The 144,179-nt window shown below is 32.7% G+C and overlaps 13 protein-coding genes and 1 pseudogene across 19 annotated transcripts; 7 read left to right on the top strand and 7 right to left on the bottom strand.

Moving 5' to 3' along the window:
* Positions 1 to 6,488: 6,488 nt before the first annotated feature.
* Positions 6,489 to 30,125, top strand: LOC129914599 (homeobox protein orthopedia). Its single transcript, XM_055993923.1, has 3 exons — positions 6,489 to 7,461; positions 26,585 to 27,145; positions 29,178 to 30,125. Exons 1-3 carry the CDS (start codon positions 6,539 to 6,541, stop codon positions 29,596 to 29,598), a joined length of 1,905 nt encoding a protein of 634 aa, XP_055849898.1. The 5' UTR covers positions 6,489 to 6,538; the 3' UTR covers positions 29,599 to 30,125.
* Positions 30,126 to 41,135: 11,010 nt separating this feature from the next.
* LOC129915752 (putative GTP-binding protein 6) lies at positions 41,136 to 42,945 on the bottom strand. Its single transcript, XM_055995414.1, has 2 exons — positions 41,836 to 42,945; positions 41,136 to 41,774 (listed from the first exon to the last, which is right to left on the bottom strand). Exons 1-2 carry the CDS (start codon positions 42,943 to 42,945, stop codon positions 41,322 to 41,324), a joined length of 1,563 nt encoding a protein of 520 aa, XP_055851389.1. The 3' UTR covers positions 41,136 to 41,321.
* A 27-nt stretch (positions 42,946 to 42,972) lies between these two features.
* On the bottom strand, positions 42,973 to 43,515 carry LOC129915753 (transmembrane protein 141). The gene is made up of 2 exons (XM_055995415.1): positions 43,252 to 43,515; positions 42,973 to 43,169 (listed from the first exon to the last, which is right to left on the bottom strand). Exons 1-2 carry the CDS (start codon positions 43,364 to 43,366, stop codon positions 42,973 to 42,975), a joined length of 312 nt encoding a protein of 103 aa, XP_055851390.1. The 5' UTR covers positions 43,367 to 43,515.
* A 6-nt stretch (positions 43,516 to 43,521) lies between these two features.
* Positions 43,522 to 45,314, top strand: LOC129915125 (translation initiation factor eIF-2B subunit epsilon-like). Its single transcript, XM_055994589.1, has 5 exons — positions 43,522 to 43,554; positions 44,071 to 44,198; positions 44,322 to 44,563; positions 44,643 to 44,929; positions 45,010 to 45,314. The coding sequence occupies exons 1-5, from the start codon at positions 43,522 to 43,524 to the stop codon at positions 45,220 to 45,222; spliced, it is 903 nt and encodes a 300-aa protein (XP_055850564.1). The 3' UTR covers positions 45,223 to 45,314.
* On the bottom strand, positions 45,302 to 47,462 carry LOC129915918 (protein lin-9 homolog; annotated as a pseudogene).
* A 4,626-nt stretch (positions 47,463 to 52,088) lies between these two features.
* On the top strand, positions 52,089 to 61,142 carry LOC129915893 (ribosomal protein S6 kinase delta-1). The gene is made up of 6 exons (XM_055995593.1): positions 52,089 to 52,279; positions 52,347 to 53,037; positions 53,112 to 53,224; positions 59,776 to 60,512; positions 60,580 to 60,790; positions 60,853 to 61,142. The coding sequence occupies exons 1-6, from the start codon at positions 52,184 to 52,186 to the stop codon at positions 61,063 to 61,065; spliced, it is 2,061 nt and encodes a 686-aa protein (XP_055851568.1). The 5' UTR covers positions 52,089 to 52,183; the 3' UTR covers positions 61,066 to 61,142.
* Positions 61,143 to 65,136: 3,994 nt separating this feature from the next.
* LOC129915347 (dihydroxyacetone phosphate acyltransferase) lies at positions 65,137 to 75,315 on the bottom strand. The gene is made up of 5 exons (XM_055994846.1): positions 74,334 to 75,315; positions 66,642 to 67,186; positions 66,035 to 66,580; positions 65,831 to 65,977; positions 65,137 to 65,756 (listed from the first exon to the last, which is right to left on the bottom strand). The coding sequence occupies exons 1-5, from the start codon at positions 74,851 to 74,853 to the stop codon at positions 65,451 to 65,453; spliced, it is 2,064 nt and encodes a 687-aa protein (XP_055850821.1). The 5' UTR covers positions 74,854 to 75,315; the 3' UTR covers positions 65,137 to 65,450.
* Positions 75,316 to 78,285: 2,970 nt separating this feature from the next.
* Positions 78,286 to 82,188, top strand: LOC129914875 (transcription termination factor 5, mitochondrial). The gene is made up of 4 exons (XM_055994296.1): positions 78,286 to 78,504; positions 78,568 to 79,540; positions 81,477 to 81,701; positions 81,760 to 82,188. Exons 1-4 carry the CDS (start codon positions 78,366 to 78,368, stop codon positions 82,052 to 82,054), a joined length of 1,632 nt encoding a protein of 543 aa, XP_055850271.1. The 5' UTR covers positions 78,286 to 78,365; the 3' UTR covers positions 82,055 to 82,188.
* On the bottom strand, positions 82,056 to 85,883 carry LOC129914876 (putative tRNA (cytidine(32)/guanosine(34)-2'-O)-methyltransferase 1). The gene is made up of 3 exons (XM_055994298.1): positions 85,618 to 85,883; positions 84,902 to 85,548; positions 82,056 to 82,352 (listed from the first exon to the last, which is right to left on the bottom strand). The coding sequence occupies exons 1-3, from the start codon at positions 85,736 to 85,738 to the stop codon at positions 82,185 to 82,187; spliced, it is 936 nt and encodes a 311-aa protein (XP_055850273.1). The 5' UTR covers positions 85,739 to 85,883; the 3' UTR covers positions 82,056 to 82,184.
* Positions 85,884 to 89,592: 3,709 nt separating this feature from the next.
* On the top strand, positions 89,593 to 90,872 carry LOC129914136 (ribosome production factor 2 homolog). The gene is made up of 3 exons (XM_055993209.1): positions 89,593 to 89,729; positions 89,796 to 90,011; positions 90,078 to 90,872. Exons 1-3 carry the CDS (start codon positions 89,710 to 89,712, stop codon positions 90,778 to 90,780), a joined length of 939 nt encoding a protein of 312 aa, XP_055849184.1. The 5' UTR covers positions 89,593 to 89,709; the 3' UTR covers positions 90,781 to 90,872.
* A 2,494-nt stretch (positions 90,873 to 93,366) lies between these two features.
* Positions 93,367 to 94,369, bottom strand: LOC129914365 (uncharacterized). The gene has a single exon (XM_055993571.1). The coding sequence runs from the start codon at positions 94,264 to 94,266 to the stop codon at positions 93,601 to 93,603; it is 666 nt and encodes a 221-aa protein (XP_055849546.1). The 5' UTR covers positions 94,267 to 94,369; the 3' UTR covers positions 93,367 to 93,600.
* Positions 94,370 to 95,303: 934 nt separating this feature from the next.
* Positions 95,304 to 101,425, top strand: LOC129913104 (ralA-binding protein 1). The gene is made up of 5 exons (XM_055991598.1): positions 95,304 to 95,507; positions 95,581 to 95,716; positions 95,784 to 96,317; positions 96,374 to 96,682; positions 100,429 to 101,425. The coding sequence occupies exons 1-5, from the start codon at positions 95,417 to 95,419 to the stop codon at positions 101,270 to 101,272; spliced, it is 1,914 nt and encodes a 637-aa protein (XP_055847573.1). The 5' UTR covers positions 95,304 to 95,416; the 3' UTR covers positions 101,273 to 101,425.
* A 1,345-nt stretch (positions 101,426 to 102,770) lies between these two features.
* On the bottom strand, positions 102,771 to 130,967 carry LOC129913103 (HEAT repeat-containing protein 5B). Of its 7 annotated transcripts, XM_055991596.1 has the most exons (11): positions 130,906 to 130,967; positions 130,758 to 130,789; positions 112,928 to 113,302; positions 112,713 to 112,860; positions 111,181 to 112,649; positions 110,849 to 111,122; positions 108,348 to 108,380; positions 106,458 to 108,194; positions 104,462 to 106,394; positions 104,325 to 104,339; positions 102,771 to 103,185 (listed from the first exon to the last, which is right to left on the bottom strand). In XM_055991596.1, exons 3-11 carry the CDS (start codon positions 113,263 to 113,265, stop codon positions 102,851 to 102,853), a joined length of 6,282 nt encoding a protein of 2,093 aa, XP_055847571.1. In that variant the 5' UTR covers positions 113,266 to 113,302; positions 130,758 to 130,789; positions 130,906 to 130,967; the 3' UTR covers positions 102,771 to 102,850. The 7 variants fall into 7 exon arrangements, with proteins under 7 accessions (XP_055847571.1, XP_055847572.1, XP_055847570.1 ...); XM_055991597.1 differs by lacking the exon at positions 130,758 to 130,789 and having other exon boundaries at positions 130,906 to 130,925; XM_055991595.1 differs by lacking the exon at positions 130,906 to 130,967 and having other exon boundaries at positions 130,758 to 130,894.
* Positions 130,968 to 142,638: 11,671 nt separating this feature from the next.
* LOC129914414 (putative glutathione-specific gamma-glutamylcyclotransferase 2) lies at positions 142,639 to 143,731 on the top strand. The gene has a single exon (XM_055993661.1). It carries the CDS (start codon positions 142,715 to 142,717, stop codon positions 143,657 to 143,659), a length of 945 nt encoding a protein of 314 aa, XP_055849636.1. The 5' UTR covers positions 142,639 to 142,714; the 3' UTR covers positions 143,660 to 143,731.
* The last annotated feature ends 448 nt before the right edge of the window (positions 143,732 to 144,179 follow it).

Genomic DNA, 144,179 nt, shown 5'->3' with positions numbered 1-144,179 from the left:
ATGATGCTTGCTGAAAATGGTGGAGAAGGTTCAGTAAAAGTTCTTCATTAAATGTTTGGTAAAAGAAACCAGAAAATAAAAAAACTAAAAAAAAAAAATCGAAACATGGTGGGCTGCTATGTGCATAGTTTGCGGAATTTAACATTGTTTTTTTGAATGAGAAACGATAGAACTTTGAAAATAGGGTGGCACACTTTTAACGGAAACTAGTTATGTATGAGGATATGTATGCAAAGGCCATGATGTTTTGCTTTTTTTTTCATGTAAAATTGATTGCGCCAAGGGGAAATGGGAGTTTTATGATTTGGCGGTGTTAAATTTTTTGTAAGCCTTTAATTGAGCTAGTTAAGGTTTAGAGTTTTTTAAGCTTTGCCAAAAGAGTCTTATTATTTGTGTTGAGGAAATGCAAATTTAAATAAAGTTTTACAGTTTGGGGTATACGGTAACGGATGATAGGTATATTAATATCTAATGTGAAGGTTAAATTCCTAAAAAATCTCTTGTTCAATATTTCTTTAGATAGTGACTATAAAGTGTTACCTATGTAATATTTTCGTTTTTTTTTTTTTTTAATTTTTATGGCTTAAGTTTTGATTGGTTTACTTGGCAAGTTTTCTAACAACTTTTAAAAAAGGTAATTTAAACAAAATTTTTAAAATTATGTGCTTACGAGCCAGTACTTACTTAGGTCCGTGTTCAATTCCATGGAAACACACGTTACATTCACAAAATGTTAATTTTAATATATAAATTAATAGGAAAATACTGTCCACGAATGTAGCATAACTATTAGGGGAAAGTGGCCGAAAATGGCACCCCAAGTTAAAATGGCACCCTTGCTAGAAATCGTAGAATCGAACATAATTAGAAAGTTTTATGAACGCGATTCTTATGTTAATCTGACAAAACTGACATATACGAAGTTTTAGCAACTTCAAGCCATTATTTAAAATTCGACAAACTGTCTCTAACCACCTCAAAAAGTACACTCGTTATAATTTTATGAAATTTTTTTTTGCAAAAAAAAGTATAAAAAACATTGTATTTTGAAAAAAATAGGTTAATATACGTATTTATGAAGTATTTCTTAATAATTTAATGTAATAAGTTGGCTTAGATAGATTTTAGATTTTTCGGTAGGTATAAAACTTAAATTCAAAAAACCCAAAATGGGCAAAATGGCCTACTTAGTACTCGGGTAAAATTAACCATCACTTGTTCCAAGAAAATGGAAAAGGAGCCCTTTGAATCGATTTTTCATTTAAAATCACGTATATTTGGACAGTATGCAATTTTATCCGGGTAAATTTGATCAGTGAAATTTGAAGACGTCTTGAAAATTAAAAAATTTAAATACCTTTTTGGAATTTTTTTTAACTCGCAAAGCACAAAAATGTGTTAGTAATATATTTATCTTTGAAAAGTATAATTGCATTTAAGTTTGAATGTTACTTTTTTTCGAGATATGTGACATTTCCCTTAGGGGGGCCATTTTAGGCCACCTTCCCCTACTTTCATAATTAAGTAAAACATTTTTCTTTATTTTTAGCATTTGCTGGGAAAAAATAAAAGTCTGTTGGTAACTCACGTTACAATAAATCGCACACGATTTTTAAAAGTCAGATAATATGAAGTTTTTCTGTGAAATTAAGAATCTTAATTTGTTTTTAATGATTCCATACATAAAAAATTTCAAGCTTTTACAATTATTGACAAAACCAAACATTTGTTCAATATTTAGGTAACTCACGTAACATTAATTTGGTAACTCAACCAAACCTGCGATTTGTGGTTGAAAAAGCAAAGAATAGATGCATTTTCACTAAAGTAATTATTATAAAATCGAATATTGTGTACAAAATTTGCTTAAATGTTAATTTATTTTAGAAATTGAAAGGCGATATTGTCATCGTTACTATTAGATTCATCTTTTTTTCTGTGGGCTTGTTTCTCTGTCCCGTTCATGTGAAACAATTATACTATAGTTGGCAAGCTTATGATTTAAAAATGCTTTAAAGTTATTTTTACTCCCTGAATTTAAATTCTATTATTAAAATTGTTATTAAAAAGTGAAAGTGTAAATCTTAGGCCATCAGCCTGTGAGCTTGAGCTTGCAATTTGCTATGCAAGAAGAAGGACATTAAATCACCTTGTAAAACAGTGATTTTCTCTAGCTTGGCAATGCATTACTTAAATAACTTTATCGTTCTTTATAGTTGAGGTAAAAAAATACCCAAAAGTTAGTAAAATAAGATAGTATAACATTGTTTCTAATAAACTATACAAGCCGACTTTGCTTAAGAGTACCGAGGAGTGTTTGTATAGGTCGTTTCAAATCAAAAGTCCCATGGAAAATTGAGCAAAAATAAAAAAAACTCATTCGCTTACTGGAAGGAAGCATTTATGAGGCAGCTGAACTTTTTCTAAAATTACGATAAAATAATGAAGAACAGTTCTTGATATCCCTATTTTAATTAATTTATCCGTCTGTGAGGATCACTGGATTAGCCTCAGAAAGCAGAGGCAAGTCTCCCGGGCTTGCATCACTCCATATCCGCGGACAATACAAAAAAACATACAATTATTTAATTATTTATTATTTGAAGGCAGTTGGGATAACTTTGCCGAAGATATTATTATAGGACTAGGTGAATATGGACCAGAAATGTCCAGTTTTTATGATAGCAATTCATAACTTAAAATTCTATTCACATCTTTTCATTTGTATAATTGCGCAGTAAATATCTTATTTTTATTTTTCAATTATTTTGGAGTCGTCACCATAGAAATCATAAATAAACAAATTCAGATTTTTCATTTGCTTATTTTTTTCTCTAGCATTTCTTTCATTCAAACAAGCATTGTTGTTATTTTTGAGTTGATTTGTCGCAATGAGCCAATAAAATTGAGTTTTTTGTTTTTTTGTTGTCAATTTTATTGGAAGGGTGAAAATAAACTCTGAGTCAGGACTTTTGATTTGAAACGACCTATAGCCCCTATTTCGGTTTCGACTCGTACGGGCAATACATTGAGGAAGAAACTCCGGGGATAAGGCAGTGGCTGTGGTTCTCCAGACAAGATCGCTAACAGAATCTTTCGAAGACGCAAATGGTATTCCAAAGCCCTAAATGGAGATTCTTTGGATTCAAGCGTTCTCCTGTCTCGCTTTTGCGATATTATGTCAGATTTAATGTCAGGGCTCTGGGTCAAGGCCTTAATTGACTCTCTATCTTGGTTAGCTCACCCTAAGATTAGCATATAATTACAGGCGCTCACCCTAAGCTCATTTACAACTTGTCCTGGAGGATGTGGTACGAAATCGGAATAGCGGTTTAAAACCAAATCAAAATACTCCTTCGAGACACTGAGCTTTTTCTCATCCAAACTTAGTAGGTTTACTTTAAAAAAGTAATTTTAAATAAGAAACAGTCAGTTAGTTAAGTGATAGGTACTGGTAAATAGACCAGATTTTATGAATTTTTGTCAATATTGTCAAGTAGAAGGAAAATGGAAAATAATTTATTGACTATTCACTATTTTTAAATGCAGTAAGCATGCACTTAGCACTTTCAAAAGGGAAAGTTCAATTTTTATAATGTATTAAGTTTCGTAAGTCTAAAAAATGTACCAACTTAAAAATGATTTAACTAAGTTCACCACGAGCCCATATTATGTATTGGTGCACTGATCTAAATTAATTTTTTTTCCTTTGGAAGTCCTGCAACACAAGTTATGTAAGTCAGTAGCTTTACACAAGCATCAATAATGAAGATTCATCATTCATTGAATTCCCTACAATGTTCTTATTAAAAAAATGAAGGAACCTATTCGCAAACAGTTGTGATGCAATAATAAAAGGAGCTATACTTTTCTTCCTTTACTCTCATAAAATACAAGTCAATTCCATTCAGTACCATTCAATTGATAAACCTTGTTACAAAACGACCTTTAAAAATATCTACTCTCAAGTCCTCCCACTTCTTTATTTTTTTTTTTTTTTTCATTCATCTTTATTGAATTCAATTAGATATTAATTAATTAATCCTGATCATTGGCAAGTTCCTTTTGATTTGAACCACGATGCACTGAAACCAAATCATTTATTGCCAGTTCTTCGTCGTGAGCCATCGGGCACACACTGTCCACGAAATTTATTTGTTCTGTTTTTTTGTTCTCCAGTTGAAATTTTGAACTGTGACACTATGAGCGCATTATTATATAGTATCTTCTATTGTTGTTTGTAAATTTCACATTTAATTAAAACAAAAAAAACATATCTCTATGAATATACTTACCACGACATGCAATAAGTTAGGTTAAAAAAACAAAAAAAAAACAATACAACACACAAAAAAAAAGTAGGTACTCTATGTGTGGGTATTAAAAGTCGCTATGCTGACAAAACACGCGAAATTATTTCCCACACACACGATATAATTCTGACTGACGCAAGCCAACCAAGAGAACCACACAACCCTCATCATGCCACAAGTTTCCATAAATGCACCCATTAAATTTATGGGCAACGAGTACCTATATCCATTCCCATCAAGATCACCGCATATATTTCAAACAGAAAAAATATCACTGGTACCAGTACCAGCATACAGTGCCAAAAGGACACGCGATAAAGGATATCCTAGTACCATGGGAATGGTTGGGAAAATCAACTTTTCAGTTCCAATTGGAGATAGAAGAAGTCAAGGAATTCAAATTGGGAAGCATCCCGCCACATACGGGTAAGCAGAAAAATGTGTAGAAGAAGCAACAAAACCATCCCCGGCTGACGACAGTCATATAGAAGACTATACCGCACGTGACCCTTATGTGAACTTATGTGACTTTGATCGTTTTGTAAGAACTCAACAGGCGATCTGGGATTTTGTTCATAATTTTTCTTCCAGATCACAATGCCTACAAACAGGGGTTGTTCTCAGTGTTTTGTGCATTTCGAAAGCCACTCCCCATAAATGAGACAATTCTTGGACTTTTCATTGTGACTTGGACTTGGTTGTCTCTGTCACTCTTATGGAAATGTCAATAGGGGTGAATAAAAAATCAACAAACTGTCAGCCATAGCTGAATTCTGATTGGTTCAGCAGGCATCCCGATCAATTGGTAACTAAATTGACTATAAAAAGGCAATCATCGTCGTCTGTGAGCTCAATTAATCGTACAGACTTTCTATGGGTATAACCTCGGTGGAGTTTTGTTCGTGCGCTTTTCCAAAAACCTAACTGACTGAATTTTGTTCACCACAAACAGTTGGTTTTATTTGCGAATCTTATATCAAAATTGCAAAAAAAAAAAAAATTAAATTAAGTTTCTTCACTAATTTGCTTTAATTAAAAAAAAAAAAAAAAAAAATACAAATAAACATTAAATTTTAAACACAAAAAATCATCATCTTTCGCTTCTGTGTCCTCAAAAGTCTCGGCCAGCATATACCAACGTACAATTTTCTGCGCGTGTACTGTTTTTCAGTAAAACGGTATGATGATTGTTGCACGGTATAGCAACAAGTGACAACGATATGTCTGCATGTGTATCATCTATGTATGTGTATTTGTGTGTTTAATGTGTCAATACAGTAATTGCTATTAATTAATTTACAACAATTTCATTTTGGACCAACTATACAGCATAGCAGAGAGGAATCTCCAAATCGAATCATCCATATTTCACACTATACTTATGCGATTTCCAATTAATTGACTTTGATTCCGTTCTCCGTCCCGTTCTGACATTAAGAGATAAAGATATCTCTCTCCATGTTTAAAAGTCATTTATTTCAACAATAAGTTGTAGAATCGATATCCAATAAAAGTGTTTTTTTTTTTTTTTTTTTGTATTGTTATTTGTGTTTAAATTAAATTCATTGTGAATAAATCACGAAACAATTAATAAGAACCTGTTGAATATGACAATTAATTTTTGACATTTTGACACTATTGTCAATATATAAAGGATATACCTTACAAAGGTGTTTGTGTGTGCAATTGGATCCTTGCAGTTTTAATTAAATTTATCCAATGAATGGAATTAATTTGTCTGTTATTTTTTTGACAGTAATGCGCAACTATTGTGAATTTGGATTTATCGTTACTAGATAATATTACTATTTTATGAATGAATAAATGAAATAAATTAAGGATTTACTGAAAAAAGATGACATGTTATGTGAATGTGTACTTTATAAACAAAATTACGAGAACATTTTTTGTCAGTTTTTCATTTAAATCATCTCTATTGTGAATAGTTACATAAAAGATTTTGTTTAAATCTGAAATCACAGCTTTTCAAAATCCTTAACTTTTCCAACAGCAAAAACGCAAGTTCTTTATGTTAAAATCATCTTGAAGATTAAGTTTCTTGCTTAATTAAAGAAAAAGTGGTCCAGTATAAAAAATATCATTCAGCATACACCTTAATTCTACTTAAAATAATTCACCATTCTTGCCTGGTGAAAACGTATCCCATATTTTGTGTTTTTTTTTTTTTTTTCATTTTCAAGATTGATTTCAAAATTGATTTCAAAATGGAACACACACCCTTCGATGATCAAATTTTCGGTGATTTTTCTGGGCCCTTAAGTCCACTTGGAGCCAAGCCTTTGCAACCCCAATCCGGTCACAGTATCCATGTAATGCTTGGTATGCCTTCCGTTGTACAACATTCCTCACCCGGTGTTGTAGAAATGTGTACTCGTCTACCTGATTGTAATACCCTTCTTCCGGGTGGCTCTCCAAAAATGGATCCTTACAAGTCCATGGATTATGGCCAGAAGATGGACTATGTGTCGGTCAATAAATTGAGTTGCTATTCACCAACGCCCAAATATGAATACATTACAGCCAAGCTGGATCAGTACTCACCACCAGGAGGCGGTGGTGGTGGTGGTGGTAATAGTTCAAATGGTCTCATTGTTCGTGACTATGGCAAGTCCATGGAATACCATCATAACAATGGAAAAATGGACTACTCCAGTCCATCACCACATTCTAAGATGGAATACGATCATCATCATATGCAAATGTTCACTGCTGGACCTGGAGGAAACCAACAAAGTCAAACGATTCAAGTTCAATCTACATCAACTATGGGCTCGCCCCAAGGAGGGCCATCGACTCCAACAATGTCCAGCATGGATGCAACGAATTCTGGTGGGACAATCGTTTCTAACATGAACGGAGTCATGGGTAATAAAACGAAGAATGAAGATAGTGGATCAACGACGACAACGACACCGACGACAGCGACAGGAACGGGCGTTGGCGGCAGCCATTCATCATCAGTGAACGATAACGGTACTGGTAATGGTTTAAATGCTTCAGGAGGTGGTGGTAGTGGTGTTGGATCTAGTGGAACTGGTACTAGCAGTAGTGGCACACCAGGAGGACCGAATAAAAAGGCTGACAAGAAAAAAGGCGATCCGAACGGAATTAAAAAGAAGAAAACAAGGTAAGTGAGCTTGTTTGTAGTAGTATAATGGATATACATAAATATAGAAAAGTTTTTCACTGAAAATCAGGATGAGCTATATGGAGGCTGGCAAAGGCCTCTCTTTTATCCTTTTGTCAGTGTGTGATGTGGCTTGGGTTTTGGTGTGCAAGTGTACCTCTATAACCGGGCCAAAGCCGAACTGGGTCCTTTCGTTCGTTTCGAAAAGAGATTAACTGGTGGAAAGCGGTTGTGAATGGGGAAAGTTGAAAAGGCAAACGGTGTCTTTGTGGGAAGGTTTATGATATATTTCCTGCAAGGATAGCAAGAATTAAAAAGAGTTAAGGAACGAGATGAACGAAAAAATATATATAAAAGGACACAGAGTGTGTTGACTCTTTTCTTTTTTTTTTTGTCTTTTTTTTTAAGTGGTTTATGGTCGTGGATTGGGAACGATTGTTGTAGATTTCTTTCTTTCATTCTTTTTTTTTTTTTTGGTGTTTGATAACTAACAACTGGGTAGTATATGTATTTGCTTATGAGAATCAAAAGGACAACCATTTATCATTGTTCTGAAAAAAAAAGGAAAAATAAAGAAAGAAAACTGTCGAAGAACATACATATACCCATCTATATAGCTTGGTGAAGAGGATAGAAAAATTCTTTCTTTTTTTTCACTTGTGCTTTTAGAAAATATTTTCATTTCTGGCAAAATAATATTGCGATTTATGTTTCAAGATTGTTTTGTTTTTTTTTTTTTTTTTTTTTCGAGAAAAAACTTGACAATCTAGAGAGGTTTCAGCAGCAAATGAATTGCTATTAATCTTTTACTATTGCATTGAATTGTTTAGAATGCGAAAGAATATTTGTATTTTTAACCGGAAAAAAAGCAACACAAAAAGTTTAAAGAAAGATTAAATTTATGTTTGATGTTTAAACTTTTTGAATGAACTGAAATTCGTTTGTTCCTTGTTTCCGCATATTATTTTTGTTTGTACAATTGTGTTGAAATTTCATGAAAAAATTCGGTCTTTTATCGAATAAACAAAGCCGTATTGGTGAATTAAAATTTTAATTACAATTTACTAAATTTCAATTACAATTCAATATTTCACTCAATCAATTCAAGTATATTCCTTGTGTTGCATGTTTGTGAGCCAAAGTCGCATCTTGGGAAAAGGATTTTTCCGTCGGTGGTGTGCGGGTCAGTCAAATTTATTTTTAAGACCCGTGTACTTACATTCCAAAATTAATTTTACGCTTACAAGATCAGGTCACGTACAGAGAAGATGTGGAATTATTTCCTCATCCACCTCCATACAGCTTCGGCACAAATCGTTATAGAATATTCTATCCACGAAAATCAGTGATTTCGCTAAAATTTCCACTTAGAAAATGCTTAAGTGATTAAGATGGGATATTCAATAGGTTTCACAATGGTGTGAAAAGCTGTATCCACTGATTTCCCTTATATTCGGCCCTAGACCTAGTATCCGTCGGAGCGGAAATTTGTCCAATTTTTTCGAATCGGAGAGTTTTTATCTGTCGAAAGCACACCTCAAATCATGATTCGTATGAAACCGGAGAATTTTCCTCTCCACTGGTGCCGAATAAACATGTTTAGATGAGGACAGTAGCCTCCTGACAATGCAGTCTCTTATGTGGATATCGTTAGTATTTCTACTGATTGAATGACCAGTATTTAAATTGAATGACCATAGTAAACTTATAGTTCTGAGATCTATAGGTTTAACGTGAAAGCACTTGCCCACTTCCCGTAATTTGTAGCGGAATATGAACCAGATTAAGGCAGCTATAATTACGATAATTCAAAATATCAGGTTTTTTCAGTAACTCGATATGAATACAAATATTTTATATACCAATCCCCATAAAATCTTAAAGTTTAATCCAAACTTTTGAGTCCCTTTTTATGCCTGTGGTATGTGTCAATTAAGTTTATTTACTTATTATTTTGTTTAAGAAATTATTCTTTGCCTGGGTCTGGAATAAAATTACACAAGATTCTATATTTCATTCAACCCTTTGTCTTGTATTTGATTCAGCCTTTCTTCAGCCCTTGCCGGTCGTCAAAGAGTATTGATTCTCCTGCTATTTAGGGTTTTCAATTTGATATTATATGCATATTTGATATTTCAACAGGTACATCAACATCATAGAAATTTACTTTGTTTTGTTCGCATTGTTCTCGAGGCATTGGGACTGGTTTTGATCCTCTTTAAACATATCCTAAATATTTTGATAATTCAAAGCAGTATTAAAATCGATACATTATAGTTTATTTCATCGTTATGCATTTGGAAACTATATCGATTCTCATAAAACAAATAAATTTGAACAATTTACATTGCTCTGCAAATTTAACTGTAATAGAACAAATATAACTAAAGAACATCTTTAGGCCATAGCATATATGTTCATTGGATATGGATGCATTGAATTTGAAGGAAAGTTCATCAGTTTCAGTTTGATGAAACAATAGGAGTTGAACTTCTTAAATGGCATTACATTGTAACTTCATCGAATTCTAAAATACCGATCATTTCCAGTAAACCACCGCACCTTTGAGGATTCGAAACATTGTAATTTTTAAAATAATTCAAAATTGTTCTATGTGACTTGGTATTTAAGTAATATTTAACTCTGTTGGGGATGGAAAAAGTTATTGGAGTAAGTTTATTTGCAATCATACCTCCTGGGAATAGGGCAATATTGTAATATGACCAATTAATATATATGTAAACAATTTGTAATAACGTAACTGATACATCTATGAAAGCAACATTAATATGAATAACTATAGGAACAAATCAGTGAATGTTTCATTGGTTTCGGAACCGATACAAGCTAATTTTCATTATAAGTTTAATTGGCGCATTCACCTTTTCTTCACCGTGTTGGCTGTTCAGTTGAAGCCATCGATTCGCTTTTGATACTGACAACGCACATAGGAATATTGTCATCAAAAACCTGGCCATAATAATTTTTCGTGATTTTTGTCATTATTTCTGTTTAAAATGAGTACTCCTACAAGAAAATACAATATAAACCTAGTTTTTGTTATTTTTATTTTTTTACCAAAAACTAAAAAAATTGATTAATGGCCTGTACTCCGCCTGTCCACATTATTTTTCTCAAAATTTTTTCCTCATCCCTAATACGCAATTCTCAGTTTCTTTTCTCTCTTCCCCAACCTTAATTAAGATCACCCAAAATAAAATACACTAATGACATCAGTAAATTTAATTTAAAAATAAAAAACGTTGCATAAAGTAAGGAGTATTTTCTATCAGAAAGTGAAAAACTAATTGACCCTCGATTCTCTAAAGAGCACCTAAGAGCACCCAATTTTTGTTGCATTGTGTTAAAGAATATATAAACTAACTCATAAGTTTCAATTCATCGCAGAATAACGGGGTATACTAAAACAAAATCATTAAAGTTCAAATAATAACTTACCAAAAATATCAAGTTTTCAGATACTAGTTCTAAGCCCGAATTAAAATAGAAAAAAAACCATCTAACATTTTCAAAACTTTATTAATATCGTTAATAAATAACTGAAGAAGAATTCTCCATTTAAATTTTTTTAGATTTCTATCACAACACTTCGATATCGCATATAGAATAACACTTACCAAAATACTTCGAATTCAAATAAAAATGAGGAAGATGTAACAGTCAACTTTGAACTCATTTTTTAACAAGACACGATCGAAAAACAAAAAAAATGAGTGCAGCATATTGACACAGGTTTATTTTGCACCCACTTTGCCAAACTTTTTGGTGTCAATTTTGATTTTCAGAAAATCAACTTATGACCAGGTTTTTACTGCAAATACTCCTATGTGCAACGCCCAAACGACTGGCCATCGCGCATCGAGCAGATAAACATTTCGCTAACTTGAACTAAGCAGTTTTTTTTTCAATAAACCTTAAAATTAAACAAGTTGTGTTGAATCTAAATATGAAGAATATTTTCCAATTTGTAAATTCAACTGTAAAATAGATTACCATTTCAGTTTTATTTTGCCATGTTTTTGTTTATGCTCTGTGGTTACACCTTTATAAATCTAAATTGTAACCAACCAAAAAGTATTTAAATCAAACATTGTATTAATTTCTACATAAATATCTTAATTATCTATATCAAAGATAAAAACAACAAAAATTTACCTCAAAACAAAAATTTAATAAAAAAAAAAAAAAATAGAAAAACACATATTCATAAAATCATGTCTATTGATGAATAAATTAAAGTTTTACTACGGTATCATGACATTTTATTACAATTTATTGAAACCAAATCAAAAAAAAAATATATATACACAAAACAAACACCCCAACACTTTTAGATAACAATTTATAAATGAAAACTGTATACATTTTTCAATGTAGTAACTCCATACTAAACCGTGCGGAAACCACATAATAGGTTTAAACGTGTTACCCAATTCACTATATGCTGTGTATCCTGTCGAAAATTTAATTAAAAAAGAATTTTCACAGCTAAAAGCAGACCGACAGATATAACAACAACAACAACAACAAAAAAAGAAATTAAAAAAGGTAATATATATAAAAATATCTGCAACCAGCGCAAAAAAAAATATAATATACATAAAAACCAATATAAAAATATCTGCAATAAACATTAATCCAATAGCAAAATTTTTGTTCTTTTTTTTTGGTATTTGTCAAATGATTTTATTTTATATTCTACTTTTACTGATGATTTATTTACAAACTAAAATTGAATTTTTATATCGATTGGTTTTATACTCAGGTTCATATTAAACATCTCATAATTAATAGGTCATTTAAATAGAAATAAATGAATGACTAAAAATTTACTGACTAATATGAGCTTTTTTTCCCTTGAATAGTTACTAAATTAGAGTTTAATTTCTTAAATCAAAATTGATGTAATTTTGAATTGAGGTACATCTATTAATAGTAAAAATAGATAAGACATAAAAATTTGTGTGTTGTAAACTATTGTGATTATATGTTTGTTTTTTTTTTTTTTCAAGCAAAGAGCAAAGAAACTTCGACTAAAAGAACAAAGAATCTACACTTAGGAGCAAAAAAACGGAATCAAATAAATTATTTATATTAAAAACAAAAATTGTAATAGATAAAATAATGTTTCTTCAAGATTGATTCATTAATTCATGGCCTCATTTAAAAGCTTGAATTTGTTGCTTTGAATTGTTGGTAAAAACATAAAAATGCATACGGTAGTATCATCGCTATCTGTCAATAAATTGCTCTTCATTTTTACTTGCGATATAGGTACTATATATCAAGTTATGCATTCGTACAAAAAAAAAAGTTGAGATAACATTTTTCCATGACATTACGATGGTAGACAATGCCAAAAAAGTGGGTCCCGGAAGTCCGTCTGTCTGTCTGTCTGTCTGTCAGTCTGTCTGTCTGTCTGTCTGTATAAGGAGCTACAGCCTAACCGGATGGACCGATTAATGTCAAACTTGGTATGTAGCGTTATTTGGCGACTCTCCAGAGGGGTTTTTGGAATTAATTTTTTTGGACCAAAAATAACGGTACTTATCATATACCGATTTTAGTAAAATTGAAATATCTCGAAAACGGCTCTAACGATTTTGTTTAAAAAATTCAAATGTTAGTTTGAAGCTAAGGTTTATCTTCCAATGAAAAAATTTTTTTTTGAAAATCATTATTAACGGTACCTGCCATAGAACGGTTTTTTTCAAATCCGATTATCTCCGAAACTGATTATTCGATTTCAACGAAACTTTTTGTGAAGAAGCATTTATATAATTTACGTATAAACCAAAAATAAAATTTCCAAAAAAATAATTTTTGGATTTTTAAAAAAAATTTGAAAATTTTTTTTGAAAAATCAAATTTTCGAAAACGGGACATTGAATTTTTTTGAAATTTTGTTTTTAGATGTTGATTAGTGATTTCTACAAAATGGCATACCAATTTTATTTTAAAATTTTTTTTCCAAAAAATTATTTATAAAAAATTATTTTTTTTAAAAACGGCTCTAACGATTTTGAAAATTTTTTTTCTAAAAATGCATGTTAATATATCAATCAAAACTGCATACTTGTTTTGGAGGGCAATTCAATTTTAGATCTTATTTTATTTTTTTAAAAAACGAATTTTATTTTTTTTTTCCAAATTTCTATATAAAGTCTTAAAAATTTAAGCAACTTTAACTCTAAGAGCAAGTTCGTGCGACCCAGTCGTGCATTTTATTTTTTTTTTGTAATCTTAAATTTTCTTGATACTCTCTGCTTCAATTTCAGTCTTTTTTTCCTTACGTTACTATTGACGTTATCTGTCAATAAATTGCACTTCATTATTTTTTAATGTTAAATTTTCCAGATACTCTCTGTTTAAATTTCCGTCTTTTTTACCTTACATACTTCATTTATGTTGATTGGATCTTTATAAAGTGAACAAGTTTTTAAGATCTTAGCATTGATTTAAAGCTTTTAACATTCATGTATGTCAATTACATCCTGACCAATTTTATTATAGTTTTTACAGAACGCAAAGTTTGATTCCATATTTTTGCTTCTAAGTGTAGATAATTCCGCAAAATAATCATGTCGTGTAGATGCTAAGTGAAGAATAAAAAAAAAATTTTAAATAAAGTTCGCTGCTCAACTCTTTTGTTTCAAAAAGGCTATTTTCGGGTTCAAATCAAAATTATTAAATAAAAATGTTGTTGAATGCAAATAATATTTTAGTTTGATTAATTAAATTACGAATAATTGGATATGCCCTGGACTAAGGCTGAATGTGCGATTAAAGTATTGGAAATTGGTAAACACGATCATTTTAGTTAAAATTGAGATATTTGAAACCGGTTAACACCAACAATTTAAAATTTAAAATTTGGACCATTTTTTATAAATCTTGATTTTCGAAAATAAAAAAAAATATTAGAAGAGGTTTGTATAACTTTTCATACTTACAGAGAAGCTGCCTATGTAATCAATTTAAATTGAATTGAAAAAAATAGCTTTGAAAAAAATAACATTTTTTTCCACATAGGTATACTTTGACAAAATTTTAAGAAAATTCATTTATTCGTTATGAAAATATTGATTTAAAAAAAAAAAATCCTTTTTATTTATTTAAAAATTTCAAAATTAGTGTTTGTTTTGGAAAATGTTTATAAGTAAATTATAATCGATCTGTTTTTTAAAGTCGATCTGAAAATATTTTCGTTGAAATTGCATAATTTTATTTTTCGGTTATATTTTTATGAATATGTTTTAAAGATAACATACTTTCTAGAACTTGAATCTGAAATCATTTTTAGTAGATCCAAAAGTTTTTTTTTAAACACAGCTATTGGAAATCTACCAACTTCTTAATTTCGAAATTTTAGCAGTCTCTATATTTCGTAAGTTTTTGTATACTTTATATTTTTTCACTTAAGTATGATCTATCATAAAGTATTGTTTATTTGATATTTAAATTTTATCAAACAACATTATACTTTATGTTTTGCATTGTTTAACAAGCCAATCTACAACTCATGTCCTGGTTTATTCCTACTGATGAACATGACATTTTGCTGTTGCATTTTTCATTCCTCTATTATACAGCACAGCCACTGCCATGGACCAAGTGCAATGTGGCAATTAATTCACATTTGTTATGGTTTAATTAATTGAGTGGAAATTACCAACTGTATATATAATAATAATCATAAAGAAGTGATTTTTTTTTTTATTGTTTTTATATTGTATTGTCCTGGTTGTTTATTGTTTTCAAACATACAACAACGTACAAAAACCGTAGTATTGTATATCACAACTTCTACATCTACAATTATAAATCCTGAAAAGAGAAAAAAGTGGATATAAATTTTATCACAGTCCATGGATATGAATCTTTTTTTTTTGTTAAATTTTTTTATTATTTTGATAAATGACCTGTGTTTTATCTTGTTGTTAATAACTCGGAACTTGTTTGAATCCTGGTTTATTTGGGTATTTTTTTTTTTTTTTAATATTTCGGTAGGTATGTGAGAGAATTTCATTTGATTGCATTTTTGTTTCAGATTAATTCAGTGATGTATGTATATTTTTTTTTATTTATTTATTTATTTTGGACTGCTATATTCAAACTTAATATTTACATGCCACGTGTAATGGCAAATCATCCAGGACATATCACATTGGTATGTAAGCTTTATGACATATAAAAATCAGTTTTTGTTTTATTTGTTTACAAAAGTGACAACTAAAATTATAATTTAAAGTTTTACTGGTTCATATCACCCATTTTATGAAGAAAAAAAAAATGAAAAAAGTTTGAAATTCCATTCTTAATATAACTATTTTACTTATGTTGACAAATTTAAAAAATAAAATTCAATTACTTTGTAAGTAATTCATTTCAATTTTTGTCTGATGCAAGAATTTACTTTCCGTCCTTAAATGCAACAATGTATTCCCCTTTTGAAAAATAAATTTATTACCTTAATATTTTGTTAAGCCACCATACATTTATTTCCTTCTTAAACATTTTGCATTAGGTTATACTGAAATGGATCCATATAAATACCAGAGGTTGTGTCTTCTCCAGAATTTCATGGAATCCCATTAAATTTGAAATTGCAGTTGGGAATGGAAAATAAACATAATTTTTCGCATTCAAAATATGTTGAAAGATACATATAAACTTTCTTTTCTTTTTGAAATAAATACATTTCCATTTTAAACACTTTGACTCTTTAAATTTATGCTTATATCCGTGTAATGCAACTAATTAAAATATATTTGCTCAGATTCAAAGAAAAATAATACAACACCTTGCTGGTGTGAAAATTACTTGAATTTTAACTTTAAAATCTGTTAAAGTTTCACATAAGCTACAATAATTGTCAACTCTGTAAGCTCTGATATGAAGATATTAAAATAAAAGCATCGTTTTTTTTTTGTATAAATTGAAGTAGCTATATGTAGGTAGGATGCAGCATATGCACTCCATCTGTTACTACATGCTATGATATATACGACTGTCATAGCAGTACGTTGTTCGTGTGATATTTCTGTTGATTTGTAGAAAAAGATGTCGACGATGACGATGACGGCAATGACACAACAAACGTGAACGACTGCAATGAAAGTTGTTAATGGAATTAGAAATGATAATGACGTTTGTGAAGATTTATGAGCCAACAAGGAGAAAATATGTCACTGAACAAGAATTGCAATGTAGAAAACGTAAAGGACCAGCTATAATAATTATTATCCTTCACACGTTTCACCACATTTCAAAATTACACACACACACACACACAGTGTCAACAAAAACAAACAAACTCAAATAATTTTTTGAGGGTATAATTATGAATTCAATGTTGCAAGTTCAGTTAAACTATACCTCAATGCAAGTGCCAATCATGGACAGTGGGCTAGGAATGTACGTTCGGGATTAAGTGCCTTCTACTTGACTTGTAAACTGCTTACTTTGAACTTTTATAAACTTTGACATTTCTTTAATAGGTTCATTGACATCCAGGAACAAAAATTGAGGGATTTCTTTTTTTTTATGAAATTTGACATTTGCATTTTTGAGCTTCAAATTTAATAATGAAATGCACATCCATCACTATAATTTTTATTCAATGAAAACGTCGAATTGTGGAAAAACTACCTATGGACAAAACTCCACAGGGTATAAGTCTATAATGGAACTATGTCCGACCTCTGTGGGACATAACTCCATAATTCGATTATGGACTTACATAATATCCCACTAAAATTTGTGGAGTAACGTCCCATCTAAAATATTTCTTTTTTAATGAAAACCGTTTGGGCTCACTATAGATTTTATAGGTTCGAAGTTGGGTATAGCCAAACTTTCTTTGAATTTAAGATTTTTTTATATAAAAAACTTTGCATATAAGCATTTTGGTACTCAACCCGAATCCTAAAGTGAACCTAAGCAGGGCGGTTAGACCCAGTTTACTTTATTTACCTTTCAAAAATTTACAACTTTTTTCGTTAATTTTCTTTTTTTCTATTTACAATAGATCTTAGATTGTGAACTTGTGTCCCACCTTTAAAGAAAATGAACTGAGAAAATTTCCTTACTCCATACATATGAGAGTGTGATTTCAGAGTAATCAAGTTTTATTTTTTTTTTTAAATTGTACTTGCAGCGCCACTGTACAAAAACAATTTTTTTTTGTTTCTCACTTTTTGCTCTAGAGGGCACCACATTTAATTTAGTATGACTTCACATAACTAGCGGACGAAAAAGACGCTTCCAACGACATCTCTTTTATGAAATTATAATAAGTAGTTCAGAAGTTAAGATGCAACAGATGAACATAGATTTTGAAAATATATGTATCTCAGTTCAAAAGATGTACATAATAAGATGGACTCTCTGTTATACCAAACTGATAATAATTCTTGTTGCCCTTTAACTCCTTAACTATTGCATATGCTTCTGAAAGACTCTATTTATTTAATTATTTGAAAGAAATCATAAGACAGGGGTCTTTAAATTTGTAAAGCTTGAGTGAAATTATTAAGTTTTTGTTTTTGTTTTTATTGATATGTCACTTAGATAGAATAAAATTGTGTTTACACTTATTAAAAATCAATATTTCTACATCATAAAACACTCAAAAGCTTTCTTATTGTAATAAACTGAAAGCACTGTTAGATGAAAAAGAAATTTGTTGGGATTGTAAACCCTTCTGTTATAGTTACAACACTATACATGCATGTAAGTCCCTAAAACGTACGAATTTTCTTTGACACTTTCTGTGCTTAATATTTGTTTTTGTTTTTTTTTTTTTCAACAGCAAATTGTCAAGCACTCATGAACTATCTGTATATGTTTTTTTTTTGCTTTTGCTGTGATAGTGGGTGTATGTTTCGTGCGATATGTTCGAATATGGATCACGAGAATAGGTTTATCGATTTGTTTACATAAAATATACAATCCACATACACTTCGACATGTATATTGTATATCTCTTATACATCTGTGTGTGTATATCCATTTTTGTTCTGGAAAGATTTATCCTCGGGTGTATGCTCATCATCATCGTAAAATCTGAGATATTCATCTTTCATCTTGAAATGAAAATAGGAATAAATAAAACAACCATCAATGTTACATATACAACACACAAACACACACACACAGAAACACATACGATATCTGCCAGGAATATGGGATTCAAGGATTCAGTTTAACATTAATTTTTTATTTGTTTTTGAATATTTGCATAATTTTCCTTGGAGGGATTTGTATTATGCGTTATGTAATGTATGAAGGGGTCCCAATGCCATTTGTTGAAATTGGGTGTACACAAAGATTATTTGATTCTTATTTTTTTTTTTTTTTTTTTTGTATATTTTTGTTTATTTTTTTAATATTATTTTATTGGGTGTAACTTTCACTTTTTATTGTTTTGTAAACGTTAGATTGACTATACTTGTGTTTTGATTTATTTTTTACAGTTCAATGGGTTTTTTTTTCTGTTTTTTGATGTATTGTTGTGCTTTTGGTAATATTTTTTTTATACTTAAATGGCGCCCAACGTTCTGTTTCGTTTTTGTTTTCTCTTTGTATTTGTGTTGTTCTTTGTTATTTTTGATTTGAATTAGTGACGAATTTGAATAAATTGTAAGAAAGTTTATTTTAGTATAAATAGGTACAAAGTTACTGATTGAATTTGGGTATATTTTTAGAATGTATTACGTACCTACTTGCTTATAAATTCATTAATCTAGACGTGTTTAAATTTATAGTTGGTGTCCAATGTAGATCAATGTTTATTTGTTTATAAAACTCCCGAAATAAAAAATTTCTTCTTTCAATTGAAACCTCGATTGAAAGCCATTACATTTTATATATCTCTATATAAATCTTTTTATCTTTTATAACTTTGTCATATATGTAGAAATGAAAGTTACTATGTTTGTTCTTTTGATCAAATGCCATGTATTCGTGAAATTGGCGCCCAATGTGGAGCAATGAGTTTTTTTTTCTGTTTCATTCACAATACCCCACCAATTTGACCTCTAACCGTTAGAATAAAAAAATTTCTATTTGTTCTATATTCGAGTTCTCAATTCAAACTAGTCAAACCTTTCAAATGGCGCCCAACGTGAACCTTTTTATTTCTTTTGTTTTTCTTTTCATTCAGTAATGAATATTACACTCCATTCTTTTGTACACGACTATAATATAAAATGAAAAAAAAAATTGTACTTAGTCTTACAAAAAAATACGACTTGTTGTAAACATCGAATATGTGCACCGGAAATCAGATTCATTTTCAACAATTAAAACTATAATAGTAATTTTTCACCCATATCTACAAATATTTTCCTTACTACAAAACACTGGGGTGCTTTATGCAATCTAATATTACATTACAAGGACATTTCCTAGCAAGACCATGGCCGACACCCACTTCGCAATATTGCTCTCTTGTTTAAGTAAGATTAATTGCGGCATTTAACAGCCACTTAGGGTTCTCTATAATATCCGCCTCCGTTTCAGTTACTTTTCTTTATGTTTTGTTTACTTTTTTTTCTGTATTATTTTATACTCTCACTGTGTTGGTGTAAAACTTTTGAAAAACATTGCAATACAAAAAAGAAAAGAAAATAAAACGAACGTTCAACGTTTTTCCATATTAAGTCCTTGAAAAACGTGGCGGCCCAGTAAAACAAAATAGAAATGTGTAAAAAGAAATAAAACATACAAAAAAAATTCCATCCGAATGGACGTCAGGAGGACTTCTCTAGTAACTGTAATCTAAGTTGAACACCACACAAATGCATCCATGAGCTGCAGATTTACTTTTTACCGGAAGAACATTCATAGCACACATTCACATGGCTCTTAGTCACAGTTAGAGAATTTTTATTACCACCATATTATGCCATTTTCAAAAAATTACCGAGAGAAATTCTTGTTTGAAGAATGAGGACTGTGGGAAGGAAGTGGAGGAGGTAGTGTATTTAGTACTCTAAAGGCCCAGATTATAAGACAAGAAGGATTTAATTTTAAAATAAATTAAGCAAGGACACTATGTCTCTTCGAAGTACTTCTTTTTTGGATTTTAAAATTCGAAATTTATAAAAAAGAATTTTTTTTTTGAATAGAGTACATTTTCTTACAAATACAGTACAGTTCAGAATCAGTCCAATTCTATCGATATTCAATTTATTTTTTCATCTATTGAAGATATTTAATCTTAATATTTTTCAAGGACTAAAAAACTTGAAGTCATTGCGACTTCAGAACACAAGGGCCCAAAACACATTTATCTTTTGTACTTTATCTATAAGTACGCTACTGAAATGGGTAAAAGTGTAAGAAAGAGGCCATTGTCGTCGTTTAGACCGGGCAACACAATAATTTTAGCTTTTGTTGTTCTCTTCTGGATGGCATATAAAACATGAAGTACGAGTGGCATCAACATGTAGAGCCAAGAACGTAAATAACATGAAGCTCAACAATACGCTAGACACGAACAGACTATAAGAACTCTATATACACAGTGACAGTGACAGTACAGACGCTGAACAACAACAGACCAAAAAAACTGAAAAGGACCAAAAGTTACAACAAAAAAAAAAATCACAAAACTGTCGAAGGATAATGGCTACATGTGTACGCGCGTCGTATTAGTTGTGAAGTAGTTGCCTCGCCAGAACGTGAGTCGAAAACCAATGAATGAAAAGTCAGATTAAAAAAAAAAAAAAGGAAAAAAAAAAAGTTGGTAAGGCTATAACTTTTTCTTACGTAGATATAGTTTGGCTTGACTTAAATTATTCTCTTTTTATTTCTTCCTTTTTATAATAATTTTTTTTTTTTCTGTTTTCACTTGTGTATCATAAACGAGGCAAGGGTAGGGTTAGGGTAAGTTTTTGTACCTTACTGTTGGCAGAAAAAAAAAAAATAAAGTCAATGGTGTTCTTTGATTGAGTTGTCGATAACTTATTTCTTTTTCTTGTGAAAAATAAGGAGACAAAAAAGAAAGAAAGTTAAAAAAGGCTATTCAACATCCAGCGACCTATGCTGGTGACGAACATTGAGAAAATGAAGAACCAGAAAAATGGAACTGATTTAAATTGACTTTACTTTAAGAAAAAGTATTCAGAGAGTGTTTTATTGTGAATGAGTCATGGAGTGATTTTATTTTTTGCCTTCACCAAAACGGAAGTAGAGTGTAAAAGAATTATTTATCCTTAACAATGGTTGATAAATTAGATTTCTTACACATCAAAGAAAATGAAAGGATTAACACACAATTGAGAAATGGTATGAAAAGTTTTAATGAAAAAGAGAAGAAAATCGATGCAATTTAGCGTTAAATGGAGGTCAACAGGGCATTTAACTTGGCGTTAAAGTTTTTCTCTAAATTAAGTTTTAATAGTGGAAAAGAGAGAGAAATGGATGTTAATAGTTTAAGTTTTATTTACGATTAAGTAAAAGACGGTACAGATTTTTCTGGTTGCTGAGATTAAATTTTTGTAACTATACAATATAATTTTACTTTGTTGGATTTTAAGACAATCTTGAAATAGTGTTTGAAATGATACGTTGTTTCCAGTTCTTTGTTATTTTTATAATTATAAAGCCAAAATCGTTATCATTACACGGTTAAAAATTCTGGAGTATTTTTTAAATACAGCTCTTGTATTAATGCAATTTTCAATACAAAAATATTACATTTTAATGCTTCCAAAATATTAAAATTATTTTGAATCTTTTTTGTATTAAATTTCAATTTTTAAAATTATTAGAAAAAACCCCCATTGGTTGAAAATAAACCCTCCGGTATTAAATTCTAATCTTGTATTGAATTTTAATACCGCTGTATTAGATTTAAATATTTTTGTATTATATTTTAATATAATTTTATTACATTTTAATATAATTGTATTACATTTTAGTATAATTCTATTAAAATATAATACAAATTTATTAAAAACTAATATAAAAAGTATTAAATTGTAATACAAGAATATTAAATTTTAATATTAAATATTATTTAAAAAAATCCATTGTTTGAGGTAATTTTTTTTTTATCAAAAATTGTAAATTTGTACTTAATTGAAGGCGCTTTGTGTTTTTTCGAAGCAAAATGCATAAATTGCAGATGAAATTTGATCGGCAATAAGATTTTACATGCCACAGTTTGTGAAACAGATAAAATGGAAAAAGAATACATTTTATTAACTTTCAATACATTTGGTATTGAATTGAAATATTTTTGTATTATCTTTTAGTTAAATTCTTATTAGAAATTAATATAAAAAGATTTAATTTTAATATACTATACTTAAAATTTAATACATTTTGTATTAAATTCTAATATAAACTGTATTATTTTTTTATACAACTACATATATTAAATTTTAAAACATTTTGTATTAACTAAAAAATTTTAATATTTGTCATGTATTAAATTCGAATACATTTCTGGTGTAGACCTAACCCAAAAAGTATTAAAAAATTCGATTAAAATTTGTTTTCTATTGGTCACAATCTAGTTGCGGATGTGTTGCGGTGGTATTGCGGTGTTACCTATTGCTGTTCTGCAGATAAATCCATTTTTACTCGAGGTTCCATGTTTTAAGGCTAACAAATGCAAATACAGCTGCACTCTAGGTGTCGTTGTATTTGTTTTCTCCAGAAGTTTAAGACCCTGGCACTAACTATATGTAGGGTCCGCTTTAAAATAACAAGCCTTTTAAAGCCGTATTGATTGATTGAAGCCCCAATCGCTGAGAATATTCGTAAAGTCCTCTTATTTGGACTTCAACTTTTTTTGCGGCAAATATCTTTGACTTGGATTTGATGTAGGTAGGAAGCTATCTGAAAACAAAAACAGGACAGTGTGTGAATTTTTTAATTTAGCATATACAGGGTGTCCCACAGTCACCGCCCCAAATGAAAACCATAGATTCCTGAGGTCATTTTAAGTCGAAAAACTTAAGATGTAATTTTCTCGTTTTCGTCCCGTTTTCGAGTTACCACGGTTTTTATGATTTTTGCTCTCTTGTCCTTTAACTGGCCTTATCTTTGCCAAACTACGTTTGATTTGAAAGATTTTTTTTTACAACCAATCAAGAATTTATTACAGTTTAAGTTTGTCTAAATCTTTTTTTTCTGCGGACATCCGTTTCTCCACAATTTTGCATCAAACACAATTTTCTTCGTTTTTAAAGTTGTTTTTTACACTTTCATATCATTTAAGTAAAAAAAAAACACGTTAATGAGTATTAATTTTTTGTGCTTTTTATTAAAGCCCAGTTTATTTCCATAAAAAAAAAATAAGTTTTATTTCATAAAAAAGGCTACTGAAAGTAATTAAAAAAAAAATAAACAAACTGAGGGGATTAAAAAAAATAATTTTTAAATACAAAATTAATTTAAATGAATTAAAACTTTTTCTGAGCTTTATCTATTTTTCTTTTCTTAACCACAATAGCTCAGAAAAAGTTTATAATTCATTTAAATTAATTTTTTATTTAAAAATTATTTTTTTTTAATTCACTCAGTTTGTTTATTTTTTTTTTAATTACTTTCAGTAGCCTTTTTTATGAAATAAAACTTATTTTTTTATGGAAATAAACTGGGCTTTAATAAAAATCACAACAAATTAATGCTCATTAACGTGTTTTTTTGACTTAAATGATATGAAAGTGTAAAAAACAACTTAAAAAACGAAGAAAATTGTGTTTGATGCAAAATTGTGTAGAAACGGATGTCCGCAGAAAAAAAAAGATTTAGACAAACTTAAACTGTAATAAATTCTTGATCTTTCAAATCGAACGTAGTTTGGCAAAGATAAGGCCAGTTAAAGGACAAGAGAGCAAAAATCATAAAAACAGTGGTAACTCGAAAACGGGACGAAAACGAGAAAATTACCTCTTAAGTTTTTCGACTTAAAATGACCTCAGGAATCCATGGTTTTCATTTGGGGCGGTGACTGTGGGACACCCTGTAGATTGATTGAGTATATTGACAAATTTAACAGTTAAGACTGAGGCAAATAAAAACATGCAATTTTGAGAATTTTCAAAAAATTTAAATAACGTTATTGAAAATTTATTTCGTACAAATCTCTTCTTCTCTAATTTCTCCGTAACATAAAAGATTCTTTAAACACACAAAAAAAAATATTTAAGACGAACGAAACCACAATCTTAAATCAAATTTCTCACCATATTAAACAAAAAAATTACTTGGCCTTTTATGTTGACAAATTCCTTTGAACCCACGTATAACAAAGTCATCCTTCTTGTAAATCGGATTTAATGAAATTTTTGTTTGATAATTCCCTTGTATACGTCATATACATATAATGTATGTATTTACTATGGGAATAAAAAGATCCTCATCCATCACTTTGTCCATTTACAAAAAAAATGTCAAAACTAAATGACATACGTGTTTCGTTTGTGGTTTCTATTTTAGTGTAGATATTCCAAAAATATATTTTCGGTGTTTCCAAAACTTATGAAAAAACAATGAAAAAAGCTTCCGTAAATACATACCTCCCCACAGGGATCCACATCAAATAAACATTAGAAGGAATCAAGTCACCATAAACATTATGCCAAAAAGGGATTGAAACAAAAACTATTTACATATATGGCTAAAAAGTTGTTAACAACTTTTTAAGTTTTTGACCTTTCACAGGACTTTTGATTGTTTTTTGTGTTCTTTTGTTAAATTTTATATAACGAAGTTGATCTAAGAACCTTACAACGTTTAAGACAATTCTGACAAACAGATTATTGTAATTCCAAGAATGTTTTCTATTATGATATCAAGTGGTAATTTTTTGTTTCTTAAAAATACTTTTAAATAAATCTTCTTCATGTTAAATCAACAACGATATAGGATGCAATGAAAATTACCTCTTAATTGTGTTTATTCCTTTTCATTTCAACACTCTTATCATCCCTATATCATACATTCATATCTCGCACACCATACCTACCACCAAGCTCGACCGACCAACGACGACGATGACCGTACCCACTAGAAAAGCCCCAACTTTAACATTGTCATGAGTGGTGTGCTTGTTCGTGGGCTGCATAAATCACTAATTAATTATGACCTCGTGCTGGATGTCAATTGATTGGCATGTGTCCTTGCCTCCAGTACTGTTTTAAAATATTAAAACCCAATTACTTACCAATACATTATGTTCGCAACCGAAAAACCATTAATATACACAAAGGAGACTGTTCCATGTTCAGCGGAGCATTGACGTTGGGGTTTGGCTCGGTTTCGTCCTTTTGCTGCGAAGCAGATCCTGCTACTAACGTGCTATATACAGATTCCGATGCTACTGCAGAGAATGTGTACGAATGGGTAAATACGTTTTTTTTTTTTTTGTAAAATTTAATTTAAAGTTGCATGGCATGTCCTCGTCCTAGGGTGTAATATGCGTGTGCATAAACCTGTACAGAAGAAGGACATTGCATCACATACAATTCACTGTTCATTTTTTTTTTTTTTTTTATTTGAAAGAACAGTGCCCTTAAACAAGAGCAGGTTGATGGCAGGAAGGTACAAATATGTGTAGGGCGACAGTTTTAAGCGGGCGCTAAGGGAAATGGAAATAAAATAAAGTAACGAGAGATATATATTTGATTATTCTGCCTAAGTCGTTCCCAAGATATGAACAAATAATATCAGCACCGCCTTCAAGTGCTCTTTAAAAAGGTTGGGGAATGCTGTATACTCTTGGGAAGTGGGTTTTTGCTATCTTGGTGTTCTATGTGAGTTCAAAGGTCAACAGAAGAAGAAAACGATGTTGAATTGGTTAACATTGCATTTTGTATTTTGAAACCTTGCGAAAGTTATCATCCTAAATCCGGCCTTGCTGCATCTCATACGTCATACACGAAAAAAAGGTTAAATTTTTACAACCTGTGAGGATTTTATTTATATCCCTACCTATATGTTTTTTGTTAATTTTTATTTTATTTCTTATTGGCTTACCATCAATTTATTGATATCTGTCAATTTGGCGAGGACATTTCCATTTAATTGGTGACATTTTCTTATTTTCTGTTTTGTTTTTTTTTTTTTTCATTTCATATAGAACCACCTTCACTGCCTATCAGCTAGAAGAACTGGAACGTGCATTCGAACGTGCTCCATATCCAGATGTATTTGCACGCGAGGAATTAGCATTGAAATTGAATTTAAGTGAATCCCGAGTGCAAGTCTGGTTCCAGAATCGTCGTGCAAAGTGGCGAAAGCGTGAACCACCACGAAAGACAGGCTACATTAATACCAACAGTCCATCGACAGGTTCGTTGGGTGGTACAACAACATTGGGTCCGCCATTTGCAACATTCCCACAAACGACAACTGTAACACCTCCAGGCAGCGTTGATAGTTGGACCAGTTATCAGCCACCATACGAATTGGGTCCGCATTTTAATTTACTATCGCCAGCCGCAAGTCCTTATGGAACATTTAGCACTGCACAATATGGAACTTATGTACATGAGAGTCAATTGTTTCCAGTTTCGAGGCAACATTTTGAATATGGTAGTCCGCCAAGGATAGAGATGGGTGGTGATGATGGCGGTGTGGTACACCATAAGGTTGTGGAAAGCTATGGCACTTTGGATGACAATGGCCACTTGAGTGAGAGGTAAGTTGTGCAAGAACGTTGTATATATGATAATTATGTTATTTTTAATGTTATGTTGATAGTTGATATTTGGTTTTATGTACCACTATCCTAGTTTATGTTAATCTTTTGAATAGGATTATAGCATTTTTTAAGCATGGCTTACTGATATACGATATTTGACAAAAAAAAAATAACCATTTTAAATTTCATATAACAGATAGTGAAGAAACCGTTAGGAAAAAGCCGCAGTACAAATAGCCAGAAAGAGGGATTATTCATAATTATTGTAAACTATTTCTCTAGAAGTTTATTTTGTATTTTTTACTTTAAATAAAAATGTCAAAGAAGAATTGACATTTCTCGTCACAAAATTAAATTACTTAAAAACATTTGAGTTCCATTTTAATCAAAAACATGAATGATTAATGTTGATGCTTAACCCCTTGTAGCCCCATGTAACATTTCTGTAACAAACCGAAAAAGATCACACAAAAGCTGTACAAACTTTATTTTTTTATCTTATGAAGCTTCTAACATAGTCTTTAAGTATTGCTTTATCGAAAAAGTACGTCATATTTTTAATAAATGGCACCAATAGTTTTTTATTGGCAGTTAATGTTGAAAGTTGCGTGTTTTTGAAAACAAGCAAATTTGTGCAAAAGCTACGAAATTCAGAAAAAATAGTTTTTCTGGTTAAACCAACGGGGTTTAGTTTTTTGAGGAAACTGCCTAAAAACAAATATTAGATAGGTTTTTGCTCGAATTTTTGCATTTTTATATGAAAATAAATAAAATAGGTAAAGGCCTATCTATTGACATTATTAATTTTAAAATTTACGATCATGGGTTACAAGGGGTTAAATGTTGAAAAGTTTTTTAAGCTTTGGGAAAAATTACAGAATTTGAAAAAAAGGCCAACAACGCATTTTCCTTGGAATCACTTGGAAAATTACCATAATTAAACCAAGAATTTTTTAAAAGCAGTTTTTCAAACAAAAAACTGGAAAATAAGCTTTATCAGTATCAAAATTCAAAAATAATCCGTCCACCTGTTTAAGCAAGAACACTGCACACTGCAAAGAATGATGAATTTTAAGAATAAATCCACTTTTTTGATTGTCTCCACCTTAGTAGTTTTGGTTTGGTTTTAATCTTCCAGCATTTTTTTTCTCTAATTCAGAACATGTGAATGTATTTTAAAGCATTAAATTTAACTTACAAACCATTTTATTGGGTAAAAAAGCGAATAAAAATACAAATATACACAAATACGTTCAGGATTTTGTAGGTACACTCGGGCGTATGTGGAATATTTTCTTAAATTTGTCTTTAAACAGAATTTGAAGATTTTAGAATGTTTAAATTTGAATAATCAAAAACAAAATTATTTTAAACTTTTAAAACAAAAGATATTTAAAATTCAACAGGAACTCCATTAATTTTAAACTTTAAATTTTAAAACTTTTGAATACAATCTTCATCGAATAATGAGAGCATATAAAACTACATTATTTCCCAACGTCTAAAGAGCTTAGAACACAAATCGCAAAAGAGTATTTATGTTTACCTATTCATAGATAAATCTACGTACATTTATTATATACTCCTAGAAAGAACAGCTTTTCTATCTTCTCAAACAATAAAGGCAATGCTTTTATTATCATTCCTCTCTACCTTTTCTTTTAAACTAATTAAAAACTTAATCCAAATTCAAAGGACAATACAATTGACCAACAGCTTGACTGAAATTGCTCACAATACACCTTCATTCGTCACCTTATATAAATGTATGTATATGTATGTCAATATATCTTTAGAAAGAAAGGATAGCGTAGGGAGCAGATAAAGTGGTAATTAAATCTCCCCACCCCTCCATTCTAATTGGCATTAATTATTCCCGTACCTGTGTGTCACAATCCCATAGTCTGGTATCCTTTTGCCTCCCTCTCTGGACAGCTTTTCAGTTCATAGTTTGTTAGCACATCTTTCTAATTTTGTATCACTATCTTCGCTCTCTCTCAATGTCTATATTTGTTGTTTCTTCTTGCAGCATATCTCATCAACAGCATCAGAATGGAAAGTATCTCGATGAACCAAAGTACGTACATTCAATTAGCAGTTTAGATGAGTCAGCTAAATATCCTGGTAGTTGTCACTTGGATCCCCAACACCAGCACCAACAACAACAACAACAACAGCAACAACAACAACATAACCAGGAACTTAAACAGCAGCATCAACAAACCCACTTTGTTGGTGCACCACCTCCACCAACATCACACCAGCCACAACAATCACAATCATCATCCCAGCAACATCAGCAACAAGGACCCCCATCGGGATGCCATCCAGCCAATGCTGCCGTTGCGACCGCCAACGATGATCCCACCGATGCTATGTCAACGGTAATTAAGAGCGAGGACTCCAGCACTGTCACCCATAGTTATGTGCTACCCCCTTTTATGCATTGAAAGAGACGCAGCTCTACCGAAGTGAAAGAATCCAACAATGATAGTTGACGTCGTCGTTGGTTTTAACTCCCGCTACTAGTAAAAGTGTTAACAAAAGACTTGGTCCCCTGGGGCGATCAATGTCGTCAACATTATCACAGCACCCACCTAGTAGTAATAACAACAACTTTGCCGCCAAATGCGGAATGAAAGTGAACCGCAGTCATATCAATATATAAATTAATTTCATTTTGACAATCGATAAACCAATGGAGAGATGAATAAGTTAACACTAATAATTAAAATTTAAAAATTTAATTTAAAATCATGGTAGTATTTTTTAAATTTTATTAATTTTCAATTCAAATTATTTATATGTGATTCAGAAATTTTTGGGAGTAGCTAGTGAGATTTGAAAGGACATTCCATTATTAACTCAAGTAGGTACTTGGTTTAAACAAAAACAAAAAACAAAGAATTCAGAGTTCCATTTCCATGTCTCAAATCAAATTCAAGGCTTAACAACGAACAAACAAAAATTTAGCAATTTAACACACAGAGAAAAATATGACCCGCTAAAAACTAACAGATTGCCATATTGTTTTACCGTCCATACATTTCATAAGGAAATCTTATTAAAATCAACGATTATTAAGGTTTTTTTAAGGAGATTTCTTATTATTTTTATAGAGAAAATCTTATTAAAATTTGACTGAAAAGTTGATTTTTTTTGCAACTTAAGCACTAGAACAAAAATCGCGATCAATATTTTCATGGCAGGTTGGTTCAGGTGGTAAGGTGGGCGACTAATGATTTGAAGTCTCCAGTTCGATTCCCAGCCTGGTCATCTTTTTTTTTTATTTTTTTTCAGATTTTAAAACAATAAGGAAAACCCGATTGTTTTAATAAGGTTTCCTTCTTGGATGAAAACCATAGAGAAATCTTATTGTTTTTGTTCTATTTTATGTGGTCTATTTTTCTCTGTGCATGAAATTTTATTTCAATACTGCTATAAAATTTTTGTTTGTAAGTTTATAAACAACCAATATCATCTTTTTTTCGAATAAAGTATAAACGAACATTCTTTTTCTACGTCCAGAAATTTCCAAAATTGGTAAAGTAGAGTCAATATGCGCTACCGGGTGGTCAAAATTTGAATTAGGTAAAAACCAAACAGTGATATCAGATCAATCCGCTTTCATTTCTTAACATACAAAACACAAACAAATTAGAAAAAGACTATTTTACAATTCTGAATACTAGGTTGCGCTTAGCTCAATACTCTTGAAGACTATCGTTTCCACACGTAAAGCCTCCTCTTCGCCTCGAATCCATAAAATTATTTCGGATAAGAACGTTTTTATAAATTTTGCTTTTAATTGTTTGAATTTTGGCAAAATACGGAAAAGCCATACATTTTTAGTATCCGAAATTTTAGTGAAAAAAAAACAAAACTGCAGGTTTATAGGGTGCCTTCAGCAACTTAATCAAAACCGTATAGGTCTATTTTTCGAGAGAGGGGCAACAACTCAAAATGAAATACCTTGGAAACTAATATAAATACAAAAAAAAAAGACCTGTACCAAATTAATACCAAATCCGATAATGCTTTTGGACTAGGGCCTGACTCAGAGACCGACAGATGGTAAGATCATGGGACCCCTCCATGATCTTAATGTTGATTTTGAAATTTGACAACCATAATAAAAGGCTGTCCCCGCGTTCAACGCAAGCCACCTGAACTTAAAATCTGAATTTTTAGAGGCTCTGATTAGTCAGATGTCATAGTGTGAAAGATGGCACTTAGTGTGAAAATTAGCCTACGGCTACATATCAACAGCAACTAGGTATTTTTAGAAGTAAAAACTGAAAATTTTCAATGCTTAAACTCTCTAAAAAATGAGTTCTTTTTGAATGAACATAAAGTGTCATTTTGAAAACTACGCACACAATCAGTGGATGCGTCTAATCTCCAATATCAATTTATAGCTTAGCAGCTTAGCTCATTTCTTCCGGAGATTTTCTAAACTTATTTATTGACAAAAATTTTGGACATCTGATCAAAAATTATAAAGAAATCGGGTGCGGAATTGGTAACACTTGGTTACCACGAAAGAATTTTACCTCATTATAATTGACTTTTTTATCACAAGGAAGTTATTTCCTCATTCCGCTCGGGACGCAGCTAATAAACGCATTCCAAAAATTCTATAAGTTTGTTGCAGTTGGAAAACTAATGTCAAAAAACTACGTTTTTTACTCGTTTTCTTTTATTTTTATTTTTTTGACACTGATAAGTTTTCTTCAGTTGAGAGCGGTTGCTAGCGTTGTTCCCCTCTTTCAATGCTAGTTCTGCCGTTAAGGGTCAAACAACATTAATAGAAATTTGAATTGCCACACTTACTTACATGCATGTTCCTACAATGAAATGTTATGTAGGTAGGTATCCTATCATAAACAAAATTTTAAAACCAACGAAAACTAACTAAAGGACTAAAACATTCTTTCACATTCACATGACATGATTCACTTTATAGTTCGGAGTATGTTGCACCAAATACACATACATTTATGAATTTGTTTAAATACTAAACTTTATGTCGTCAAAAAATACAATCCCGAAACTGAACCTCTACTCTACATGTCGTCATAATTATGACACAGATTACAGCACACAATAAACAAAATGCATAAAACCACAAAGCTCTTACACAGTCAGACCGAGATAAAAACTCATCTTAAAGTCAAAAAAAAAAAAAAAACACAAAACAAAAACCTGAATAGGTATACATTTATGTATATGTATATGAACTTTGTTCATACATATAAGCCCAAAGAAAGGAAATAAAAGCACAAAATCTAGCCATGCCGGAATCTTTTTGAAGTTCTTACTAATTCCTGAGTCTCTCTTTCTGCTTACTTAATAAGCTTAGAGGATCATCCGGCAAACTGTTTGAGTCCAACAACGACAACGACAGAAACGAAACAGGAATGAAGATGGAACAATGAAAGAAAATACACTGAGTACACTTAGTCTTTTGCCATGTTGTAAATGGCTAACGTTTCAGACTTAAACTTTCATATAGTTAACCACTATTCTCTATCTACAAGACAACCAAATAAAAACATGGCTATATGTACGGTATACGTGCGTGCTTTGGGTAAGGACATATACGTGCGTCTATTCGCCTTTCCTTTCTTTTTTTTATTTTTTTTTTTTGCTTGTCATTTCTTTAGTTGGCTGATAACTTTCTTGTTGTCTCTCCTCATTTCGCTTTCTTTTACCTACAAGGGACTCATGGTATGGAGACTCCTGGTGATAATAATCATTTTTTTTTTACAGCAGCAGAAGGAGCAACTCTATTCACGAGGACTTAACCTATGTATATGTTTTCGCTACTAATTGCTAGCAAAGCCGGATCCTACTTACTTCGTTGTCGTTCTTATTTTTTCTTCGATGTGACAGAAGGGAGTTGTTAAACCCTCTCGTTTCGAAAAGTTTTCCCTTCCGCTTTTTTTTTTGTGCATTGAAAAAAAAATAAACCTACCGCAGCCATCACGGTTACAATGTACCTTTCCTATAATCTGCCCTGTGCTTTGCTTTCTGTAGTAAAACGAAAGTAAAACCTCAAACCCAGCGGAATTGGAAGCGAACGCAACAGAAATAAAAAAGGACTCGAAGTAATTTTTTTCTTTATTTTTTTTTTTGGTTTTTGTTTTGTTTTGTATCTTTTGTTTGAATCTTTTATTCTTTTTCTTGGTTTGTAACTTGTTACTTTGTACTCTAACCTCGTTTTCGAACAGTGTGTACGTATCTAATTTTGTCATTAATAGAAACTACATGGAAAGGACTTGGTCTAAAATACAATTTGGGCCCAAATATTGGAAATCATTTTAAAACTTAGAATTAAATGCCGATAAAGTTCTGAAGTTTCAGATTGTTCTTATCTAGTTTTAGTTTTCAATTTTTCGCCTCTAAAAGCTGGTTTATTTATGGTTCCGCACACAAAAACGCCTATCTATCCAAAATGTCTATCAAAACATTGAAGTTTAAGATAAAGCCAGATTTCCGCTCAGACTTTCACAAATTTTAATTTGCGAGCTAGCAGGCGCTGCCAGTTCGCATGAGTTAACCATGTCTAATTTTTCCAGTCACTGAACAAGTTATTTGAGATATTTCTAGCAGATAGCTGTCAAACTATCTAAACGGAAATGCGGTGCAATTCAAATGACATTTTTCAATTTCGATTTTGGCAGCAACGAGACCATTTCTGTATAGTAACCTGCGCCTACATATTTCCTTCAATACACTCCTGATAACTAAGTGCTTACTTGAAAGTTGTCATTGTTGTTCCTTTTCCTGTTTCATTTGTAGGTAGAAAAAAAAAATGGCATACTTCCTTCTATATACTTATATTATGTCCTCGCTTCTAACGTTAATTTGCAAATCCTTTTCCGTTTCGTACTTGGTCGTGGTTTTGGTTTGGACTTGGAGTGCATCAAATCTTTTGGTTTCCTCATTCTCAGTATGTCACTCCCATTTAGAGGATTAAGTAGAAATTTTTTTTTTTTTTTTTCATTTTTATTTTTATAGTTAAGTCTAGTATAATAATTGTATGAACAAAATCTAAAACAACAGTTTAAAAGGAAAAAAAAAAACTTCCTTCAATGTTGAACAACAAAATCCTTGTCTTGCCAAAAAAAATGTACCATCTATAGGTACTTAAGAAAACTTTCTTATTTTTTTTTTTTTTTTGTATCTTGTTTAAGTTTTCTATGTTTGTTATATTAGAAATACGTGGTTTGAATGATGATAAAAAAAATTATTTTAGAATGAAAAGCCAAATAGGTTTTGATTGTAAATAGCTACATATATAAAATAAAAACAAACCCATGCATTCAAAATGTGCCTTATTTAGAATTAAACACAAAATTTTAAATATTTTGTTACCTATTTTAAGTTTAATAATATAATCAATTTTACTATAATAATTATGACATTTTTTATATTTATAAAAATGTCCATAAAAACTAATATAGCTGTTGTGAATTATGACAATAAATTAAATAAATATCTTAACAATTTATAAATTAATGAAAAATTTTTGTTAAGATTTAGGTTGATAATATTATTACGGATTATATTTCTTATTTAAATATTATATGAGTTTATTAAGTTAGTGTTATATTTTTCTCATTGATTTATTATATGTATATTATTTTTTTAAATGTTAAGTTGTACATTTATAGAAACTTTAAGTTAGTCAAAATAAAATTATTAATTGAAAAAAAATGAGTATTTTTTTATGTTATTAAACATACAAAAATGAAAGATAAGAAAAACCAATACATATGTGAGAAAAAAGACTTTTAGATACCGAATGAACAGACAGAAAGTAGAATTGTTATGTTTTGTAAAACTATAAAGAAGAATAGGTGAAATCCACCATGAACGAGATGTAATACTTAGGCCATTTGCTGTTAAGAAATATAAATTTTTAAGTTGATTTTTTGTATTCGAGTGTTTTATACGCAGTGCCGGTTTAAGCACTACCGGCGCCCATGGGCAAAATTGCAAGTGGCGCCTCTCAAAAAAAAATTCATTTAAATAAAATTTGTTTAAATCACGAAAAAAAGCAATAGCAGATTATGTCTTACCTCTCTAATGCATTTATTAACAATGTGCAGTTTATTAGAGTACATAAGGTTAACTTAAAAAAAATTCAATATTTATGTTATTTAGGCTCAATTGACAATTTTACCTTTATCTCTGACTTTTTTGTTTAAACACATTTAAAGAGTAGGTACAGTTGGTTTTATTTGAACAATATTTTTTCAAAAACCTTTTCAACTAAGTACATTAATGTCGTTTTCGATTGGAATCACTCAATGATTCACTCATTCTGAAATCCAATACAAAAATTCGAATCGCTTCCACCCAATTCAGAAATTTAATATCTGTATTGGTGAAAAATAAAATAATTGTTTGTTTTTTTCACTAGGAGAATAAAAAACTTGCAGCAGGCTTCTGAATGATTCCGGACGCCAATCGAAAACGACATACCTTTAAAAGTATTAGGTTTGTTCGTTGTGAGCTCTAGGGCACTCTGGGTCGCTCCGAATTCGTTGTCAAGCGTTTTTTGTAGCTCCTTTTTCAACCAGAGTTATTTCCTCTCTGTTCGATGTTCGCTGAAGAAACTAAAGCTCTGAGGTGTTCGATGTAAAATGAAAACCCGAGAAACTCTGTTTTTTTTTACAGTTAATTGACATGACTTAGAGTGCCCTGGAGGGGGGGACAACGAACAGACCTATTTTTTTATTCTCACACACAAACGTAGTTTTTATGAGAAATGGAGAAGCTGTCAATTTTTGGCTGGGTTTTGGGTTTTCGGGATTTTGGTTTTTCGGGTTTTTGGGTTTTCGGGATTTAGGGTTTTCTGGAAATTACCAGCTATGATTTAGTGATTTATATATAGGGGCGCCTTTGCAAAAATTAAATTGGTTGGAGGAATATTAGGATTGCTTTAGTCTTTCAAAAGAAATTGGGGCGCCTTGTTCTTCAAAGATGAACGAAGATTTTGGACACCATTGTCTTTCTGGAAGCCAAACAAACTAACCCAAAATTGGGGGGCACCTTCATTCTTCAAAAAGTTTAGGACAAACAATACGAGCGCCGTTGAAAATGTAAAATAGAAAAAAATTTGGGCGCCTTGTGAAAGTAAAAATAAATAAAACATCAATTGGAAAGACTTCGTTAGTTCGGGGCGCCTGCGGAGCCCCTCAATTCTTGCGCCCCTGGGCGACGGCCCAGGCTGTGTTTCCCCATTTTTTACAAACATTTTTTTGCTATCCCTCAAAATATAAAAAAAAAAATGTTACGCATACACCACAGTGACCTGATAAATATAAGTTTATACATGATTTATCAAGAGTAAAGACCGAGAACTCGGAATAAACATACACATACATATATACAGTACATATTTCTTGTGTGAGAGATCCATATAAATGGGCTCGGTCATAGCGATATGGCGAGTAGCTATGTTTTGATAAAAGTGGAATAACAAATGCATTATTTTAAATAATTATACATAAAATCAAACAAAATGATGGTTGTTGTTGATAATTCGAAATGATATGGATTTGTTAAAATCTCAAAAAAAAATATCTGTTGTGAGCTCACGTTATTTAAAGCGAAACGAAAAATCTTTTACAAAATTACACAACGCTGATGATGATAAAGGTCAAATTTATTTTTTCACCAGTGGAAAAAAATACCTACCACAAAAATTTCTCTCCTTTTTGTTTTATTGACTTGGAAAAAAAATAATTTTCTGATCTCCAATACAGGAGGACTACTTACCTAAGCAATCTTAAAAATTCATATTTTATCGTCTTAAATACGTCATATTTCGATTTCAAATAATTCAGCAATCAGACTTCCAAGAAACTTTTGGTTTTTAGTTATGAAAAAGAGTTTACAGAGGCCTTTCTTTTTATGTACATATCACTCGATGGATTTGGAGGACTTTTTTGAAAATGCATTATTTTTAGGCAAGGGGTTAACCTTGATTTTTTCTCGAAAATCTTAAAAAAGTAGATTTATATTTTTTTGCCTAAATGGATAGGCTTACTCATTGTGAACTCATTTCTGTAAACCAAAACTTGTTTTGTGGCCTTTTGCCGAAAATATATGCTTCCGAATGTAAGGGAAAAAAATATTTCGATACCAGTTTATTATTTTGAAGACCTCGGTTCGACCACTTCTAGTAGCGAAATCGTATTTTGAATGAAAAGCTATTGTTTTTGTTTTCCTTTGATCATTTTAAAAACTTGAATAAATTCTTTATAACGATTAGCAACCGATTCTTCTTTTTTTAATTTTTCACATGAATTTGAAAAACCAAGAAAATAAAATGCACGTAATGATAAAAGTAGCTTAAGTATTCAAATTTTGTATGAAGAAATTTAAAGGATAATTATTATTTTCAAAAATTGTATAAATGCTTCTGTATGAAAAGTGTTCGCTGAAATCGATTTAGCAAAGAAAAATAATCAAAAAGGGAGAAATGAAAAATAATAAATAAATATTATAAAATAGTTTACACTTTTTGTTTGCTATTTTTTTTATAACATTTTTAATGTGAATAGTTGCTAAACGAAATTCAATAAAAATATTGTAAATAAATAAACGGCAAAAATTTCAAATACAAATTAAATAAATTGCACGACTGGGGTCGCACGTACTTGCTCTTAGAGTTAAAGTTGCTTAAATTTTTAAGACTTTTTTATTAAATTTGGAAAAAAAATAAAATTCGTTTTAAAAAAAAAAATAAAATCTGAAATTGAATTGCCCTCCAAAAGAAGTATGCAGTGTTGATTGATATATTAACATGCATTTTTAGAAAAAAAAATTTTCAAAATCGTTAGAGCCGTTTTTTAAAAAACAAATTTTTTATAAATAATTTTTTGGAAAAAAAGTTTAAAAATAAAATTGGTATGCCATTTTGTAGAAATCACTAATCAACATCTAAAAACAAAATTTCAAAAAAATTCAATGTCCCGTTTTCGAAAATTTGATTTTTCAAATTTTCAAATTTTTTTTTTAAATCCAAAAATTTTTTTTTTCAAAATTTTATTTTTGGTTTATATTTAAATTATATAAGTGCTTCTTCACAAAAAGTTTCGTTGAAATCGAATAAGCAGTTTCCGAAAAAATCGGATTTGAAAAAAACGGTTCTATGGCAGGTACCGTTAATAATGATTTTCAAAATTTTTTTTTTCATTGGAAGATAGACCTTAGCTTAAAACTAACATTTGAATTTTTTAAACAAAATCGTTGGAGCCGTTTTTGAGATATTTCAATTTTACTAAAATCGGTATATGACAAATACCGTTATTTTTTGTCCAAAAAAATTAATTCCAAAAACCCAAATAACGCTACATACCAAGTTTGACATTAATCGGTACATCCGTTTAGGCTGTAGCTCCTTATACAGACAGACAGACAGACTGACAGACTGACAGATAGACAGACAGACAGACGGACTTCCGGGACCCACTTTTTTGGCATTGTCTACCATCGTAATGTCATGGAACATTGTTATCTCAACTTTTTTTTTGTACGAATGCATAACTTATCGCAAGTAAAAATTAGTTAAAGTATTAAAATTTTTGATTTATACACACATTTTTTAATGCAATATGTATTTGAAAAGAATTAAAAACCAATAAAACTGCATCAAAAATTTTATGATAGGTGGTGTACTTTGAGAAGAATAAAATTAAACGTAAAAGCAAAAACTACGAAAACAGCTAATAATTTCAAAAATCAAAAATATAAAAACATTTTATAACCTGAAATTTTGAATGTGATCTTTTAAAGGAATCATTTTCTAACCGTAATCAACCAACATTTTTAAAAAATATGATTTACCACGAGAGAAAAAAAATTTTATGTAAAAGTTACAAACTTCCCATACAAACTTGTATGGGGAAAGTAAGACGTTAGAGGGACAGGTTAATGATCCCAAAAATTTTTTTTGCTCAAATCTCTCTAATAGTTTTTGAAGTGAAAACTTCTTTAGTATCGTAGTGATTTGAAACAAAATGAAACGAAAACGCGACACGACTTCAACTTTTTATAACTTTTTTGTTTTAATAGATAGATGAATGAAATTTGTACTGTAGATAGGTAATTAAATAATATATTATTGTACAAAATTTCAATTAATTTCATATTCAAAGTTCGGAGATAACGGTAAAAAGATGTTCTTTTCCAACACACGTTATATCTTTTGATCTAGTGCACATACAAATTTGATTTAACTTTAATACGCATGCTGCTAACATAACCTTTTATTTGATATATCACACATAACGTTACGTGCTGTACAAGTTACACAATCTTAAATTGAAAAAAATTTAAAAATACCTCAAAACACCTGTGGAGATCTGTTGGCGATGACATGCTATCAGTGTAGGAAGTACCGTAATCTCAGTCTGGAAATTCGACATGGTTGACTTTAAAAAATTTTAACTTCTCTTGTAGACATCTTTGAAATAAGATTTATACACCATTTTACAAGGTGAAACAATAAGCTTTCACATGGTATAAAATTTTGTATAGGTTGTCAAACAAAAAAATTGATTTAAAGCATGAGAACATAAAAATAAATGTTTTTTTTTTGCTTTTTGGATGAAATTTCATGGAGTTTAAAAAATTCTAGCTCTTTTTGTAGATGTCTCATACACCTGATCGATATATATATTTTGAGCTTAGACAATAAGCTTTCAGATGGTGTAAAAATTTGTATAGGTTGTTAGGGAAAAAATGGATTAAATAGCGTGAGAAGATAAAAATACGTGTTTTTTTTGCTTTTTTTGATGGAAATTGATCGAGTTCAAAAAATTCTAGCTCTTTTTGTAGATGTCTCATAGACCTGATCGATATATATATATATTTTGAGCTAAGACAATAAGCTTTTAGATGATATAAAATTTATTTAGGTTGTCATATAAAAAACATGGATTTGAAGGTGAAGGTGACTTCTACCACGTGTGAATCGCACACATGATTTTTTTTTTTTTTTTAAATAACCTAGAAAATCTTTTCATATCATTTTATTTATGAAAATTAAGAAATTTTTTTGAAAAAACACTGCTTTTGGTCACAAAAATATTAATTTACCCGACAAACAATTTTCGTTCTATAAAGCTTTACAGATGCAATTGTTGCTTCTGTAAAGCATTATAGAAGCAAAATTGTTAGTAGGGTAAATTTTAAAAAATGATGCGGCAACCCATAGCGGTTAAGGTAAATAATTATGCAAAAAAAATTTATCAAAATTGGAGCTGTTCGGCCGGGTTCCCTAATATTTCCATTTTTGTTACTATCCAAAGCTCCAATCGCTTTAATCCGTTAAGTGATATTCATTATGAAGAGAATAAGAGATTTCATAAAATTTCTGCAATTCGTTTAGATATGCGTTCATAATAATTGTAGCAAAACAGAATTATTTTTGCATTATTTTACAATGTATGTACATGAATTGTACGTTATTTGAAATAAAACCCCAAAGATTTCATTCAGCAAAATGTATTTATTTTATTATAATCAGAACATGTTTATCATCTTCCAGTGCTCCTAATTTCTTACTAACAATTATATAAATTAAAATACATATAAAAACATCGCTTAGTTATATACAGAATTTTTATTAATAAAAAAAAGATACACATACACCACAGTGACGGGTAAAAACAAGTTAGCGTTCAAACACATTGTACCGCGCGATTACGGCGCAACTGTCGCCAACTCGTACGGATTTTAAGAATATATATAGATGAATTTTAATAACTGTAAAACAGTTATATAAAGCCCATCAATACATTTTGTTGTTTTATGAAGCTAACGTGAGTTAAGGAAGTTTTATCGAAGTCTTTTCAACACATTTTTTTTCTAAAGACATAGAGCAAGAAATTAACTAGGATTAAGAATTCAGGTAAACTCGCTTCCATTAAATACCGAATTAATAAATAAACAAATACAAAGAAAATGGCATTAAATTCTAATTGTAATTTCATTCCAACAAAAGAATTCCAAAAAGCTTTTGGGATTTTCCACGCACTTATGGAGGTCTAATCAAACCACCAACTTTCAATGCGAACAAACAATTTTTTTTCCTCAAAAATATTTAATGTTTTCTATCGCACGCAACTTAACAACTATTTTACAACTGTTTTTATTTCTTACAAAAATAATGCTTAAATTGTTGCATTTTGCTATCCGTAATGATAACATCAATCAATATACTTTCTTCATTTTTAGGATCAGCTCTAGCATTTACAACCGCTGCATTCTTATATAACCATGGTGTTTCAGGACCTCCATTTTTTACTCTCATTGTAATCTTTTTCCTTCCTGTTGTTTCTAAAACTTTTTTCTCCACATCATCCACCAACTCGTGAATGCCAGTAAAAGTTTTCGACGAAACCATTTTTAAACTTTCATCAAGATTTTCTGTTGGTAAATTGGAAATAAGATCAGTTTTATTGCCAACATTAATGATCGGTGGCATTGTAAGATTTTCAATGTGTGAAAGATTTCCTGCTAATGATTCAAGAGTTTTTTCAACATGAATTCTCTGCTCCATCCAACTTTCATGAGACAAATCTTGAACATGTATAATTACATCCTGAAATGAAGAAAATTATAAAAATATCTCAAAAAAAGACAAATGAGAGGATATCACCAACCGCCATCATAGCATCTTCTAAAGTAGCAATAAAACATTCAATCAATCCCGTTGGAAGATCCGACATAAATCCTACAGTATCCATATAGATTACTTCCAGATTACAAGGCAACATTCCAGCATGCGCTGTTACATCTAGAGTGGCAAAAAGTTGATCGCGAGGTTGCATTGTTTGTTCGTTGGTCAAAGCTTTTATCAGAGATGTCTTTCCAGCATTTGTATAGCCAACTACTGCGACAATAGGAAAATTTTTTTGCTTTCTCTTGCTTCGTATGAGTTTTCTATGAGATCTTATTTTCTCCAACTCATCTTTAAGTTTTTTTTCCCTAGTTTTTAGCATTTCTTTCTGAATGTCTGATAAAGCATACCCCTGCTTTCGAGACATTGACAAATTAGCATCCTTCATTTGACCCCAAATATAAGGAATCTCTGCCATTGCAACCTGAAGTCTAGCTTCAGCTGTAGTTGCATGTAACCGTAAGATTTGAATAACAACAGAATAACGATCTAAGACCGGAATACCAAATTCGGATTCCAGTGTACGCTTTTGAGCGAAACTAAGTGTTCCTTTGCTAATGAATAAGGCAGTCAATGGTTTTGTTCCCGAACGACCTTTGGTTACAATTTTTTTCAGTTCTTCTAGCTTTCCAGTGCCAAATAGGATTCGTTTCTCTAACGATTCAAGTGGAACTTTCATACTTAGTTGCACATGCCAATTTGGAAGCGAATGAACCAATGCTTCGGCTTCTTTCAACTGTAAATCGGGATTGGAAGTCGATTTTTTAGCACCCCATTTAATGTAGGGCTGAAGGACAAAGATGTGTTGTTCAATATTTTGATTATGAGACAGATTCATAGCAGTGTTGGCTACTTCTTCATAATCTCTATCTTCCAAGTTTATTCCATGGTTAAATGAAGTATTTTCTTCATCTTCGTCGTCATTATTTTGCATTTTATTTGATTCAAACATATTTTTTCTATTGCGTATGCCTTTGACTCCTTTAAATTGAGTGTACTTAAAGCGTATAGGACAGATTTCGGTCAACAAAGCTGGAGACCATCTCTGTCTTAGCGCATTTGTACACAAATTAACAAATTGTCGTCTTAACATTATAATTTTTTGGTTTCTTATTTTAACTTAATATGATTCTTCTTTTAAAACTGTGTGCTTATCTTCTGCTGCCATCCATGCAGCTTGACAAGCTTTTGTACGGTCAGCTGTAATCTTGTAAGATAAACCAACAGCTGTTAGAGATGATATAAGTATATTCCACTGTCGTGGATAAGCAAATTTAGTTTGTATTATTTTTTGTGTAAAATAGCAACCGGAAAATCCTATACAGAAAAACAATTATATAATATGACGGAAAATAAAAAAAAATGTAAATTTTGTGAAATGATTTGATTTTTTTCCTACCTAACCAAAATGTAGCCAAACCAGTAAAGAGTGATCGAGACATGCACTCCATATACGAATCAAATCCAGGATGGATTTCTCTTTGTTGATCTTTCAGACGCTTTATATCATTCATAATAAGTATTTTAAGTTTTTAGAATGTTTTGTATTGATTGGAGAATTGTAAAAACATGAGGATTTTCGATAAAAATGTAGAAAAAATTTGTAAAAGAATCGTGATTTGTGGTGAAATGTTTTGATTTGAGTTTGTGACAGATGACAGTGACAGAGATGAATGCGGTAGCAAAAATGAAAACGTTCGAAGTGAGATGGACGTATCCTATGACATATATGTTTCTTTAAGACACTGTTCACATCTGCTGATAAATCACAGCTGTCTGTCGGACACATTGACCTATTATATATGGACTGCTAGTTGATTCTCGTTTCCATACAAAATTTTTGAAAATGTGGTTCAATGATTACTAGCGCCTGTGGAAGAAAGTGGTAAATAGAACTCAGTTAGCGTAGCGACATCTTCCGTCAGATGGCTTGAACTACCATTTTTGTACATAGAAACTATGGCCATCTACATATTTTTGTTATAAAAATGAGTAGCACCTGTCTTTTTTGAAGTCTACTTTTTGACGTTTTGGAAGAAAAGAATTCTTTCAGAAAAAAAAAGTATTTTAAAATGTTTGTTCGAAATAAAATATCGAGGTAAAATAATTGAATCGTGTTGGAAAATGTTTTTTATTTCAATTTATTATTAATCGAAATTATTAAAAAAAATTAAATGTTCCTTTTTCAATAATTTTCATTTTGTTTTTTTTTTTTCAGATGCAATCGTGGAATCGTTTTGGATGGAAGGACGTCAAAATGCCCTCACCCGAACAGCCAAAAAGTTTTTGTGGTGTGGAGCCTGGAGCGAAAATCGGAGCTAATCATCAATTATCTTGGGTTCGGTGGTTGGCGATGGTTGTGTTATTCCACAGAAGTCGAATATAGAGAAAGTTCTTGTTAAAAAAGCTCATGGGGAAAATGGTAAGTTATTAAAAAAGTATTTATGATGAATTGAATCATCCATTTAGTTTTTACACAGATGAAACAGAAAAAATCGGAGACAAAGCTTACATCCTCAACAACGACACAGAAGAGTTCTTCGCATCCGATTCAGAAGATGAATTACCAACGCAATCGACAAAAACAGAAATTCCAAAAATGATGAGACTATCACATCTAATCAATGCGGACGAAAGCGATTACAATTCAACAACCAGTGACGAAGATGATGATTCACACCAAGGCTCTCCAATACCTGATGATGCAAATAGTAATCACCTTGTACCAATAGAAACTATATTCCTGCTAATCATAGCGTGGCTCCTTTCTTGCATGCACCTCATCTACAGTATTTTTATCCGAAGTCTTGGACTCTTTGGTTCGTGGAATTCAACTCAAATCCAATCCGGATTTCTTGATTCTTGAAATCAACTCATCTCGCTATGCCTACAATATGTCTTTAAAGGAAGTAAATTTCAATATCGTCAAAGCGGTATTCAGTTTAGATCCAATTAAAGAGGCAACAACAACAAATGTCTTAAGTGCCAACAATCAGGTATTGGGTCGCTTGGGTATGGTTGTTTCAAATAATATAAAAAGCGATGATTCTATGTTGGATTGTTTGAAGGCTATTCAGGTAAGTCGTGTGTGAAGTTTTTGTATTCTTAAAAAAAGATTTTGACCTTTTTTTCTTTTTATTGCTTTTAAAACTTTTAGGAATACTGTGAAGAACAACCAGCTCTGAGAGCCAAGGTTGCCCAGATTATTCATTATCTCTATGATAAGGAATTTGTGTCTGAAGAAGCTATCCGCATGTGGCACAATGAGTTGGATGATGATTCAGAGTGGTTGAAAGCACCATTGCAGAAACTCATAGAATGGCTAGGTCAATCCAGCGAAGGCAGCAGTGAAGAAGAAAACGACGATTAAATACTTTTTCTTTTCTTCTTAACTTAATGATTCTTCAATAAAAAAAAACTTTAAAAAACTGCCTCTTTGGGGATAGAAAAAAAATATGTTTAATTCAATAGAAAATTTGAATATACAACAAAAGTAAAATTAAATAGATTTTGGTTAGATAAAGTAAAGTTAAAGTCAAAGTTGCATTGTGCTGCTGCACATTTATGCTCGGTGACATAGCCAATTGACCAGTGCCAAGTCGAATATGGTGTAAATGGATTTGAACGTGTTTTTGAAACACTTCAACATTATCGCTATCCAACAGACCAGCTTTCACCTCTCCGGACGATGAAGAAGATGATGCAGCTGCTGCTGCATTTTTAATTTCTGCTTCTGAATTCATTTCTTTCAGTCGATTTAGTTTAGATTTCTTTATAGCAATTGCTCGCTTCAATCGAACAATGGTCTCTAATAGCTTCACTAGGAAGCCACCGATAGTATCACGTTCAATAACTGGATTCTTGAACGGACTGTCGTATTGCTGTTGGCCCAACAATGGATCACTGCGATTCAAAGAGTTTCGACTTCTTGTGGGAGTGTGTATGAGATTGCCATTTAGATAACGTGGTCGGAAGTCTTGCATGAGGCTGGTCAACGGCAACATTTCAAAGAATTTATCTGATACAATTTCAAAGTTGGGGATTGAGTGAGTGCTTAAGCCGAGCCGTTGCGATTAAAAGACACCCGATAAGTAGAGCTGAGGGAGTCGAATGCATCAACGCTACCACTACATCTTGAGGTACACGCAGACGAGCTGTTACTTTTGTACATTCGCACCTTTTGCCATTCGGGGCGTGTAAGTTGTCTTGTTTTCAGATTTGCAAACGATTCGTTAAGACAAATCTGGAAATCGTTCTCACCTTGAAAAAGAGGCTTATCTACAAATGAGTAGAACCATTCGAATATAACCCATTTTTGGGCTTTGGGTAGCTTAAGCAAATTTCGTAAACGTAAACCGATTTGTTGTTCCATAAGCTTGTCGGCTGGTATCAGTGCATTTCGTGATGTTGATGCTGTCGGGGACGAAAAGTATTTGCTAGGAGAACGTTTTTCGGGAGGTGTTTGTTGCTTTTCTTCGTAACGCACATAACGTGTACCGCCGATTGTTTTTCTCTTTTTTAAAACTTTTGATGGAGTTTTAACTGGTGTGCTTGGTTGTTTTTGTGGTATGGTAATTTTGCGAGGCGATTGCTTAACACCAAGAGCTTTGTTATCATTTACCAGTTCATCGTCAAAGAATAGACGATTACGTTTTCGAACGCGAACGGGCATTCCACGAGCATTTAACATTTGAATTGGTTGTGAGGTTTGAGGTTTTGGAGGTGGCAAGGTACCGACACGATGTAGACCAAGTGTAGCTGGACTAAAGGCGGGCGGTTCAATGTGCTCATCGTCAGACATTGATGATTTAATCCGTATTATTGCCAATTTATTGGGATCTTTCATTTTATTCCAAAGAAATTCAAGAAATTTCTCTCCAAGGATATTCTTAGAAAAGAAAAAAGTTATATTTCTTTCTAACATTTCAGAGTATGGAACTTACCTTAAAACTACAAGAATAAAATACTAAAAATTGTACATGATGCGTGTTATGACTCCAGAGCATGAGAAAGTGTTTTGAGGATTTTATCACCTTCATCTCCAATTAGTTCTTTCTTTGGATTGAATTGATCAAAGAATAAATACATCTTTTCCATACACATATCAAAAGTATGGGCGGTTGGATGGGTCATTGGTAGAATTTCACGAGTTTCTTGTGGCGTCGTTGTTGTGGTTCTTGTTGCATCTTCCATTTTAAACATTTCCTCGTCAATATCTTCATCATCATCCATGTCGTCTTCGTTTTCTTCCTCAAATTCAGCTGCTTCAATTTCACTTCGTGGTGCATTCACTCATCCCGTAATTCGGGTGTGGCTTATTCTGCATATTCGGTTTGGAGTTCTGCTGCCTTTGGAGAGTCCCATTTTCTTTTGAGAGATTTAGAGGGTTCCTATTGAGTTGCTGCTGGTAAAACTGATTTGATTGTCCATTTTTGTTAAATTGTTTTCTGAAATGAAAGAATAGAATAAAAATTTAAATTATAAAACTTGGAATAAAACTCTGAAAAGAATATATTAATATATTTTTAATTTTTTGTTACCTTTTTATTCTTGGGAAACAAAATTCCTTTGACAATTTCTGCAAATAATTAAATTCTTGTTTTTTTTTTTGACAAGGAAAAGTCACAAAACTAGATGTCAAATTACTATTTCCCGCTGCCCTACCAAGCGGCGCCACCATAGCTTGAACCTGGTCCTGGCAGTCCATATACAGGGTGTCCCACAGTCACCGCCCCAAATGAAAGCCATGGATTCCTGAGGTCATTTGAAGTTGAAAAACTTAAGAGGTAATTTTCTCGTTTTCGTCCCGTTTTCGAGTTACCACGGTTTTTATGATTTTTGCTCTCTTGTCCTTTAACTGGCCTTATCTTTGCCAAACTAAGTTTGATTTGAAAGATTTTTTTTACAACCAATCAAGAATTTATTACAGTTTAAGTTTGTCTCAAAACTTTTTTTTCTGCGGACAACCGTTTTTCCACAATTTTGCATCAAACACAATTTTCTTAGTTTTTTAAGTTGTTTTTTACACTTTCATATCATTTAAGTCAAAAAAACACGTTAATGAGTATTAATTTTTTGTCCTTTTTCTTAAAGCCCAGTTTATTTTCATAAAAAAAATAAGTTTTATTTCATAAAAAAGGCTACTGAAAGTAATTTAAAAAAAAATAAACGAACTGAGTGAATTAAAAAAAAAATAATTTTTAAATAAAAAATTGATTTAAATGAATTAAAAACTTTTTCTGAGCTATTGTGATTAAGAAAAGAACAAATAGATAAAGCTCAGAAAAAAATTTAATTTATTTAAATCAATTTTTTATTTAAAAATTATTTTTTTTTTAATTCACTCAGTTTGTTTATTTTTTTTTAAATTACTTTCAGTAGCCTTTTTTATGAAATAAAACTTATTTTTTTTATGAAAATAAACTGGGCTTTAAGAAAAAGGACAAAAAATTAATACTCATTAACGTGTTTTTTTGACTTAAATGATATGAAAGTGTAAAAAACAACTTAAAAAACTAAGAAAATTGTGTTTGATGCAAAATTGTGGAAAAACGGTTGTCCGCAGAAAAAAAAGTTTTGAGACAAACTTAAACTGTAATAAATTCTTGATTGGTTGTAAAAAAAATCTTTCAAATCAAACTTAGTTTGGCAAAGATAAGGCCAGTTAAAGGACAAGAGTGCAAAAATCATAAAAACCGTGGTAACTCGAAAACGGGACGAAAACGAGAAAATTACCTCTTAAGTTTTTCGACTTCAAATGACCTCAGGAATCCATGGTTTTCATTTGGGGCGGTGACTGTGGGACACCCTGTATAATAGGTCAATGGTCGGACAAATAGAGCCTAGTAATTTCTCCAACTTCAAAATTTTGCGCAGGATTAAAAAATGTTTTGTAGAGATTAAATTTGTTTTTTCCCGAACTGCGTACTAGGCTTAAACACATCAACATAAAGCCTTAAAGGCTTGGCCACACTGGAGGGTATGCGGTAGCGGTACGGGTAGCGGTGAGGGTACTTGTATGAAAAAAATTCCAAACTGACACATCAACGTTCAGGTGTTTAATTTTTTAGTACAAATATCGTTACCGCTATACCGCATACCCTCCGGTGTGGCCAAGCCTTAAGGCTTGGCCACACCGGAGGGTATGCGGTAGCGGTACGGGTAGAGGTAACGGTACTTGTATGAAAAAAAATTCCAAACTGACATATCAACGTTCAGATGTGGAATTTTTTTCATACAAATATCGTTACCGCTACCCGTACCTCTACCGCATACCCTTCGGTGTGGCCAAGCCTTTATGCTGACTTTTCACGAGTCGATTTTAGCTGCACGATATGTCGGTCGACTATGAGTTTTCTATGGGGATTGTCACTTTAGTTGCCTGCGACTAACGTTCACACGAGTCGAAAAGCTTAGCCGCACGGCAAAAATTGACTCGTGAAAAGTCCCCATTATGCCCACTTTTCACGAGTCATTTTAGCCGAACGATATGTTGGTCGACTAGGATTTTTCTACCCTAGTAACAATTTAGCCTTCATAAGGGTCAATGCAAGCTATTTTTTGGCTTTCATAACAAGAAGGACAGGTCTTATGCAAATCATTTTGGCGCATTTTACCGAAATTGCATTGGACTTTCCTTCACAGGTAATCCACAAGCTAATAGCTTGTTTAAACAGCTTAAAATGGCCTTACGGAGGTCTTCCTGCAGAGGGTTTATCTAATGCAAAAACCGGATTACTTGCGTAGGATGTTATAATAAGGCCTTATAGAAGTTGTTGAAGGTGTTGAAGAAGATGTTGAATTTATGCATAAAAAAAAAAATTTATTGAATTTTATTTCATTTTTTTTTTATTTTCTTTTGATTTTTTCTGTTTTGCATTTTCTACATATTAGGGGTATTCACGATCTGGTGCAACAGGCCTAGTAATAATGTAAAATTTTATTTTTTTACAATAGATCGTGAACGCCCCTTTTCTTATCTATAGTAAATATTGAAGCATGAATGAAATCCATGATGTTTTTTTTTTAACAGGGTTGTTCCTCCACTGTTGCTTCTTTTTTTCCATTTTTTATAATTTAATTCTTTGTTTTGTTCGGGTTAATTAATTTTCACAAATTATTTTACATCAAAAAAAACTAAATTACGGGAAATGAGTAGCGACAACCATTATAAACAGAATAAAAAAGACAAACTGTTTATCATGGGCGACGCGACGGTGAGCTGCCATCTGTCAAAAATAATTTTACTCCATTGTATTTTTATTTTGCAGTTGTAGTGTTGTAAGATTTTACACTTTTGCAATGATACAAGACCAGTTGCATCGGATCGTGAATACCCCTAATGTTTTTTTCTAATGCGTTACAAACATTGCATATCTGCAGGATATAAACTTTGAACACTTACAGGTGAAAACATTGCATACTTACAAGAACCTCTTGGAACAGGTCTTATATAGGCCTTCTGTCACTTGAAAATACAAAGCTTCTTTAGAACGGTTCAAACAGGTCTTATAAAGGTCTTCTTTAACTGATATTAACAAGGCTTCTTTTTAACACTTCTAGATAGCCTTAAGGAGACCTCCTTTCTTTCCAAAATGGATGACTTGCGTTAAGCCTTAAACTAAACGTGTATACAAACTACCCAACTAGCACAACAGCTTCTATAAATTGAGATCTCGCAGGTACTACTTTTTAAACAGCTTGTATTGAGCTTGCTTCAGAATTTAATTGCTTATAGAAGTTTGAACTTATTTAACAACTTCTGGTAAGTTGTTTAAATACTGTTAAAGAAACTTAAACGAAAAAAGCTTGTTTTCGCAAAAGCCTGCTTAGTGAATTTATAGAAGCTTTACAGAAATTACCAAGTTTAGTAATTGATTTTTGGTTTTGATATTGAATAATCTAGCTGGGACACTTTTTGGTTTTGACATTGAATAATTTAGCTCGGACATTTTTTGTTTTGACATTTCTGCTATTTGAACTGATTAGGGGTATTCACGATCTGGTGCAACAGGCCTAGTAAAAGTGTAAAATTTTATTTTTTTACAATAGATCGTGAACGCACCTCTTCTTATCTATAGTAAATATTGAATGGAATCCATGATATGATTTATATCAGCTTCACTCTTTTTTTTTACTGAGTTGTCTTTCCACCGATGCTTCTTCTTTTTTTTTTAATTTTTTTATAATTTCATTCTTTGTTGTGTTCGGGTTAATTTATTTTCACAAATTACATCAAAAGAAACAAAATAAAAAAGAATAAGAATAAAAAAGATAAACTGTTCATCATGGGCGTGCGACGGCGAGCTGCCATCTGTCAAAAAAATTTTACACCATTGTATTTTTATTTTGCAATAGGGTTAGGGTATAGCAAAAGTGCAAGACCATTGTAAAATTTCAATCCATATATTTTGTTGTTGTAGTGTTGCAAGATTTTACACTTTTGCACTTTTGCACTTTTGCAATGATACTAGACCAGTTGCATCGGATCGTGAATACCCCTATTAAGTTTTTGACTACATTAATAAATATACTAGGATGGCCGAGTGGATAGAGTGACGGACTGCCACCAAGCAAATACGAAGTTCGATTCCTGGGTGTGGTAAAAAAATTATATACTTTTAAAATTATTATCAATAGATATACTAAAAACTAATGGAAAAAATATATAATTTCAGATCAAAAGATAAAATTCATGGTTTGAAATCAAATAAAAACCAGTTTAAAAAAAATTCTTTTTTGTTTTTGTAGTTGTTTTTTTAATTTCGATAAGACATGTATTAAAGGGCTATACAAGTTCTTCCGAAGCTATCTGTCAAATCTCAAAGCTTCGGAAAAGCTTCGGTAAAGCTTCGTTTAAACTTCTTATAGAGGGTCAAACTTGTATAACGTTCTCCTTTTTCCATGCCCAACAACCTTACTAAAGTTTAAAAGAAGCTGAAATATAGCTTTTGTAATATCTTAACCGAAGCTGAAATGTTAGTTGGGTATAGCTTGTCGAATCGAACAAAACGGACCTTATGCAAGTAAAATTGTTACTTGGGGTTGGGGTAATTGTATGAAAAAAATTGACATCTCAAAGTTGATGTTCCAGTTTAGAATTTTGTTCATAAATTCCCGTACCGCTACTACATACCCTTCCGATTCCGATGTGGTCAAACAAACTTAATCGTAGGTTTTTAACTGAACGCATTCATTGAATCCGACTCAAAATTCACCATTGTGAATGATATTTTTTTTACAAATGTCAACACAAATTACAGATACGACGGTTTTTTGTTTTCCCCCAAAAGAAAAAAAAAATGTAAATAATTTCTTCAAAAATTGCAAACATGACACAAAATCTAGGTGGATGGATCCACAGTTTTACAGTTACCGATACGCTTACCCACAAGCAAGGATATACCATCTACAAAATAACTTCAATCGTGAGTAAATTTTTGTTTTCCCATTTCTAAGTGATCTCTATAATGGATTTTTCAACAATATCATTAGGTTTTCCCACGGTCAGTACCGGAAGCCCTAACATGCATATCCGTATGGAAGCGATTTCACGATATTAAACGACTCTATCGTGAAATATCTCGCCGTCACAAAACCATGAACCTTAACGGCCAAGTACCTGAACCCTCTGATAATAGTTTTTTTAAACGATTCGATGCCAAAGTCATCCAAAACAGAAAGGAATACATTTTGAATCTGTTAGACTTTGTAGCTCAACATCCAGCCTTGTATAAATCTCATGCATTTATGCATTTTTTCAATGACGGTCATTCGGCTGACAATAGTTCTCAATTTCATCACGATCTCAGTTCCAAGGGTAACATTGAGGCAATTTGCGACAATCTTGACATTCAGTACGACGATAGTTTGAGTCTAGTTGATCCAAAGAAAGATCAAACTATTGTACAATCATTTGAAAATAAACTTGTTAAACCATCTCAAGAATCGGAAATGTTAGAAGATGTTAAAAAAGATGAATCTCCGAAAAAACCCAAGGAAGCGGTGCGCGATTTTTCAAAAATACTTACACCGATGGTCTCATTTGAAGGAGAGGACAATGATTATATTTATGAGGCAGCATTGCAATTTAGTCGTGCTGTTCAAGCCGAAGTAAATATGGAATATGCGGAAGCTTATAAAGGTTACAAGCAAGGTGTTGACGTACTACTTTCAGGAGCTAAAGGTACTTTAAAGACTAGTAGGATTTTTAAACATAACACATAAGTTTTACTATGTTGGCTATATTTTTATTTACAGACGACTGTAATGAGGAAAGAAAATTAATAGCAAAAACCAAAGTAAATAAATATATGGCCAGAGCTGAAGATCTATTTGACAAATTCTTAGTGAATCAGGAGGATGATAACAAAGTAAGTACGCATTAAAATACATACATTGAAAGCATAAAATACTCTTTTAAAAAAAAAATCGAATCACTTGCTTCAAGGTCAAGAGACATTTCGAACCCTGCTTTTTAGTTGGAATAACTAAAAATTGTGTTTTTGATTTTCACTTGCGATATAGATAGGTATGTACTACGTTTTCAGTTTTTGATTCTGAGTAGTTTAGCAACAATCAAAAGAATGTAATAATAATTTTCAAAAATATTCGAAATTTTATTTCAAAATTGAACTAGAAAAAGCTTTCGTTATCCAAAAATAAAATAAATGGACAAAAACAATTAGTTAGTCATTCTTAAAATTAACTTATGTCTTTAAAGCCATTTGTTTTTTACAATTTACAAAGTTTTTTTTCTAAAGACTTAAAGCACATGAGAGCGACCAACGAATGAACGAACAAATGAAATTTTATGTATGTACATTAGGACGTTCGTTATTTCTGAATCAAGTTCCTAAGTGGAAAAACTGTTTCTAAATAATAAAAAAAAAAATTCCCTAAATTTTTTTCAGATTTTTATTTTGACGCTAGATGGCGCCCCAAGAGGGCTAAAGTTTTTTATCATTGGAAATAGGTATTTGTTGACATATAAGGCCATTTTTTTAGATATAGCCTAAATGTAAAAATTTTTGATGAGATTTTATTCTATATTAAACACTGTTTTCAAAAAGGTATAAATCATTTATCTAGGACTAGGGGTTTAGTCAGGACATGTACATATGTCTTTTTTGGGTTTATTAAACCAAGCATGTTTTATTAAAACAAGCATATGAGTAGCATGGAAAATAAAATAAAACCCAAAAAAGGCATGCATGTCCTGACTAAACCCCTAGTCATAGAAAAATGATTTATACATTTTTGAAAAGGGTATAGAATAGAATATCATCAAAGATTTTTACATTTAGGCTTTATCTAAAAAAAATGGCCTTATATGTCAACATATACCTATTTCAAATGAGAAAAAACTTTAACCCTCTTGGGGCGCCATCTAGCGTCAAAATAAAAATCTGAAAAAATTAGCGGATTTTTTTTTTTATTATTTAGAAACAGTTTTTCCACTTAGGAACTTGATTCCAGAAAAAAACCTAAATAACGAACGCCCTAATGTACATATATCTGAAGCAAAAGAAAATGTAAAAAAAAAAAACCTAGCCCGTATAAAAATGAGAACTATTTGACATCAATCGTAGTTAACATAATACATTTTGTAAACAAAGTGAAAAAAATAATAAAAATAAAAATTATTTTTATTTTTAAGCGGAGTGATTGAATATAATTCAATTAAAAAGTTAATAACTTTTTATTATTAAAAAGTTAAATTGACCTCAACTCCATATGCGTTTCGCCCAGGTATGACAGTGGGCTCATCAGTTAGATGCTGTCATACCCTTACTAAGACGCAAAATTTTGGTCCATGAATACAGACACTTATAAAAATCACAACCTGAATAGACTGTGAATTTTAATATTTTAGGGGAACATTTTTTTGCGTCTTAGTAAGGGTATGACAGCATCTAACTGATGAGCCCACTGTCATACCTGGGCGAAACGCATATGGAGTTGAGGTCAATTTAACTTTTTAATAATAAAAAGTTATTAACTTTTTAATTGAATTATATTCAATCACTCCGCTTAAAAATAAAAATAATTTTTATTATTTTTTTCACTTTGTTTACTTATTAGCCTGACCACGGGCAATTGTTTTTAGGTGCAAGAATGTAACCATGTTCCCCTAAAATATTAAAATTCACAGTCTATTCAGGTTGTGATTTTTATAAGTGTCTGTATTCATGGACCAAAATTTTGCGTCTTAGTAAGGGTATGACAGCATCTAACTGATGAGCCCACTGTCATACCTGGGCGAAACGCATATGGAGTTGAGGTCAATTTAACTTTTTAATAATAAAAAGTTATTAACTTTTTAATTGAATAATACATTTTGTTCAAACCAACTTGCTATGACGATTCTTTATTTTAAACTATAGTGTTTTTTTCAGCCAAAAATTTTGTTTAGGAAAGTCAGATTATCTTGGCTTTCATTGATCCATCATCGAAAAATACCCTTAGCTGGTCTTGTGGATGTATTTATTTTGATGGATATTAGTTTATGGATCCAAAGCGATTTTCGTCGAATTCGTCCTCGTACTGGTTTTAAAGCTGTATTTATACAAATTATCCCCGAACGATAAAATGTTATTTTTTTTAAATTTAAACCAAGATTTACATTTTTTAACGGACTCCTCCATATTATTAGACACCACGCTGAAACCAAATTGCCATTAGTTTTTTACATATCTATTTTACGAATCTATTGGAATGTCCCACTTAAAACTACCTAAATCTGGGAGAGAAAGGAAGTCATATAAAAATCTAAAAAAAAATAGGGAAACTGTTTCTCATTATTTCTAACCGAATGGCCGCTATCCAACTGCATGTTCCAAATTAGGACCACCCTTATGTACATAGGTACTTAAAGGAAAGTTAAAAACTTGTTAAAAACATGGCATTGTGAAAAATAATGCAAAAAATGTCAGTCCCGCAAATTCTTCAGTTCGAAACACTAAAGTGATTTGGTTCAATCTTGGTAGCTGAGTGATTTTGTCGATTCCCTGGGAAATTTTTGTGTTTTTTCTATTACTCAGTAGCTACTCATTTTTGATTTTATTACAAAAACAATAATAAAAATTACACAAGTAAGCATTTGTTTTTATTGTTTTTCGAATAAAATAAAAAAATGAGTAGCTACTGAGTTGTAGAAAAAACACGCCTTATATTAAATTAAAAATGATTTTTTTTTTTTTTTCATTTATTTAATTTAGAGAGAGGTAACCGATTCATATAAATGTCAGAGGTAGCGTGGGTCATGGTGATGACGAATACCTTAGTCTGCCTGCATTTATTTGGGGCGCATCAAAAGTACCATTTTTCTGAAAATCGATTTAGTGAGGGTAACCACTTAAAATTTATAGATAACCAACGCCACATACTCACTGATAAGGATAACAAATATACCAATGGCAGACATTTTAAGTGGGGCCAAACCCCCGGCAGACACTCCCGAAAATGCAGTTTTTCTGAAAATTTATTCATTTAGGGTAACCACTTGAAATGAGTCGCATCCTGTAGCGTAGACTCCCTGATAACAAAAACACCCATGGCAGACATTTTGAGTGAGGCCAAACCCCCGGCACTCGGTCCCGAAAATGCAGTTTTTCTGAAAACTGTTTATTTAGGGTAATCATTTAAAACTAGTCGCATCCTGTAGCGGTGGTCTCCCTGATGACAAAAATACCCATGGCAGACATTTTAAGTAGGGCCAAACCCCCGGCAGACACTCCCGAAAATGCAGTTTTTCTGAAAATTTATTTATTTTACTTTTTCACATAACTCGCGTATTATTGGAGCTAGCAGAAAAAAATGTATAGCAATCTTGAAGATAATTTAATTTCCTACAGAATATGTTAAATAAGTTTTTTCGATTAAACATTCGGTTTAAGAGTTAGGGTGGTTTTTTTTAAGCAAGTCAAAGGGTGATTTTCTTATTTTTGTCATATCTCTTTTATTTGAGCTTTTTTAAAAATTAATTTGAAGTAAAAGTGTTAGATCTTTTTATTACCTTTATTTATTACATAAACGGTTTTTCGATCTGTAGGAAAAAAACTTCAAAAAGTTTGCAATTTTTTATATAGCTTTTTCCTACATAAAAAAATGCAATCTTTTTGCCCCTCCCCGCCTAAAACAATACGATTTTTTTCTTGCCTGAGTGCAACCTACACGCCTAGGTTTTTTGTTACATCTATTGCAAATTACCCTGTCCTATGTAGAACCTTTTTCCTATATAATAAATTGCAATCTTTTTGAAGTTTTTTTCCTACAGATCGAAAACGGTCTGTCAAATCGAAAAACCGTTACGGCCATATTATTCACTAGTTTAAAAAATACATCTGGATGTAAAGAAATTAAAATGTCACAAATAAATCCAAATACATTATATTCACTATCACACAGACAAAAAATAGTAATTTTTAACTATTTGTTTAACTATTTTCATAGTTAAAATCGGGATAACTATTTTGGATTTAGATTTATTTTTGACATTTGAAAATTTTACATCCAGATGTATTTTTTAAACTAGTGAATAATATGGCCGTTAATGTAATAAATGAAGGTAATAAAAAGATCTACAACTTTTATTTCAAATTAATTTTTAAAAAACCTCAAATAAAAGAGATATGACGAAAATAAGAAAATCACCCTTTGACTTCAAAAAAAAACACCCTAACTCTTAAACCGAAGGTTTAATCGAAAAAACTTATTTAACATATTCTGTAGGAAATTAAATTATCTTCAAGATTGCTATACAATTTTTTCTGCTAGCTCCAATAACACGTGAGTTATGTGAAAAAGTAAGATAAATATTTTTTCAAAAAAAACTGCATTTTCGGGAGTGTCTGCCGGGGGTTTGGCCCTACTTAAAATGTCTGCCATGGGTATTTTTGTCATCAGGGAGACCACCGCTACAGGATGCGACTAGTTTTAAATGATTACCCTAAATAAACAGTTTTCAGAAAAACTGCATTTTCGGGACCGAGTGCCGGGGGTTTGGCCTCACTCAAAATGTCTGCCATGGGTGTTTTTGTTATCAGGGAGTCTACGCTACAGGATGCGACTCATTTCAAGTGGTTACCCTAAATGAATAAATTTTCAGAAAAACTGCATTTTCGGGAGTGTCTGCCGAGGGTTTGGCCCTACTTAAAATGTCTGCGATGGGTATTTTTGTCATCAGGGAGACCACCGCTACAGGATGCGACTAGTTTTAAATGATTACCCTAAATAAACAGTTTTCAGAAAAACTGCATTTTCGGGACTGAGTGCCGGGGGTTTGGCCTCACTCAAAATGTCTGCCATGGGTGTTTTTGTTATCAGGGAGTCTACGCTACAGGATGCGATTCATTTCAAGTGGTTACCCTAAATGAATCAATTTTCAGAAAAACTGCATTTTCGAGACCGTCTGCCGGGGGTTTGGCCCCACTTAAAATGTCTGCCATTGGTGTTTTTGTTATCAGGGAGTCCACCGCTACAGGATGCGATTAATTTTAGGTGGTTACCCCAAAGTCTAAAAACGCCAAAAAAAACGCATTTTCGGGACAGTCTGCCGGGGGTTTGGCCCTACTTAAAATGTCTGCGATGGGTATTTTTGTCATCAGGGAGACCACCGCTACAGGATGCGACTAGTTTTAAATGATTACCCTAAATAAACAGTTTTCAGAAAAACTGCATTTTCGGGACTGAGTGCCGGGGGTTTGGCCTCACTCAAAATGTCTGCCATGGGTGTTTTTGTTATCAGGGAGTCTACGCTACAGGATGCGACTCATTTCAAGTGGTTACCCTAAATGAATCAATTTTCAGAAAAACTGCATTTTCGAGACCGTCTGCCGGGGGTTTGGCCCCACTTAAAATGTCTGCCATTGGTGTTTTTGTTATCAGGGAGTCCACCGCTACAGGATGCGATTAATTTTAGGTGGTTACCCCAAAGTCTAAAAACGCCAAAAAAACGCATTTTCGGGACAGTCTGCCGGGGGTTTGGCCCCACTTAAAATGTCTGCCATTGGTTTATTTGTTATCCTTATCAGTGAGTATGTGGCGTTGGTTATCTATAAATTTTAAGTGGTTACCCTCACTAAATCGATTTTCAGAAAAATGGTACTTTTGATGCGCTTTTTCTCGACAACGCCAACGCCCCAAATAAATGCAGGCAGACTAAGGTATTCGTCATCACCATGACCCACGCTACCTCTGACATTCATATGAATCGGTTACCTCTCACGCAAGAAATCTGCTCCTGGCTCTTAGACTAATTTAATTTGAAAATTTCTTTTCAAATAAAAAAACAAGTATGCATTTTTATATAATACGCTTCAACATTCTAAGTTCCTTTTATCCGTTAAATATGTTTAGGGTATTTAAAAAGCTTTTGTATAGTGTTCAGTTGAAATTGGTAGTTTTATTAAAAATCAAAGCAGGAAGGTAGAAGACGCTGTTAAAATAATACCGGCACACAAGAAACAAAAAAGTAGCGTGAACGACGAACCCACTAAAGTTTATGATTTTCGTTGCGCTTAATCCGAAGTCTGTTTGTCCTCGAGATTTGTTAAATGATCGCTAAACATGAAGAAAATAATTTTTAAAAATCCAAAAACCACAATAAAAAGCGAAAGTTAACTTTTCCACAACAGTCGCGAAACTCTAAACATTAAGAACACAATTTTAATAAGGAATATTTTTTTAAAAATATCTGAAAAAATATTTCGTCTGAGTTTTTTTATAAAAGCCGAAAGTTTTGCATAAAATTATGCGGTTTTTTTAGTGGCAATGAAAAAGTCTGAAGCAGATAAAATATCCCTGTGCAGTTTAATTCACTGACGCAATAATATAGAAAAAGTGTTATTTAAATTTTTTTTTTCGTTTTTATATTAAATATGTGTAAAACGCCAACACATTTCAATTTGTATTTTTTTCACAGAATAATTTTCAACTTTCAATTGATATGACTGATACTTCTAACAGTACATCCAGTTCATTGTACTTGGAACGTCCATGGAACCATTTGGTCAAATATAAAGTGCTCCGGATAATCGACACAGTTATGCTTGTACAAAATGTTACTGACAAAACTGTTTTTATAATGAAAGGCATCGAAAAACCTTCAAGTAATTCCCCAGCCCAAACAGTATTTTTACCTCAGAATGTACCGTACATGGTTAACTTGATGGCATTTTTTCAATCTGAACAAAAAATATTTTTTCTTCTTCAACAAGCAAAGGGTGGCAAACTCTTTGACTACGTTAAGTCATATTCACCAACTTGTGAAAAGACAGCTTCGCTTAGTGAAATTTTTACCGAAGTTGATCCGGAAAAAAATCGAAAATGTATTTCAATCGAAAACTTGGCTAAGTCAAATACACATGATTCTGGCTTCGCTGAGACACCTGACATTCCAACAGAAAATATGGATTTTGCCGATATCGTAATGTGCTCACAAAAACTTATCGAATCGGTTTCGAATACCCTAAAAAAGGTGGAAAATAAAAAAGAGGAGTTACTTACGGTTGAAGCTGTTAATTCCTTGCCACTCACTCCATCCAGATTTTTAAAATCACCAAAGAAAAAGCTGAGTTTACCAGAAGCTAGTGTTAAGCAATGGGCAAGGGAATTGATAACAGCTGTCAATGTGTTGCATTCTAAAGGCGTGATATTAGGGTGAATATATGTTCAAATTATTTTGATGTCTTTTTTTATCAAAGATTAAAAACCGTATTGCTTTTAGGGATCTACATGGTGGTAACCTGCTCTTAGGTTCCAAGGGACAGTTACTGTTATCATATTTCTATCAAAATGAAGGTATATCTGATGGCGTCCAAAAGGTCTGCAGTTATAAGGCCTTGTCTGAACATTATGTTGCTCCTGAACGTCCATTAACAACTAAGTCTGACTGGTGGAGCTGTGGTGTGGCATTATTTCAATTGTTATTAGGAGTGGTGAGTATTTATTAAATTATTAAGTTGTTAGAACTTATTAAAAACTTGTTAATTTTTTTAAGTCTTTTAAACAATGTCATCCGGGCAATATGGACCTTTATAGTTCAATACAGTATCCTCATGTAGAAATATCTGAAGAAGCTGTTGATTTGCTCGAAGGACTTTTGCAATTAACTCCAGCTCTAAGATTTGATTTTGATCAAATATGTGCCCATTCATTTTTCAAAGGCACCAATTGGGAAGAATTGGCTCAAAATGGAACCAATTCAATTTGAAATTTTCTTCAGACTGCTGTTTTATTATAATAATTATATATATTTGTATTAAGATGAATAAATTATGTGTAATCAAGTGTACTATGTTTTATAATTTTCAAACTATTTATTATACAGGGTGTCCCGGAATGAGATAAGAAGATTTTGATGGATGATAATTGGGTATATTCTAAGCAAAAAATTGTTCTACAGTAACTCTCTATCTGCAAAGTTGATACCCTTTAGCTATGATTTAAGAAAACGCTTACTTTGGTATGCCTTTACTCATGTTAATGTTAATAACTCCGTTAATACTTATGATAAAAACTTCATTAATGTCTTGATTTTTAGAAAAAATGCTATTCTTTGTATATATATTTCCATAGTACTATCATGAAGTGAAAGGATCCTAAGAACTCTAGTGGTGACTTGAAAAAGCAGAATTTGTATGAAAAAAACACACTGAGCGCCACCTCAAAAATGTGGCGACATGAACTAATACTAAATTCGACTTCATGATAGTACTATAGAAATATATATACAATGCTAAACACCACCTAAAAGCTCAAACTTTTCATAAGAAGTAAAGGAATAGACCTTTTATGTAGGTGTGCATTGTTTTTTTAAAACTTATTTATGTATTATATAAATAAGATATAAATCCGGAAACGCACAATTTGAAATTGTATTTCACTTTGCTCCAGTTATGAGTTCCGAGTGAAAAGTGTTTGAACTTTTTTCAGGCTATATACGGGGTAGTCGACAGATCTTTTCTCACTAAGTTTTTTAGGAATTCCACAAATTCAATTATGTATATAGTTTTAAATACAAACTAAAAAGGTGGCCTTAGCTCCCCCTTTTGAGCTCACGGATCTGTGAGAAAAATTAGTTTTTGATTATTTATGCTTCCAATCCTAATCTGTTAGCTGAGTCTGAGTCCCATGAGCAGGATTTTTCAAATCAGCTTGATACCTATAAGGTATAGAATAAAAACAAAAACACAGATTTCTCGTATTTTCTTAACTACATATAACCCAAAAATTGTCGTTATTTCTAACTTTTTTTTTTGATACGATCTGTGAGAATTGATCATTTAATGAGTGGGATTTAAATTGTGTCGTTTATCCGAAAAAAACCCAACTTCATGCCACTCTCCACTTTAATATTGATGTGACTAGATTTCCATAAATTAAAATAACTAATTTATTTTCAAATAAATTAGCTATTTTTAAAAACTAATTAAGTTTTTCTTGACTAATAGTCAATTTATATGAACTGTTTTCTACAAAAATATTTTTGGCCAATAGCTATCCTTCATAAATAAACTATAATACTAAAAAAAAACTACTTTAAAAATACGAACACTACTATATATTTAAAAAAGAATCTAAAATTGTAATAATGTACGCCTCTAGCAGTAATAACGATGTAAACATGATTAAATTTCAAAGTTGTGTATTTTAAAGTGGAAACAAAAACGCAATGTTACGTAGTAACAAAATTAAGGTAAGAGAACGATTAACTCTGAAGAGATTATTTTAATAGTATTAGCTCAATAATAGCTAACAGAAATAAAAAAAATGAAAAATAATACTTTCTGCGCTTTTTCAAAAAAATAAAAAAAAAAAATTCTTATATGTACATATTCATTTTTATTTTATTTTTTATTCAAAATTTCGAAGACCTAGATTTGTGAAAATCTCATCAAGAAAGGTCTTTAAAAAAGACTCTGTTCTCAAAACACTTTTCCCAACTCTAATAATTTCATGTCGAAATCGAAACTGTTCAAAGCTCCTGTATTCATCTAATTTACGTTTTCCCCTTTAACCCAGTCAAGTCCACCTTTGAATATTGATGTGAAAAATGTCGCTTTCCTCGTCTCGCTGAGCAGTTGTTAATTTTGTTTTTAATACTGTGGTAAAAATAAGAGACTACTTTTTCTGTTCACCAATACTGCCCATAATCTCGTAAATCTCTTGCATATTTGGAGTTAGGACATTGTTTTTGATATGTTCTCATTTTAGTGTAGGTCTTTAAATAAGTCAGAAAACTCCAAATATTTTTTAATTTTTTTTTTTTCATTTTTATATATGCACATTGCAGTATTGGATTTAGTGTTTTCCTATATAATTCAGAAGTGTGAAAAATGTAGTTAGGGCCTTTACGAGATTATGGGAAGAATACATGAGTTGAAGTACTCTTTTCTTTGTCTAATACGAAGCTAAATCTTCTTAAGTCTGCAAGCAACTTTCATTTAAAAAAGAGAAAATTATATAAAGAGGATAATTCTCTCTGAACCGTTGCCCCATTAATAACACGGTGCGACACTGAAAATACACCCGAGAAATAACATAGTGCAGGCTGTTCGTATGGTCGAATAATGCATAAAAATATTTTTGTTATATTTTTGGAACCCTCCATTTTTTTTTTATTTACAAAAAACCATTTTTACAGACCTTACGATGTAATCTATCAATATTTCAGTCATTTTTCTAACAACTCTCAATATGTTATATGTTTTTGGAAAGAGGATTTCCAGACCTTTTGAATGATGTATAGAAGTCTATTGTTTAAACAAATTAAGTGTAGGTTTTTATCCCACAAATCTTGAAAAAGTGATTTTTTCCCCAATTTTTTCAACTTTACCCAATTTTTTTTGCAAAATAAAACAAACAAAAAAATAGAGTAAGGTTATATTCTGAAAGAATATACATTTAGGCACAAATTGGCGTATCATGTGAAAATTTTTCAGATTTTTAATTGTTATAATTTTAGAGATTTAGCTTGGTAAAAAAAGTCATTTTTTCAGACTTTTTCAAAAATCGCTTTTTACACGTTTAATGCCAAAAATTTAAAAAACTTACATTTTTAATTACAAATAGCCATAGCATGTATATTTAAAATGCAAATTCAATTCATAGTTACATAAAAAATTTGTTGTGTATTCATTCTTTAAGTCACATCGATATTCAAAAAACGTGTTCCCGATTTAAGAAAAAGTACTGTAGGAAATAAATAAAAAACTAGTTAATTATAAAACTTTGAATTAAATATAAATTTTAAATATACCTACTACGCTAATTTTTGAATAAAAATGTATGTTTTTTAATTTTTTGACATTAAACGGGTAAAAAGCGATTTTTGAAAAAGTCTGAAAAAATGACTTTATTTACCAAGCTAAATCTCTAAAATTATAATAACTAAAAATCTGAAAAATTTTCACATGATAGCTACACTTATTTAATTTGAGTCTGTAAAGTTTCAAATTTTTTGAACGAATGGTTTGGCTAGAATTTAAAATTGATGGAACAAGGTCCAAGAAACCCCATGTTATTCCCATAAGAAACTTAAACAGCTTGGCGGCAAAAATTAGAATTAAGTTAGAGACTTGAAACTTGGGGAATACTTTTTTTAGTTTATTTCCAACCATATAAGATCCTAGGAGCATAGAAATTCTTATTATTTTAAAATAACGAACACCCTATTGTGCACCTTGCAATTCACATCATGAAAAGCCACATTTTCTATTTACGAAAAAATAGCATAGATTCCGCAGTTTTGGTCAAATTCAATAAAAAAATACGCCAATTTGTGCCTAAATGTATATTCTTTCAGAATATAACCTTACTTTATTTTTTTGTTTGTTTTATTTTGCAAAAAAAATTGGGTAAAGTTGAAAAAATTGGGGAAAAAATCACTTTTTCAAGATTTGTGGGATAAAAACCTACACTTAATTTGTTTAAACAATAGACTTCTATACATCATTCAAAAGGTCTGGAAATCCTCTTTCCAAAAACATATAACATATTGAGAGTTGTTAGAAAAATGACTGACATATTGATAGATTACATCGTAAGGTCTGTAAAAATGGTTTTTTGTAAATAAAAAAAAATGGAGGGTTCCAAAAATATAACAAAAATATTTTTATGCATTATTCGACCATACAAACAGCCTACACTATGTCATTTCTCGGGTGTATTTTTTTTTTTTTATTTTGTAGCACAGTGTAATAAAATCAATGATGAATATTCTTCAACATTCACAGAAAAAAAAAAATAAAACACATTAAACACGCTTTAAGTTTTCAATTTAAATTAGTTCCTTTATCATTTAAAATTATTACATATTATACCGATTGATAAATAAACATATTTAATCCAAGTAGATCGAAACATGTATCATTCAATGGCTTTGACTATAAATAAAAAAATAAAAATACAAGCGAAAGTCTTATTCAATTTACGTATTTTCTATTCTTAAAGAAGCTTCATTAACCAATAGTATGTTAACTTAGAAGGTAACTGAAACACTAGTTGTCTAATCCTGTTAGAAACTATGAATGAACACAAACCGAACATAATCCAGACGTAAACAGGAATGCGCGCAATCACTTTTTTCCTACTATACTACAATTTCGATGGCAATCTTTCTAAAGTATCTTGGTAGAGTTTTGTGAATGGCAATAGCTCACAATAGTTAAGCAAAAGTGATTTTAAATGCTGTAGATTTTCTGGAATTGTGCGAAAAGTTGTAGCGTCTTTTGTTTTTTTAAGGCAGCCTCCTTGAACGAATGACTGAATGGCTATATTTAAATTGTCCAATGCTAAACAATAGGGATGAACGTACTGATGACTTTTTGCAGTAAGAAGTACTTCGACACGTTTTTGAGTTTGTAAAATGACATCTTTGGCTGTGAACTCTTCAAGAGGAAGCTTCAATGAGAAAAAAATTGGCAGGTCAACCGGCATTTTATATTAAATTATGTTTAGTTTATTGTATTTTTTACCTCTGTAATTGCTAAAGCCAGTTGGTAGTATACACAAAGAAATGGTGCAATTGTACTAAGAAGCAACTTTGACACATCATTTGCTAGAAATTCCATACCATTAAATATACCGAAACTCCTTAAAACGTCTAGAATGTGTGAAATACTCTGTAAAAGATCATTTAGGTTAAATCAAACAATTTTTGTTTTTAAACTTAAATTTACGTTTTCGTTTATAGTTGAATCGAGTATAAACTCTTGATTGAATATTTTACATAATTCATTCAAATTTTCTTCGAGTTGATCCGCTGGCAAAATATTTCGATATCCTTTTGCGTTCAATTTCATTGCCGCTAAAACGACGAATGACGGCTTAGCCAACCAAAACATACAAGGATTAATATAGAGTTGAATGTGTAGAGCAGGAACTGCTATTGTCATGGTATTTTGCGTTAACATATGACCTTTGAGCTTTTTCACTTCAATAGTTCTCATATCCACGCCAGTCGATGGGGTAAATTTTAAATTGGCCTTTTCAAATGTCACCACATTAGAGTGGATTTCAACAGTCTTTATTATTTCGGGCTTGATGCTATTGCTGTTCGTAGCTACATGAGCTCCCAATTTCTCAAATAGAGTTTTCAGCAAAAGCACCTCATTAGAAAGTTCATCTATATTTAACGGTCGTTGGCAATTCAAACTGTATGTATATAAAACAGCAATCATATTGAATGTTGTAATCACTATTCTTTTTTGCTGTTGGTAGACAACCTTTAAATTGTTGTTTTGATTAGTATTTGTTAGATCGAACAATTAATTACTGCAAACTTACCTCATTAGCTAATTTTTTTATCATCAATACCTCGTCCTTATTGAGCTTTTGCAAATGACTTGCTATACTTGCTCTTCGAATTCGATCTGTTGCCGGACCAAAGAATTCTTTAACTGATATTGGATCACCAACATCCATGTACATGCGACCGAAACGCTCATCGAGAATTTTTAAGGCTTTGAAGAATCCTTTAGTACTTTCTTTTGGTTTAGGTACACCCAACAGTTCATAAACGAATAATTGTTCCTCTAAAACCCGTTCATAAGATACACTCACGGGTATTATTGTTATATCAGAAACTTCGCCAGTAAAAAATGGCATTAAGGCCATCGAAAGGAGACCAACTTTAGGAACGAGTGCTTTGAAATTTCTACTTCGTGTGCCTTCAATGAAGAATTCAGCGCCGATGTGATACGATGCAACAAGGGCATACATGTACTCACGAAAAACATCCCAATACAATTCGTCGCCGGAAAATGAGCGACGCATGAAAAATGCACCTGTTTTGCGAAGCATTTTTCCCATTCCAAACATTGCATGGAAATCTGAAAGAAAAACGATAAACATTATGTATACAGGCATATTTATTAGATGTTTGCCTTCTTAGACACTGCTTAGCTTTTTTCAAACTGTGAAAATATGCTTCATTTAATAAAAATAAATATGACACTATTCAAAGTTAAGACAATCTATACAAAAGATTGACAGCTATAAGACAACTACAAACATGGTTTTTGAACACATTTTCCAAATTTAAGCAGTTGTTTAAAGTTAAACAACGATTATAAATAATAGCCATCATTTTTTTTTTTTTCAAACTTAATAAGAAATTAACAAAATTTGTGTTAAAAATCGAACTCGAATCAACAAAAATTGACTATTTGATATTAAGATAGAAATGGCATAAATGAGTCCCCCAAATCTGTCTGTCTGTTTCTATTTGTGTTATTATTTCTTAAAATAGCTTTAAAAAATTCATCATATTTTTTTTTTAATCCAAAAAAATTAACGTTTTTTTATAAAAAAAAAATTGTTAAAATCGGTTACCACACTTTAGAGAAAATCAGGCAACAAGAAAACGGTTCTATGCTGTACAGTTCATAACGATCCGAAAATTTTGTTTTTATTTATTTCAAAAGTACAACCTTCCTTGGCAAAGAAGATGTTTTTATTTTTAATTAAAATCGGTAGAACCATTTTCAAGCAAAATACCTATCTCCATTTTGGTCGTATGGGAAGTACCGTTAAGTACATTTTTTTTTTTCAAGGGAATTATCAAGTCCTCTTAACTTCAAAGTCTGAAGTAAATCACTTACAGCCATTTTCTTCACTATTGCTCAAACTTGAAGCAATAGTTTTTACGATTATTTTTACGAATCCTTAACTTGCCCTAATGCCTAAAGTACCTATAACGTAAGTAAAAAGATTAAGTGGCTTCTTAAATGCAAAACTAACTTTACAATGCTAAAAAAGTAACTGTCGTCATGCTGTCGATCGGCATGTGCTTCTGTTTGTCTGTCCATTCGTTTTATGTGGTTTGCATTTTTAACATTCCTCAAGAAAAATATAGTGAAAGTTTTCTACGAATATCTCGCTGTCACAACTTTACCAAATAACACGTATTATTTTCATGAATAGCATACATTTTTTTATTTTCAAAATTATAATAAATAGTAACTAATCCACTAACCTAAGAACAAGTAAATGCGAAATTGCTATTATAATTTTTGTTTTGTTTCACGATAGTCGTGATTTTGATGAAAACAGATAGAATAAAGCAATTTAGATACCAAAGTCAACAGTATGGTTTTAAGCGCTGGTGTAAACATATGCATCATTACTACGTCACAGAAATTTTAATGAACAATGATGGTATGATGATTTAGTTTTCGTAAAGCTAATTAATATATGTATGAATATATTATGATCGACGTTTGTCGTTTGTTCGAGTTGCTAATTTTTCATTAACTAATGGCGTTTTCGATTGGCAGTCCGGAAGCGTCCGGAATCATTCTGAAAACGTTTTATTCGTACAAAACTGACAGTTTTGTGTGAATAAAATTTTTTCAGAATGATTCCGGACGCTTCCGGACTGCCAATCGAAAACGCCATAATTGTATGTACTGTTCAATAGATTGCTTGGACGGACAGTCAAATAGTATCGTTTGAACGATTATTACTTTACAACTGTTTACTTTGTGGTTGTTTTTTTTTGGCCGCGTGTAGTTGGGATGTTAACAAATGTTATCAATTACTTAGATATGTGTGGGGCTGTTAGAGATCTGTGAAGTTCACAGACCTCTAACAGCCCCATACATACTTTTTATAACTATAATTATTAGTAAACCTATTTTCTATTATATCCAGCCGCAAGCCCTGGAAGCTAGCGCTCTAATAGTTTTTTAATTATTATATAAATTTATTTATATTGTAATAATAATACATAAATAATAAATAATTTTATAAATATTGAAAACCAACTTATCCGATGTGGCTTCTGTATTTTTTTACATAAAAAGGGTGATCACTCTTCTAATCATGAAAAAATATAATATGAAAACTTCCTTCTAGACCACCGAGTATTGATCTTTCTAAAGAAATTCAATTTAATATAAACTTACATATTTATGGAGCTACAAGGGAAACTTTCATTCTTGAAAAGTATTTTTAGGGTGCTTTGGTGTCAGACATTTTAAAACGGTTCTTGGAACGAATACAAAAATATTCATGATCATGGCAACTTTAGGCGACAGAAAATGTGCTTTTTTTTCAAAAACCCCGATCTATAACTATCGCTTTGACGATACAAATTTTAAGATAAAATTCATTTCAAATTTAATTTTTTTTACATTCGAAAAGATATAATATGCGAAATTATCTCATTTGAGCTGTAGTAAAAACAGGCTATTAATTAACATCAATTGTAATCTTAAAAATTTTTATTGTTGACTATGTAATTATTTGAAAAAAAAAACCTTAACTGAGATTTTAATATTGTTACATAACATTTCAACTACTCGCGAATCTTAAGATTATAAAAAACCTCTCTTCACTCAATTTTTATCTAGCAATTATTCTAATTAAAATGACATGTTTAGTTAATGTATGCATTAACAAAAAAAAAAAAGAAACCGCCACAAGATTTGCATTTGTTTGTAATTTTAAAACAAAAATAATAGCTTTTTTACATTTCTTGAGGAAGAAATTTTTAATTATTCTTCTATGAATTTGTAGATAAAAAGTTTTATTGTGCTAAGCAACTTTTACTATAAGATAAGGTTTCCAGAACATCTTTTGGACTCTGATCTTGTTTTTAGACTCCTTTTATCAAAAAATTTTTGTGTTCTCTTTTTTTCAAATGTTATTCTTTTAATACCTTTTTTATTTGCCGCCATAGTTTAAAAAAAAAAAAACCGATTTGAAAGAATGTGTTTTCTTTATTTTTATTTTAAATCACTAAATTTTAATCATAGGTAGTAGCAATGCATGTTGTTATAAATGTATTTCAGGAATACAAATTAGTTGGTGTAATTTTAGTTTGAATGAAACGAAACGAAAATTTCTATGTTAAATGCATAGGAAACTTAAAATAAACTAGCGACCTTTTTGAGTTAAGTTACAGCGCCTAGTTTTCGGGAGGGTTCTTTTCTTGTCAATCACTAACATTTTGGGGTTTAGAATTTAAGAAATACGATTTTTTTTTGAAGCACCCTAGTGCCCATCTTTAAAAGAGACCATGTTCTCTTAAAAAAATGGAATCAAACTTTTGCGTTTTTTTAAAACGTTAATTGGCCAGGATGTAATTGACATACATTAGGGTGTCCCTTATTTTTTCAACTTGTTTTTTTTTTGAACGCATACCCCCTAAATTTGTTCTCTTTGATGTTATGAACGTTACAAAAAAAAAATGGCGTCATTTGAAGTTCATTTGATGGACGCGACTTTCAATCAAAGCTTACAGTTTCAATGCATATGGAAATTTCGTTTTTTTATTTATTTTTTGCATAGATAGATCACATTTTTTGATTTTTATATGGAGTTTTTGTTTTTTTTTTAACGCTTACCCTCTCATTTTCGTTTGTTGCTTAAGGTAACTCATGCACAAAATCAAAAAAAAACAAAAATTATATGAAAAAATTAATGTATTCGGCTGTAAAGCTGGCCCAAGATTTTCATGGGTTGATCACGGCAGAAGAGGAACAAAAACAATGTCTCCTATAATGTGTACAGGAGAGCATAGAAAATTGTATCCCGATTGCAAAAAAGATACATTAAAAAGAAAATATCCCTAGTAATTAATTAAATTTACCATTTTAAAAATATTTATTCAAAGAATAAACAGAATTTATTGAACCGAATACATTAATTTTTTCATATAATTTTTTTTTTTTTGATTTTGTGCATAAGTTACCTTAAGCAACAAACGAAAATGAGAGGGTAAGCGTTAAAAAAAAACAAAAACTCCATATAAAAATCAAAAAATGTGATCTATCTATGCAAAAAATAAATAAAAAACGAAATTTCCATATGCATTGAAACTGTAAGCTTTGATTGAAAGTCGCGTCCATCAAATGAACTTCAAATGACGCTATTTTTTTTTGTAACGTTCATAACATCAAAGAGAACAAATTTAGGGGGTATGCGTTAAAAAAAAAAACAAGTTGAAAAAATAAGGGACACCCTAACATACATGAATGTTAATTGCACCATTAAAAAGCTTGAAACAAAGGCTTTAAATCAATACTAGGAACTTTAAAACCCGTTCACTTTATAAGGATCCAATCAACATAAATGAAGCATGTAAGCAAAAAAAGACTGAAACTGAAACAGAGAGATCTGGAAAATTTAACATTTAAAAAAATTAAGTGCAATTTATTGACAGATAACGTCAATAGTAACGGTAGGAAAAAAAAACTGAAATTGAAGCAGAGAATATCAAGAAAATTTAACATTTAGAAAAAAATGAAGTGCAATTTATTGACAGATAGCTATGATACTATCGTATGCATTTTGAAGTTTTTACCAACAATTAAAAGTAAAAAATTCAAGCTTTTAAATGAGACCATAAAACTTGAAGAAACATTATTTTATCCATTGCAATTTTTGTTTTAAATAAAAATTATCTTTTTTGATTCCGTTTTTTTGCTCTTAAGTGTATATCAAGTTATGCATTCGTACAAAAAAAAAAAAAGTTGAGATAACAATCAGAGACATGACATTACGATGATAGAGAATGCCAAAAAAGTGGGTCCCGGAAGTCCCTCTGTCTGTCAGTCTGTATACGAACCTACAGCCTAAACGGATGGACCGATTGACATCAAACTTGGTATATAGTATTTTTTGGAAACTCTCCAGAGGGATTTCTTTTTTACCAAAAATAACGGTACCTGTTATATACAAATTTCAGAAAAATTAATTTTCTTGAAAACGACTCCAACGATTTTGTTAAAAAAATTAAATGTTAGTTTTTAAGCAAGGTCAATTTTTTTTAGAAAATCATTAATAACGGTACCAGCCATACGACCGTTTTTTTTTACATTTGATTTTCTGCCAAACTAATAATTTAATTTCAACGAAATTTTTTATACAAAAGCATTTATATAATTTAAATACATATAAGCCAAAAATAAAATTTTGAAAAAAGTAATTTTTGGGTTTAAAAAAAAATGAGTTTTTTTTTGAAAAATCGATTTTTCGAAAAAGGAATATTGAATTTTTTTGAAATTTTGGTTTTATGTGTTGATTAAGGGCCATTTTTTCATTCAAAGTTAAACATAACTTGAGGAATTTTATCTTCAACTTCCGAATTCGGTTTTATTCGCTCCAAGTTGACTTTTTCAACTTTTGATTCTCAACTCGAGAGTTGATAAACTTAAGATCTCAACTCTTGGAAAAAGTAGAAGTTGACTGAGGAAATTGGAAATTTTACGAGAAAAATGTTGTGCTCTTCTTTAGTTTTGTTTCAAAAGCGTCATAATAATTTGATATTTTTTTTCACAATTTAACAAATTAAACAAAATAGAATACAAATATGCTTTCAAATTTTAATTTAAATAAATGACAGTTTTTGTTCCATATTTCATAAATTTAACTTGAAGTTGGCCAACTTTAGATCTTCAACTGGAGAGTTGAGAAAATAATTAGTGAATAAAAAGAAATTACAACTTGCGTTTCAAATCTCGAGTTATAGTCAACTCTCAAGTTGGCAAACTCGAGAGTTTGCTTCAAGTTGAGCAATAGTGAAAAAAATGGCCCCAAGTTTATTAATACCACAAAATGGCATATCAAAAAATTTATATTTTTAAAAACTCCTCTAAGGATTTTGAAATTTGTTTCTCTAAAAATGCATTTTATGTCGAATTCCTTTCAATGGAAAAATCGAATTTTCGGCGATCTTGAAGCGAATTTTTTTTTGAAAATCATGTTCCATAGAAAAAAAATTCGCCTCAAACGAAACAGAATTCGAATTTGTTTTAATCCCTCATTTTTGAAAGATTTACACGGATTTGCACACATACTTGGAACATTTGACATTTTTCAAACGTCAAGCTGAAAGTTTTCTTCGTGTTGTTTGTTTATTTGAGAACACCAACTTCAAATAAAGAGTGAATTATAATCGTATACTGTATTTTTTATTGCAAAATATGAAATAAATTAAAAACAAACAATGTGCGATCAAAATATATTTTTTTCCTGGCATACTTCTTGTGAAAAAGTCAAATTACTCTGACTTTTCTTCCCGTGATTGTCTTCAAGAAATTTTTTCTCTGTAAAACTACAGCATACGGCCAAAATAATTAACCTTTTACTCCATCTTCACTCAGATCTTAATAATAACTGCAGTTTCCGTTTGATTCTGATTAAAATAAATTTATATTACCGAAGAAAATAAACAAAATTATTGATCAAAGAAATTTCTGGTTTTATTTTGAAGAAATTGTTTTGGTTTCAGCTTGACGGTAGTGTAAAAATTGTTGTCAAATGACACACATACAATCGCAAAAAGAATTCGGTCTGTTTTCATGTTCCTTTTTAACACCAAAAATTCGATTTTTTTGAAGCGATTCAAAAAATTGAAAGGAATTCGACATTAATAAAAGAAATTAAACTGCATTCTTTTTTTGAAGTTCAATTTTTTTAAAAAGTTGTTTTTTCATTTGAAGAACAAATTTTATTTTTTTTTTTTTAATTTGTTTTTATTTTCATTTACATTTAACAAATTTGTATATAAAAAGTTTTACAAATTTCAGAAATTTGAATTCCAGACCCAATGGTGCATTTTATTTTTAAACACCTACATTTAACAAATTTGTATATAAAAAGTCTTAAACATTTTAGCAACTTGAACTCTTAGAGCAAGTTCGTGCGACGCAGTTATGGATTTTATTTTGTATTCGTTTCGTTCTTGAGATAGTATCATTAAACACTCCTAATTTTAAATTAAAAACATTTTACATATACTTAGATGATTGCAAAGTCCAAAAAATTCGCACCTGTATAACATTGATTAGAGGGTCAAAGATATACATTTTTAACTTTAATTTTGTTCAAAGTCCAGACATAGTGTCAGAAATAAACAAAAATTTAAATGAATTGTTGCCTTGATAGGTATTTAATAGATTAGGATAAAGCTTATTTAAAAAAAAAAAAACTGTACAAATAAATTATTGTGATTGTATTAGGAACACTTACCCATTCCAGCTGCAATTCCTGGTATTTCAATATTATAATGAAAACATATATAAGACATCAAGATAAAATCTAAATAACTTCGGTGGCTAGGCAGATATAATACTGGATTCTTTCCGAGTCCATCTCTAACTCGATTAAGATTTTTCGAATTCACAAATATTCCCGATGTAATTCTCTTTGCAATTGCCGTAATGGCAATTCCACACCATCGAAGAATCACAACGCTACGTTCTAAGCCTATTTCATCGAGAATATCTCTAACTTGTCGTTCGACATCCGCGTGCGTTCTTTTCTCAGCCTTTGCGTAAATATCTATTATTTTTTGCATCTTTTCACTGCGCACAACATGACGCTTCAATGTTGTGGGGTTCAAGTATTTCTCAAACTCTTGAGCAACCTTTGGGTTATAGACTTTAGTCATGTCAGGCTCTTTGCCTTTTTCAACCATGTTTTGAAAGTCATTCATGTAGCACCAAGATGTTGTGTCATCGGGCTTGTTTAAGGGTTTCGAGGTCGTCATTATTTTGTGTTTGGGTTATTGACTTTTAAAGTGCACTGAGTAGGTATCAATTAGTAAAACAAACAATAGATTGTTTAGCTAGAGATTATTGATGTAAGAATATTAAAAACGACGATCACTCAATATAAAAAAGTTACAATGTAATAATTGCCATTAATTAACAGACAATATATATCAATTTGGCATCGGTAAATAATTGTCATTTATAGTGTTAAAGGTTTTAATAAATTAACCAAATTGATAAACAGACGAGAGAAATAATAATTTATAAACAATTAAAGTGGAATGATGTTTTTCAATTTCTAATATTTTAAATGCTTTATTAATGGTTTGTACGTTTCAACATTTGTTCGTAATAAATAAAAACACATAATTCGAGACAGAAAAATAATACTTCAATTTTGATTTGTGGAGAAATTTAATGAATTTACATTAAATTTTTCTAATTGCAACCAGCGGCGAATTGCGAATGGGTTTGATAAGAAATAGAAATAAGAAAATTTTATGTGACAACCGATTTTTTTAATTCGGCCTTGCAAATGACAGCGATAGATAAAAAAAAAACATCGCATTTAAAAGCGCGCTGAATGGGTGAGTTCACGTACGCACAGATACCCTATCCAAGATACCTAAGTAACCGAAACGTTTGTGAACACGAATCAGCTGTTCTTCAAATCTCCCATAAGATGCACGAGAATCCAGAAATTTTTTTGCTTGTCAACACATGTTTACGATCAGCTGAGATTTTACAACAACATAAAGGTATCTGGGTACCTTTTAGATCGGTACGTGAACGCACCCAATGGGCACGTTCAAACACCTATCGGATAAGCTATCTGGGATACCCGTATCTGGAATATCTTTTTGAACAAAGAGGTATCCAGATAGCTTACCCAAGCAGCTACTAAAAAAATATGTAAATATTGAGAAGAGGAAATTTTTTCTTTTGAGCAAATTACATTTTTTTTATTGTTGAAAAGTACTTGCACAATCGCTTTGACTTTATTTCTTGCAATTTTTTTTTATTTTGAAGCTGAATAATAGCCCGAAAAGCAATCAAAATAAAAAAAAGCCAAATGTATATCAGCTGATCACTCGGATACCTGAGGTATACCAGAAATTCTGGGATACCTTCAGATTATTTTTTGACAGAAAATGGTTCGTTTCCTTGCTAATTTTTAACATTGTTTACAACAACAAAAAGCTATCCGATAGCTTTATGTTAGCTCTTTGAACGTGCCCAATGTGAGCGTTCGGTTTTCAGCAAAAATTGTTACCTTTGTTTATAATTTTATAAAGCGGAGTTCACATTTGGTCTTTTTTTATTTTCCAAAGACAAAGCACATTGATAATGGGGACTTTTCACGAGTCGATTTTTGCGGCGAAGCTTTTCGACTCGTGTGAACGTAAGTAGCAGGCGACTAAAGTGACATTCCCCATAGAAAAATTCTATTCGACCGACATATCGTGCGGCTTAAATCGACTCGTGAAAAGTCGGCATAATAAGTAAAAAAGTACAAAAGTGAAAATTTCCAAACGTTTTTTTTGATGATTTCTCAAAATGGAAAAATTGCAAAAGTGATGTAGAAAGCTCATTTTTTTTAGTCAAAAAAACAGTTTGTATACTCTTTACAAACAAATTGCGCTAGAAAGAAAAAAATTATTTTCACTTTTGAAATTTTCCATACAAAATTTCGTTACCGAAATCATGAACGAAAAATTTCGTTTGGCTTTTCGTTTTTCAGTACACAGCTCTAGGGAAAAATTGGAGAGTTTTCACTCATTTGTCACTTACTTTTTATTGTCATGTGTATTTTTCTTGACTCCAAGAGCAATGTTGACGGTTTTTTCACTTTTAATTCATTTATTTCTTGTGTTAAAAATTATTTTCTGTAGCTTTTTCTTGATTTTAAATTAATTTGTAATTTTTTTATTTTGACTTTGACAGAATACTCGATGATATTTTTTCGTTAGCATTTTCAACTTTGGAGACTTGAAAATTTTTCGTTTCGCTATCGCAGCGTACTAGACTTTTAAATTTGCGAGACTTTCGTATCACAAAAACTTTAGAATTTTTGACCTTATCTGAAACAATTTACAACTATCATGTTTGATATTGCGAAACGAGGACAACGAAAAAATGCTTGCGAAATCTCGACGGAAAGTATTCACAAATTGCAAAACATAAAAAATAAAAAAAAAGCAAACAAGCATCTCAGGGCCAGTTGTACAAATATTTAATCCGTGGATCAGTAACTTGTTCAAGGTCCAAATATGTAAAATGAACCGAGGTTGACCCGCAGATAATCCGCCGAAATCAGTAGGGGTATTCACTATTCGATGCAAATGGTCTTGTATCGTTGTAAAAGTGCAAAAGTGTAACATTTTCTTAAAATAAAACAACCAAATATACAGACTAAAATTTTTTTACACTTTTACACTTTTGCTATACCCCAACCCTATTGCAAAAATAAAATACAATGGTGCAAAATTTGTCTATTGTAGTTGTAGTAGTAGAAAACAAAATTTTGCATTTTTACAAGTTTTTGTTACACCGGATCGTGAATACCCCTAGGGCCAGTTGTACAAATATTTAATCCGTGGTTCAGCAACTTTTATCTTCTAAATACTGTTGTAAAATTGATTTTTAGCACTGGTTCTAGGTCCATATAGGTTGAAGTAGCTAAATCCATCCTTGAACCAAAGTTGATCCACTGCTAATCCACCGAAATCGGCGAGTTAAATTCCTGATCCGAGGCTGAACCACGTTTGTACAACTGGCCCCTAGTGAATTAAATTCCTGAACCAAGGCTGATTCATGTTTGTACAATATGGCACTCAGAAAGGCATGCAATGACAAAATGAAAAACAAACTCAACAAAATATCATTTTTCCGCGCACAATTAAGGCTTGGCCACACCGGAGGGTACGCGGTAGCGGTACGGGTAGCGGCAACGATATTTGTATTAAAAAAATTCCACACCCGAACGTTGATGTGTCAGTTTGGAATTTTTTCCATACAAATACCCGTACCGTTACCTGTACCTCTACCGCGTACCCTCCGGTGTGGCCAAGCCTTTAATGTCCCCGGCAATTTTTTGTGTGCGAAAAAGAAGTGGAGACTTTTCAAATTCGCTGCGTCGAACAGCGGACTGCAGAACTAAATTTTTTGTTTACGATTTCGTTGTGTCATTTTTATACGGAAAATTTCGTTTCGCTTCAGCTGCGTTTTTTGAATGAAGATCAAATAGAAATGGTAAAAGCCTAGTACGCACCTGAAGCGAAAAGAAATGTTCCATACAAAAATTACACCACGAAATCAAAAACAAAAAATTTCCTTTTAACTAATGGAACACAAAATTCTTTTAATCAGACAAACCTTTTATTCAGCTGTTTTTCTATGTTTTTTTATTTTGTTCGAATTCGAAGTTCCGAAAAAACAACTGTAGAAACTGTCAAAATTTTACAACTTTCAAAAAAATTATTTTGCATAAGAAAAAATAAAAATAAACATGCTGTGGAACCGCAGGTTCTTCCTTGTGAATAAACAGCAAATAAATGTCCTTGCACGTTTTCTTAGTGCTTCAAAAACCGACGAAATTCATGTCGTTGAACATCCCATAACACCGGGTTATCTCTCAAGAGTCTTAGGTAAATATTTCTTTCATCAGCCAATTTGTATATACATTTTAAGCTAACAACAAATTTTGTAAGGTTCAACATCAAAATATTGGAGCGAAGCACTAACAAAGCATAAAGAACTTCAAACAGTTAAACGAGAACACCTTGTCAGCTCAGCTGAAACACTGAAATCCCTCAACTATACCATCCGGGAAATTCTCGACAAACCAATGCTTCTTTATCAAAATACATTAACAATACAAAATCGTCATAATGTACTCAAAGAATGCGGCTGTGAGACAATTTCTCTTAATCTACTGTTTAAGTTTGTCACCGTAATGAATAGAGACATCTCCACACTTAAGAGTCAACGTTTTCTTCCTTTTGATATCGATATTCAAGAAAGACTTCGTACTCGATTCACTGACATCGATGTTTACGTACCATCAAAATATGGTGAAGAAATCAAATTAAAAAAGTTACGCGAGAATATCTTGAACTTTTATCTAAAGCAGCGGTTAGATATGTCGGAGAAAGATCTTGAAAAACTCTGGAGAGTTTATTCTCGTGTTCGTCACAGAAGCTTTAATTCGATTCAGCAAATGGTTAAGATTCTACTTGATGATTTAAATTTCCCCAAAGAACGTATCGCCAAAAATGCTTTTCTCCTTTATGGCGATCCAGAGAATGTTTACAAAATGTTAGAACAAATTCCATCAATTGATGGTCAGGATTTTCGTACAATTTTATTCAAGACACCAAAGATTCTTATGTCTTCTGCGGAAGGTTTAGTCAAAAGTTTGAATCATATAAAATCATTTGGAATAAAAGAAAATGCAGTTGTGAAATGCCTTGAAATACTGACGCTGAGTCCGGATACAGTTTTGGATAGACTTAATGATTTGCAAGATATTGAGGAATTTCAAGTTTTGAAAACTAATCCGCGGATATTAAGATTAGTTCATTATCAGAACAAAGCTCGTCTCAGGCTTGATTATTTGAATCAACTCAAGGTTCGATGTGCCTCATTGCACGTGCTATCATGCAGTTCGGATGCATTTGTTAAGTAAGTTTGAAAATGTTTAATACTCACAGGAACATTTGTACATTTACCATTATTCTAATATTTGATTTACATGTAACATCCTATTTAGTTGTTAAATCACTTCAAATTGTTTAAACTGGTTTGAACTACTTTTTCAATATAGCAAAAGTAGTTTAAAGTACTTTTAAGTACTAAGCAGTAGATAAATGTTCCTAAAAGAACGCAGCTATTGTCTTCGGAACAGGTAGTTTTTTGCATAATGTTTAATTCAAAGGTGGATCTTGGCATTGGTCAACAAATCTCTTTAGCCAGTGTGCTTCCTTTTTTACTGCTTTTTTACTCAGGTGAACACAAGTTAATATTTCTATGTTGATATGGGTTAAATTTGGTGCATCGGTTTCCATGCACTATTAGGTTTGTTTGTTGTAACCTGCTCCAGGACACTCTGAGTGATGTCAATGAAATGCCAAAAAAATCAGAGTTTCTTGGTTTTCCATCTTAAGCCTAGTACGCAGCTGAAGCGAAACGAAATTTTCCATACTAAAATAGCACAATGAAATCTTGAACGAAATTAAATTTACATATATTTTTTTTTTTTTTTTTAAAACTTATTTTCTGTTGTTTTTTCCTTTAAGTTTTTTATTTTTATTTTTATTATTTTAACTTTGACATAAACTCGATGGTATTTTTTTCATTTACATGTTCCCTGTTTTTATAACCTGTTGACTTTGGTGAGTTAAAAAATTTTGTTTAGCTTCAGCTGCGTACTAGGCTTTAAGCCTTAACTACATTGGCCACTTTTTGCAAAAGTACAAAATTGAAAATTTGTCACTAGCGCAATTTGTTTGTAAAAACAATATACAAACTGTTTTTTTGACTAAAATATGAGCTTTCTGCATCATTTTTGTAAGTTTTTCATTTCGGAAATCATCACAAAATCAGTTTGAAAATTTTCAATTTTGTACTTTTAGGTCAATGTAGTTAAGGGTTTAAATCGAACACCTCAGAGCTTAATTTTCGTCAGCTGATTTTTGTTTTGACACTTCTTTTATTTATTTAGTTTCTTATTTTATAAGAAACATCAACAAAAAATTGATAACAAATCTTATTCTTTTGATACAAATATTTTATCCATAAACCACAAATCCCTTTTCACACTCCAAAATGAGAACAGGACCATTCAGAGAGCGAACAACGAACACAGAGCAAATAACTCTAGTTGAAAAAAAGAGCTACAAAAAAACGTTTTAAGGCGAGCTTGAAACGATCCAGAGTGCATTAGAGTTCACAACGACCAAACCTTATGTTCAAACAGATAAACTGTATACAAAATCTAAAGAAAATAAAATCTCAATTATTAAAAAAAAATAATATGACTGTAATGAAAAGTCGTTTCAAAAAGCCTAGTTTATACCAATCAATTTATTTTATTCATTTTTTTTTTTTGTTTACCTGTCGATTTTGAAGCCAAGTATGTAGATTGTGTTTGATTTTAAGTCCGATACCAAATTTTTTTGCCAATCTGAAATTTATTCAAGAATTTCAACCGATTTGTGCCCAGCTCCAGCTAGAAAATCACATTTTCGTTTCAAACTGTATATTTTTTTTAATTTAAAAAATTTCTTCGCGAGACTTATTTGCTCTGTAATATTTAGTGTGAAAATTCGATTAAAAACCGAAATTGAACTTTTTGATAGCAAACACACGGTAGTGGCTTCCATGTCTGATGTCCACATTGTAGATAGACCCCTACTTGGAACATGCTCGATAATCATCTCCGAAATATGAGCAGTTCTGAGACTATAAGTCTAGCTTTTTGGACCCAAGATATATTGAAGTTTCTTCTTCTTTCTTTCCGTATCTATTTGTTGTTCATTCATCCTCGATTCCTAGAATCGCACATCCGCATCCCACTTTGATTAGAGTCTTTTATTTTTGTATTTCTTTTTGAATTTAGATTTGCTCGCGAAGGATCAGATCGTACAAAGGGAAGAGATGTGGTGGTTTTTCTTTCAAACAAATTGAAGGAAAGTGAATCTAGTATTCGAACAATTTTAACTCGTCATCCTAATTGGTGCCACATACCAGTTGTACAAGTTAATCAATGTTACGATTATCTGTTAACAAAAGAATTTACCAATGAAGACATCTTTTCTAATTTATATCTTCTTTTGTATCCAATGTGAGTTTTTTTGTGTTTAAATTTTTATGTTTATAAATATATAAATCTTTTCCTTTAGCAAGAGAATAGAAGAAAAACTAACGCTGCTTTACACAACTGAAATTCTTCAAGATTTAAAAATAGAAGATAAAATTACAGATATCGACAAATCAAAGATACTTGCTCTCGTTTTGTATTTAATTGAAAGTGAATTTCATTTTACGGGCGACGGCATCTGGACTGAACAACATAGTTTACAAGTAGAGAATTTCCATAATCTATTGCCCGACTTTCCCGAGAGCAATAAAGTTCATCGTTATGGTGTGAAAGAAAAAGGGACCAATAAAACGACTACTGCATCAGCATTTGTGTAAATAGTTGGAAATATTAATTTTTAGTTACAGAATTGAAGATAGAAATTGTGCATACACATAAATAGTGAGCACACTTTCCTGTACACATATATTTTGACATCATCAATAAAATAGAAAAAAAGCCTTATTTTTAATTTGCAGTTTTACTTTGCGTTTCTGATTGTGATTGCTGGTGATCAACTGTGATGGCCGAATGTTTTATGGAACAAGATTTAAGTTTGTCTAGAATTTCCTTATAAGCTGGTGATATAGGTTTTTGAATTACTTCACGATACGTGTATGTTGAATCAGGATCAAGCTATTAAAATAAAAAGTGATTAATACGATGAATAATGGGCGTGTTTTTTTTTTTGGCAAAGCTATCCGCAGTAAGATTTCCCAAATATCAAAACTAAACAAAAGTTTATATGCGCGCACTAAGAAGAAGGAAAACATAAAATAATATACTTCGTCAAAATTATATCTACAGCTTAATTAAGCTTCTTTTCTTATCGGCAGCTGCGCAGGGTTCGTAAAATATCGTTCGCGAATTGAAAAATATCGATACTTTTTACATTTTTCCGATCTTCTCTTCCGACAAAAAAAATTATCATACAGGTACTTTTTCTCAGTATCTGAAAATTTCAGTTTTCTCTCGGAAGGAATTAAATTACTTTTTTTGTCTCTTTTTATTTCGTTCTCGATAAAGATCGGAAAAAATTATTCTTTGGATGTGTTTCAATGTGTTTGGTTAAATGGTTGGTTGGTAGATTTATTTCAATTGTTTTTTTTTTAATGGAATGATAATTCTAGTCGGAAAAATATGTTTTTATGAACAAGAAACAATAATACGTTTATTTGCTCTAAGTGTAAAAAAAACATAAAGGACTATTTACTGGAAATATAAAAAGACATTTTATAAAAATGCATGGTCTCAGATTTGATGATGCAGATTCAGGTAGGAAATCGTCCGAATGCAGGATTCCTGTTTTCCGTAAAAATAAAACTATGATATGGAGGGCTCAGAGCTGAAGTGAACCAAGTCACAAAAAGTAAATTCGTAGATATAAAGAGTTAAAATAAATACGTTTCCATTGAATCTTATGGTGAATATTTTTTTCGAACAAATAATAATGACAATTTAAATCAAAACACTTTCGGGTCAAACAGATTTTGGCACTAGATTTTTCTTATACGACTTAGTCCGTTTCAGCTCTGAAACCTAAATAATATATCTACTAAATGATTTTTTTTAAACAACAATGGGGTTCAGAAAATAGATACTACCACCAGTTTTGTAGATGTACCTTCATTAGAAATTTATTCATTCCAAGTTGAAAAATCAAATTGTTTCATATAAGTAAAGACGGTTCTATAGCCCATTCGGAACGCACGGTACAAATATGTACCATTAAAAAGTTAAAAAAAAACTCTAAAACCTCTAAATACTAAAATGATTTAATACTTCTCAAAATTTTCTTAGCCAATTAAAAAAAAAAAACAATTCTGTAATTGTATCACCTGAATTGCGTCCCGAAAGAAATAAAAAATGTTTTTATAATATTTAAAAACATTTGTATTTTTAATACAAATCACATACGAGTATAGGTATGTACATTAGGGTGTCCGTTATTTCCCAAAGTGATGTTTTCGGGGGTGACACCCCCCAGATCGAAAGTTTAGGGCCTAAATACGGGGAATTTAGCAAAAACAAATTTTTTGGAGGTCATTAACCCGTGCCTCCAAGGTCATACTTTCCCCATACAAATTTGTATGGGAAATTTTTAACTCATACATAAAATTTTTTTTCTCTCGAGTTAAACCATCTATTTTTAAAATGTTTGTTGATTCTGGTTGGAAAATAGCTCCTTTAAATGATTACATTCAAAATTTCCCGTTAAAAATTTTTTTTATATTTTATTTCGGTTTTTGAAATTATTAGCTGTTTTCGTAGTTTTTGCTTTCACCTATCACATTTTTAAATGCAGTTGTATTGGTTTTTAATTCTTTTCAAATATTGCATTCCAAAATTTGTGTATAAATCAAAAATTTTAATTTTTTAAATTTTTTTTTTGAAATTTTTGCCGTTTTTATTCGTTTAAATTTATTTTTTTCGAACTACAAAAGATATGTTTACAATTTTTTTATTGAATTTTGTTTAAAAATTATTCACCTAAAAAATGCAAACAAGAAAGGGTAAAGTATTTAATAATATTTATTTAAAATAAAAACGGCAAAAATTTCAAAAAAAATTTAAAAAAAAATTAAAATTTTGGATTTAAACACAAATTTTTGAATGCAATATTTGAAAAGAATTAAAAACCAATACAACTGCATTTAAAATTATGTGATAGGTGAAAGCAAAAACTACGAAAACACTTAATAATTTCAAAAACCGAAATAAAATATAAAAAAAAAATTTTTGTTTTTGCTAAATTCCCCGTATTTAGGCCCTAAACTTTCGATCTGGGGGGTGTCTCCCCCGAAAACATCACTTTGGGAAATAACGGACACCCTAATGTACATAGTGCCTGAAAATGGAAATTATCTTTTTATTTTATTCTACGATCGATTCGTGAATGGATCTTTTATGGATCTTCTACGATAAATTCGAGAACGAATTTAACTTTTTTATTCAAGAAAAAATTAATTCGTTCGCGAACTCAAATTTTATTTTCAATGATCCGAACAATAAAATACGCAAATCGAATTGAAATGTAAATTCTCGGTTGAATTTTTTCGATTGCGAACGAATTAAATTGTATCGTTCTCTGAACCCTGCAGCTGCGTGTTGTTTTGAATGCATGTAAATGCAAACTGCGGATACGAGTAGCCAAAAAAAACACAAGCATTTAAATTTATACTCACATTTAAACTATACGACATATCTGAATCGAAACCCCTCAGATCACCACAAACAACAAACGGAATAATTTGTTTATTGACTTCCGATTCAGTGGCACTAGCAATTAATTTAACATCATCCACCATTGGATTGATCATCTGTGGAATATATCCATCGGGACATTTATAGTTTTGACACACAACAAAAGCTTCAATGCTCGAATTTCTTGAGCTATGTGGCTTGGCAATCGATACAGTTTCGAAAAAGATTCTCAATTGAGAATAGAGCAGACTTGTATCTTTGCCACGGAAGATTTTTGCAACAAAATTGCCACCTGGCATTAGAACATGTGTTGTAATGCTGAGAGCGGCAAGCAATAGTTGCGATTGTATATATTCGTCAATGTCATGTAGGCCAGTCACATCGGGGGCACCATCACAAATGACCAATTGAGCTTTTTTCTCACCGAAATGCTCAATTATTGAATTTGCTGTGCTTAGTTTTGTTATATCACCTTGGATTTGTATAACACCAGGCAATGGAGCCATTGCCTGGAGGTCTACAGCTATGATTTTGACATCTTCATTTTTGCGATCTTCATAGAGTCGTTTTGATAGAACTTGACTCCAACTTCCAGGAGCTGCACAGAGATCAACTGCTCTGGTTACACCTGTAGAATTATTTGAAAACAGACAAAGTTTATAAAGAGGTTTTGGGGAAACTTGGAACTAGTAGGTACCTTTTAGGATATGAAACTTTTCGTCGATGTGTAACAATTTGAAAGCACTTCGTGCTCGCCAACCTTCTTCTTTGGCCAAACGATAATAGATATCACGCTTGTCTTTAGATGTTTTACCCATTACTTTAAGAAGTGAGTTGTTTTTTTTATAATAACAAGTTAAATTTTAAGAAATATTTTATGATAAAGTGAGGAAGGTGGAAATGTTTAAAAATTTCACATGGAATTTTCCGTGTTGACAAATGTCACTTTTCCTTGGAAGCAAAATAAAAGAACTGTTTGCTTTGCATTTATTTTTATTTATTAGGTTTGTTCCCAAACAGAAATTCTATCAGAGATTGACGACAAAAAAAAGTAGGCGACACCGATTTTGCATGGAAAATATTTCACACCTGTGGTCTGTTCTTTTATTAAACAAAGTTAACTTTGGTTGTGTCAAAAAAATCGTTGTTGTTGTTTTTGTTACATTTTGTTAGAAAATTTCATCTTCTATTTAGGAACGACTAATGTTATAGCTAAAACAGATGTGCGGCACATCTGCACGCATCGCTGCAGTCAAAATACATGTGTATCACTTTTTAAATTATTGATGCCGACTTCTGTCAAAAAAAAATTGATAACCTTGATGTTTTTTATAATTTTTTTTTGTAAGAAAATGATAAAAATGGATTATAAGCGGGTTAAATGGAAGAAATAATTGAACTTATAAAACAAAACAAGATGGTTATGTTTTTTTGTATGAATTCAATTAGTTATTCCATTTTAAGAAAATCAAAACGAACGTTATTTGAATTTTTGAATGATAGATTGTGCCAACTGACAATATCAGTAATGCCAAATAGCAAGTACTTTGTATTTTTGTTGAAACATGGCATTGAATTTAGAAATAGAGACATGATTCAGCTCTGCGCTGCATGCAGATTTTTCTCCCATAAGATCCCGTGTTATTTTATTTTGCTGCAGGGAAAAAACTGCACGTCTGTTTTGACCATTACATTTTGTTGATCTGTCAAAACAAATTTTTTGAGATCAATTTTATGAATAAATAAACAAGAAATAGTTAATTTGACACTGAAATAATTCTTTCAAATTGAATTCTTAGCAAATTGAAAGAAAAATATGCATTAAAGGCTTGGCCACACCGGAGGGTATGCGGTAGCGGTACGGGTAGAGGTAACGGTACTTGTATGAAAAAAATCCCAAACTGACATATCAACGTTCAGATGTGGAATTTTTTTCATACAAATATCGTTACCGCTACCCGTACCGCTACCGCATACCCTCCGGTGTGGCCAAGCCTTAAGGCTTGGCCACACTGGAGGGTATGCGGTAGCGGTACGGGTAGCGGTGAGGGTACTTGTATGAAAAAAATTCCAACCTGACACATCAACGTTCAGGTGTGGAATTTTTTTAGTACAAATATCGTTACCGCTATACCGCATACCCTCCGGTGTGGCCAAGCTTTTAAATAATTTCAAATATGAAAACAAACAAAAAATTCTCTTCTCACATCATCCCCTCTCTTTTCCATTTAGTTGTGTTTGACAGATTAACATTGAAACTCAAGTCCAGAAGCTGAGTTGGTAAAAGTTACAAAATGTAACTGTTTAACACTTCAACATGGGATTTAGGAACGATGTTGTGACGTCACGATGTTACATTTCGTAACTTTTTTCTCAATTAGGAACGATGAAAGTTAACTATTCAATTAAAAAGTTAATAACTTTTTATTATTAAAAAGTTAAAGTGACCTCAACTCCATATGCGTTTCGCCCAGGTATGACAGTGGGCTCATCAGTTAGATGCTGTCATACCCTTATACTACGTTTCCACCTATCCTAAATCCGAGATTTAGCTAAGTAGATTTAGCACAAATCTCGAGTTTTATTCTAAATCTCGGATTGAAAGTAGGTGAAAATCTTAGATTTAGGCTAGCTGAACTCAAATCTGAGATTTAGCGAAGATTCACCTAAATCCACTTTTTCGAGATTTAGAGCTAAATCTACTTCTAAATCCTGAGATTTACCATACAAATTTAAATCTCCAAAAAAGTAGATTTAAAATAAATCTCCTCATAATCTACTTGGCTGAATGATTCCATGCTCTTATAATGAAGGGAACATGCCTAATTTTGTGAACGCACTCATTTTCAAATGTCATTTTTTTTGTTTTTTGACAATCGAAACTGAATTAAAATTTATAAAACACAGCCGGACGGAAAGATTGTTAATAAATATTGGTAAATAGTAATAAAAATTTAAATTATAAAATTGAAATAATAACTTAAAAATTGCAGATGCTGAACGAGAAACAAAACAGAAAGTCGTAGCGGCAAAATGAAGAAGAACTTTTGGTGGAAATTATGGACGATAAAATTAGCCAGCTTCGTGGGCAGAAAAAAAATTTACAACTGCATTGCAATGAAAAGTTTTAAAAAGTATTGTGAAATATTTTAATTTTGATGAATTTGTGATTTGTAAAATGTCATACACCAACGTCAAAATAAATCTTGGAAATGTCAAAATAAATCTGATTTTGCCAGTGAAAACACTTCGAGATTTATTCTAAATCTACTTCGCTAAATCTCGGATTTAGGGTAGGTGGAAACATAGTAAAAATAAATCTCGAGATTTATTCTAAAATCTACTTAGCTAAATCTCGGATTTAGGGTAGGTGGAAACGTAGTATTACTAAGACGCAAAATTTTGGTCCATGAATACAGACACTTATAAAAATCACAACCTGAATAGACTGTGAATTTTAATATTTTAATATTTAAAAGTTATTAACTTTTTAATTGAATTATATTCAATCACTCCGCTTAAAAATAAAAATAATTTTCATTATTTTTTTCACTTTGTTTAAAGTTAACTATTGTTAACAATAGTTAACAGCGGCGAATAAAAGAACGCACCACTGAATTTTCGTTTTGGAATTTTGTTCATACAAAAACTATGTAGGCAATATTTTTTGTCGTCCGTAAAGAGTTCAACAGAATGCGTCGATCGTCACACAGCTGTCAAAAATTCGAAATTTTTTAATGGAAGTCGCTCATCGGCAACATGCATCATGCAGTCGCTCAGCGATTCGCTCAAAAGATCAATTTCGTCAGGTGACGAGTTTGACGTTTATATTTTTTTTCGTGAACTGTTTTTTTTTTTTACTGTATTTGTATTCTTCTCAATTAAATTTCAGAAAAATACAAAAAAAAAACCAAAGTGAATGTTGAATTTTTCATCGAAAGAAAAAACGATTTTTATTAGCATTTTTTATATGGAATTAAATAGCTTGTCGCGCGACCGCATTCTGTTCACTCATTAGCCCTGTTCCATTGGGAGGAGGCAAAGTACTACTAGTAGTTTACTAGCGATTTTCAATGGAACGCATTTTCAACGAATTCAATACATCTACTCGGGAAGAAGAGCATGAGTAGATGATAGTACCAGATTAACCAAAACATCAACTAGAAGTAGTAAACTACCACCTCCAATGGAAAATGGCTTTTATTCGGCAATTTTGGAAAGCGAATTTTTGGAATTCATTCGCAACGTCGAATATTCAAATAGGTGTGGAATATATTTACCATTTTTTCGTCGTCGTCATTAGTTTGGGAGGGCTTATATAAGGTTCTCCGAAACCAAGGAGTTTTTGCAACTGCAACAGAAAGTATCACGTTTACCTGTCAAATTTTAAGTCATCTTTCATTTACCAATTTGGATTTAGATTTCTTAATCTAGGAAGGAAGTGAAAAGGGAAATAAGATGTAAAATCTCAGATTTCAATTTGCTGCTTCAATTTCAAAAAAAGTGGCGATCAAGATTCAAACACCTGTGTCATGATTTTCCACACTAGTTAAAATCAAATCGCTAGCGTTTTAGTCTTGTCGCTGTTCAATGCAATTTATGACAAACAGATCTTATTCAAAAATTCCACGAAAGTACTAGAACAAAATATTTACATGTTTTCTTAAAACAAACATACCTTATTATTTTGACAATCGCTGAGGACGCACGTGTGGTTATTAAAAAAATTTTAAAGAAATTTGTCGGCGTAAATAATTAAAATTATTGCAATAAATTAATATAAAAAATCATGTCTTTAATGAGAATAAGGTAAATTAAAGAAAATATTACTCACATTTTTAAAAATACTTAAAATCGAGCTTTGTTTTTTTCAAGGAAACCAAAAACCCGCAAGGGTAAAAAAATTCTTTTGGCAAGAGAGCCCCAGGTAATTGAGGGTGGCCGCAACATGCTATTTGTTGATGGACGTAAGTGTACAGGTGATGTTAAATTAGCCATGAAGGATTTACATCAACTTAAAAAGCCATTGGTTAAAGTTCTGAACCGCAACAATGACATTACTCCTTTTGAAGATCCATCTTCTCTGGAATTGTAAGTTTATTAAATTAAATTAATGTTTGTATGAAAACAGGATGTACAATTATTATTACCTTTTAGTTTAACAATGAAAAACGATTGTGCACTTTTCGTATTCGGTTCTACTTCAAAAAAACGTCCCAACAACTTGGTACTAGGGCGAATCTTTGAAAACGAAGTCCTTGACATGATCGAATTGGGTATAAAACAATACATGTCCATGTCAGAGTTTAAAAATGATAAAATCGGTACTTGTGTGAAACCATGTTTGGTATTCAATGGACCCAAATGGAATCAAACCGAAGAATTGAGAAGATTAAGAAGTTTGTTAACTGATACTTACCACAAAGAAAAAGTAGAAGCTATTCGCTTGCAGGGCATTGAACATGTAATGAGTTTCACATGCACCGAAGATCTGACAATACTTTTGAGATCGTATAAGATTTTACTTAAAAAATCTGGACAAAAAACTCCACGTATTGAACTGACGGAAATTGGGCCATCGGCAGATTTTTCAATTCGTCGCACTCGAATTGCATCTGAAGATTTATATAAACAGGCAAGGAAACAACCGAGAACACTTAAGGTTACAAAGAAGAAGAATATTGCCAGAGATGGTTTGGGTAATACTCGTGGGCGTGTGCATCTTGGTCGTCAAAATGTTACAAAGATTCAGACAAGAAGAGTAAAGGGTCTTAAGAAAACTGCCGAAGAAAAGAAGGCTGATCGACTAAAGAAGAAAGTTGCAGCAAAGGCGAAGGCAGCAAAATCCGCTGAAGAATAATAGAAATAGGATTTTTATGTGTTAAGGTGACTAATGAAATGATAAATATATGTAGAATAAAAATTTTATACAATTTATGAGTATAAAAATAAGGTACCTATTTTTTTGTAGTATTTCCTTAATGGCGTTTTCGATTGGCAGTCCGGAAGCGTCCGGAATCATTCTGAAAAAATTTTATTCACACAAAACTGTCAGTCGAACTGCCAATCGAAAACGCCATAAGAGTTGAAACTTTATAATTATGAGATTGTTCTATTTCCATTTTAAAACTTCAAATGACCTCAACTCTAATGCGACAGTAGACTGGGGCTCATCAGTTAGATGCTGTCATACCCTTACTAATGGGGTTTTCGTTTGGTACAAAAATCAATTTATTTTTTGATTAAGATCTGCCAAAAAACTGATTTTTTCAATTTTTGCCTTCGTTTGGCCAAAAAAAATTGATTTATTTTTTGATCTTAGATCAGTTTTCCAGATCTGGATTTTCCCGCAGATTTACCCCTCTTTTACTAACACCAATATGCATCATTATTGACAGCCATAAGTTTGAAAAGTTTTTGTTTGATAATAATTTGTTTCGGTTTCAAGAAAGGATTAAAATAGTTTTGAATTCAAATGAAAGAAATTTTGAGTGAATTAATTTATTCGTCCAGGTCCAGCTCATCTTTGGATTAAAAAAAATCAACGGTCGAACCAACATTTGACAACTGTGATCGCTGCTCTGGTTCACAGACACAAATACACACCAATACTATAGCAAATAAAAATCAATCTGAAAACGTATTCGTTTCGTAACGAAAAAAATCAATTTATAGATCAAAGTATAAATTTACCAAACGAAAACCTCATAAGACGCAAAATTTTGGTCCATGAATACAGACTCTTATAAAATTTACATCCTGAATAGACTGTATTTTAATAATTTAGGGGAACATGGTAACATTCAATTGCAATGGAAGACTTATACAGCTCGATGGGAGCAGCCAATGAGGATAATCGATACCGAGTAAATTAAATGCATTTGTTAAAAAGTATATTCAGCCCTATCGTGAGTTCCACGTAAACATGGTTCCACCCGGAAAAATTGAATTTATTTCACTATTCCCTTATTGTGAGTTACGGGCGAAAAGTTGTTCACGTCCGGATAATCTTCCAGTATTTTGCAATTTTTGTAGGTAATATTAGATGCAGTCGACAGCTCTTCTCTCATTTAAATTTTGGTGCAGAACAAGATACCAGCTTAGCGGAAAATGTTAATTCCCTTCAAGTGAAACTCACGATATCTTTTAAGATTCCGGGCGAATACAAAATTCTCCGGGTGGGAAACATTAGATCGACCTAACCTTTAAAGTTTAAGTTATTTAAATCGCAGACGGACAAAATACCGAAATTTTGATCCAGAGCCCCGAAAATCCAGAACACCCAGAATCCCGGAAATTCAGAATCCCGAAAATCCAGAATCCCGAAAAATTATATTGAATGAAAAGTTTCGGGATTCTGGGTTTTCGGGATTTTAGATTTTCGGGATTTTGGTTTTTCGGTTTTCGGGATTATGACCCCAACCCTATTTAAATTGCTAAAACTAACGTCCATATTATTGAAAAATTTCAATACTATTTATACACCATGAATATTACAATCGAAGGATTTCTTCTTCCTGTTATGATCTCGATGGGGAGGGGATCATAATTCATAAGTCTCCAACGTATCTTCTTCACACTAGCAAGCTTCCCGGTTGTGTATTGTTAAAATTCTGAGATCAACTTTGTTTGTGTTCTATTGTTTTTGTTGTTTGTGCTCTATTTTTGAGAGATAATATTTTTAAAATATAGGCTTCCTCGGATTTAAGATCTTCGAAAGATTTGACATCTAAAATTCGAAATTTTTTAGAAAATTTTATTTCAGGAATGTTACACGTAAGTCGAAAAAAATGCAATTTTAAGTACTCACTGATCTACAGTTTTAATATAAAAAGTTAAAGCTTAGCAATTTTGAAATTAAAAAGAAATAAACTTAAAAATTTCAGCTCCAAAAAAGGAAACAAAATACAAAAATTGAATCGTTAGAGCTATACTTTAAAATAATTTATAAATACACAATTAAAAATAAAGTTGGTATGCCATAGTAAAAAAAGAAAAATGATTCCAGAGCACCTCTGTTAAGTCTTAAAAAAACGCTAAATAACTACTAGTTTGAATGCATATATCCATTATCCATCCATCCGTTAAGGCTCTACGCAGGGAGATATATGGACTTGCGGGGCTAGGCTATCCACTTTCTACTTTCAAGTCGATTGATCTTGACCTGATATTAGTTGGATTTTACAAGGATTTGTAAGTTTGAAGATTATTGTTTGACTGATTTGTCTGGTCAAAAACCATACTGGTCCATATAAGTGTCTTTATATTTGTTTAAGATTACGGAGCCAGTCGCTGAATTTCCTCTGATTATTAGAGGGATATGTACATGAGACTTATTTTTTATTTTGATCTTCTTTTAGTCAGTTTTTTTAGGCGGATACTCTTTCCTTGTTTTGCGTTACAGCAATAAGTTACAGTTATAACAAGACAAAAACAAAACAATCCATTACGCTACTAAATAATTTTTATTATTAATCTATAATATATAATTGTACCTATATTTATATATATTTAAACAACGCTTAAAACTATGGGCATTATTAGCCAGTTTACATTCCTGGGATTACAAAGAATTTATTCGGAATATAACAGAAAAACTGTATCCAAAGTTATGAGAAACTTTTCCTATTCAACTTCAGAAATTGGAACTGACTAAATTATATATTTTAAAATTTCAATTTTAATGAATTGCCTCAACAAGATTTCTGATGCGTCGACTTTTCGATTCCAGCATCGCCTGTTCAAGCACATCAATAATATGCAAAAGATTATTAATATCCGTTTGAACAATGATATCTTTTCGATTCTTCGCCTCATTCTCGTGAACTATTTTGTTGTCTTCAAAATTTATCAATTCACGATTCTCGCTTTTCGGTTCAGTGTGTAAATTTAATTTCATTGTTACCATTACTGTTGTTTGATTTAATAAACTCCTCGATGATATTTTCACTTCAAGTCTCCATTCTAAATTTATCAGACGATATGATTTGATGTTGGCCCATTTAATAGAACTTTCGACAAACGGACGTTTGCTTGTTACAAATTGCATTAAAATTGCTACGTGGTCAGAAGAAAATCCATCTTTTCTTAGATTTTCAAAATCTTCATCGGTAACATTTGCTTTAGTTGCATCGATAAGGAGGCATATTAGGGCTTCGATTGATGCACGTACTTGTTCCGGGGAAGTTGAGTGTTTTTTGGCCAGCAAGTCGTACTTGGTGCTGTTTGGTCCGTTTGTTAGATATTCGAAGGCAGATTTGCATAGTTCTACAACATCTTCCGGGGACTTTTCACGAACGAGTTTTAGGTGTTCACGTTGTTCGTTTTTTAAATAAAACGCAGACATATTTATCTTTTAAATTAGATTTTAACAAGATAAACAAAATTCTTTATTAATTAATTGCACATATTCTGAAAATGTTGACATTTGCTTTTGCAGTGATTATGTGGACTGTTCGATTTTATTTGATGACATCGGACTTGTTTGTCAGATTTCAATGTAAGGCGTGTTCCTTTACAGGAAGAGTTTATCCCGTTTAAAATGGAATGTTCTTTAAGAATATGGGGGGTTCACACTGACCAACTTACCGGATAGACCGATTGTCATTTGGCCTGATGGCGGAATTATATTTTTCGTTCCCACTCATCAGACAATTTTCATCAAAACCCATTTTTCAGCTTATTTTTAATGTATCTTTTGTCTTTTCTGCTCTCAAATTAAAGAGAATGGATTATCACTGTCTGCCGGACAGACATGTCGTTCAATTGAAGTGTTTTTCTGTTCAACTGTTGACCACCACTACGGGGCTACTAGTATAGCCTCCAATCATCAATTTGGGATTTTAGGAAATACGTGTGGCACCGTCTGTCGTCAGAATCTAAATTAAATGAAAAGTGGTGATCTTAGCGCTACCTACTGCTCAGAATTGTAAAATCGTTTTTTGTATACATTTTGTATGTAAAAACTGCATCACTGGTGATCATGCCATTAGTGAATCGATTTGTAAAATTTAGCAATTTTACACCTTTTTGCTGCACTGGATCGTGAAAACCCCTATTATGTTCTGTGCGAGAAGATATTAGGATGTGTAGTTGGTAGTTATAGATTTCTACTCAATGCCTAGTCTACCACCTCCAACCGTGGCCAACCGTATGTTTTTCATGTCAAAATCAAGCACATAAAAAAAAATTATAGAAAAACAAAGAAAAATTAATGTCATAAAATTTAGCGCGATCTGCGAACAAGTCTAGTTTTAGTTTGGGATATTAGCCGTGTCCAATAATAGTATTACGATTTTATTAGATACAGTACTAAAGTTTCCACAACGGCAGCTCTGTTACTGCATTTTTTTTTTTTGTTTTGCTTGTCAAAAATGACAAATGACAACTAAAAAAATCAAAATTTTTGTATTTTGCAGTAAGCAGCAGATAAAAACATAAATGTTGGCTTTAATTTAAACATTTGAGAATATTTTTTAATAAAATTCAACAACGAAATGGAATTTGATAGTCCAGACGTAGAAAAAGATTTCCCTGGTCTTTATGCATCTGAAACAGTTGGTGGTAAAAAGAAGGAAGAAAGTGATTGTAAGTGAATCTTATTTAGCCTGCTGGTGGCTTATTAATGAAAATAAAAATAATGATAATTTACTTTCATTAGTCAGTGAAGGTGACCATGACAAAATAAGCAAAAAGGATCTCCTAATTGGTCGTCGCAAAGACAAGAAAGACAAAAAAGATCGAGGCTATGCTGCCCTCGAAGGAGAAAGTTCCCCTGAAGATGATTTAGATGCAAAGTGAGTATACATTATTTTTTATTCTCTTACATATTTTGTGTATACACATTTGTTAATTCTTGAGAAGTCCATCAAAGTCTTCAAAGAAATCAAAGGCTTTTAAGTTTTCATCTTCAAAAAGCAAGGAAAAGCGTGAAAAGTCCCGTGACAAGGAAAAAGTTGAAAAGGATTTAAAAGACAAGGACGAAAAAGAAAAGGATAAAGACTCCAAAGACATCAAGGACAAGAAACGTGAGAAAGACAAAAAGGATAAAGATAAAAAAGAAAAAACTAAAGAAAAAGATAAGAAAGACAAAAAGTCTAAGGCGGCAGCCAGTGAAGAAGTTCTTGAACTGGGAGATGTTCAGCCAGTTTTTAGTGTGTCTGTTAGTTTGGCAACTGAACGAAGTCGATGTCATGATGGAATTGATTTGCCACTTGTGGTACGCGATTGTATTGACTATCTGCAGGAGCATGGTTTGCGAAGTGAGCAAATTTATAAAGTCGAACCAGTCAAGACAAGACTTCAACATTACAAACGACTCTATAATAATCGAGAATCTCAAGGGACAGAGGATATGGATGTTCCTACAGCTTGTGGACTTTTGAAATTGTTTTTGAAGTAAGTTCTTAAATTGTTAATATTAAAACATTTTATAATGTATTTTCTAATTTAAGAGAACTACCCGAACCTATTTTGACTACAGACTTGATAGCACGATTTGAAGAAGTTTCTTCTCATCCTCAAGTTACACAGCAAGAGAAGGAGTTGAAAACTCTTTTGCATCAACTTCCTAATTGCAACAAGAATTTGTTGTCATGGATTCTTTTGCATTTCGATTCAGTTATACAAAATGAGAAGCAAAACAAAATGAATGCTCAAAGTCTGGCTATGCTGTTGAGTCCTCCATTGCAAATGTCACATCGTTTATTGGTAACTTTGCTCTGTCACTGCCCAAGTTTGTTTGCTGAAGTTGAATTGAAGAAGTAAGTAAGACTTTAATTTCTTTATGTATTTAATGTACAAAATAAAAAAACTACATTGACCGGATTCAAATTAATTAGACTGTTATGTCTACTAGATCATTAGGATTCAAAGACGGTCTTTTCATTTTTTTGTTTTTTGTATTTTTTTTCACCAATTAATATTGTAGGACCTAAGGTTAAGGTTTTGAAATGCAAATATCACGGCATTAGTAAAACATTAGTAAGATAGAACAGAATGTGATAAGAATATAAAATAATCTAAAAATGATGAATGATGCAGTCCTTTTCATCATAATATTAACACAACTTTTCATATATTCATTAATCGTTTGCCCCCAATAGATGTGCGTGAACTAATAAAGTTTGGCTGTGTTTATCTTATGGCGTTTTTAATTGGCAATCTGGAAGCAAAAAAAAGCAATCTGAATGCGTTCAATTGGGCAAAACTGACAGTTCTGATTCTGAAAAAAAGAGAATTTCTCTTCTGGTTTTAAAAACAGAATCAGAAGCAGAATCACTCACACATTCATAGATTTAAATGTCAGCAGTACAAAATGTTTGAAGCACAAATACAAATGAAATTTGGCGCGAATACACATATATGTGAAACATGTTAAACTCAAACAATACATTCACATTAAACTTCAGATTCTTCGGAATAAAAAAAAAACTGTTCAATTGGGATTCCGAATCGAAGAACAATTCCGGATTGCCAATTAAAAACGCCATTAGTTTAAGATGTTAGGAAAAGGAACGTTTAAGATTATTTCAAAAACGACCATAATATTCCCATTGGTTTTCTCATAAAGTATTTTTACTTGCGATACATGTAATTTCTATAGGGCAAGTTTAGGATTCGGAAAAAAAAAATCGAACTCGAGATAACAATCAGACTACGGTACCTACCATAGAACTCTTTTTTTGATTTATGAATTTCTCGTAAACGACACAACCCGATTTCAATACAAATTTTTATACAAAAACGATAAGATAATCATTATAAAAACATTTCACAAAATTTTCAAAAAACACATTTTTAGATTTTTAAAAAATAGTTCAAATTTTTTTTTTGAAAAATCAATTTTATCAAAACTTCGTTTTTATATGTTGAATAATATTTTCTTTAAACTGGCCAACTTTAGTTTTGAAAAATGTTATAAAATTTTTATATATTTACCTATGTATAAAGACGGCTCTAACGATATTACCTAAGAGAAAGTACGTGCCATCCAGTGTTTCATTTTATTTAAGAAAAAATTAATATATATTTTTATTCATCAGAACAGGTTATACATCTTTGTTATATCTTTAACGTTTTTGTGGTTTTAGGGGAAAAATCCCATTGAAACCAATAACTAGAGTTGCCTGAGTGCAATTTAATTTATACATTAACATTTTGAAAAATATGGGTGGATTTAAATAGCTTAGTTTTGGATAAAACACGTTAATGAATTAAATAATGTATTAAGGACCCAACGTACATAATGCTATTGGTTAAAAAAATTAACGAAGTTTTAATGTGGTTTCACTTTAAATACAAATATTCATAGGAAAAAACATGATTGATGTTAAAACACTGCAAATTTTCAGACGCAGTGGCACTTCCGAGAAAGAAGCGACAAGAAAAATAGATGAAATGAATTGATTTTGGTAATTTAAAGATAGTTAAAAAAGTGGCCAACAGTTCCAATTCCCTAAAATGGCTCAATTTTTAAAATACACAATCACTTAGCCAAAAAGAGAAATGTATACAATTTTTGAAATTTTATTTCACTATTAAACTTGAAATTCAACGTCGAGAATGGGTACATTTATATGGAGATTTCACAGCTGAAACCGATCAAGTCAAAAAAAGAAAAAAATCCAAATCTAGTGCCAAAATCTGAGCAAGGTTTGACTCTACTAACGTCTTTTATTAGTTTGATCCAAAAATGTTTCGATTAAAATTGTCATTTGTTCGAAAAAAAATTACTCACCATAACATTCAATGGAAACGTATTTACTTTAACTCGTTATATCACCGAATTCACTGTTTGTTACTTGGTTCACTTCAGCTCTTAGCCCTCCATATGTAAATAAATATTTTTAAGAAACTTGTTATTTTAATTCTCTAAAATCTGTGAACCACTATACTGCATTTACCCGTAGGCCAAAAGGTGAAATGTGAAGGTTAAAATTACTTATTATTTTATTTGAAAATTGTATCTCTAATACCGGGACAAATGAATCTTAGGGCAATTCCATTATCGCGGGTGCAACATTTATACGCATTCGAAGCTTATTTACAAACAAATATAAAGCTATTTTAATTAAACTATAACTTGAAAGGGTACATTTAAAGCTGTTTATTTTTGATTTAGCTATAAAATTTTAATTAGATAAGTAAATCGTCGCTAGGAAGGGTTCAAAGTGCTATCGCGGGTGCAACAAAATCGGCCCTACCTGTTTAGACCTAAGTACAAAAACATAAAAGTCTGTTAATTTCAAACACTTTTGATTTCTAACTTACATAAATATCGAATGACGTTAAATCAATAATCTTAAAACATAAAAAATAAATAAGAAAACTAATACAATGAAAAAAATACAAAGAGGAATTTAAATTCGAAGCTATCGCGGGTGCAACACGTTTACAAACCAACCGAAAGTAAGTTACCTTAAGGAATACACCAACAAAATACCTTACATGTGTCACTACATGTCTAACAAGTTATTTTAACCACAAGCTGTCGGAAATGGAAATTTTGAGCCTGTATCACCTGCCATGATATTAGCAGTTTTTAACGACTCTTTTGCATTTAAGCCTTACCAAGCGCAAAGAAACAAATTTTTCTGTTAAATTTGGGCTGATTTTTGCTTGTTTTTATTAAATACAGTTATTTTACTTGTTATTATTACAAAAAAAAAATAAAATATTGAAAAGAAGTTCAAATTTAGGAAGTACTTCAATATACGTTATATAAATAGACCTGATTCTTGTTGAAATTTTTTGAAATGGCTTGTCCGATGTGTGATCGCCGATTCAATTTAAAGAAAAAAATCTTTGCAATCCACCCAGGAAGGGAATAATTAAAACTGCTAAATTCTTTAAATGTCCGACAACCACACCCCCAAATGTAAAGTTTGTTCTTTTGTACAAACTATCATTCAACAAAGTTTCAAGTTTCTACGATAATGACTTTTCCTACTTGAACTTTTATGAGATCACTTCCAGTTTTCCCTTTTTACTTGCTCTATACGGTTTAAATAAAAACCAACATTACGATGATGGAGAAGTTAAAAAAATTCGTCCTTCCATTTTTGTTTGTAGCTAGTTTATTTTCCATTAGAGAACCTTTCATTAAGTTTCACCTCCAAAATTACATATCTTAAGCATATAGATAGATGGTATTTACCTTTGTAATAATTGTTGCATTCTTCTCTTTTAAAATAGCTACAATTAATAGATAAGACTCATTGTTTTTAGATTTTTAAGACACGAAACCAAAGTATTATGTGTTATCTAAGTTTCATCATTTGTTTAAATAATTATTTCTATAACGTTGATGATCTCTAAAAAAAATTATCTACCTTTTTCTTTATCAGATAAAAAAAGAAAAACACAAATATTGTTAGATATCTTCCCACATAAAGTTATTTAATTATGTCAGGTCGTTTTGGAAAGTTAACTAAATTTCTTATGAAGTAATAAAAAATTAAATTATGTACCTTTTATTTAAAATTGATTGCTTTATTTTTCTTTTAAGATATGTCCCACCTATTACTTCGACAAGTCCAAAACTACCAGAAACTCCAAGTGACATCCAAACCGAGCTTTCCAAACAGGAAAGTCTTCTTGCACAAATACATTCTGAAATGAATGCAGGTTTTGTGTCTAAAAAACGAGAAGAACAACTTTGGGAGGTACAACGCATTATCACACAACTCAAAAGAAAACTACGTGTCTTTGAAAAAAGACAAGAAAAAAGCACAGAAGATCAAGTAGCTGACACAACAGAAACATGCACATCCATTACTTCAGTAAATGCACAAAATCGAGAACAAATTTCTTGCACGAAAGCAACCTCCGATGATGAGTCGATGAAAACATTAACCATTCCCTCAACAGAATCTGGTACGAATACAGATACAAAAAATACACCACAAGATACAACAGACTATCCGTCTATAATTCCTGAAGAGCAGCCTCCCATTAAAGAAGCTACTGCCGCCGATGAAGGCATGTACCTTCATGAGAATGGTCTTCTTATGTTGCCAAAAACTCATCCAGACTATCATACCTTGATTCGTTTACAGTTGGAAAACCAAGAGCTGATAAATTGGAAGAACCAATTGCAAACAAGAATTAGTGCCGAAAGGGCAGAAATTTTAAGATTAAAAAAATTCCTCGTTGCATCTAATTCAGATCAACCTAAAAAGCAGGTGACTTGCGTCAATGACGAAGTTGGTGATTACGATAAGATAATTGACAATTATATGAAAGAAAATAATTTGCTCGAACAAAAGAAGAATATTTTGTCTAAACAGATTTTTGAAGAAAACAAAGAATTGATTGCATTGCAAGTTGAATATGCAATGCAAAAATTTTAATAATATCATAGAATTTGTTTATTACTGTTACTAATAGTCAAATGGAATATAATTCCTTTAATTAACTATTTATAAAGCCCTCTTTCACTTATATATTATAAATGTATTAATTTTTGTGTATAAGAATGATGGCTTAGCTTTACAAAAAAATATGCGTTTAAATAAAAAATATTTATAAATTAAAAATGATATATTTACTTTGTAGTCCAATCAGCAGATTAATTTGCGCTTCAGGAGGTGAAGTATTTTCATTTTTTTAATTGTTGTGTCTAGATATGTATTTTAAAGAAATTCCACGCTAAAACAAATACATACATAAGAAAATAATCACTCCTATTATACTCGATTGTACTAAAACGACACAAAAAAACTCGCTCTGGAAGCCAGAATTGAACTTTTAATGAAAAAATTCTCGTCTCATAAAAAGAACTGACGCTGTCGTACCTGGACGAAACGCATTTCAATTGAGGTCATTTGAACTTTTAAAATTGAGCTTAAAGGGTACTCTCATTGGATCGAAGGAAAGTTTACTCGGTATTTAACTTTTTTCTGGAACACTAATGAGAGTAGATATTTTCCTGAAGCTGTGTGAGTTATATTTCTTTATGTACATATAAAACCTTGTGAAAAGCAAACAACAGAAAACTTGAAAACAAATATCACGAAGTAGTGTGTGCAAATAAGAATCCAGAGTGCTAATCATACTCCGGAGAATAGAATTTTTTGCCCTTTGAAGGAACATGAAATCTCAAAAAGTGTAAAAATAAGAACTAAAAGGATTTTCTAATAATGCCCTTAGTAACAGTGGTAAGAAAAAATGAGTATAATCTAAAAAAAAGCTCTCATGAGAAAATTTATTTCCTATTGAAAAATTAGCCTCATTTTTTTGTTTGAGTTTGTGTAGTTTTTTTTTTAGTTTTAACAATGAAAACAAAATAAGTTTGCAGAAGCAGCCATGTACTAATGTTTGAACATTTCCTTGATTTTCGTTTTTGAACTTGGCCCACAGCCCCTTGTTTTATAAAGAACTCTATACTTTGCCCACAGCTCTAGCACTCGTTCCCAAAACTCGTTTAAATAAAATAAGAATGTCCATCCATGTGATTTGAAAATAATCAAAAAAAAAAAAAAAAATTGATTAGATTTGTTTAATTAATATTTTTATTTAAATGCTCTATAACATAATAATATTTTATTTTTAAATAATATTTTCATGCTTCTTTTCAATTTATATGGTGTAGAGATATAGATTTTGTATGTTATTTAGATATTTATATGTATTCAAATTTTAAATTGCTTATAAATTAATTATTACAGTTATGTATACATAGATTTCTGTGTAGATATATAATAAAATTTTAGTTGAAAACACGATTTTCCTACTTTAAATTAAATTAAAAAAAAAAAGAAACAAAAAAGAAAAGAAATAGAAATTATAGTTAATCACAAAAGAGATTTGACCTGTCCTATCGAAGTACGTATGTATGTGTATTTTCTAAAAAAAAAGGTAGGCCTTTCAACATTATAAGCTTCGACGACATCCTAATTACAATCAATAATTAATTCAACTTTTCCACTTTAGGAAAAATTGCTAAAATCTGTCTTAAGCTTGATGGTAGGTTTCTGGACATTAGATCCTGGTTTGTTACCATTCTGAACATCATTGTTATTTCGATTGGTAATTGACGCTGATTGTTGATTGTTGATAACTGCTACCTCAAGTTTTTGGCGCAACTCAAGAGACTGACTCATTAGGGATTTAAATTCCTGTGGATATTTTGGTCCGATCTTCATCAGCCATTGAAGCGATTGCTCATGTAATTGACGTTGGGACTTGGGAAGAGTTCGAAGTTTTGATGGTTCTGCCAGATAATTGATGAGAACAGGTACTAAGAGAGTCAACATCTGTATGCCTAAAGATAATTTTATAACTTTAATAAATAAATTTTATATTCAAGGAGCAAGGGAAGGTGAGGTAGAAATGTTTTTATGTGCGAAAATATAGGTCATATTGTGCGAAGAATATTCTTATTTAATTTTTGCAAACTGTATATTAAATTTAAAAAAGTCGATTAAATTTAAAAAATAGATACACCATCAATGTTTTTTTTTTTTTTTTGAAAACAAAGTAAAAATTTAATGGAAAAAGATTCAGCCATTTACAGTCATAACATTAATATTTTTTTTTTTCGTTGAGAAATTTTACAGCTTGGAGTTCTATAGAAGGCATCAAGACAAGACACATATTGTACTATGTAGGAGGTCTATTTGTCTTCGTTTGGTGAAATGGGAAACATTTTTAAAAACATGATTTAAAATAGAAAACAAAATAGAAACACAGAAATAAGTATCTACGATTACAACCCGCTGAACAGCTACGCTGTGGTTCCATCAAAACAGCATTCCTCGAGTTAAGATATTACCTGATCTGAAACCTATTGAGAATCTGTGGGCGGATATCAAAAAGAAGTTTAGAATCAAAATTGGCATTCAGGGAAATCCCTTCACTCGAAAGGTACTTTGTCAGCGAACTGCTGGCCTACACGAACAAAAAAGTTTTTTTTTTCAAGTAAATTTGTATCCGTATTCATTATATATTAATTAAATATGAAAATAAATGGTGACTAACAACAAATCTGGCCACCCTACATTATTTTTCATTTATTTTTTCCATTTTTTTTTAGAAAGCCCTGAACTGTAACAAACTTTAATTTACAGGCATTTTTCGACAAAAAAATTAAGCCACTGCGTGATGTCGACTTTCTTTTTATTTTGCGATTTGAACGAAATTACATTTTAGACCTGGTATCTTCGATAGTTCTTGGAAACTATCCGTCCGATTGCTTTAAAAATTAAATTAATTGATGATGTAGCTAATAACTTTAAATTTAATTTTAAAATGACTTTTTCCATTTAAAATAATTCAATTAACAATATCAGTATTTACAAAAAAAGACAGAAACAACAACAAACACAACAAATAGATATATATATATAATTTTTTTTTTGAATTATCTACATTTAATGAGTCGAATTAAATACCCATCATTACCTTGCATTAAGTTCCCTAATTAATTCGAAGTGACAAAAAAATGTCGGTAATGCGAGAGAGAGAAAAAGTAAAAAAAAAAAATACGGGAGGGATAAAAAAGTTCATTTTTGAGCTGAATTCTTAATGAAGGCACTTACGATTTTGTGGTTCGGCCAATTCAATCAATGTTTCAACAGTCATAACACTTTCCAACACTATAGAAAGCTCATTTTCATTGCGTGGTGTTTTTGCCGTTTCCACATAAAGCCCTTCGATTATTCGTGGTGCTAAAGCATGTATATAGGGTGTGGCGACTTTAAGATCGGCTTTGGCAAAAATGGAGCGTATTGTTTGAATGCATTTGAGTCGCACAGTTTGATTTTCACTTTGGACACATTGACGGAAGTGATTGATGCAGGGATACTGCAAAGATGGCGCTGCTACAACACTGGTAGGAGTGTGAAGTATAAATACAGCTATAGCCAACATCATTGTGACTTCATCGACTTTGCGCTCTTCACTTCCGGTCTTTGTCAAATCGAGAATACTAGCCAAGGAGCTCTGAAGAAGTTTATACCATTCGGTTGCGGCACGTTCATCACTTGCCCATTTGTCAGTGCAGACAGACTTCAAACAGTGCAAAGCAGATTGCACCGGACCGGTGTTGGCAAGGATCGCCGGATCGTTTGTTGACTTTGTTGCAATCTCCTTAATAATACTGGTGGTCATATAGAGAATAGTTGGAAGTATGGAAAGAGCTCCTCTTGGAGAACATAATTCAGTGAGCACCTCAGCACACTGTAGCCCACTGGCGACCAACATTCCATTGTCCTCTGGCAACAAACTGGCTCCTGGGATGGCACTTCGCAAAGCCAACTCCTTTTTTAACTGTTCCGTTGTTAGTTTACTGTTGCTGCTCGGATTCATAGATGGAATTTGCCGAACAAACACGCATAGACACACTTCAAGGACAGCATACACATGCGATTGTCCGGGAATTATATCACCTTGCTCACCACCTTCGCCATAATTGTCCAAATCTTTGCAAAGATCTGTTTTTGCCTCATTGTCATTTTGACATTCAGCCAATTTTGAGTTTCTTTTCTCATCCAAGCACTCTTTGGCTGCGGTGATACTCTGTTTAAGTATTTCCATGCACAACAATTGCACAAGAAGATCATCTCTGGTAAGAATCTGTCGATGTAGAACATTGCATAGCTCTATCGTTAGGGATTTGTCCTTGACCAGCATTTTCCTTGCCCACTGTGAATCAAATATAGTGTAGAGACTCTGCAAGCAGCTTATGACATTTTTGGGTTTCTCGCTTGTTCGTGTACTGCACAGAGCTTCCATGCAAATGCCAAAGATCATATGAAAACGATCCGCAGATAATGAGCCATGTGAAATTGCATTGTTATTCTCGAAGTTTGATTTGTCGTCTTTGGCATTTTCCTTCTCATCAAACCCACCACCTTTCAACCAGAGGGCAGCTGCATACAAGATAGGTGGCCATGAAGTAAGATAGTGTGGCTTTGAGGAGTTGATAGTGTCTGTTGTATAAAATGCACCGCCATCGTGCGGCAATTGACTTTGAAACTCTGATGGAAGCAGCAACAATGCATGATCTTTTAATGCAGCTAGCCAATGAGTTGATAGGTTGCCCAATTCTGGTTTTACCAAGTTCAATAGACTCTCGCCTCGGCTCTCGAACTCTCCAAAATCTCCGTCTTCTGACTCGGTTCCAGTGCTTGCCATTAATATAATATTATTTGCATTACTTGAGAGTTTCTTTTGCAACAAGCTTGCTGGTGCAGATCCATTTCCAATCATAGCCACAATATACACCTCAGCCCAGGCCTTTAGAATACTCAGTTTCTCAAGAGTTGCCATGCTTTCGTTATACAGTTGTGTACTGTTTGTTTTTGAGTGCAGCTTGTCCAAGCTAGACACAAGAAGTTGATGAACTCGACGTAAATCATTCAGATCTCTGGCTACACCTGATCCTATCCAAGCAGAACAGACCTCACAAGCTGCTGCGGTGACATGAGAAGGAGTATCAGAAGAGAAAGCTGGTCGGAGAGCTGCTCCAACCTGAAACAAAAAGAAAGGCAAGTAAATTAAATCACATTCTCATTGTCTGCTATAAATTCTTACTTGAGCTTGGAATTGTTCCAAAAGCAAATGTCCAGGAAACTCTGGTTCGGGAACTCCAGCAAATTTATCAATTATCTCTTGTAGAGTTCGTAATCCTTCAAGTCTAAGTTGATCGGAATCACTTGTTGCCGCCATAAACGACATACGAATCAAATCGGATAAATGCAGGATTAAATAGTCTCCTCGACTCTTGATCATTTGCATTTCTTTGGCCTGAATGAGGTCAAAGTGTATGGGATTTGCTGATTCACATGTTGAAATAATCTTCCGAACACACTCTGCAGCAAATACTCTGGTTGGCCAACGTGGCTGCACAGCTGGATGGGTGCTTGTATTTTCTTCGGCATGGTACTCTGTCACATCATCATCATCGTTTTCGTTGTCATCCTCGTTGTCGTCAACAAGTTCAACTTTCTGAGTTTCATCGGTAGATGTCTCTACTGCAACTGTAAGGACATTCTTACAAAGGCTCAACCATGAGCTCAAATTATCAGATGCTAGCATCTGCAACATCGAAGTGATTGTGTCATGGATATTTTTAATCATCTCGCTATCAGATTCTGAGTCAAGCATTCCAAAAAGCACTCCAGGAAGACCAGATTCGGTTATTAGAAGACCCGGACATTCTTCAGCTGTGAGGGTCAAAGCATGTTCGCAGATCTCTTTGGCCTCTCGTTGAGCCAATTGTCTTAGACAAGCTACTGCGGCTTTTCTTAGCATTAAATAGTTGCTCGACAACGTTTTTACTAAAGTCGGAACCAAAGAAGACAAATTCACATGTTTTGGTGCGAATAAATGCAATTGTTGAAGACAACCAGTTGCTTCGGCCTGAACAAGAGGATCAGCATGCGCTTGCATAACAGCCGCAGCGCACATGAAAGAAGAACGCATTGTTATAATGGAAGACATGTTTCCTTGTAGTTCCGGACCCATGGTAGTAATAAGAGCATTCAAAACTCGGCCAATACATTGATGGACATCCACATTGGAGTGTGGCACAGAAAGAAGCAACTTCAAACTAAGCGACAATGTAGCTTCTACATATCCGCGGAACATGGGGCCACCTGAATCAGCTATAAGTGATAGAGCATAAAGCGACCACACTTGAACTACAGGAGAGCTAGTGTCTTGAGCCAGAGCGAGAAGAATTGATACACTTGTATTCAAGTGCTGTGAGGATCCCATTCCACCAACATATCTATGAAGACAGCCCAAAGCTAACGAGTGTCCAGTCCTTGTGACAACATCACGAGCGGATTTCAATTTATCGAAACTATTTTGTGCCAATTCAGCTGTAAACCGTGAGTCTCCGACTACTTGAGCGATTCTTCCTAATGCTTCACCAGCTGCACATCTGAGTGTTGAATTGGAACTAACCAATGCGCCAATGATGAGATTAGTGGCGCTTTTCTTAACATCTTCCTGTCCCATGCCGCTCTTGCTTTCGGTGAGTCCTTTTAAACCACTCAAAAGTGCAGTGAAGATGTTCATCTGAACTGCTTCTTGGCGTGAACTCTTTGCTTGTTTAATGCATTCACCAAAATGATCAAGCATCTGCAAGCGATGCTTATTGGCAACTCTGGGGAATATTAATCCAAACAGATGTACTGACATATCGATGACTGCAACTCCAAGAGGAAGTGGCCCGGGACATTGTTCACTTTTTGGTACTGGTCGATATAAGCAACAAGAATCATGTTCCAAGGCTCCAGAGCCAGCAGCACTATTTGGTTGTAACTGAAAGAAATTTATTTCAAATAAAATATAAGTTATTTTTTTTTTACAATTAAATTAGAACAACACAAATTATAATAAAATATCAATAAAGCAGCGAAAAACAATTGACAACATCGGCAAATAAAAACTTTTTATTTGTTGAACCAAACTTACATGTTCACCGTCGGATCTTCTGTTCGGTTCCATCTGGTTACAAGCATGCATAAAGTTAAGTTTGGGTGTTTATTTTTGTTTACAAATTAAGTTATTATTTTATTATACATTTAGATATAATTTAAAAAGGAACGGTAAATTGGTATATGGGTGACCTTTCGCACTATCTAGTCTAGACCCTTAAAAAGATTTCAGGATAATAATTCAATACAGGGTAATTTTTTAAGTTTCAAAGTTAATTTCATGACTTTTTTAACCGTTTTTTACTTGCGATATAGGTACTATATACCAAGTTATACATGTCTGTCGGTCTGTCTGTAAATGAAGCTACAGCCTAAACGGATGAACCGATGAATGTCCAACTTGGTATGTAGCGTTATTTGGGAATTCTCCCAGAGTGGTTTATGGAATTGATTTTTTTGGACCAAAAATAACGGTACTTGTAATATACCGATTTTAGTAAATTTGAAATTTCTCAAAAACAGCTCCAACGATTTGGTTAAACAAATTAAAATATAAGTTTTGAGACAAGGTCTATCTTTTAATGAAAAAAACTTTTTTTTAAAATCATTATTAACGGTACCTGCCATAGAACCGTTTTTTTTTTCTTAATCCGATTTTTTTTCGAAACCACTAATTCGATTTCAACGAAACTTTGTAAAAAAAAATATTTATATAATTTTAATATAAGCCAAAAATAAAACTTTGAAAAAATTAATTTTTAGATTTAAATTTTGTTTTTGAAAAATCAAATTTTCGAAAACTGGACATTGAATTTTTTTGAAATCTTGGTTTTAGATGTTGATGAGTAATTTCTACAAAATGGCATACCAATTTTATTTTAAAACTTTTTTTTCAAAAAATTATTTATAAAATATTAGTTTTTTTCAAAAAACGGCTCTAACGATTTTGAAATATTTTTTTTTCTTAAGATGCATCTTAATAAAACAAATGAAATTGCATAATTTTTTGGAGGGAAAGTTGATTTCAGATGTTGTTTTATTCCTTTGAAGAAATAATTTTTATGTTTTTTAAAATTTTTGGCAATCGATGAAAACTAAGACACACGCTTTTTCAAAATGTTTGAAAACATCTAAGATATAATATGTTAGTACTTATTCGATTTCTAGACCATATTAGTTTTTTTTTTTATTAAAACTCAAGCTCAAGGTTATTCATTAAAAGAATCTTAATTGAGGCTATGAGAACGGGGAAGGGTTTTTTAATTTTGTTTTAGTTTAAGTTTTTAATAATCAAACAAATAATCTACTGGGCTTGCTTGGCTAGATTGAATTGAAGTAATTATTAATTAAATAAAAAGGCAAAATACAGTCTTGTACTTTGTTTTTACACACTAATAGACAAGACACGAGTGAGATACCCTTGATCATGGAGAAAAAGTACAATCTCTTAAACACTCAAACATAAAGTGGCATTCAAAAATAAAAATAGAAATGCGAGCCATCATATTGGAAAAATAATGGTCTAGTGACTCACAACTAACAACACGTGTGTAGTTAGTTTTCAAGAGAAGATTTGACATACAATTTTATGACGAGTCAGAACAGCTATGTAAGTAAGCATTTTTAAGTAAGATGCAATTCTTCATGACAATGATACTCTTGGAAGCTTTGTCAACTTCTCACAAGAGGGTGCATCCCTGAAAGAATGTGTTGTTGACAGACGCTGGATTTAAACGCAAAACATCTGGTACGACAGACCATGAGGGTGCTATTCAGCTTTATTAATAGTCGTGATTTCGCTACAACTCACTAGATACTCATTTCTCATTTTAAACGCAAAACAAACTACACAAGTACTTGTTTTGCAAATAAAATTTAAAAAATGGGTATATACCAAAAGAAAGTGGGTTAATAAATAAAAACGAAGTACCTAATCCTAATGAATGAAAACTCTCATCCATTTTTGTGTGTGTAATTAGTTTGCAGAAACGGAGGGGGCCTACATTTTTTGTCATATCCGAACAACTAAGGTTCATCTTCATGAGAGTTATATTCTTAAAGACTTTTTTGATTTCGGCGTAACAAGGCGTACCACAAAAAAATAAAGGTGGCAAAGACTGAGGTAAGCCTATCACACTAACCATTACCTTCACAAGGTAGGATTGTGATATCACACATTCAAAAATTATTCAATGTTTATCTGAATAAACTCATTGATGCAATACTTCGCGGGGATAGAAGTATTTATCAGTTGAATCATTTTTCTAATAACGATAAAATTGCTAAAGGATACCAACTTTAAAGTTACATTAAAAAAATATGACCTTGACCACTTTTTTTCTGTCATAGGAATAAAAATACTAAAAATGTTTGAAAATAAAGCCAATACCCTAAGTCCTACTTTAAAACAATCTGAGAGAAGAGGAAAAAGGGAAATAATGTACGATAAATAAATTGGAATTTCTTATTATATTACTATATATATGCATAATATTACATACAAATAAATTTGGAACTGTTCTGATTTTTATTTCATACCTGATCTTCGATTGTACGATGATCTGTTTCCTGCAACCACGTGCCCAGAATAATTGAATCATCAGCATGACAAAGTGCTCTCAACAAAGAATTGGTTGTATTTGCTGGATTTTCAGAAAGTGTAAACTCTGAGACGAGCATTCTCAACAAATGTGTATAAGATGATTCCAATGCATTTGGTGGAAGCAATGCCAATGTTTCATATAATCGCAAACGAACCATAGCTGCTGGAGCTTTTAAATGTGTTCCATAGCTTTTTAAAACGGGTGCAAGACTGAAAGAAAATATATAAATTTTAAAAAAATCTACTACAGTTATAAAATTTTACTTACTTCACTAGCATAGCTAGAGCACTTTCAATTGGTGTGAGTAAACGTCGTGTAATATCATCTGTAACTAAATCTGGACAATGCAATAGAAAACTATGCATCACAGACAAAGCACCAGCTCTGCCTTCTAGAGTTACTTGCCAGGTAAATGAGTCTCCTCTGGCTTTTTCTGATTCCAATTCTTTATTGGATCTTGGGAATGAATTTCTCCACAAAAGCAGCATTCTTGGAAGAAGTCCTTTGACAACTGGTGAGCCCAATGTCATTATAGCTCCAATTAACAACCAACCAGCTTGCGTTCGATTTAATGACATTCGACTATTTTGACTTGCTGACCTCAGTAGCTCCTCGGCACAATTAAATACAACTTTACCCTTGGTGTGGGGTATGCCGAGAGGAGAAAAGCGTACACTTCCTAAAATAGCAGCCAATGCACAGCTATAACCAGCGATGGCTTCTGGAGAAGACCGCATTTGTTCAATAGCATCGACAAATCGATCTATTAATGGAGTTATATGACTTGGCACAGCAACACAGAAGCAACGCAAACACCAAGCAGCAGCTAATCGTGCGGCAGCGCATGGATGCACAAGGACTGCGCAAGTGGCATCAATAGCATTTAGAGTATGATCATTTAATAGGTTCAAAGCTGTAGTGCCCAAGCCGAGAACAAGACTTCCTAGTTCTTGCAAAGCACACACTAACAAATGCTGACTGAAAAGTGTTTCTTGGTTAGAATCCTTGGCGTTCTCCGGATTAAAGTCAATAGAGTTCATTTGTTTGGCCACAATGTGTATGAGCTCCTTGCACGCTGAAGTTTGAGCTTTTTCACCGAGCATCTTCCCAATAATAGAGCGAAGAATAAAGTTGATACACTTCCGTGAATACACTGCATCTACATGAGAGGAAGCAGCTTTTGGATTAGCCACCAAATCAAGAACATGAGCCAAAAATGTAGTTTGATTGCGTTCCAACCAAACACTGCCCATATTTTGAACAAATACCACATAGGAATGTGTTACTCCAACGCGAACTTCACGGTTTACTCCGGAACTACCTTTGATTATTTCACCGGTTCCTTTAAGAAATGAAACTCCACCGCGAAGAAAACCTGACATAAGGATTCCGAATGCTTCATCTAGAGAAGTTGATCTTGGCTGGTTCTTACTAGCTGACATAGCTGGTTTTTTGTTGCCATCCGGTGGAGCTTGAGTAAATGCTAAAAGTGTTCCTAGCAATTTTGCAACTGCACATCGAACTTCATAATTGCTACCATCAAACGAACGGAAGCAAAGCGTTGCAAGACTCTCCAATTCGGTTTGGTATAAGAATGGAGCATGGTTAATCATTTCAAGCATGCATTTAGCTGCTGCAACACGTACTGCCATAACACGATCAGTAAGACAGTGTTTGGTAGCCTTGTAAATATCCTTGTGAACATTTGAAATAGCTGTATCCATTCCCGAACAGATCTAGACGAAAAAAAAGCAAATATTAAGTTTAATTTTATTTAAAGATTAATTAAGATGGTATACCTTTTCCAGGGTTATCATGATTTCGATTCTTGTTTGTGATTCTGCACTTCGTAATGTTCGAAGAAGTATTTGAACTGTTTCTTCGTATGATCTACCCATCATACGACCAAGTTTCTCATACATTGAACCAAGAACGCAAATTGCTGCCCTGAAAGTTATATAAATTTTTAATATCTCAAAATTAAAATCTTGATTTATAGAAGTACTACACTTACAATTTTGTTGGCAAATAGCTTGGGGAATCATCTTTATTTTTGAGAATATCATTACATGCATTCACTGTATCAAACAGCAAAAATGTATCTCCAACAGAGAATAGAGTTGCTAAACAATTGGCAATAAGTTTTCTTGTCGGTGGTCCAGGTGAACCTTGGATGTGTGCGGTCAATTGTTGAACTAGCTTCTTTTGGCATGATTTGATGTCAGATTTTTGAGCGGTCACCAGGACCTTTTCCAAATAGCGCAGCCATTCAAAAACAAATACTGGACGTTTTTGTTCAGGAAGCTGTTTGAGGGCATCCTCATTTAATGTTAGACTATGTGAAAGTTCCATTTCCGGAGCTAAATCCACTTCTTGGCGTTGAAATGATCTAAAATAATAAAATCAAACAAATCGCTTTCGTTACATTTTGAAAATGGGGTTTTTGAGAATCAGGGAATATTTCCGGGTTTCAAAGGTTGGGAATATGAAGAGTTTTCCTAGGAATTGTTGTTTCCTGGAATTCATTTAACAGAATATTACCATGTAAAAAAAAATTTCTTGTCAATTCCCAAGATATTGAATAATAAGTCCTATTTTTTTTCGTTAGATTTTATTATTGTCCTAAAATTCTTATTTTATGGACTAATGTGTTTTTTTGAAAGAACTATTCCTTTAAAATATAATGTCGAATCTACAAAAAAAAGTGTTTCATTCAGCAAAATAAAACATTCATAATAGCAAAAGCAAAGTGCGACAGAAAAAAGCAGGGCCAATACCCTACGTTGACATCGTTGACTAAAGCTCATTATGAAAATAAAAGAAAACTAATAATATTTCCAATGAAAAGCGCCGCTTAGTCTCGAGGAAAATTTTCTACTCAAATTGATTTGCTATTCAACTCATGCCCTGTTGCTGTTTTTTTGTTGGTAAAAGTTGATAGCCTTTTTTTTGGCAACACTTCAAATTCAATTTTCCAAAAGAAGAAAAAAAAAATATTATGATAATCTGACACAAACACAACAGTGGAGGTGGAACATTTCCAAGAATTACGCTATCGCATGCAAACAGAAAATATATCACTACTTGATGTTTAATGTTCGTGTTCATAAATGGTAGTTATTTGTCACAATAATAAAAATTATTAAGACTTGCTTGGACGGAACGCTTTAAATTATTTGTTTTTATAATTCAATTAATTCCGCATGTGTGTTGGGATGAAAAAAACTGTTTTTCATTCAATTAATCTGTAGCAGAAGCTACCCACAACATCATCATCATATCAGTACGGTGTTCGTCATCAGAAGCAGATCTAACATAGTGATTCACTCATTCCATTGAATACATTTCATTTTTTTCTTTTTTTAATATACAAAGCACAAACACAAAGGCTGAAAATAATAAAAACAAAATAAAAGAAGTAGAGAAAAAGAAGAAATAATCAATGGACGACGAGGACGGCTGGTTAAGGTGTCTCTGTATAGAAAACAAGTAGAACACGAGTCCTACTAGTGTCGCACAAAAGGATAAGAGCTGAGAAAATAATGCAAGACACACAGGACGAGTTATCCAAGCACCTACATTCAACTCACTTGAAAGAGTTTTGTTGTTTTTTGTGAGGATGAATCTCTTATCAAAAAGGTCACATGAAGGATGGAATCTTAACATACATTAAAATGATAGTTGGGAACAGTGACGTTATCAATTAATTTGCGGTGTCTAACAAATTTAAATTAAATATTTGATTTTTTTTTTCTAATTCATATACAAAATAAAATTTTCGATTCCTTAGAAGACATCCATAGGTGGTAACCCAATTCATTGGGATAAATGAAAACATGATGGGTGGGGCAATTTAAAATAACTAGATATGTATCATGTAATCAACTATTTGAAAAGAAAATCTCAAAGGAGATTGTATATACATTGAATCTCGTCAAATGTTATAGAGTGAAGTGGTAAAGCCCTATTTTCACAAAATCGAATAAGAATGTAACGCTTTTAAAAGTTTTGTTCTAGGGAATGTTCGAGGAAAATTTGGAAATTTAACCTTCTACACTATAAAAGATTTGAAACGAGTCAATAATATACATATGTAGGGCGTTCCTTATTTAACAATCAAGTTCCTAAGTGGAAAAACTATTTCAAAGTAATAACAAAAATACCCCAATTTTTGCAGATTTTTACTTTGACTTTGAATTGATGGCGCTTCACGATGGTTAAAGTTTTTTTCTCATTTGAAATATGAGGACATTTTCTTAGATATAGCCTTAAAGTAAAAATGTTTGATAAGGTTCTTGTTTATGAATCTTTGGAGGCTTCGATTGGTCAGGTGTCATATAATGTAAGGTAGGTTTAAGTTATGTTTCTTGACATGGAATTACGATTTTAAGGGGAAAATTATTATATTAATTTAAGGAATAGGCCTACAAATATGGCAATCCTATTCAAATAATAAAAAAAAAAAAACACATACAAAAATCTTTTTTGAAAAAACGAGTACAATTTTGGATGCACTAAAAGGTTAAACTACTACACCAAACTTTAGCTGACCTTCTCTTCTATCTTAAAAATGTCGCATGCAACCTCAAATATACGGGCAAGTAATCGGTAGCCCTATGTACACGTATAAAAAGGAAAAATAAAAAAAAATTTCATTTTTTTTTTGTTTTTTTTTTTAGAAACATTATGAATCATTTCTGGTTATATGTAGTAGAATTTTGAAACTTGGTCGAATGGTAGAGCTTATGGTTTACAAGCGAACATTTGTAAAATGTAAAATGTTTTGAAACCTGGAATCTGCAGAAATCATTAATTCACATATTAAACAAAGTTTCAAGAAAATTCACTATCCGTTTTGAAAAAATTAGGTGCGTCGCACCAAGAAAAAATCTCTGAGGGCTCAATGTCATTTTGAAAGAGAGCAAAATAATTTGGTGGGACAAGTTTCTCACATAATTCCATTTTTTTTTTTTTTTCAAATCTAACACTTCAAGTGAACTTCACACAGTTGCAACTTTTCTTAAAATATTAAATTATTATAAAAAATTATTTCAAAATAAGTTATTTCGTAAAGTAAGCTCAAAATAATAACATTTTCTCAAATGTTCATTAAATTTTTCATGTTTTTAGCACTTTTATAACTGCACACCACCAAAAAACAAACGTCAAAGCAATAACAAAAAAAAAAATTAAAGAAAGAGAAAGAAAACTGAGAAATTGAATCCAAAAAATTTTCGTCTCAGAAATCGCAGAAAAAAAGTGAGCACTCAGCTGAGATTTTTTGTCTTACTTAAAAAAACTCTTAGCGAACAGAGATCTCACTTGGTGGGACGCACCTATTGATTTAAAAAAATTAAATCATTGATATTTTCTAAGTCGGTTAAGTCGTTTACAAGAAAGTCGAATATCAAGAAAACGTTTCTATGGCAGGTACCGTTAATAACAGTTCAACAAATATATTTTTTTAATTTCAAAAGCAGGATGTTCGAGAGCACACGTATTTTGTTTTTGTCAAAATCATCAGAGACGTTTTTGGTCCTTAAAAAACTCAATTTCTCTTCTGGGGATCGTTCAAAATTCTAAACTACTTATATAGATATAGACAAACAGACAGACGGGAAGACCTGCGGGGCAAACTTTTTTGGTATTCTCCATCATCTTAATATCTTACAACATTGTTAACATTAATACAAATTTAATTGATACAATTTAAAACCAAATCTAAGAACTTGATGCACACATTATTATAATACTGTCAGTTGATGACATTTTGTTTTTTGTAAAAACAATTACTAAAGGTGGCAGTTACCTTTGTACTAACAGTCTTTTATATTTATTATATACGTATTTGTTCTTCTATGTACAAAAGTACTTTATCTTTAAAAACAAATTCTATTCTTCCCTTCTTGTTTGAAGTTTTATTCATCGAGAATCAAATGTAATAGTAATAGAAGAACAGAAAACTCTATAATTTTTGTAAAAATCGGAAACGTAGAAAACCGAAGTTACAAGCATACCTAATCTCCTGTGTTTTTGTTTAATTGTCGTTTGTTGATTATAGTTCCGAAGCTGAGAACCGAAATTCATACGTATTAAATAAAAAGAATTAAAAATAACGATTTTTGAGGTCAATAAGTTGAAAAACTTTTAAATAACCATACGGATAGTCTTGAAACTTCCAATGATATTCTGTTTGTATATTCGTTACTTAGAGGGGTCATTGGCCATATAAATGTTTTAAACTTGAATTATGTATGCATTTGTCGTCATACTAAGTGCATATAAGAAACAACAAACGAGCATTAGTGAAGTTGTTTAAATAAGGATTTCTTCCTGGTTATCTCAGTTGGAGAATAATTCTTCTAAAACATAAACTTTATCATTAACCTTTAAGACTCACCAAGATTAATAAAAAAAAAGATTCCTTCTTCAAAGAGATAAACTGGATAACAAGCGTCAATATGTCCTCAAAGTTAAAATGGAATGGCTCTTATACTTAAATAATAATTTACACTTTGAAGCAGTGTGGTCAAAAACTCACTTGGAATACAACTTATCTAGACTGGAAACCTTAAACTTTTTAAATTATACACTGTTGTTAAAGTAATATTAAACCAATCTACTTGCAATGAAAAAGAGCGAATTCTCCATATCTTAAACATGCTTGCTTTTTATTTATTTTTAAGAACGAGAAAATATTTTTTGAAACAAAAATAACATTTTCTCTCTGGTGCATTAAAGTCATAATTCATTAAATCATGATTCACCTTAAGGTTACATTAGGTAAATACTCAAACAATCACGTTGGTTTACAATAAAAATATTTACATTTTTGTTTCTTATAACATCACTGCCTTGGCACAGTCTTAACATTGCTTGATTCATCACAGTGTTGCTAGTTGCTTTAGAAATTTTTAAAAGGAAACTGAGACACGTTCGTTTGAGACTTATAAGGGTGTTATGTTTTATGCAGTAACAAGAAAAAAAAAGGAAAAAAAAAAAACAATATTTTCCAAGTTACTGTGGCTTACATAAGCGTTCTATCTTATATGCAAATTTGATTTATTTTCATTTGAAATTTAGCTCACCTCCTCGCTTCGGTCAGAACCTTCCGCAAGAACATCGGTGTTCTTGTAAAATTCTCCATGGTGTTCTGGGTACAGGTACCCTCTTGTCTTTGAAGAGGGGTTGCTTTTTAATTGTTACACGTTTTAGTAACGATTCATGAGGACATTACATCACACGCACATTTATATAAATTGAATCACGGTTAACATCTGTTTTTTATTTTGTTTTGTTTTTTTTTTTTATTTTTTCGAATCGATATTCTTCTTTGTTTTTCTAGAAATGATTGGTTGAATAATTTAACTTTGCTTAAAACATTTCGGAATATATTTCCGGACGAAGTGTTGAAGTGAACTGGGGAAATGAAAATACAGACAAGTACTTTAGTGAGGTATGTACCTACTTAATGGTAATAATGTATGCACTTGTACACAACATTTTTCTTTCTCGAACTAGCAAAAGAAATGCAGGAAAATTATGGAAAACTATTTTCTTTTCTTCACTTTTTTTTGTTATTTTTTTTTATTGTTTCGATTGAATTTCTGGGGGAAGACGACGACGTTACGATGCCGCATCCACGACAATATACAGTGGCGATGTGCGAAGAGAAGCCTCAGCCATGGGGGATGTCGTTGATTATAGAGAAAAACTTTTTCGCCGGCATGAGCTTACGCTCAAAGTTTAGGTACCCCCTCCGAAAAAAGAGAAAGAGAAATAGTCGGCAGAGATTGTAGTGACGTAGTTTACCGTTAAATGTATCTATGAACAAAAATTTGCCTCAATCGCTTGACTTTAGGGATCCAAATGAATTATTTTAATGAGAAAGAATAATATTATGGTATTCAATTGGGATTTTAAAGCTTTTCATTGATACAATTTCATTAGTCTGGATATGGATTTGTGGAGAAAAGGAAAAGCAGGAAAATTTTGTTAAGCTTTCCGCATGATTTAATATTATGGTTCATGTTTTTTTTTTCTTTTCTTTCGTGGGTTCTTTCATATTTAAAATATACAAAATCTGCAGTATTGTGTATGGTAATGGACGATTTAGATAAGTATATCTTAAAAATGGAAAAAAAAAAAACAGAATAGGAAAATGGCACACAGAATTATATGTACCTATGTAATTACGTACACATGTATACATGTCCGTTATACATATAGAATACATGTGATTTATAACATTTTTAATAAACATTTTTCCTACAAATATTAAATCGTTTTATTCACTATCTTTTTCTAAAGGATTTTGGTATGCTTATTCCAAATCCAAAGTCAGAATTGCTCTAGCACGTCGCGTTTGTTCAGATATCCCCGTTAAAAATTTACACAAACCCACTTTTTGCCGTATTTGAAGCAATATTTTCGCGTTAGGTAATCTTTTTCCACAAAATTTGTTACGGTTAAAATAACTTAAAATAAAAATTTGCTTTCAGATGATAGACCATGTTATGAGGAATAAGTCTTCTAACTTTAAGCTTAATACAAAGAATAGTCTCATATATAAAAACTACAAACTACTCAATTTGAATTAGAAAAAAAAGGTTTTGGGGTCGAAATTCTGTATGTTGCAAAATTTTGTATTCAAAATACTCTATGCAAAAATACTGTATTACAAAATTCTGTATGTGCAAAATGCTGTACGAGCAAAAATCTGAAAGTCAAAATTCTGTATAGCAAAATTCTGGTTGCTCCAAATACTGTATTTCAAAATTCTGTACATCAGATTTATTTAATAGAAGTTTTATTATGACTTTTCAAAAGCTCAACTTAATAAAAGGCAAGCTTCTAATGCTCATTAATATAGGTACCTTATTGGGTGCTACGGGAAAAAGTGAGAGAAAACAAAACTCTAAACTTATTTAATTCTTTTACGTTCACTTAATTTTCCCTCTTAAACTATTTATTGAATTCTCTCGTCTTTTTTTGGTAAATTTAAATTTTTATAAATGTATTATATTTATGTTTTCTTTATTCTTTCTTACTTTCTCTTTTCAATTTTTCTTCTTCTCATTTATAAAGAAGAACCACATTAAAAAAAAAATTTGATGAATCTAATTTATTTCTTAATTAATTTATTGATTCTATCTCTATAAGAATATATAAGAAAACAATATGAACAACTTTAATAAGATAGTCAATTCGATCAGAAAATAAAGAAATTTTTGCATTTTGTAGCTTCGTTCCAAGTTTTTTACGCCTTTAATGTCAATAAAAACAACACAATTATATTCAAAACTAGTATTATGTGTTTTTTTATCAAAGCAAATTTCTTGAAAAATACTGTATTGAAAATACAGAATTTTCCAAAACAGAATTTAGCAAGTTAGTATTTTGTTCATAAAGTATTTTGGCATACAGAATTTTGTATTTACAGTATAATGACATACAGAATTATGGTCTTACAGTATTTTGACCACATAGAATTTTGTCATACAGAATTTTGACAAGCAGAATTATGAAAAGCAGAATTATGACCCGCTCCCACAAAAAAAGGGGAATATTGCAGACTAGTGTAATTTGTGTGAAATGTTAACAAAGAAAAATAGTTCAGCAAAAATAATGACAATTGGCGACCTTAACGCCAGAATCAGACAAAAGCAAGGTCAAGAAAATCTCAAAAAAGTCTGTCAGAGCAATTCTAAGGATAAAGTATCAAATGCGAATGGGAAAAAAAAACTTGGTTGGGCCTTATTTTATTTTGAGTATGTAGTTTATAAATGAAATAAATTTGATCATAAATTTTTAAATACATATGTACTAACAAAAAAATAAATAGATATAAAGTTATCAACTTAAAACAATAGAAAAAAATTACAAAAGCAACATATCAGGAAGATTCTTCATTAGGGTGGACCAACAATTTTTTATTTCATTATTAGAATTTGCTCTATCCATAACTTGTTTTCTTGATGCAGAATAAAGTTACCCTAATTTTTTTTAGAATTTTTCGATGATGATTAGGGGTTACGCACACCCCTTTATTAAAAAAAATGTGTTCTTTAAATTTTATTTTTTTTTTTAAAGCTTAAATAATTTTGTAATAGAAAAGTTTTTTATGTAAAAAGTATCGAGTATAAACCGATACCCCTATTTTTCTTTAAAAAAAAAAAATTATTTTTGAATGCTCCAAAAAAAACTATGTTTTAGAGCCCCGCACACTACAAACTTTCTATCGGCCGATAGCTTATTCGGTCTCTTAATCAGTATTCAAATGTATGAAAAAGTTTGTTTGATTGAAAAAAAGTTTGTTTTGCTACTAGCCCAGTCATTTTAGTCATTTTTAAGCCCAATCTGCGGAAAAATTCCTACTGGGCTGAATTTTGGTATACAGCTTAATGACGGCTTTGTTATCAAGATGTGAAAAATCGACATTGATATCGTGTCCGCGTTAAGAGTTATAGGGGTCAAAAGGTCACAAAAACTGGTTTTTCACGATTTTCAGCAAAATGGTAAGTCTTATCAAAAAAATTTCAATGCAAGAATTGTAGACCAGATTATTATACATAAAAAGTGTCATGACACTTTTATTCCTAAGACCCACCGTTTCTTAGGTATAACGATTCAAAAAGTTGAAGTTTAGTTGTAATCGTCATAATCCTATTCCTGAAAAAAAAACTCCTAACTGAAAAGTTCCTGAAATTTCATTATTTTTTTAGCTTGAATTTCGTTCCTCAACTGTTAAGAATATGGGGAAACAAAAAAAAAATGGAAATTTTCGCCATTTTTCCGATTGGGGCCCTTCTCCCGAAACCATTTCCCTGGGAATTTTTGTTTAGAATATGTCTGAAAATATACAGGGTGTGCAATAGAGAATGGACAACCCTAAAACGGCTTATAGCTACACTTATGATTGTTCTAAAAACAGATAGAAAAAAGTTCTATCGCAACCAGTTCATAAAATATGGACTTTTTTTCGTTCAGTGTATTTTAAATTTTATCATCTTATGTTTTCGTTCACTACAACCACGAATGAATGAATTTTATTTATTTCTTTTTTTTTATAATTTTCTACAATAATTGTATGAGTACATAAACGCTTTAAAAACTGCAAAGCTATTGCACATTTTCGTAAAAAAAAATTTGAAATCTGTTTTTTGATGCAAAATGTAAAAAAAGTATTTTATGAAAAATTTTAAACACCTGTGGTATAAAATTAATCTGTAGAAACCTAGGTGGCCAACTTTCTTAAAAATATTCTGGTATAAGGAGAATATTTTTAAGAAAGATGGCCACCTAGGTTTCTATAGATTTATTTTATACCACAGGTGTTTAAAATTTTTCATAAAATACTTTTTTTACATTTTGCATCAAAAAACAGATTTCAAAATTTTTTTTTACGAAAATGTGCAATAGCTTTGCAGTTTTTAAAGCGTTTATGTACTCATACAATTATTGTAGAAAATTATAAAAAAAAAGAAATAAATAAAATTCATTCATTCGTGGTTGTAGTGAACGAAAACATAAGATGATAAAATTTAAAATACACTGAACGAAAAAAAGTCCATATTTTATGAACTGGTTGCGATAGAACTTTTTTCTATCTGTTTTTAGAACAATCATAAGTGTAGCTATAAGCCGTTTTAGGGTTGTCCATTCTCTATTGCACACCCTGTATATTTTCAGACATATTCTAAACAAAAATTCCCAGGGAAATGGTTTCGGGAGAAGGGCCCCAATCGGAAAAATGGCGAAAATTTCCATTTTTTTTTTGTTTCCCCATATTCTTAACAGTTGAGGAACGAAATTCAAGCTAAAAAAATAATGAAATTTCAGGAACTTTTCAGTTAGGAGTTTTTTTTTCAGGAATAGGATTATGACGATTACAACTAAACTTCAACTTTTTGAATCGTTATACCTAAGAAACGGTGGGTCTTAGGAAAAAAAGTGTCATGACACTTTTTATGTATAATAATCTGGTCTACAATTCTTGCATTGAAAATTTTTTGATAAGACTTACCATTTTGCTGAAAATCGTGAAAAACCAGTTTTTGTGACCTTTTGACCCCTATAACTCTTAACGCGGACACGATATCAATGTCGATTTTTCACATCTTGATAACAAAGCCGTCATTAAGCTGTATACCAAAATTCAGCCCAGTAGGAATTTTTCCGCAGATAAAACCTAAAATTACTGGACTATACACAATTGCCTTCAAAATAAAATATTTCATGCCTACCCGACTATTTAGTCGGCTGCCTGTGCGTACACTAGGAGCCCAACCCGACTAAACTATCGGCCGATAGAAAGTTTGTAGTGTCCGGGGGCTCTTACTGTTTCTTAAAAGGTTTGAAATTATTCCTAATCCTCATTAAATTTACTAAAAAAAACTTTTGTTTATCCTTAGCAATCATTTGCTGTTGTTTACCGTGCAAAATTTTACTGATCTAAGTACTGAGTAACCAAAAAAAAACACTGCTCTTATATCAGATATCTTTTTTTATGGTTCCACTGTTAATGCCAAAGCAAAGTTATCAAAAACGACAAAAAAATTAAAAATCTGATAAAAAAGATTGTATTTAAAAAAATTGAAAAATTGGACACAATATTGGACACAATTTCTTAAACAAATAGAAATAAATTGCACGACTGGGGTCGCACGAACTTGCTCTTAGAGTTCAAGTTGCTTAAATTTTAAAGACTTTTTATATAGAAATTTGGAAAATCTAAATATATGGGAAAGAAAAAAAAAGGAAATTCGTTTTTTTAAAAAATAATATAAAATCTGAAATCAAATTGCCCCCCAAAACAAGTATGCAGTTTTGATTGATATACTAACATGCATTTTTAGAAAAAAATATTTCAAAATCGTTAGAGCCGTTTTTTAAAAAACTAATTTTTTATAAATAATTTCTTGGAAAAAAAGTTTTAAAATAAAATTGGTATGCCATTTTGTAGAAATCACTGATCAACATCTAAACACAAAATTTCAAAAAAATTTAATGTCCCGTTTTCGAAAATTGGATTTTTCAAAAAAAAAATTTCAAAATTTTTTTAAAAATCCAAAAAGTATTTTTTTCAAAATTTTGCTTTTGGCTTATATTTAAATTATATAAATTCTTCATCACAAAAAGTTTCGTTGAAATAGAATAAGAAGTTTCGGAGATATTCGAATTTGAAAAAAACGGTTCTATGGCAGGTACCGTTAATAATGATTTTCAAAAAAAAATTTTTTCATTGAAATATAGACCTTAGCTCAAAACTAACATTTGAATTTTTTAAACAAAATCGTTGGAGCCGTTTTCGAGATATTTCAATTTTACTAAAATCGGTATATGACAAGTACCGTTATTTTTGGTCCAAAAAAATTAATTCCAAAAACCCCTCTGGAGAGTCGCCAAATAACGCTACACACCAAGTTTGACATTAATCGGTCCATCCGTTTAGGCTGTAGCTCCTTATACAGACAGACAGACAGACTGACAGACAGACAGACGGACTTCCGGGACCCACTTTTTTGGCATTCTCTACCATCGTAATGTTATGGAAAAATGTTATCTCAACTTTTTTTTTTGTACGAATACATAACTTGATATACAGGGTGTCCCAAAAGTAATGGATCAAACGAAGTATGCTAATAGGGAATCTTAAGGGCTCTCAGAATTTGGTAACTTGTTCATCCCAAATCCTTACGGTTTTCGATTTAATGCAATTCTTGTGAAATTTCGAAAAATCTCGACTTTGCAACAGTATTTTGCTTCCTGCTGCCATTATTGATTTTTGTTTTTTACAATTCTTTTACTAAAACATTGACAAATAATTAGGAACAATTAATTAATGAAAATATTTTTTATTCCATAAGCCATTTCGATGCAAATTAACTAACAGTTTCAAGTTTTATAAAAAATCAATTTTTAACTTTTATTTGAGAGCAACACCGCAAAAAAAATTTCTATGGTGTGAGAATGGTTTATTATTTTAAAAAGTTGCCCTGTTATTGTAGTTTTCAAAAATGTATAAAAGTTTCCAAAGTTGCAGTTAGATCGCAAAATATTACATTTTGAATTCAACAAAACAGGGTTTTTCAGAGCAAAAAACAACCAAAACAAACACATTTTCTCGAACTGTTACTTGTTTATTTTTCTTTGAACAAAAGCCTCTATTTTGTTTGTATTTTTGCTTTGAAAAACCCTGTTTTGTTGAATTCAAATTGTAATATTTTGCGATCTAACTGCAACTTTGGAAACTTTTATACATTTTTGAAAACTACAATAACAGGGCAACTTTTTAAAATAATAAACCATTCTCACACCATAGAAATTTTTTTTGCGGTGTTGCTCTCAAATAAAAGTTAGAAATTGATTTTTTATAAAACTTGAAACTGTTAGTTTATTTGCATCGAAATGGCTTATGGAATAAAAAATATTTTCATTAATTAATTGTTCCTAATTATTTGTCAATGTTTTAGTAAAAGAATTGTAAAAAACAAAAATCAATAATGGCAGCAGGAAGCAAAATACTGTTGCAAAGTCGAGATTTTTCGAAATTTCACAAGAATTGCATTAAATCGAAAACCGTAAGGATTTGGGATGAACAAGTTACCAAATTCTGAGAGCCCTTAAGATTCCCTATTAGCATACTTCGTTTGATCCATTACTTTTGGGACACCCTGTATAGTACCTATATCGCAAGTAAAAATCAGGGGGTCATTCCGTAATCTTGAAAATGATAATCGAATAGACGATAATCGTTTTACGGTTTGAGAATCCTTAGAGCTATTTTAAATCATGCCTGATTCAATATTCCCAAAACAGTTTATATAAATATAAGTTTCCATATCCTTAAAAGTCGTATTACTCTAGGTGAGCTAATAGTTGCCTCTTAATCGGGTGGCCGAGGTTCGCCTCCCGAAAATGAAATTGTTTTTTTTTTTTCTATAAGTCTATAATCGCACAGTGGCCCATTTAGACAAAAGTACTTGCAATATTCATTTTTCGGGTGGGTCGATAATGAAAAACTTTTAGATCACTGGATTCACAAATGGTTGGAGCTCCAGTATTCGAAAAAAAATTTCAATTTGGGTTATTGGTGTGCCTTATAGAGCAAGTCAAAGTTAATAATTTTTTACTATGAAAAAAAAAATCTGTTTTTTTATTTTTTTTCTTAGCTTTGAGTGTTAAAACTAGGAACGTTTTGATTTTTATTTTTTTTTAAATGCTGTGTAAATATTTTAACCAAAAATTAAAAAAAAAAAATTAAAAAATTAATTTTTTAATTGTTTAATTTAATGTTTTTTGAAACACTGTTTTTTGCACACTTTTTCGACTTCAAATTGCATAGAAAAAAAAGATTCCTACGTAATCAAACCAAGCTCAGCTGATTCAAAATCCTTATATATTTCTTAATAAAAATATAAAAGCTCAGCTGCGTCATTTTGCATCAAACTGAGCTAGAGCGTTTTGATTTGAAAAGGTCAGTCATTTTTTCGACATTTTTTTTTCATGTGTGAAATTAAAATCTTGGAAAATTAGAGTTCTTTGTTTTGTAAGTGGTGGATTTCAATAACATGATTTTTTATGAATATATTGTTACCAAGGAGATGGAAAAGAGAAGAAAACAAGCGATCCAAATGCGTTTTCGAGAAGAGCTTGGACTTGATGTGGATAAACCAAAGAAAGGCTATGGAAATACTAATAATGGAAACACTTCAAGGAGAACAATGAGATGCAACCGCTCCAATAACTGGAGTCAATGGAGAAGTTATTATGATGCTGCAAATAATAACTACTGAATGTTTTGAATTGCAGGGAAGTAGTGAATGCAGTTAAATTTGGAGAGTATACTAAGAAAACGGCAGAGCTTCTAAAAAAAAGTATCCTGAAAAACTACTCACGCCTACTCTTCACAAAATAATGGTCCATAGTCAAAATATCATCGAATATCAATCACTTCCACATGGAGAACTGTCAGAAGAAGCCCAGGAGTGCAAAGTTAAAGACCACAAGAAGTACAGATATCAAAATACGTGCAAAGTTTCAAGGATTCGGCAGAATGAAGACCTATTTAACATGCTTGCAACCTCATCGGATACACCTATTTCTTCCTTAAGGCATGTAAGAAACCAAAAAGATCTGCAAGAACAATACTCTCCAGAAATGATGAGTTTATTACAAATTACCCCGGACTTAGATGATAGTTTTAAAGAAATCTAGTGTTTTTTATGTCTTAATTTGTTACTTTTATCTTTTTCCACTGTTTGACTTGTAATATATCACTGAAATACATTATAAATGTACTCTTCTATAAAGAAAAATAAAAAATTGCATAAAAATATAAACAAAAAAAATACTTTTCTCCCCACTGTTTTACTCGAATTGGTTCCTTTCCTTTTTCCCCACTGTGCCACCTAACTCAGATTACTTCAGAAATTGATTTTTGACGATTGTAATCAAAATACCATTTTGTTTACAACCTTATCTAAAACTTCTTATTTTAACACCAAATTCTGAAACACCCTGTAAAGTTTTTTTTTTTGAAACTCACAATTTTCATAGCCTTGGAAATTTCCTTCAAGATAAAAAAAAATTGTGGCGATGTCTTTATTTGCTTAGAAGATATTAATTTTGCAAGCAAAAAAGTCAAAACGGGCCACTGTGAATCGTCAATAAATAAACGATAGCTAAATAGGTCTCGTTTTCGGAGAATTTATTCGTTTTTTGGTGCAATATTGGATTTTATAAAAGTGTTAGGAATTCATTCCAATCACCGATCATATTGCAAACTCCACAAACAAAAAAAAAAAAAAACAAAAATATGACTAATTTCTACAAATAACCATTTTAAATTATTTAAAAATGTTTAACTACCACTATACGTATTTTCCAAAATTGTATTCAATGTAAGTTTTGGCTTTTGGGCCATTACAAAAATACATATCCGTTCAGCTATTGCAAAATGTTTCGACGCACTTATTTTGGAAAATGAAAATTTTCAAAAATTACTTAAGAATCGCATAAGAAGGCAACTTAGAGAAAAATCAAATTCCTTTACTCTTCCAACGCATTTGTAAGTGCCCATGAACATTTTGATGTCATATTAACGTTTATGAATATTATTATAAATTATATTATAATTCTCACAGATTTGTTCAAAATGTTCGCCTATCAATCCAAAAACGAATAAATTCTCCCTAAAACGAGACGTATTTATTTATTGACGATTATTGACTTACAAAAAAATAACAACTGACAATAACAACGGGAGGCGAACCTCGGTCACCCGATTAAGAGGCAACTACTAGCTCACCTAGACTAATATGACTTCTAAGGGTGTGAAAACTTTTATTTATATAAACTGTTTTGAAACTATATGTATTGAATCAGGCATGATTTAAAATAGCTCTAAAGATTCTCAAACTGTGAAACGATTATCGTCTATTCGATTATCATTTTAAAAATTACGGAATGACCCCCCAGGTAGGGTTGCCAACTTTTTTAAGAAAGAATAGAGTATATTTGATTTAAGAGACGAAAAAAATGAGTAGGTACATTTGAAAAAAGAAGAGTACCATTTATTTCAAGTCTTGAAAATGTATTTTTTTTGTTCTTTTTTTGTACATAACATTTTTTGGTTGTTTTTAACATTATGGGCAGTGTATGATTCCAAACCTTCAAATTCAAAATACATAATTTTTTATTTAATATGTAAAACCTTAAGATTTTTTTTGTAAAAAATCAAGGTATTAATATTTTTATTTCGATGAATTAGCATTGCAAGGTCAAGAAAAATAGCATCAGTTGCGATTCATTTTTTCTATAAAAAACAAAGTTTATGTAGGTTTTCAAAATATGCTTAGAGGATATAATATATGGAGTGCTTGTGCTGTTAGTTCCGTGAAGCTTTTATAGAGGGCTCTAGTTTCTTTAAGTTTTTCGATGAGTGCATGCCTCCATTTTATTTTCATTAGATGGCTGTCATCAACATGCGTGTTTATTTACAGCTGCGGAACCGGACTCGCACTGAAAAACGAAGGCAGCGACCCCTATCCATGTATATGGCGTTACAATGTATTAGGTATAGGAACAAGCACTCCATATATTATATCCTCTAAGAAAATATGTAGCTTTACTCCTTAAGCCTAGTACGCTGCTGATGCGAAACGAAAAATTTTCAAGTCTCCAAAGTCGACAACGAAAAAATATCATCGAGTATTCCGTTCAGGATTTCGTTAACGAAATTTTGTATGGAAAATTTCTTTTCGCTTCAGCAGCGTACTAGGCTTTAGAATTAACAAAAAAATAAAATTTTAAATCTGACTAAGAAACAAACACAAAACAAATAGGTCGTACTAAAACAACGACCAAAATTATTTTGATTTGTACTCTCTAAATTACAATTGTTGAAATTTAGAAAATATAAGGCCGAATATATTAAGCCTTGTTTTTAAACTAAATAATAAAAATTCATGTAAAAAAAAAAATTAAGTAAAAAAAGAGTATTTTGACGTACTCTATCAGAGTTATAGATTATAGAGTACACATACGTGAAATAATAACTTCGAAATGCGTCGGCTTATCAAAAACTCAGCCAGATATATGAAATTTGTTTAACCCTTAACTATAGTGGTGGGTCCAGGGGACCCACATCAACTTTTAAAAAGTTAATAAAAACCGTTGAAAATGAATTTTCTCTTTTTTTTTTTTATTTTTTTATTTTTTTTTAAATTGTTATCTTTTGATGCTTAAAAACAAAATTTATAAAAAAATTCAATTTTGTATTTTATTTTATCATTTCAAAACACCACAAATTTTCACCACTATAGTTAAGGGTTAATAGGTTTTCCCAAACTTAGAGTACCTAATATTCACTAAACAGCATTTACCCATGTCAACAACTTTGTAAAACTATTTTTCTAAGTGAATCAACATTTTTTTTATTATTATTATTTCGGAAGACTTTTGTAGAACATAGTTTTTGTATCGTTAACATCACCTTTCTATTGTGATGTCACCTGCTTCCCAAAAAACACAAATGTCCATAAACCCTTCCAAGTTCGTCATGAAAAATCATGCATAAGGATAATTATTTGGCAATCAGTCTTGTAGCAAAACGTCGGTGAAACCAGAAAAGTGTGTAACTCCATTTTAGCAAATTTTATAGGAGAGCAAAAAAACAAAATCGTTTTGAAGGCATTTGTATGAATTTTCATTTTCTTATTTGCTAATAAAATAAAAACTATGAACTTTAAGGGGATTCTGAGTTTGAGGAACGGTAGGTATTAGGTTTGTCTAACAGACGGCATTCAAATCTAATTTTCAGAAAATTTGGAGTTACACACTTTTCTGGTTTCACCGACGAAAAGCAACATATAATTATAATTTGCTACGACACGAATGTAGGAAACTCCAAAAAAGAATGAACACTAACCCAAATAAGTAAAAACAAAAAACAAAAAAAAAAAAAAAATTAAAAAAAATTGTTAATTCGGTGTTGTGTTCATCGTAATAGTTCAGTGACTTTTTCATTTTGTGGCTTTGCTTCCGGATGTATTTTATTTGATAAATAACAACTTAAAATATTTATCATAATAGAAAAATGGGATGGCTGATTTTTTTTATCGGAAAATAAGCTTTTTCATTCTATGACCCACTTTTTAGTTTATTTTGTGTAAAATATAGATATTTTTGTGTTTCTATAGTTAAAAACCTTTTTTTTTTAATTTATATAAATCGACATAAATTTTATTTATATTGAACTTTAGTTTTCTTTTAAGAAAAGAAAAGATGAAAATTTGTATTTTTTTTTTTCAAGCAAATACATAAGTAGGTACTGAACTTACCTTTTATAGATAATGATCACAAGAAAGAAAAACTATTAAAAACCGTCCATTTCAGCGAATTTTACACAGTTTTCAATAAATGAATATATAAGATGGTTTTTGTTAGTTGAATTGAATTAATTTGATTGATAAACTTTGATAAATTCACCTTAAAAATGATTTTTAATTCACAGAACAAAACAAGAAACAAGTTTTTTATTTGGGAAAAGTAGACATTTTGAAAATGAAGCTGATGACAGCTAAAGTGACAGTTTTATTTTTTGTGGATGTGGATTCTAGAGTGTGTTCGGAAATGAGATTTGTATGTAAGGCCTAGTACGCATTTGAAGCGAATCGAAATTTTCCTTACAAAAATAGAACAACGAAATCTTGACCGAAATTTAATTTGTTTTAAGGCCTGGTACGCTGTTCGCGCTAAATTTTAGCCTTAAGCCTGGTACGCTGCTCGCGCTAAATTTTAGCTCCCATACAAATTATCGAAAATTTTTAGCTGAGCTAAAATAAATCCCATACAAATTATCGATAACTTGTATGGGAATTTTATCTCCGCTAAAATTAAGCGCGAACAGCGTACCAGGCTTTAAAACTTATTTTCTGAGGTATTTTCTTGAATTTTTTTGATTGTATTTTTATTATTTTGATTTTGACATAGTACTCGATGGTATTTTCTCGTTAACATGTCCGCTCTGTTAGGCGCGTCTCACAAAGAGAAAATCCCTGAGAGATCCATTGTCATTTTGAATGAGAGCAAAACAATTTTTTTGAACAAGTTTCGCACATGAATTCAATTTTTTCAAATCCAACTGCAACTTCAAACAACTGCTGCAACTTTTCTTCAAACATTCAATTCATAAACAAAAAATGCCAACGCCAAGACTGAAAACTTTCGTACGTCTTTCCCCCCAAAACCCTTTCGTGTACAGTGTTGTCTGTGAATATATGTGAAAGCCACCACGTTGGTAAATGACGTTAACACGCACACATTTATAGATTCACGACATTCACCACAAATCGGACACGAACACAACTATAGGTTCACGACATTCACCACACCTCGCAGCTTTTAGGCAAACGTCAGTTGACCGCCGAGTTTCCAGTTTTGGTATTTTTTGTTTATGATTCAACTGGGGTCGAACTACGGCATACGTTCGTTAACGTATGGTTGCTATGCTTCCTTATTTGTTTCTACTGATTAAATAGAGAGAGCAATAGTCAAAACGTTAACGTATGATCGTTTTTAAGCCAGAACTATAATTGGCGGATGGAGTCGGATGCTAATGTCAATTGTTGTTGTTTTCCATAAGTTTTCATCCGTCGAGTGCGGTTGCGAGCGCACTCGTCGGATGAAAACTTATGGAAAACAACAACAATTGACAGTAGCTTCCGACTCCATCCGCCAATTATAGTTCTGGCTTTAAACGTCAGTGTCGAAGAATTGGAGCACGACCAGTAGAAGCACCTTTATGTATTAATTGGACAATTATTAACCGTTTTATATTTTATATTGTTCGAAGCACAATTGTGTAAAGGAAAAACAATATTAACAAAATTCAGGTAGACTCTTTTAAAATACTTGGAAAGTGAAAGCGAAATAAATAAAACTCGAGATCAAATAAAAAAAAAAATTCGATTTCATTTGAAAGAAGAAAAAAAAAAATTATGTAAATTGTTACCCTTCAAGCAAACAGGTCCGACCTCGGTCCGAATCCGATCCACCAGAGGCGGAGCTGAGTCCGACTTCGGATCAGAAACTGGTAATTTTGGCAAACGAAATTTTCACAATAAATACAATATAAAATACAATACATTTTTTTCATTTTATTTTATTTGTTGTTGCTGCTGTTGTTGGTGTTTCTTTAGATGCCCAATTGCATGTTTCACCTTCTGCCTTTTTCTTCATCATTAGAGATTACATCTACAACACAAACAGAAACACATCACTTTAATCCAAACACTTTGAGCGATATATACAACATACCTTTTTTTGTTTCCATATTGTTAATAGTTTGATATAATTGTTTATAATTATACTTATATTTTATTAACAACGACACGAGACACGACGCGACTAAACACTTCAACAAAAAATAACAAAATGACGCTTTTGCTCTTGTTGGCTATGTCTGTCTACTTTTTTTTCCTTTTCTCATTTTTCACCACGATTCTCGTTCGACTTTGTGTTCATACACAAAAAGTTGCAAGTGTGTGAGTGCAAGCCCTATTTTCGCGGTCTGAGGTCGGAGTTTCTTTGTTGAACTCAGTTTTCTTGCTTGAAGGGTACCCACTGAAAATCGTCAATTCATAGCTGTCAAACTAAATAAAAAAAAACAAAAATTATAGGTAGGGGTATTCACGATCCCATGGGACATGACAAACATAGGGCATGACCCACATGGGGCATGACCCACGTTGGACATGACCCACGTGGGACATGACCCACGTGGGACATGACCCACGTGGGACATGACCCACATGGGGCATGACCCACATGGGGCATGCCCCACATGGGGCATGACCCACGGCATGACCCACATGGGACATGACCCACATGGGGCATGACCCACATGGGGCATGACCCACATGAGGCATGACCCACGTGGGACATATCCCACATGGGGCATGACCCACGTGGGACATGACCCACATGGAGCATGACCCACGTGGGAGATGACCCACGTGGGACATGACCCACATGGGGCATGACCCACATGAGGCATGACCCACATGGGGCATGACCCACATGGGGCATGACCCACATGGGGCATGACCCACGTTGGACATGACCCACATGGGGCATGACCCACATGGGGCATGACCCACGTGGGACATGACCCACATGGGGCCTGACCCACGTGGGACATGACCCACATGGGACATGACCCACATGGGGCATGACGTAGGACATGACCCACATGGGGCATGACCCACATGGGACATGACCCACATGGGGCATGACCCACATGGGGCATGACCCACATGGGGCATGACCCACATGGGGCATGACCCACGTGGGACATGACCCGCATGGGACACGACCCACATGGGGCATGACCCACGTGGGGCAATGACCCACATGGGGCATGACCCACATGGGGCATGACCCACATGGGGCATGACCCACATGGGGCATGACCCACGTTGGACATGACCCACATGGGGCATGACCCACGTGGGACATGACCCACGTGGGACATGACCCACATGGGGCATGACCCACATGGGACATGACCCACATGGGGCATGACCCACATGGGGCATGACCCACACGGGGCATGACCCACGTGGGACATGACCCACATGGGGCATGACCCACGTGGGACATGACCCACGTGGGGCAATGACCCACATGGGGCATGACCCACGTGGGGCATGACCCACATGGGGCATGACCCACGTTGGACATGACCCACATGGGGCATGACCCACATGGGGCATGACCCACGTGGGACATGACCCACATGGGGCCTGACCCACGTGGGACATGACCCACATGGGACATGACCCACATGGGGCATGACGTAGGACATGACCCACATGGGGCATGACCCACATGGGACATGACCCACATGGGGCATGACCCACATGGGGCATGACCCACATGGGGCATGACCCACGTGGGACATGACCCGCATGGGACACGAACCACATGGGGCATGACCCACGTGGGGCAATGACCCACATGGGGCATGACCCACATGGGGCATGACCCACATGGGGCATGACCCACATGAGGCATGACCCACGTTGGACATGACCCACATGGGGCATGACCCACGTGGGACATGACCCACGTGGGACATGACCCACATGGGGCATGACCCATATGGGACATGACCCACATGGGGCATGACCCACATGGGGCATGACCCACACGGGGCATGACCCACGTGGGACATGACTAACATGGGGCATGACCCACGTGGGACATGACCCACGTGGGACATGACCCACATGGGGCATGACCCACATGGGGCATGACCCACATGGGGCATGACCCACGTTGGACATGACCCACATGGGGCATGACCCACGTGGGACATGACTAACATGGGGCATGACCCACGTGGGACATGACTCACATGGGGCATGACCCACATGGGGCATGACCCACGTTGGACCTGACCCACGTGGGACATGACCCACGTGGGACATGACCCACATGGGGCATGACCCACGTGGGGCATGACCCACGTGGGACATGACCCACATGGGACATGACATACATGGGGCATGACGTAGGACATGACCCACATGGGACATGACCAACATGGGGCATGACTACGGTGACCATCCGTCCCGGTTTAGCCGGGACTGTCCCGTATTTCAACAGCTTGTCCCGGGTTTTTATTTAAGAAACCCGGGACGTATAAGTGTCCCGTATTTTGAAATTTGTCCCGTGATTGTCCCGTATCTGCACAAAAACAGCTCCCACATGGGGCATGACCCACATGGGGCATGACCCACGTGGGGCATGACCCACGTGGGACATGACCCACATGGGACATGACATACATGGGGCATGACGTAGGACATGACCCACATGGGGCATGACCCACATGGGACATGACCCACATGGGGCATGACCCACATGGGGCATGACCCACACGGGGCATGACCCACGTGGGACATGACCCGTATGGGACACGACCCACATGGGGCATGACCCACGTGGGGCAATGACCCACATGGGGCATGACCCACATGGGGCATGACCCACGTGGGACATGACCCACGTTGGACATGACCCACATGGGTCATGTCCAACGTGTCCGTGATTGTCCCGTATCTGCACATTTTCTGATTTTTGTATTCAAAATTTTAAAAACTTTTAACGGAAATCAAGAAAAAACAGTGGTTGGTTAGTTTAAATTAAAAGTTTTTCTAATTTTTCCGATAAAAGCATTAAGCCTAGTACGCTGCTGAAGCAAAACGAAAATTTTTCTAAGTCTAAAAACTCTTTTGGCAAGAAAAATTACTTTGACAGTTAAATGTCAGTGACAAACGATTGAAGACTCTCCAAATATTCTAACACAGTTAAGAATTTCGTTTGTTTTCGAATTTCCTTGTTCTGGTTTTATATGAAAATTTTTGTTTTACCTCAACTAGGACTAGGTTTTAGGGCAATTTGCTGAATCGAAACTTAATTAAATTATGTTGAACATAAACTCTTATTCCCTACTTTTTCCTCTGCGTAAACTGTCACATAAGGATTTATGTATAACTTAAATATTTAAGTTTCGATTTAGCAAACGGGTCTTAGTTTTTAAAATTTTCTGTCAATTATTTAGTTCCAGCTTGTATTTGTAAAAATGAAAAGCCATATCAGGAAAAGTTTTTTCGAATAATGAACAACATACGGTAGAGTAAAGAACCCAGCTAAATTTCAAAACTTTTAAGCACATGTTAAAAGTTTATTAAAGATTATACAATTTGAAAATCATTTAAAAAAAATAAAATGTTAAAAACAGCTCCCCGATTTTGATTGAAAAAATATTTTTTTTCGAAGTTATTAACAGTACCTATTATAAATCCGCTTTCTTGATTTCGTAAACAGCTTAAATGATTTCAACGGAAATGCTCCCATCAAATCATTTAAGAAATCATAATATCAAAATAAGGAAAAATTATGAAAACTCATTTTAAAAAAATTCAATTTTTATTATTTTTTTTTTTTTTTGAAAAATCAATATTTTCAAAACGATCCAAGGAATTTTGTATCTGTCCCGGGTATCGCTTCTAGAAATATGGTCACCGTAGGCATGACCCACGTTGGACATGACCCACATGGGGCATGACCCACATGGGGCATGACCCACATGGGACATGACCCACATGGGGCATGACCCACACGGGACATGACCCACATGGGGCATGACCCACATGGGGCATGACCCACATGGGACATGACCCACATGGGGCATGACCCACATGGGGCATGACGCACGTGGGAAATGACCAACATGGGGCATGACCCACATGGGGCATGACCCACGTGGGACATGACCCACATGGGGCATGACACACATGGGAATTGACCCACATGGGAATTGACCCACGTGGGACATTACCCACGTGGGACATGACCCACGTTGGACATGACCCACGTGGGACATGACCCACATGGGGCATGACCCACGTGGGACATGACCCACATGGGGCATGACCCACGTGGGACATGACCCACATGGGGCATGACCCACGTGGGACATGACCCACATGGGGCATGACCCACGTGGGACATGACCCACATGGGGCATGACCCACGTGGGACATGACCCACATGGGGCATGACCCACGTGGGACATGACCCACATGGGGCATGACCCACGTTGGACATGACCCACGTGGGACATGACCCACGTGGGACATGACCCACGTGGGACATGACCCACGTGGGACATGACCCACATGGGGCATGACCCACATGGGGCATGACCCACATGGGGCATGACCCACGTGGGACATGACTCACATGGGGCATGACCCACATGGGGCATGACCCACATGGGGCATGACCCACATGGTTCATGACCCACATGTAGCATGACCCACATGGGGCATGACCCACATGGGGCATGACCCACGTGGGACATGACCCACATGGGGCATGACCCACATGGGGCATGCCCCATGTGGGTCATGCCCCATGTGGGTCATGTCCCACGTGGGTCATGTCCCACGTGGGTCATGCCCCATGTGGGTCATGCTACATGTGGGAGCTGTTTTTGTGCAGATACGGGACAATCACGGGACAAATTTCAAAATACGGGACACTTATACGTCCCGGGTTTCTTAAATAAAAACCCGGGACAAGCTGTTGAAATACGGGACAGTCCCGGCTAAACCGGGACGGATGGTCACCGTAGTCATGCCCCATGTTGGTCATGTCCCATGTGGGTCATGTCCTACGTCATGCCCCATGTATGTCATGTCCCATGTGGGTCATGTCCCACGTGGGTCATGCCCCATGTGGGTCATGCCCCATGTGGGTCATGCTACATGTGGGTCATGAACCATGTGGGTCATGCCCCATGTGGGTCATGCCCCATGTGGGTCATACCCCATGTGGGTCATGTCCAACGTGGTGGGTCATGCCCCACATGGGGCATGACCCACATGGGGCATGACCCACGTGGGGCATGACCCACCACGTTGGACATGACCCACATGGGGCATGACCCACATGGGGCATGACCCACATGGGGCATGCCCCATGTGGGTCATGGCCCATGTGGGTCATGTCCCACGTGGGTCATGCCCCATGTGGGTCATGCCCCATGTGGGTCATGCTACATGTGGGTCATGAACCATGTGGGTCATGCCCCATGTGGGGCATGACCCACGTGGGACATGACCCACATGGGGCATGACCCACGTGGGACATGACCCACATGGGGCATGACCCACATGGGGCATGACCCACATGGGGCATGACCCACGTGGGACATGACTCACATGGGGCATGACCCACATGGGGCATGACCCACATGGGGCATGACCCACATGGTTCATGACCCACATGTAGCATGACCCACATGGGGCATGACCCACATGGGGCATGACCCACGTGGGACATGACCCACATGGGCCATGACCCACATGGGGCATGCCCCATGTGGGTCATGCCCCATGTGGGTCATGTCCAACGTGGTGGGTCATGCCCCACGTGGGTCATGCCCCATGTGGGTCATGCCCCATGTGGGGCATGACCCACCACGTTGGACATGACCCACATGGGGCATGACCCACATGGGGCATGACCCACATGGGGCATGACCCACATGGGGCATGACCCACATGGGGCATGACCCATGTGGGTCATGCCCCATGTGGGTCATGCCCCATGTGGGTCATGTCCCACGTGGGTCATGCCCCATGTGGGTCATGCCCCATGTGGGTCATGCCCCATGTGGGTCATGCCCCATGTGGGTCATGCCCCATGTGGGTCATGCCCCATGTGGGTCATACCCCATGTGGGTCATGTCCAACGTATGTCATGCCCCATGTGGGTCATGCCCCATGTGGGACCCACGTGGGGCATGACCCACATGTGGCATGACCCACATGGGGCATGACCCACATGGGTCATGCCCCATGTGGGTCATGCCCCATGTGGGTCATGCCCCATGTGGGTCATGCCCCATGTGGGTCATGCCCCATGTGGGTCATGCCCCATGTGGGTCATGCCCCATGTGGGTCATGCCCCATGTGGGTCATGTCCCACGTGGGTCATGTCCAACGTGGGTCATGCCCCATGTGGGTCATGTGCCACGTATGTCATGCCCCATGTGGGTCATGCCCCATGTGGGTCATGCCCCATGTGGGTCATGCCCCATGTGGGTCATGCCCCATGTGGGTCATGCCCCATGTGGGTCATGCTACATGTGGGTCATGAACCATGTGGGTCATGCCCCATGTGGGTCATGCCCCATGTGGGTCATGCCCCATTTGGGTCATGTCCAACGTTCATGCCCCATGTGGGTCATGCCCCATGTGGGTCATGCCCCATGTGGGTCATGCCCCATGTGGGTCATGCCCCATGTGGGTCATGTCCCACGTGGGTCATTCCCCATGTGGGTCATGTCCCACGTGGGTCATGCCTCATGTGGGTCATGTCCAACGTATGTCATGCCCCATGTGGGTCATGCCCCATGTGGGACCCACGTGGGGCATGACCCACATGTGGCATGACCCACATGGGGCATGACCCACATTAATTATTTTGTGAATCAAGCTCACAATATTAAGGCTTGGCCACACCGGAGGGTATGCGGTATAGCGGTAACGATATTTGTACTAAAAAAATTCCACACCTGAACGTTGATGTGTCAGTTTGGAATTTTTTTCATACAAGTACCCTCACCGCTACCCGTACCGCTACAGCATACCCTCCAGTGTGGCCAAGCCTTTAAGGCTTGGCCACACCGAAGGGTACATGCGGTAGCGGTACGGTTACTTGTATGAACAAAATTCCAAACTGACACATCAACGCGTTCAGATGTTTAAAGGCTTGGCCACACCGGAGGGTACATGCGGGAGCGGTACGGGTAATTGTATGAAATAAATTTCAAACTGACATATCAACGTTCAGATGTGGAATTTTTTTCATACAATTACCCGTACCGCTACCGCATGTACCCTTCGGTGTGGCCAAGCCTTAATTTTTTTCATACAATTACCCGTACCGCTACCGCATGTACCCTTCGGTGTGGCCAAGCCTTTAACAAATTCAAATTTTCATATAATTTTTCGTGTTTTTTAGCCTAGTACGCAGCTGAAGCGAAACGAAAAATTTTCAAGTCTCCAAATTCGACAACGAAAATGCTAACGAAAAAATATCATCGAGTATTCTGCCAAAGTCAAAATTAAAAAAATTCAAAATTAGTTTAAAATCAAGAAAAATCAACAGAAATTAATTTTTAAAGCAAGAAATAAATGAATTAAAAGTGTAAAAACCGTCAACACTGCTCTTGGAGTCAAGAAAAATGCACAGGACAGCTAAAAGTAAGTGACAAATGAGTGAAAACTATCCAACTATCGCTAGAGCTGCGTACTCAAGCCTAGTACGCTGCTGAAGCAAAATGAAAAATTTTGAAGTCTCCAAAGTCAACAGCGAACATGTTAACAAAAATACCATCGGGTATTATAGCAAAGTGAAAATTATGAAAATACAAAAAAAAAAAAAAAATTCAAAAAAAAAAAACATCAGAAAATAAGTTTAAAAGCAAAAACAAAACAAATATAATTTCGTTCAAGATTTCGATAACGAAATTTTGTATGGAAAATTTCGTTTCGAAAAATGTTCAAGTCTCCAAATTCAACAACGAAAATGCTAATAAAAAAAGGCTTAAAACAGAAATATTTTTACTTTTTTCAACTTTTTTAAACCAATTCCTGTTTGGGTACTCTGAAATTGTGCATTTTTTCACAAAAAAGATGGCGGCGTGAGAGAAAACAATTTCCCATTCTTGTGAATTTCTGGCCGAAGAATTTCTTCGAACATATGTACCAAATTTACCCAGATTTTACACCATTTCATGAATATCCCCTATAAAAATATGCCTTTGAAATTTTGAAATTTTGAACTTTTGTACTTTTTCACTTTTTGAGTCATGGATTTAGCTTTTGTAAAATAAATGGACATTGAACCAGTTGCTGAACCACGAATTAAATATTTGTACATCTGGTCCTAAACATTTTTCGCTCCGCTTCAGCTGCCTAAAGGCTTGACCAAACTAAAGGCTTGACCACACCGAAAGGTACATGCGGTAGCGATACGGGTAATTGTATGAAAACAATTCCAAACTGGAACATCAAAATTCAGCTGTGGAAATTTTTTCGTACAATTACCCGTACTGCTACCGCCATGTACCCTTCGGTGTGGCCAAGCCTTGAAGGCTTGGCCACACTGGAGGGTATGCGGTAGCGGTACGGGTAGCGGTGAGGGTACTTGTATGAAAAAAATTCCAAACTGACACATCAACGTTCAGGTGTGGAATTTTTTTAGTACAAATATCGTTACCGCTATACCGCATACCCTCCGGTGTGGCCAAGCCTTGAAGGGTATATGCGGTAGCGGTACGGGTAATTGTATGAAAAAATTTCCACATCTGAACGTTGAAGTGTCACTTTGAAATTTTTTCAAGGCTTGGCCACACCGGAGGTTATATGCGGTAGCAGTACTTGTATGAAAAAAAATCCAAACTGACACATCAAAGTTCAGATGTGGAATTTTTTAATACAAATATCGTTACCGCTACCCGTACCACTGCCTTGAAAGGCTTGGCCACACTGGAGGGTATGCGGTAGCGGTACGGGTAGCGGTGAGGGTACTTGTATGAAAAAAATTCCAAACTGACACATCAACGTTCAGGTGTGGAATTTTTTTAGTACAAATATCGTTACCGCTATACCGCATACCCTCCGGTGTGACCAATCCTGAAGGGTATATGCGGTAGCAGTACGGGTAATTGTATGAAAAATTTTCTCATCTGAACGTTGAAGTGTCACTTTTACTACAGGAAATAGGGAGCTGAAAATGGGTCATCTGAGAATTTTTGGAAAGGATTTGAATATGATATTTCATATAAAGAGGCGCATTAAGACGAACAAAAAATATATTTTTTTTGTCTCAAAAACATGTGGTTTGGCCGCCATTTTGAAAAATGCGTTTTTGTAATTTTCTCGGCTCCTGTTTATTGTAGAATGGATTTTTTTGTTTTGTTTTGTAGAAGAATGTATTCTTAAATTTTTTTATTAAATAATTTTTTTTGTAAAGATTCTCTATAAAAAGTTATTACGGAAACATGTAAAATTTTCGGTGATGATCGTGATTTTTACACTTTTCTTCAGTTAAGGTTCATCTAAGCGAAATAGATCTCATAACATTGATACAACTCTAAATTTCCTACATTTTGGTATATTAAGTTTTCTTGTACGTCCAAAACTATTTCAGTTATAACCTGACGAAATCAATATTTTGGTTGGCTACAATGATAATTCTGGTGAAAAAAATTAAACTTTTTTTTTGCAGAAGAACCAAAATATACTTTGCGTCTTAATGCGCCTCTTTATATGAAATATCATATTCAAATCCTTTCCAAAAATTCTCAGATGACCCATTTTCAGCTCCTTATTTCCTGTAGTAGTACCCGTACCGCTACCGCACACCTTTCCGGTGTGTTCTTTCCTTAATAGGCTACCCGAGTCTACACCTTTTCATGAATATCCCTAGTATGTTTTGTAAAAACAAAATTTTTGTTGTCCTGTGAACGTATAGATACCTTTACGTTCCACAAATATTCTTTCTACTCAAAAGTGTAGTCGACTTTTAGGCACTCAGTTTTCTTCTGTCATTTCTTACTTCATTTTTGACAGTGGCAAAATTTTCTTCAAAATATCAAAATACAAAACAAAAAAAAAAGACACATGACACAAATTTTCTCACAAAATTCAACATGTCTCAAAAAGAAAATAAACAATTCAATCTAAATAAATGTGATAATTTAAATAAACTTCGTGATATTTTACTCCAAATTAATTGTGCAACAAAATCAATTCAAGTTCCACTAGAATCACACGCTCAAGAACTATTTGCAGAGTACTTTCAGTCGTTGTTTACATTTTACGATGAAAAATTTATCAACAAGAATAAAGGTTTACCAACCACAGAAGCATCTGCCATTCCTCCAACAGATGAGGATCTTTGGATTTTTGGTTACGGCTCATTAGTTTGGAAGGCCGACTTTCCTTATATCGATAAAAAACAAGGTTATATCGAAGGTTATCAGAGACGTTTCTTTCAGCACAGCATTGACCATCGGGGAACACCCGAGAAGCCAGGAAGAGTTGTCACTCTTATACCCTCAAATGATAGTCAATCAAGGGTATATGGTGTTGCATATAGAATAGCTAGAGACCAGAAGAAAGATGTTCTAGCACATTTGGACTATCGTGAAAAGAATGGCTATGAAAGGAATACTTTGAGATTTATTGAATTCAATTCAAGTGTAACTTTTGATATAATCATGTACATTGCCACAAATGAAAATGATTCATTTGCTGGGGGCAATGATGATGATTTGCAACCGATTGCCGATCAGATTTATACAACTGCCGGTCCAAGTGGACCAAATCGAGAGTATTTGTATTTTTTGGCCAATGCAATGAGAGAACTTTTCCAGGGAGTGGTAGATGAGCATCTGTTTAAGCTCGAAGAGCTGGTAAAGCGACGCGAAAGAAAAGATGAAATGCTGGCTGATGTGATTAAATCGAAAATTCTTAAGATTCTAGAAATTCAAGATATTGACGATGCTGTTGAAGAATTTAAAGAACTATTAGCCAATTGTAATCAGAAGACATATTTAGATGAATTAGTTACTGACATTCAATGTGATAGATGAAAGCATAATTAAATCAATTACTACATTTATTATAAAAAAAGAAATTAAAAGACAAACAAATAATTTTTTGCTTTATTTTACTTCTGAACTTTTACTATTTAGTTAGGTACTACATGTTTAGTTATGGTACTGGCATCTGACACACAAAGAAATACCGTAGCCGTACAGGTACAACTGCTGTACGTTAACCTGTAACAGTAAGTAAAGGTCTGTGAGTCAGCAGGCTATCAGTCTGTAAGTTTGTCTATCTCAGTGGTGGATCTAGAGGGTGGTCGTAAAGGTCTTTTTGTTTATTGATAAGAATCCAATAATCTAAATCTTTCAAAAAATACTTTTTCATAAACCCTTAAAACTTCTTAAAATAATTAATAAATGAATTAGGATCGATTTGGCATTTTTTCTCATTTCCGACGTATCGATGAATGAATTTTTGGCAGAATTTTTGATTTTATATCTAGAAGAATATTTCATTGTTAAAATATAGGTAACACAATGGAAAAAAAAAATAAAACGGAAAAAA

Source organism: Episyrphus balteatus, chromosome 3 (assembly GCF_945859705.1).
Source record: "Episyrphus balteatus chromosome 3, idEpiBalt1.1, whole genome shotgun sequence".
NCBI lineage: Eukaryota > Metazoa > Arthropoda > Insecta > Diptera > Syrphidae > Episyrphus > Episyrphus balteatus.
The sequence above is the reverse complement of the archived record's forward strand: the minus strand, read 5'-3'. Positions and strand labels throughout refer to the sequence as shown.

Coding starts and splice junctions, on each gene's coding strand:
- LOC129914876 (XM_055994298.1), bottom strand. CDS start 85,738: ATGGGTAAAACATCTAAAGACAAGCGTGATATCTATTATCGTTTGGCC. Junction 85,549..85,617: donor AAAGTTTCATATCCTAAAAG/GTACCTACTAGT, acceptor ATAATTCTACAG/GTGTAACCAGAGCAGTTGAT. Junction 82,353..84,901: donor ATATGTCGTATAGTTTAAAT/GTGAGTATAAAT, acceptor TTATTTTAATAG/CTTGATCCTGATTCAACATA.
- LOC129915347 (XM_055994846.1), bottom strand. CDS start 74,853: ATGACGACCTCGAAACCCTTAAACAAGCCCGATGACACAACATCTTGG. Junction 67,187..74,333: donor AGGAATTGCAGCTGGAATGG/GTAAGTGTTCCT, acceptor TTTTTCTTTCAG/ATTTCCATGCAATGTTTGGA. Junction 65,757..65,830: donor TGGCTTTAGCAATTACAGAG/GTAAAAAATACA, acceptor TTCTCATTGAAG/CTTCCTCTTGAAGAGTTCAC.
- LOC129914365 (XM_055993571.1), bottom strand. CDS start 94,266: ATGTCTGCGTTTTATTTAAAAAACGAACAACGTGAACACCTAAAACTC.
- LOC129915752 (XM_055995414.1), bottom strand. CDS start 42,945: ATGTTAAGACGACAATTTGTTAATTTGTGTACAAATGCGCTAAGACAG. Junction 41,775..41,835: donor TAGAAGATGCTATGATGGCG/GTTGGTGATATC, acceptor TCTTCATTTCAG/GATGTAATTATACATGTTCA.
- LOC129914599 (XM_055993923.1), top strand. CDS start 6,539: ATGGAACACACACCCTTCGATGATCAAATTTTCGGTGATTTTTCTGGG. Junction 7,462..26,584: donor ATTAAAAAGAAGAAAACAAG/GTAAGTGAGCTT, acceptor CATTTCATATAG/AACCACCTTCACTGCCTATC. Junction 27,146..29,177: donor AATGGCCACTTGAGTGAGAG/GTAAGTTGTGCA, acceptor TTCTTCTTGCAG/CATATCTCATCAACAGCATC.
- LOC129915893 (XM_055995593.1), top strand. CDS start 52,184: ATGACACAAAATCTAGGTGGATGGATCCACAGTTTTACAGTTACCGAT. Junction 53,225..59,775: donor ATCAGGAGGATGATAACAAA/GTAAGTACGCAT, acceptor TTTTTTTCACAG/AATAATTTTCAACTTTCAAT. Junction 60,791..60,852: donor TTCAATTGTTATTAGGAGTG/GTGAGTATTTAT, acceptor AATTTTTTTAAG/TCTTTTAAACAATGTCATCC.
- LOC129914414 (XM_055993661.1), top strand. CDS start 142,715: ATGTCTCAAAAAGAAAATAAACAATTCAATCTAAATAAATGTGATAAT.
- LOC129915125 (XM_055994589.1), top strand. CDS start 43,522: ATGAATGCGGTAGCAAAAATGAAAACGTTCGAA. Junction 43,555..44,070: donor CAAAAATGAAAACGTTCGAA/GTGAGATGGACG, acceptor TTTTTTTTTCAG/ATGCAATCGTGGAATCGTTT. Junction 44,564..44,642: donor AATACCTGATGATGCAAATA/GTAATCACCTTG, acceptor CCTCATCTACAG/TATTTTTATCCGAAGTCTTG.
- LOC129913103 (XM_055991590.1), bottom strand. CDS start 118,060: ATGGAGAATTTTACAAGAACACCGATGTTCTTGCGGAAGGTTCTGACC. Junction 112,650..112,712: donor TCATGATAACCCTGGAAAAG/GTATACCATCTT, acceptor TTTTTCGTCTAG/ATCTGTTCGGGAATGGATAC. Junction 108,195..108,347: donor GAAGATCCGACGGTGAACAT/GTAAGTTTGGTT, acceptor AATTTCTTTCAG/TTACAACCAAATAGTGCTGC.
- LOC129914875 (XM_055994296.1), top strand. CDS start 78,366: ATGCTGTGGAACCGCAGGTTCTTCCTTGTGAATAAACAGCAAATAAAT. Junction 78,505..78,567: donor TTATCTCTCAAGAGTCTTAG/GTAAATATTTCT, acceptor AAATTTTGTAAG/GTTCAACATCAAAATATTGG. Junction 79,541..81,476: donor AGTTCGGATGCATTTGTTAA/GTAAGTTTGAAA, acceptor TTTTGAATTTAG/ATTTGCTCGCGAAGGATCAG.
- LOC129914136 (XM_055993209.1), top strand. CDS start 89,710: ATGTCTTTAATGAGAATAAG. Junction 89,730..89,795: donor ATGTCTTTAATGAGAATAAG/GTAAATTAAAGA, acceptor GTTTTTTTCAAG/GAAACCAAAAACCCGCAAGG. Junction 90,012..90,077: donor GATCCATCTTCTCTGGAATT/GTAAGTTTATTA, acceptor ATTACCTTTTAG/TTTAACAATGAAAAACGATT.
- LOC129913104 (XM_055991598.1), top strand. CDS start 95,417: ATGGAATTTGATAGTCCAGACGTAGAAAAAGATTTCCCTGGTCTTTAT. Junction 95,508..95,580: donor AAAGAAGGAAGAAAGTGATT/GTAAGTGAATCT, acceptor TACTTTCATTAG/TCAGTGAAGGTGACCATGAC. Junction 96,683..100,428: donor GCTGAAGTTGAATTGAAGAA/GTAAGTAAGACT, acceptor TTTTCTTTTAAG/ATATGTCCCACCTATTACTT.
- LOC129915753 (XM_055995415.1), bottom strand. CDS start 43,366: ATGAATGATATAAAGCGTCTGAAAGATCAACAAAGAGAAATCCATCCT. Junction 43,170..43,251: donor TTTGGCTACATTTTGGTTAG/GTAGGAAAAAAA, acceptor TTTTCTGTATAG/GATTTTCCGGTTGCTATTTT.